General features: G+C 45.9%; 1 protein-coding gene across 1 annotated transcript; it reads right to left on the reverse strand.

Moving 5' to 3' along the window:
• Positions 1 to 3,268: 3,268 nt before the first annotated feature.
• On the reverse strand, positions 3,269 to 101,141 carry LOC146802266 (purine nucleoside phosphorylase LACC1-like). Its single transcript, XM_085621838.1, has 6 exons — positions 101,027 to 101,141; positions 65,335 to 65,938; positions 41,993 to 42,174; positions 41,433 to 41,598; positions 13,187 to 13,412; positions 3,269 to 4,308 (listed from the first exon to the last, which is right to left on the reverse strand). Exons 2-6 carry the CDS (start codon positions 65,903 to 65,905, stop codon positions 4,158 to 4,160), a joined length of 1,296 nt encoding a protein of 431 aa, XP_085477964.1. The 5' UTR covers positions 65,906 to 65,938; positions 101,027 to 101,141; the 3' UTR covers positions 3,269 to 4,157.
• Between the last annotated feature and the right edge of the window lie 43,038 nt (positions 101,142 to 144,179).

Here is a 144,179-nt window from a genome sequence, read left to right on the forward strand (position 1 = left end):
GATCACACCGCAGCAAGTTGACCTCAATGGCGACAGACTCATCTTATGGACCATCTCATCTTGTGTAGTTTAGATCGCAGACAGCACACTTGCAAGGGAGGAGGTCGACTCCGCAGCCCATGGCATCCCCCCAGCCTGTTCTGACATGGTCGTCTCCTATGCCCCAGAGATATGGGTTGCGCATAGTTAAGGATTTTGTTGGCCTGGGAGACAAGTTTTTGTTTCTCCTTCACCATCCTCACCAACCACCAGGTAACGGGCTATCAGAGGAAACACCAGATGCGCCTCTGGATAATTCAGGAGTGTTGTACCCCACAGCCAGGGGCAAGAAGCCACCCAGATGTCTCCCATCTCCCCAGTCATATGCTGTCCCTCAAATCTCAAGGAGGTCACATGAGTGGACAGCCAACCCAGCTTGTAGCTCCACCGCGATCTCCCGTGGGCACAATCAGGACAATGCAGGCAAAGGTGGCCTTACCCAATCTTCATGCAAGCAGTTCCATGCAGGGCCAGGGCCTCCCAATCTCTCAGATGGCCACTGTCATTCACAAGTGCAGGGCCCCCGGGCTCACTTTCAGCTACTGCTGTAGGCCCCAGTGGGGAGGGTTCTCCGCTCCAGCAGGCATCCAGATGAGCGCTTTGCAGGATTCTCCACACTCTCTAGTGCCAGCCCTGTCTGAAGGCGCAGGGCCCTCAGCTCAACTCCACTGCCAATTTAGGCCTCACCGGCTCTTGTCAGCCAACTCAAGAGTCGTGGTTCCCCGCAAGAGCCCACTTCCTTTCAGTCCAGTAGGAATCACAGGGAGGCAGCCAGGCTGTCATTCTCAACGGGTCATCTGCTTCAGCGGGGCCCATTATTACACCTACCCTTCTGACTCTCGGTCTGTCGTCCTGTCTCCAGCCTCTAGAAGCCGCTCTGCCCAGTCCCACACGGACCGAAGAAAATGTCACTGGCTGCTCCAAAGGCAGCCTTCACGCCAGAGCAGACCACTTGCTCTGGGAAATAAATAGAATTATGTTCTCTGGTTTGCCTCAGGGTGATAGTGGCACCACCGTAGGCCATCAATGGGGAATTGCTGACTGGATACTGAAGGATAATTACCGGATTTAGTCCGTGTCGGCAGGAGCGCTGGTAGACGTATCTACTCTGCCATCTTGCCAGGCCACTCCCCCTCCCACTACATGAAATTGCTGCCTGATGGTCAATGGTAAAGTCAGGCACCAAAATCTAAAATCTTGAAATTGGTCAGCATAGCCCCTGAAGTCTTAAGAGTCTCTCACAAAAATGCATCTACATTTTCAGGAGGCTAGAAGGTGATAAGTTGCTATTCTGCACAGTGGAACATATTGTTGTCTTGTGTATTCAAAAGTCAGAAATCGCCTTTCACTACATGTGTACAAGATATTTCAGAATACTTGTTATATTTGCTATATATCTACTTGAGTTAGCAGTGTATCAGGCTCTGATTTCTCTGATTTCTAGGTTCAGAGTCAGAGGTTGAATTCGGTGGGTTGCAGTGTTGCAGAACACTGATTAGGCCTATTTGCCTAGAGTTACTTTCTCTGTCTGTACAGAGCCAGACCCAGAGTTAACTTGGTCTCATCTAATATTTCAGGCAAAACGTGAAACTTGTTTGTCCATCTAAAACCTCAACAGCACTGACAAAGGTCTGGTATGTATTTTTGGGGGGCAGAAGGATGAGGGGTGGAGGGGTGGTCGGGGATTTGTTGGGGTGTTTGGTCTTAATTGGGCAAATCTGTGTTTTACACCCAGCTGCCCTAGATAGAAAGTCCCATAAAGAACATCTAGGACTAAAACAAAACAGAAAGTGGGATATGGACCCTTTTGCTGAGCAGACTGCATTAAGAAATTTACTCTTTACCCTCAAGGAAGAATGCTGTGAATAGGCACTGGAGTATGAAGCTTGCGCTGTAAGTGGTAAACGTAGAAGGCATACACAGCAAAATATTGCATCATGGATTCTTCTTTGGTTGCATCTCTAAGAAAGACTATGTGTGCACACCTTGTATTTTCTGGCTTTTTTGTTCAGAAAACAGAACTTGTTACCATGACTGTAGAGTAAAACAACTGAATGCGCAAACGTTTACTGAACAGCCTTGTGAATTTATGACCAAGAAAAGCATCCAAACAGCATCCATGTTCTAAACAAAATTAGCATTCACATTGTGAAGCAAAGTAAGCACATTCAAGAAAAAAAAAAAAGGTGGCTCTCAAATACAAGCTACACATCATGTTAAATTTACAGGTTAACAGAACGACTACTTGACGGCCCATCACAAAAAGCTAATAAGAATGCCATTATATAAAAGGCCCGATAAGAACAGAAATAAGAATGTATCATCCACAAAATGCTACGGCTTTGATGATCGACCCATGTGAACAATGTCAAACCATGAAAAATTGTTGAAGGCAATGGCTGAAGAAAATGCTCCATTCTCTTTCTGCTTTTCTTTTTGTACTTTTGTGAAGAACTGATAACGAGGTCTTGCAAATAATTAAAGCAGTCTGAGACCAAACCTGGAAAGGAGAAATGCCAAAACTAACAATTTAAGAGTCATTCTCATATGATCTAGAACACCAACTCCACAAGCCCAAAAGAGAAATGCCAGGGACGCTTCAGTCATAATCAGTCTGTCCCTCCCGCGCTTCGTCTTTTCACTCCACTTCTGAACCCGATATCTGAAAAAACAATATAATGATACCATCTACAGTGTGGAGCACTGTGGGTGTTGTGACAATGTCTTCATGTGTCACTGAGGAGCTCCAAACTTCTTTTAACAAACAGGGTGGTATTCCAGGCCCAATGATTAGATTGTGGTAAAAAGTTCCACCTGTGAATCTAGAAGTTTCATGCTGCAGAGCCAGCCAGTTCCAAGTTGAACTGAAAATGCTCTGTAAAGCATCAAGTGTTAAAATGGAATTTGCACAACCTTTTTCATGTGAAGTAATTCCTTACCACCACTGACCACTTTCCTCAGGGATGAAAACAATTACCTATAAGATGCTGCTAACAAAAGAAGAAAAAGACACTGAACAGCTCACCCACACCTTTTGTGCATGTAAAAAAGTTAACACAGGCAGTGGGAACATGGTAAACAATCAGAAGTAATGAATCAACCAGACTTTGGACCTTTCAGTAATATCTAATAATCTAAATTATAAACGTATCCCAGTATTTGCATTATTTCGGATACTGCAAAAATGGCTCAATCTATCATATACGTATTATAGACATTATTGGCAGACTTCTGGTTAACGGTTTATTTATTTTGCCGATTTAATATTTGCGTGTTACAGTAACCAATATTTCAAAGTACAATACCTGAGATCGTTAACATCTCAAAAACAGGTGAACATTTTTATAAACAGTTAAGATTTAATTTAGTTAATATTTAAAGCACAATTTACAAATATACCTAGCTAGCTGACAAAGACTTTTATATTGCGCAATACTGAAACACTTGTGATTATTTTTAAATGTTTGTGGTCATCATTGAAAGATGAATACATATAAAAAGCAATATAAAATGAACACTTTAAAGCTATTTAAATTGGTATGGCTGCAAAAACACGAAGTCTCAATCAAGGCTCAATCCAGCTCTGTATTAATCAACTGGACAGCAATCATAAAAAATATAAGTGAGTGATATAAACAAATATGGGCTTCTGCACTCTGGCATTATAAATTGGTTATCAGCTCCACCCGACAGGTTCTTCATTATGTCACATGAATCCTGTTTGAATATAACAGAATATAAAAAGTAAGCAGCAGCCGGTGACCTATCAATTCCCTTGTTTTATCAATGATTAAACCAGCTACTAACTTACACAAAGTAGGGCCAATGCTGCCACAACTAGTGTAATAACGAAGGAAAGCAAAGTTAGAGTGTTTCCTAATTTTTTTTCTTTTCACAAACAAAACCTTTTTAATTTATGGAATAGTGTAATTAAGATATGTTCAATGACTCCACAACCCAGTCAACTGAGTAAAGTGCACATGCGCTCTTGTCTGGTCAAGAACAGACTGCTCACAGTTGCTCATGGTACTTGATATAACTCAGAACTGACCGTGAGGACCAGAGATAGGACAGGGTTACCCAATACAGATAGAGGCCTAGAAGGCAGAGGATTAGATTTAATTTTGAACTGATATGAAGCCAATCTGAGTTCCAAAATCTGGACCATCGCGGATTCTTGAAAAAAACAAATCAGGGTTGCATGAAGTACAGAGTGTGAGATCATCTTGAATATTCTCGGCTGGAATTCCGCCCCGTTCCAGAAGAATTCTGAAGAAAAAAAAGTACATATTACTATGTAACATTTTTGATGTAGAACATAATAAAACACATGCCTAAAACAAGATTGCCTCTTTAAACTGCAAATTAAAAAATGTGTTTGCAATGCTACTGTAGTGCAATCTGGATAAAATTATCTTACTTGAAGCAGAGTTATTTAGAAGTAGGAGTTAGTGCAGTCAATTATAATCTACAGATAGACGAAATGTAAATATTATACAAGACGATACTGTTTTAAAAAAAGAAATACTTTAATGAACCTAATAATTGTTGCAGGATGAACATAGGCTAGTGGTTCTTAACCTGTGATCTGGGGACCACGAAACCCCTCAAAGGGTCTGCGACTGCTTACAAAATTAAACAACATTAAGAAGTATTAACAGATTAATTTAACATTTTAAAACGCTCTGTAAATGTAAAGGAATTTGAAATTGGAGACTAAAAGTTAACTTGGTATCCTCGGATTGATTTGGGGGAGCAGTCATTCATCATTCATAAAGCTTTATTTCGGTTGCAAACCATAAAAGCACAAATATATAATACATATTGCACATTAATAAAAATTCATGGTACATATTATACCATAATACATTAAAAGGAAATAAAATATACTAAAAAGATAGCACAGTAAAACAATCAATGGCCAAATTGGGAACAATAATCTCAAGTAAAACATCATAATGCTAGACGTCATTCGCCTTAAATATTGCATTCCGACATACCCATAGAGAGGAGGAATCTCGAAGTGGCAAATACAAACACAGGGGTCGTATCATATTTTAAGAGTCTGAAAACTTTCCTATAGTCCCTAAGACCTCTTAATTTGCAAAGAGAAATGATCCATTTAGATCGTGCCCTGGTGTAAGAGGGACAAAAAAGCAAAACATGCAAGTCAGTCTCCTCCACAAGAACACAACCAGGGCAGGGGCACCACCTAGAAGAAGAGGGCAACCATTTATTTGGCAGAGCCCGCAGTGGTAGAGATCCGTGTCTGAATTGGAGATAACGTTTTTTTGCTAGCGAGGGCTGGATGTCATCCAGGAATTTTTCAAAAAGATAATGGTCTTTCACCTCCAAAAAGAGGAGAGACAGCCTGCCCAAGCTAGAATTCAGATCACGGAGATTCAGATGGTGTTGTTTAAGAATAACCCCCAACGCCCTCTTACTAATCAGAGGACAAGATGTTTCAGGTGAAGTCCACAAATCTTCCCTGTGTATATCGTAGCAGAGTTGTTTGACGTGTTTAAGCCACAAGATGTTACCCGAACCCCTAATAGACAATAAATCGGCTAACTCCTCCTTGTAGCTTATCAGCTCTGGTGTAGACCAGAGTCTCCTCCAATATAACAGGGGTCGATGAAAAATGGTTTCCTGGATGGGGACCAATCCGAAATCCAGTCTTAGAGGGATCAATGGAGTGCTCTTAGGGAGATTAAGAAGACGCCTAATGAAATTATTTTCAGTGACGGACATAAGGCTGGCGTTAACATGGCTCCAAAGCTCTACGCCGTATAATGCCGCTCCCCTAGCCTGAGCCCTGTATATTTCCACTGGGGGGCCCAGGGGTTTGTAAGAACATTCATTAAAAACCTTTAAAATTCCACCTGTTGATTGAATCAACTTAAGGTTAGCCTTGACCATATGAGAGTCCCACTCCATTCTATCATTCAAAGTGACTCCCAAATATTCAAAAGTAGAAACTCTTTCAAGAAAACTTCCCTTCAAGTGTGGGTGGGGGTAAGTTGATGGTTTAGAATTAAAAACCATAAATTTAGTTTTAGAGAGATTTATCTCCAAATTTCTAGAGCGGCAGAACGAGCAAAAGGCCTCCAAAGTACGCTGAGCACCCATTGGGGATTTTGAAAGCAAAAGGGTGTCATCAGCAAACATTAGGGCTGGTATTCTGCGTGCTGCTAGAATTGGAGAATCAAGATCCTTTACCCCCAAGAGGTGTGAAATCAAACCGTTGATAAATAGGGTAAATAGGGTGGGGGCCAACACACACCCCTATCTGACACCCCTATCTACCGGAAAGGGGGCAGAAAGCTCACCATTCTTACCGTAACGAACCCTCGCAAACGTTCCTGAATGGAGACGCCTGAAGAGGTCACAAAGGTATGGGGGAGCACCTATCTCAAGCAAAATTAACCAGAGCTTATCCCTCTGTACCAGATCAAAGGCGGATCTAAGATCCACAAAGATCAGGTAGAGAGAGCCCTTCCCCAAAAATACTGTCTTCCAGTGTACCAGCTGTAGCCTAAACAGTTGATCGGTTGTGGAAACCCTAGTGCGAAAGCCTGCTTGAAAGGGCGATAGGATGTGAAATTCTTCCATCCAGCTTTCAAGCCTAGTTAATAAAATTCGGTCGAACACTTTTTGAAGAACATCAATAAGACTGATAGGCCGATAATTTGCTGGATCTAATGGAGAGGCCTTCTTGTGGATAGGTATAATTTCTGCACCCTTCCAAGTGTGTGGAATAGCCATACCGGAGAGGATTGCGTTAAAATATATCAGTAGGTATGGTACCCAGACCAGCGGTTCACTAGTAAATAGGTTCCCGAGGATCCTATCTGAGCCAGGGGCTTTACCACAAGAAAGACTCATTGGGGCAGCCTGAATTTCATGTGAAGTGCAAAGTGGTAAATCAGGCACCCTTACTTCGTTAATCATTTGGGGCAATATCCTAGTCAGAATTGGTGATGGTTCGACCACATTATCGCTTATTGGAACGCTAAAAAGAGGTTTAAAATGCCTCAGCCAGACCTCTTCACTTAAGCCAGGTGTTATAGCTGAAGATCCCTCGTGTCTACTACACCTGACTAAATTCCAAAAAGTCCTGGAATCATGGATATCCAGGGCGTCCTTAATACTGGCCCATCTGGCAACCTCCCGATCTTTTTTAGATTCAGATGTAATAGATTTGTACAGGGATCTGGCTCCTCTGATACTATGTGGGGTACCATTTTTCACCTCCCATAGGAGTGCCCGTTTAGCATCTCTGCAACTAGAGTTGAACCAGTTGACTTGAGTCCTCATCCTATTTTGCTTTGGTTTTACCGCAGCATAAAAGAAACTAGCGGCCATGGAAAAGAGTTTAGTGTGGATAGTCTCTAGCTCTTGAAATTAAGATAAGTCCTGACTACCCTCCATAAGGACAAATGCTTCAGCTAAATAAATGGCCACACGGGAATATAATGCAACAATTTTATTTGGGGTTGTCAAAAACTTGGCCCACCTGATACGTCGACCACCTGCCACTACTGTTAAATTGGGTACAATAGATTGGACCGGTACCCCTGGAGCTCGTGCAGGATCCAAATGGTGCAACAATTCCAAAGAAAGGAGATTGTGATCGCTGTCAGCCCTAACCACTATGGTAAAAGACTTAAGATGGGACCAAAATTCCACATTTACCAAGATGTAATCAATGGTTGAGCTTTTACCCTGTCTATTATAAGTATGCATCCCCGGGGCATCAGGAGCAAGTCTGCCATTGCAGGCTCGAAGAGAATGAAAGACAAGGAGCTTGTTAATCTCAATAGCTAAAGGTGTAAGACGTGGAGCAGGATACATAAGACAGTCCTGGATATTCCAGGTTGAATCTTCCTCGAGAGTAATAAAGGGGATGCCAGCCAGGGGTTAGAAATGGCAGTTGAAGTCACCCCCAATAATCTTATAGGGAAAGGAAGAAAACAGGGTCAGAAGGTCATAGAGGGCATTGAGAATGGTGAGTCCCAATCATAAGGGAGTGGGGCGTAAATAGATATTAATTACCAGTATCGAGGTACCGTCCCCAAACTTCAAAATAATACAAAGAATATCTAGAGAGTGGGAATTGATGACTAACTGTACACCCCAGATGGGTAGCCACCCAAATACATAGACCCCCCCGAGGGTCGCCCCCTAAGACCCCGCACCGCCGGGACACTATAAGAAGCAAAACAAGCCCTAATCGGAGAAGTCGTCATCCAGGTCTCTTGAAAAAGGCAAAGGTCGTAATCATCTATCATCTATCAGTTTATTACCTAACCCTGCTATATTCCATGACCCGATTAAGGAGCCAGAATTAGCAACCCTGAAAGAGGTACGAGGTTCAATCTCAGGACTTGGGAGATGGTCTTGGTAAAGGACCGAAGTTAAATCTACGTCGTCGACAGGTATACCAATACTAGAGCCAGGGGAAGTCGCAAGTGTATTGAGATAACATACAGTAAGATGATCAGCCTCAGCACTCTCCCCCTCCAACTTGACAACTTGAATGCATTGGCCCTACCAAGTGGTAAACCAGAAACCCCCACACAAGGAACTAGTCAGGCCTCGCTATCCAAACAGCCAAAAGAGCAGTACAAATGCATCAAATATAATATAATATGGAGTATGGGAGGCCTCAATTCAATTTAGAAAACTCCAACCTTCCCATTAAATAAAAACAAAATGTTATATTAGTCTGTGAATTACATAAAATATTTCATAATTTTTATATTGGTTTGGTGAATGCATGTTTCAGCATTTTTGTGTATTGTTTTGCAGTTAAAATAATCAAAATTGCTTAGGCCAGGGTCCCCAGATTCCAGTAATGATTAAGTGGGGGTCCACAGAAGTCAAATGTTTAAGAAACAGTGACATAGAATATTCAAACCTTTTATAGTTAGAACTCATGAATGTGGCAATCAGTTGAGTACAAATTTAACCGCTTGGAGTAGTCCAGTCGTGCTCTGTATTAATAAACTTAATTTAAAAATATACTTTTCATAGATCCACTCCTTTCCAAGCAACATCCTCATTCCTTGCTTATTCAAGGCCAATCAGAGGACATACGCAATATTTAAAAAGGGCTGTACTTAAGAACTAAAAGTCGTAAAGACTGAAATGTGGATTTCATGCTCAGGATATACTCCATCTGTCATAATATGTCCGTGTTTTCATGTGGAAGCTCCAGATAGACTGAAATGACAAATGGTGGATGTTAAAAAAAAAAAATTGTTTTAATGACTACAACTATCCATGTTTGAAACGTAACAACAATTACTGGAGCTGCACACCCAATGAAACCACAGACATATAGACCTCATGCCCATATGCAAAAGTGAGGTGTGCCCCAACCAATCTGGTCTCCCTTTGATTCAAATACATTTGAGCGGTACACCTATGGTTGTTAATGACCCTCTGGAGTCAGCTTCCCATTTTATTTTCCAGAGGCAGCATGACAACTAACAGGAAAAGGTGTCTCGCACTCAGAAACCTGCCAGGGATTAAATCAGCCGCAACCATTTAATCTCCCTCGAATGTGATGGTGTCTGTCGTGCTAAGTCTGTATAATATTCCATGCTTCTATTTATGCACCCAATCTATGCAGAACAGGAAAGATACAACTGATAAATATAACAACTTTAGTTGCACTGTATAGCAATAATTGAGCCTGGGATTCTATTGCTATTTAAAAACTTTAACATCCACCTCATGTCAAAATCCTGGCTAGGGCCAAACCTTTATAAATGGTTCTTTTCTGCCACCAAGTGAACATTTCAATCCAAAGCCCCACAAAGGCTTTATACCCCCACTAAACTCACTATCAATACAGGCTGTATGAAATTCAGGTTTGAGTAAATTTGGTAAATTAGGTTGGCAACTTAAAATGTAGTTGACCAGTTCCTAAGAAAATAATTCACTCAGTTTTAACCAACTAAATTCCCAGCGACTTAAATTAGTAAATAATTTATGTGATTGGGTTTTATTTTCTGTGAGCAGGGTTTCTTTAGTAAACTCTGTACCTCGCCCACTTTCTTCCTGGGAATAGGATATGCATCTGTTAACGGTCAGTCTACTAATTCCCTCATACAACACACTCATCCTTTAACTCCCAAAAGTCCTCTGTAACAATCCGAAAAACAGGGGCTCACTCACTAGCTCAATACTACCCATACTATTGAATCTTGGAAGCTCACCCGATTTTCTCATATCACATGGGGTCGGCCTCTTATCCAGCAGGCTCTCAATAAGCCAGAGAGGCCATGGATAAATCTGAGAATGACATAGCCAAGAAGTTACCTGCATGAAGGCTCCTATCACTTACCTGCATGAACCTGCGGCTACTAGTCTGTATCCCTTCTGGGGTAAATTGCAGACTCATCTCCCTCCTATTCTTTTGCAGCCTGTATGAGGGCGGTTAGCACTTGGATGAACAACAACTGTTTGAAATTGAATGCAGGACAGACAGAGTTTATCCTGTTTGTCAACAACACTTTTTTCTGGACACCATCTTGGTGGGAAGACAAATTGGGTCCTCTGCCAGAGCCGGATTAGGAAAGCCAAAAACCTGGGAGTACCTATTGACAACAAACTTTGCTTTGGAGACCAGGTAAATGCAGACACTGCCTGCACGTTTTCACGCTTCGGCTGGTCAAAACAATATATTCGATTCCTTCCTTTACATGCACAAAATACAGCGGGGAACTTACTGGTGATGTTGAAAGTAGATTACTGCAACTGGCTTTACCTTAGTAAGCAAAAACGACATCTAAAAACACTGCAAATGCTGTAAAATGCTGCAGCCAGACTGCTCCTTGGAATACTTAGGTTCAAATCTGACGCAGCCGAAATTCGGAAGCTACACTGGCTGCCGATTAGGCATCGCATTACTTTTAAAGCATTGTGCAAGGCCTTAAAGGCCCTCCATAATATTGGCCCTCACCATCTTAGGCGGAGCCTTAGATGGTACTCACCTAAGAGAACACTTCACTCCTCAACTGCAAAGATCCTAATGGTACACAAGTTCAAGAATGTGAGCTGGGGAGATTAAAGTTTCATCCTTGGCACAATAAAGGCATGGAACGCACTGCCTGTTCATATCAGATCCTCTCCAAGCCTTCTCACCTTCAGAAAGGAACTAAACACCTGGCTATTTACTAACTAGGGCCCAGGCAGGGATCAAGCGGTTATGTCTAAGAGCCAACGACAGTGCACCTCTGGGTAGCTGTGCACTCTATAAACTCATTTAACATACAACATCTCAACCAAAAAGGTCACCACAGTCGCTTCAACTTTTTCTAGCACTTGAACAGCAGCACACATGTAAACAGCGGCGAAACAGATAAATAGTTGGAAAAAACTCTGAAGAACTGCAATTTCTAATGGATAAAAATCCAAGGCCACATGGAACATTGGACAGACTAAATTACACTGAAACACTACAAAGGGAATCAGCATCACACCTGCTGATCAAGTGATCTTTATGTAGACACTGGATATGTCGTCCTCATAGGAGATGCACAAGCAGATTGATAAAGGAAATGAGACTCTCAAATCTTTGATAATGGGTTATAGTCCAGGGATGAGGCTTTTGTAGTAGCTGCCAGGTAGGACCGTGCCAGCGACTATAATTGCACCTAGGTTGAACAGTGTCTACTGCAGCCATGACCGATTGTAAGAGCAAATCAAAGATGTAGCATTTGGGAAGAGCTGGCTCAGTGTACCCAAGGAGCACGCAACAGCACATTAGTCAATGTCAAAATGCATACTCAAGTGTTCAACAAAGAACATAATTCAGCAGGCACAGGCTGTTGAACTTGTGATGATCACAGCCCAATAGTTCTCTTAGGCACCAGGCTTCTTCAAATAGGTGGCAACAATAATCCAATTCCTTCAGCCTTTTGGAATTCGATTACGGATCCTAAAGCAGCCAGGTCAGAAATAGTCTGACAATAATTCAATAATCTTCGATGAATTTCCGAAGTAATGGATACCCTTAGGTTGTAGAATATGGGTACAACAGAAATTAATCTGAAGCAAACAAAATCTGACTGACAGTACTTTAATTTCTTTTTTCATGAGATGGGAGCAATCAATAAAAAATAAAAGGGTGGATTGTAAGCAAGAAAGTTATTCAACAATAGTATCACCTGAAGATGTGGGATCCTATCAAAGTAACATTTTTAGAAACAGATTATTTCTCCAAATCTTAAACAATTTCCTTTTTTTAGTTTTATAGTTTATACTTCACTACCATACTAACAAAGTTATCGTTACTTTAAGAACTGTAAGCGAAGTGTTCTAAACTGGTGGGGGGGAAAAGCTCATCTGACTTTTACTATATAGCACATGGCATCCCTTGACGTAGTGTCAGGAACACCTGAAATCTCATTTCTATGTCAAGTCAGGGTGGAGGCTAGAGTCTGTAACTCTAATTACAGACTAGGCCGTTCTCTGAAATATCTGCTGATATTGTGGGTCTGATGAAGGTTACATTTCTTGGATGAAGGTGAGTAAGGCAGTCTGCACTCTCATTCTTCCATCTTATATACAAAAGTAAATAAATAAGAGGACTATATCAAATCAAACAAGAACTTTATCTACTGCTGTGCCAACCCGACTTCATCTTAGGCATGTGTCTCTGCTTTAACATTCAGGCAGAAGGGTTTGAAAGAGCTAAAGGAGGATATGTGTGAGAAACTGGAGGCAGATGAACTAAGGTAGAGGCAACCTAAGCAATGAAGACTGCTTATATACCAAGAAAGTGAAAGAAATATTGGCTTCCACTGCAATACCATGGCACAACCTAAAATTTCCCAAGACTGCTTTGGACATGCATGCAACAAATCAGTGTTTCCCATACAGAACACATTGAAAATAATCAGCACTGGAAGCTTCCACTTTTGGTGGCTAAGGAAACTGAGACACAAGGACAAAGTGATTTTCCCAAGGTCATAATTTGGTCATCAGATAAATTCAGGATTCACACTTAGGCCTAAGATCTCCGAATAGAAACTTGACAAAATCACATTCTCTGCTAATTAGGTCAATAGAAATCACTTTGAGCCCAGACACCAGTGGCCAAATTAAATGAACTTAAAGTAAAAGAAACACTCACCTTGTTGCTTTTCGTATGTCAACATAAGGTGCTGGTGACTCAAAAAGACGTACACAATTTGGGTCAATTACATGGAATGCCATGGCTTCTTCCTTGGGCAAAGTTAAGCAGCATGGGCCAACAGATGGGCCCAGAACAGCAAGTATGTCCTTCATACTGCACCCAAATTCGTTCACCATTGAATTTACTGTTGCCATTGCAATTCCAAGAAGTGTGCCTTTCCACCCTGGAACACAACAGGAATATGAAATCAAATCATGTTTTTTTTTTTAAGTTTTAGAAACCAACCAAAGATTTTAAGCATTAACATAGTGCATGTAACCACCATTAAATTACGTTATTCCACTTAAATAATGTAGTTGCACTGGATAAATAATCAAAATATAAGAAGACTTTATTATAGATCAACTTCATTTTTTAAAACCAACACAATATTCTTTTTTATTATCTTCCAATTTAGTTCTGCTTTATTGATATGTAGGAAAACAGAAATAACTGCAGCCAAACAGAACGTTACTTGAACAAAGGCATCAGCTTAATCATTGCAGGGACGACTAGATTTTTCCAAGGTTACCTGTTGTTCAAAAAAACGTAGTCAAGGCAGAGAAAACATTTTGTAGCAACTGATGGCCTGTTCAGCCTTCCTCCAATTTGTATACAAATAAGACAGAAAAGTAGTGCACCCACCATTCATGTAGACCAAATGTTAAGAAGGGTTGACTAAAGGTGAAGCCCAGGTAGCTCTAACAGAGACATGCTTTGGGGTGGTGAGGCAATGTGAAGGGGAGTGTGGCCAACTGTTGGGAACACTCCAAAAGAAGGAGTAGTTTCTTTTCTGTAACTCCAGTTCTGTAGTAGGGGTATCTCTGTTATAGTAATAATCTAGTGAATAGTCCCACCCATGTGCGTGGACCCCGGAGCAATAAAAATAATCTCTTAAATTGTCAAGCCATGCAGACCTGCATCTACACTTAAGAGAGAATTTCAAAGACAGATAATGCAGCCTATATCCACAGGCTACACGGTCCAGTACTTCAACTAGAAAAATTCCACCAACAACCACCAACAGCACTGCCTGCCCAGCTTTTTCCACAGAGAAAAACCTGCCTCTTACAGCAAAAGCCTCTGGAATGATAGAGAGGAAGGAATGGACAGACAAGCCCCATAGGCTGCCATTATGTGGCTCAGAACATGATACTGTGCCTTTAAGAAAACTTTCCAGAACTTTTCCAGTATCCCAGAATGCACAGCAGGTCCCTTTTACTTTCAGTTCTTTTTGAAGGCGTAGCACGCCAGACCTGTAGCATTCCTTATATTTAACATTCATCTCTCCACCGGGGAGGCGGGCGGGCGCTTATGACTATAACAGATACCCCTACTACAGAACTGGAGTTACAGAAAAGAAACTACTCCTTCTGTAGTAGGGGATCTCTGTGTATAGTCATAATCTAGTGAATAGAATGGCAAGCCCATGCCCACACAAAAACGGAGGTGGAGAAGATTACAAAATAATACCACTACTGTGCGAACAAATTTCGCAGCGAAGCCTGCCCAACCTGAGCATCTGCCCTGGCATCCGTGTCCAGACAGTAATGCGCAGCAAAGGTATGGACCGACTTCCAAGTGGCCGCCTTGCAGATTTCTGCAATCGGAACATTACGCAGCAAAGCAGTCGTGGCAGCTTTGCCCCTGGTGGAATGAGCCTTAGGTTTACCCCCTAAGGTCTTATTAGCCTTTTGGTAACACAATTGTATACAGGACACAATCCACCGAGAGATGGACTGTTTAGAGGTAGCAAGACCGGTCCTGACTGATCCATAATTGATAAACAATTGGTCTGACCTACGAATATCTTTGGTCTTATCAAGATAAAACTTCAACACCCTCCTAACGTCCAGGGAATGTAGAGACCTTTCCGCTGGAGAAGAGGGATTCTGAAAAAACGTAGGTAAAGTTATGGTCTGGTTGACATGAAAATCAGATATAATCTTAGGAAGAAATTTAGGGTGAGTACGCATAACAGCCTTAGCAGCATGAAATACAGTATAAGGTTCTTGGCAACACAACGCCTGAAGTTCACTCACCCTGCAGGCCGATGTAATGGCCACTAGGAACGCCGCCTTCCAGGACAGGTGCTGCAACGAAGCCTTGTGAATAGGTTCAAAAGGCTCCTTCATCAATCTGGACAGCACCACATTCAATTCCCAGGAAGGCGAGGGAAGTCTGACAGGAGGGAACACCTTCTTCAAGCCTTCCAAAAAATCCTTGAGCAGAGGGATCTGAAAGAAGGAAGTCTGTGAAGGGCCTTTCCTGTAAGCAGTCAAAGCAGCGAGATGAACCTTAATGGAGTGGAAATTAAGGCCAGACTGCGCCAAATGTAAAAGATATGGAAGGATGACATCTTCCTTACAGGTCGTCGGGTCAAAGTTCTTGGATTTGCACCAGATGCAGAATCTCTTCCACTTGTAAGCATAGGAAGTCCTAGTGGAAGGACGTTTAGCCTCCTTCAGTATGCCCATACAATCTTCTGGTAGATTCAAATGGCCATATTGCACTATCTCAGGAGCCATGCCGCCAAACTCAAAGACGAGAGGTTGGGATGCACCATCCGCCCCCCGAACTTCGTGAGAAGGTCCGGCCTGCACGGCAGCCGAATGTGAGGAAGGAGAGACCGGTGAAGCAGGTCCGTGAACTACCACTGCCTGGGCCATTCCGGGGCAATCAGGATCATCCGCGCCCCGGACTTGGACAGTTTGATGAGCACTGCCGGAATCAAGGGAATGGGTGGAAAAGCGTACAGAAAGCTGCTATACCAGTCGATCCATAGCGCATTTCCCAGCGTCCCCTTCTGGTAGTACCTGGATGCGAAGTCTCGGCATTTGCGGTTTTCGGCGGTGGCGAACAGATCTACGTCTGGAGTTCCCCACCTTGCGAAGACTTCTCCTAGTACCTCGTCGTTTATGACCCATTTGTGGTTTTCCTGAAGCAGCCTGCTCAGTGCGTCCGCCTGAACATTCTGCACCCTCGGCAGATGCGTGGCCGTGATCATCAGTCCCCGGGCCAGAAGCCAGCGCCAGATCGCCTGCGCCTCCTGCGACAGAGTGCGCGATCTCGACCTCCCCTGCTTGTTGAGGTAATACATCGTGGTTGTATTGCCCGTCTGTATCAGCAGCGAGTTGGTCTGGAAGGACGGATGGAAGGCCTTCAATGCCAAGTAAACGGCTCTGAGTTCCAGGAAATTGATGTGGTACGTAGACTCCAACAGGGACCACTTTCCTTGTATCTGTAAGTCTCCGGAGTGCGCTCCCCAGCCTTGGAGAGACGCATCCGTCACGATACTCGTCTTGGGAATGTCCTTGTGGAAGGGAACCCCCCTGAGGAGATTTTCCGCCGAACACCACCATTTCAGAGACTGAAGAGCATGTAGAGACAGCCGTATCTTGTCGTCCCAAGAACCTGTCCTCTGATCCCACTGATCCTCCAAGCACTCCTGCAGTGGTCTCATGTGCAGCCGTGCGTGAGGAGTGAGGAAGATACAGGAGGCCATCGACCCCAGCAGCGAAGACACCTTCCTCACTGTCGTCGATGGAGCGGCCATGAGGTCCTGAGCCTTCCGAAGGAGCGATAACCGTCTCTCCTGTGAAGGAGACACGCTTGCTGACCGTGTATCGATGGAGGCCCCCCAAGTACTGTATGCACTGGACCGGAGTCGGGACAGATTTGGACATGTTGACGTGTAACCCCAGCTTGTTCAAGAGAGCGCACGTCCTCCGGAAGTGCGCCTGCGCTTCCGAGAAAGATGAGGCCTTGATCAACCAGTCGTCCAGGTACGGGTAGATAAACACCTTGTTCCTCCGCAGGTGCGCCGCTACCACTGCCATGCACTTCGAGAAGGTCCTGGGCGCAGACTTTAGCCCGAATGGCAGTACTGTGTATTGATAATGATTGGCGCCGACTTGGAATCGCAGGAACTTCCTGTGTTTCCGTGCAATGGGCACATGGAAGTACGCGTCCTGTAGGTCTATCGCACAGAGCCAGTCTCCCCATTGCAGCGGAGGGTAAATCTGATGCAACGATAGCATACGAAACTTCTCTCTGCGAATCCATTTGTTTGCTTGCCGCAAATCCAGAATGGGCCTGAACTCGTTCTTGTCCTTCTTGCGAACCAGGAAGAACCGAGAGTACAGACCTCTTCCCCTTTGAGACAGAGGTACGTCTTCCACCGCCTTTTTCCGTAACAGGATGTCTGCCTCCGCCTGGAGCTCTCGCAGTTGATACCGCGAGCTTACCGGCGGAATTGCTGGAGGCGGCCTGATGAACCGAAGACTGTATCCATTGCAAACAATATTCAGCACCCACTTGTCCTGAGTAATTTTTCTCCACTCTGACAGAAAAAATTGAATGCTTCACCCCACTGGAGTGGGTAACGGTTGCAGTGGAAGTAGACGCTCAGGGCCGAGACCCGGCCGGGCCCTTGGTAGCAGTAGCGGACTGCTGGCCCCCTCTACCCTTCTGGCGTTTCTGGAAGGGTTTCCGGAACTGCTGCTGCTGTCCCGAGGCCTGCCCACGCCCTCTGCCCGCAGACCCGAACCGTCTCTGGAACGGGCGCTTCTTCTTCTCGGGCTTCTCCAACCCGACAGCTGTCAGGGTCTCTGCCTCAGTCTTCATGCGGGCCATTTCGGCGTCCGCATGCTGGCCGAACAGGGTTTCCCCCGAGAAAGGCAGATTGGCCACTCTATGTTGAGCCTCCGGCTTGAGCGAGGTAAGGCGAAGCCACGCGTGACGTCGTTGGTGGACGCCATGACAATACCCATGCGCCGCCAGCAGACACACATCCGCTGATGCACTGATAACCTGGTTTGATACCAGCATCCCCTCGCGCAAAGTCTCCAAGAAGTCCTCCTTCTTGTCGCGAGGCAGCAGCTCCGCGTACTGCTGGAGAAACTCCCACAGGGCACGGTCGTAACGCCCCAACAGAGCCCCGGCACTTGCCGCCTTCATGGTGGTAGAAGCCGTCCTACAGACCTTCCTGCCCGCCGAATCTAGCCATCGGCTCTCCTTGTCGGGCGAAACTGTCGATGAAGGGGTGGTAGCATGCTGCTTCCTCACCGCCGTCACAATGACTGAATCCGGCTTCGGGTCCATCCTCAGAAAGGTCGAGTCCAGCGCGTGATGTCGTTGGTGGACGCCATGGCAATACCCATGCGCCGCCAGCAGAGACACATCCGCTGCCGCACTGATAACCTGGTTTGAGACCAGCATCCCCTCGCGCAAAGTCTCCAAGAAGTCCTCATCTTTTTGCGAGGCAGCAGCTCCGCGTACTGCTGGAGAGACTCCCACAGGGCACGGTCGTAACGCCCCAACAGAGCCCCGGCACTTGCCGCCTTCATGGTGGTAGAAGCCGTCCCACAGACCTTCCTGCCCGCCGAATCTAGCCATCGGCTCTCCTTGTCGGGCGGAACTGTCGATGAAGGGGTGGTAGCATGCTGCTTCCTCGCCGCCGTCACAATGACTGAATCCGGCTTCGGGTCCATCCTTAGAAAGGTCGGGTCCGAGTCCGGCACCCGATACTTCTTCAGGAGCCGGGAGGGGGCGGATTTCGTCACCGCCGGAGTGAGGAACAACTCCATAGCGGGCTCCACCAGTCCCGGCACTAGAGGCAGCAGGGGGCGAGACAGGTGCTTCTTGTGCAGCGTCTCGAATATCACGGACGTCGTAGGTGTCGGTACCGTCACCGTGATTCCCAACTTGGCTGCACCCCTCAGTAGTACCTCCTGGAAGGAGACTAGATCGTCAACCGGCGACACCCTCGTCCCTGGCGAGTCCGACAGCGTCGGTGAGAAGTCCCTGGCAGATGATCGAGTGCGTGATCTGGATCTGCGCCTCCTGCGGCGTCGCCCCGATGTTGACGACGAACGCCCACGGCTCCGCGATCTTCCTCTCCGTCCGGAGCGGGATCTCCTTGGCTTCGGTCTGTCCGCCGGCCTCGCCGTGCCCGGCGACGGTGGCTTACCCTGGCGCCGCGGCCTAGGAGTTCCCTGCGGCGGCGTTGGATACCTGGGCAACGAGACCGATTGTGTCGGAACCGCGGGTGGGCCCGAAGGCCTGCGAGGCGGAATAGCAGGAGGAGGAGGAGGAGGAGGTGGTGGTGGTGGCGGAGGAGGAGGCGGCATATACACCACTGAGTACCCCGAGCCCGGGGACTCCGTTATCCTTTTACGTGACCCCGAGGGACTCCTGGTGTCCGGGCGCCCCCTGCGCCGCCTCGACGAATCCCTCCTTGATGTCGATCGCCGCCTCGACGGCGAACGCCGCCGAGTGCCTCGACGGCGACCGTCTTCTCTTCGCCGACGGCGACAGGCGACCTCCCCTCGACGGTGAGCGCCGACGCCGGGCCTGATCTCGACGTCGATGACTCGACGGCGAAGTTGACGGCGTCGACGAAGACTATGACGAAGTCGTCGACGGCGGCCTGTTCAGCTCCCTCGACGTTGAGCGTCGACGTCGCTTCTCCGAGAAGGTGAACAGACCGTAGTCATCCCCCTCAACGCCGTAGTCGACACCATCGACGTCGGTGGAGAATGGGGACGTTTGCCGGTCTTCCTGCCCCTGGGGAGCCTCCCAGAGGCCTCAGCATGGCCAGAATCAGCCCCTCCTGACCCACCTTGTGCCTTCAGCCTTCTGTCCTCCAGGACTTGGAGCCTGATCTTCATTCTTTCTCTCAGGGTCCTGGCTGAGAACGAGTGGCAGATTTCACACTCCTCCGGCACATGGGACTGGGGAAGGCAGACGATGCACACCCGGTGTGGGTCTGACTTAGCCTTCTTCCTATCGCACTCTGGGCACTTGTCAAACAAGCCAGGCATGTTGACAACACCAGAAGGAAGCCCCCAACACTAAAACACTTGAAAAATGACAAAATCACCAAATAAACCCTTGAAAAGGGAGAGCTCAATGCTCCAGGGTCCTGCTAGCAGGAGCCGGAAAAAAGAACTGAAAGTAAAAGGGACCTGCTGTGCATTCTGGGATACTGGAAAAGTTCTGGAAAGTTTTCTTAAAGGCACAGTATCCTGTTCTGAGCCACATAATGGCAGCCTATGGGGCTTGTCTGTCCATTCCTTCCTCTCTATCATTCCAGAGGCTTTTGCTGGAAGAGGCAGGTTTTTCTCTGTGGAAAAAGCTGGGCAGGCAGTGCTGTTGGTGGTTGTTGGTGGAATTTTTCTAGTTGAAGTACTGGACAGTGTAGCCTGTGGATATAGGCTGTATTATCTGTCTTTGAAATTCTCTCTTAAGTGTAGATGCAAGTCTGCATGGCTTGACAATTTAAGAGATTATTTTTATTGCTCCGGGGTCCACGCACATGGGCGGGACTATTCACTAGATTATGACTATACACAGAGATCCCCTACTACAGAAATGACATTTTCTTTAATTGTTGTTCCGTCCGCACCTATCCCGGATGCCCTTTTCAAGCTGTGTGGCAAACTGCATCAAATGCTACTGGCAGATCTCAGGGTCCAGCAGCATTGTTGTTTACCATTTGCCAGCCACAGACTCAAGACATATTCTGATGTCACTATGGCCTAATGCCTGCAGAGAACAGATTAAGGAAGTGTTCAATGTAGCTCTGTAATGCCTTATCTTGAAATGGCAAGTTCTATATAGGGTAAATGTTTTCAGGGTTGTTCAGGCTGGAATACGCTTTCATAGAGAGCCGTCTGAATGCTGCTTTCATATGGGCTAGCAGTGGTTCTCAGAGATGTGTTAATCATGGGACTCAGCATGGCCCAATGTTGAATTTGCATGAGAATTTCCTTGGAATATATAAGGTGAGGTGGAGCTGTGGCTTTTTATAATCAAGATCATGTTGATGATGGGAGACGAGGATGTAAAGTTTGATTTAGCCCTTAGTTTAGAGTTGTAGGTAGTGGAATTCATGTTTGTGCGGAGCATGGCTTGAGCGCTGATGTGATTGGACGCAGGATTGCTCTGCTCCCGCCGGAGCCCCGGCATCCGACTCCATCCTTGGCCCTGGCAGCTGTTCTTGCCTCCAAAAATAACGAGGGGGTGTCTGGACACCCCTCTGCCTGCCAGAGCCCCGAGAAGATAGAGGAGTCTGACCGCGAGCAAAGCAGACAGGCAGCATCCCAAAGTTCGCGAAAGCGACACTCAAGATTGGAGGTGCCAAGCGACTAGATGAACGCCCGCGGCGGAGGACAGGCTGTCTTTGTCCCAGAGTGCCTGGGGAGAACCTCTGGGAGAGCCGCGGCCTGAGGCGGTCAGTGAGGTTGCGCTCCCCTGACCTTCGTTGTGAGGGCCGGATAGCAAAGAATGTTGGGGAACTGGGAGTCCCTGAGGCCATGTCCCCGGGCTACAAGCAAACACCAATACGAAGGCTCCCTACTGGGGCTCATTCAGCCCGATCCTAATCACCGACTCAGTGGTGGCTGTCAGAGGCCGCGTGCGAGAACCGGATCTTGCCCTGACTCGTTCCCTTCTCCCCATCACCTGACGAGCGCAGACTGCAGGCGGTGGCAGCAAAAGTGGGGCTTGGCGTATGCAGCTGGTGGGGGGGATAAGAAGACACGACTGGGCCCCCGAAGCATAGCGGAAGGTGGAAGTGGTCCCATGGGGACCCTTTCCAATTTGCGACTGCAATACCACCCTCTTAAAGAGGGTGGTCATTTGCGAGTGTTTTGCAAAACATTCATTCATGGGGTTGCGGTCTCTATTAGGAAGGGAACGCCCCTTCCTAATAGCGACTTGCAATTCCTAAATAGTGAGTCGCAAATAAATTGCGACTCGCTATTTAGGAATTGTACATAGCCCTTTCACAATTTGCATGCGCAAACGGGTCGCAAACCTGTTTGCGCATGCAAAATGAGGTTGTAGATCTGCAAATTTACAGTGCAATAAATCCTCTTCAGTAGCATGCGAATCGTGAATAGGGCCCCAGAGGCTGCAAGTATGTGCCCATCAGTGGCAGACGTAGAGGAACGTCGCAACACTGCTTTTAAGCAGTATAAATAAAGGAAAAATAAAATAATAACTCCAAGTTATTTTCATTTTATTTTTTTCTTGTTGCAGCAGCTTTGCTTGTGGGGCGGGCTGCTCTGCTGACAGAGCAGGGGAAGTGCGGAGTGGTTTGCACTCCCTAAGTACACATGAATGTTTGGATGGCCGTCTAGGCCCGGCCAAACATCCATGCACACTTTGCATGTTCTCCACACGGTGTGCAATATAGTCTGGGTGGAAAACGTGTCCAGTCCCCCAGTCCCCGTCTGAGCCATGAACCACGGCGCTAAGACCAATCACAATGCTGCATTGCAGGGTTTTTTGATTGGCTCTGGGCAGCCTGGGTGCTTCCTGGGTGCTCTGTTCCTGTTCCGGAGACTACGTTGGAGAGAGCGGCGAGATGCGGTGAGAAGCGGCAAGAAGTTACGTTTGTTTCTTTACTTCCTCTCTACCTCCCCCGCCCTCCATCCTTGATCTGTGCCAGGTGCCACTGGTGTCCATGGAGCCTTGGAATATCCAGTGCTTAATTTGAACCAGTGCTTTCCGGTGTTCGGCACCAACACTTAATTGTCAGCTCTGGCACCTATGACAGTCTGATGGCGCTGTTTTTTTTAATGCTGAGATGAGTACAACAACTGTTGCTTATTAATACAATATACATTGGGAATGACAAATACCTGTTGCCAAAGCCATTGTTTTAACTTTGGGGTCCTAAAATAGTCAGCAGTCTAACACGTGTAGGAAACTGACATTAATTATGCTGTTACTGTAATTGACAGCAACAATGGGTAGTGCAAGAGGAAGTGGCCTGCTGACTAGAGTCCGAGCATTGGGAATATTACCTTTCAGGAAATTCCTAATACTGAGACATTAGTATTTAACCGGACAAAATTCCCAAGGCATTCCATGCTTTAGTACCGGGAATGAGGACTTACAGCTGGAAGAGGAGAGTGCACCAATTGTGGCATGTTTTTCTGTTGTTCATGACCATGTTTCCAGTGCTCATTTTGCCATGTTTTTCTTAGCAAAATCCATGCAGGAAAACAATTTAGGGCCTGATTATGATGTTGGGCGGACCGACCTCCGGTTGCCGGTCCCGACACCGCCATTACAATGGGAGCTTGTGCTGCGGCCGTAGCACAAGCTTCCATGGAGAAATAGGAGCCTCTATTAATCCCTGCAGCATGTGGCAGGCACCTCAAGATGCCTGCTACAACACGGTGCAGTGATTAACGGGGGGACACCATAGGTGCCCCCTGGGTCCCCAACTGGAGGCCTTGGAGGAACGGGCACCCTGCTAGGGGCCCCCAAAGTTGCTTTCCGACAGGATTTCCATGTCGGAAAGTCCGACATCGAAAGCCTTTGTGGACCGACATTGTAATCCCAACAGAGGAAACGCCGTCCTCCAAGGATTACGTGCAGGTTCAGACTGGCCGACGGACTCCTTCAGTCTGTCGGAAGTCAGCAAGAATGACCGGCCGAAGAGGCTTTCTGACCGACATCAAAATAGGGCCCTTAGTAGTACGTTGTTCCTGCACGGTTTATAATTCCGTTTCTACTATAAACACTGGTTTATGGCCAAGTCAAGAATACTGTAAATCCTCTAAAGCTTGTTGATAAAACTGGCTCAGATTAGTTTCCACTGGCAAGATACTGATACTGCTAGAGCTGGTATTCCTATTCCCAGAGGAGAAAGTCCAGTAGCATTCCAAGGTTCAGCGCTTGGAGTGGAGAATTACAGCAGGAATTTAGGTTTGTTCTCTAATTCCCTTCTTCTGGCCCCTTTTTCCAGCAGAACACACAAAGGCACTGGCGACCTCACTGAGGTGCACTCACATATTTGTCTATGGCTCAAATTGAATCTTGCCCTCTTGGTTTGCAGAAGGGGCAGCCTGGGATTCAGTAGTATCTGTAATAGAATACTAGTACTGGGAGCACAACACAAGGGAATTAATGACAGCTCGTCACTATTGGCAGCAGAGTCTGCAACGCACCTGCACCTCGCTGCCATACACACCAAAACTACCCTTGCAGGCCCTAGAATGTATTAACAAAAATAGGTGCATTACGGGGAGTGATGGAGTGGATGAGGATGGGCTTAACCCGGGTGGGCAATCTCTACAGACATGTCAAACTTCTTTCTATTGAAGATCTTAGAGAGGCTTATGAGATTCCCCCAGACACCTTCTACTATACCACACACTGTCTATCACTATACGAAACCACTGGAAGAAGGGGACAGTGGACCCCCAGTGCACCTAGGCAGCCACCCGTTATGTACGTCCTCTGGAAGGATACATGCAATCACACTCTATAGAGCAATAACCACAGACATAAACATGCCATTGGATGAGCTACTTCAAAAATGGGAAGACGACGTTGCAGTGACAATCCCTGAATCACACTGGACCAAGACACCCCCCAACATATGCAGGGTCTCCCGTAGCACCAGATTTAAACTTATTATCCATTACTTCTTGCATAGGGCATCTCTTACAACAAGGAAAATAATGCAGCATTTTGGGGAACAAGATCTGAGGTGCCCTAGATGTGGGGAACAAACAGCTGAGATGCTCCATATGGTTTGGGCATGTCCGGAACTACAGGAATTCTGGGAGCGAGAAATAACATGCATTAATGTGGTCACAGGCAGGACCCTCCCATGCACCTGCTTGTTTTGCCTGCTGGGCGGGGAAATTCTCCCGTTCAGCTAAACAAAGTCACTAATAGATTTGTGGATCTACCACTTGTGCTAGCAAAACGAGCAATCACTATGAAATGGAAGGCCCCTATCAGTCCCTAGATGCCCAAATAAAGGGAGACCTTAATGAGATGGGTTGGCTATGAGACAGCAGTACTATTTCAAGAGGTGAGGAAAGGTCGTTGCTCTGTAGATAAGGTTAGAGCCTGGGACGTGCTTGTGAATTGCTTGAAAACCCCAAACAATGGCACCCCCGACAGTCCTGAACGTTCTGACTCTCACGTATATAACGACTGAATCCGGATGGGAGGGTCCTACAGGCGGGAGCTTTGGCTGTGGCACGGTGATATACGGACCGACTACAATGCTGAAAGACCTAGGAGGAGAAACAAGTCCCCTTGAGAACCAATCCTGTGTTTTGGGAGAGATGGGGGAGGGAGGGTTGAGAGTACAGAATTGGGATTCGATTAGCCAACCTAAACATGAAGGCAGAATTGTCCTATGCCGAGATGCATTGTTGTGGAGCATGAAACCATGCTGTGACATATAGAGGATGTACAGGCCTAGAATATGTATCAATGTAACTGACTGTAAAGAAGCTTACCTTGATTCCGTAATGTATGTAATTTGTTAAGGTATCCTAATAAATTATGTTAAAAAAAAAGTATAGTGGAATTCATGTTTGTGCGAGAACATGTGCAAGGAATGGAGGTAGCAGACAGACTAGTCTGGATGGTCTTTAATGTTGGCAGTCGGAGCAAATAATTAACTTAAATTCTTACAAATTTACAATGGCATGGGAATTCATGAGCTAACTGCACTTAGTGTGGTTTTCCTGGAAAAATATGATAAATGAACCAAAAAAGATGAATCTTTGTCATCTATGAATCAGGATGCAACAAGTGTTTTCTTTTAATTCAACAGATTTGTTAGTCAGCCAGAGGATATAAGTTGGTTTTTTGCTAAGTAATTAATTCATTTTTAAATCAGGCTTGGTTTAGTGAAGATTTGCCTTTAGCCTGGTGTTATACATGGCAAAGTCTGTAGTGTGCAGTGAGAGAAAAGGTAGCTGGTTAATTACAGATTCTTAAAGGTAGAGACAAATGTGGTATTCAAAGTTGTATGCTAGAATGGTTGAAACAAGGTAGGAGGTAAAGGCAGAGAAACTAATCCAATATTATTAGAGAAAAAAAATAGGTCCAATATATGACCTTATTTCGGTCTTGGATCTAAATTCCTTTGCCCCCAGAGTCTGTGTGCTTCTGTATCAGACATACAGAGAATCTCTTTTCATCTTAGATGCTAAAAGATTGTCCGTGGTCTAAAAATACAGATTTTTAAATAAATCATGGAACAAAAGATAGAAATATAGTCTTCGATTGACTGACACATCTTTTGAGACATATTAAGAATCTGAATGGGGGGGGGGGGGGGGGGGGGGTAAGGGGGATAGCTTCGTGCTGGCCAGGTAGTGGGAGAAGAGGATTAAGGTTTCACGTTGTCCTCAATAAGGTTGACTCAGGATCTGTGTGGGCATTTCAAAAGGCTCTTCGCAAGTTATGCTTTAGAGGTTATTACTGGCTATTGATTTAATTCTGTAAGACCTGTCAGCCTTAGGGTGGACTTCCCCTAAACCTTTTGCCTTCTCCCCTCCCGTTTTGCTGAATTTGTTTTTGTCAGCCCTAGGACTCTGTATACTTTACCACTGTAAACTGCTTCTGCTCACTCCCTAAAACAAGGTAACATTGTCTTTCAGCCTCATTGCCAGATTTAGTTTACTTGTAATACCCTAGTAAAGTTGTATAACACATACGCAGGTTGATAAATGAAATGCTACTAGTGGGCCTGCAGCACTCATTGTGGCACACATTTAAGTAGCCCCTTAGAACATGTCCCAGGCAAGCCATTTCAACCTGTGATCAGTTTTAAACTGCCAATTCGAATTGCCACAATAAACATTTTGCCCAGCCTAAAAATTCCATTTCAATGCACACGTCACCCCTAAAGTAGGCCCTAAAAAGACCCACAGGGTGCATTGTATTTGAAAAGTTGGACATGCCATTTGAAGGTTCGCATGCTCTGGTAGTGAAAAGCTCCCCTGTTTTTCACTATTGTGAGGCCTAATCCTCCCTTTTGTTTGGGAGCACGTAGAAAAATCATGGTGTATAAGGAACTCTAATTTAAATAATCTTTTAATGGTAAAGTTGGATTTTAAGTCATAATTCGGAAAATTGCACTTTTAGAAAGTTGTCATTTTTCATTTTCTTCTCCTTATCATTTTCTGTCTGCAGCCTGTTCCTGAGTCACATGACTATATGTATTTGGCAGTCGCCTTTGTGTATTCCTCCTAGAAATCCACACAAAAGAAGGACTGGGTGTTGACAGGATGGGTCATCCTGGTACAATGGGGGGGAGGGGGGGGGGGGGCTGTGCACAGCCCCTCTTTGCGCTTCAAAGACACTGCGTCAGAACATACACAAAGAACTTCAAACTAGAATATTGTGAATGCAGACAGCCTGGGACCAGGGCAGCGAGGCTGGACACTTCTGTGGTTGAAAAACTCTAGAAGTTCCTTGAAGTCATGAACATGTTGGGGGTTAGTAAAGAAGTGTTGCTTCCCTTGGCGAGTGTCTTTGAGGTGTGTGGGAAAGAGCATAACGTAGGCAATATTCATTTGTTGAAGCTTTTTCTTCACTGGGAGAAACTTCCTGCACACCTCCTTAACGGCCATGGTAAAGTCAGGGTATAGCGAAACTTCTATGCCTTCGAAGATCACATGTCCATGCTCCCTGGCGAGCTGTAGTGCAGCATCACAATCCCTATAATTGAGTAGCCTCGCAATGATGGGACGAGGAGGGGTGCCAGGTACAGGGCGAGGGGCCAGTGATCAATGTGCTCTCTCGATAAAGAAGACCGCCAAAAAGGCCTCCCTTCCAAAGGCCGCGGTAAGCATGCACTCCACGTAATCTTCCATTTTGCCCGTGGCGGTTGATTCCGGCACCCCTAGGATCCGCAGGTTGTTGCGTCTCGAGCAAGATTCTAGGTCCTCAGTTTTTGTGGCTATGACCCTCAAGATTTTTTCCATGTCAAGTGTTTTCTCCACGGTCGTGGTGGAGGTATCCTCCAGATCGGAAATGCGGCGTTCCGTTTCTTTAATTCGTTCCTCATGCCGCTCGCTTTTTTGCATAAGAGTGTCCATGCGGGCGTTCATAGCGTCCATTTTGGTCTCAATGAACGTCAAACTAGATTGCATTACGAGGAGGCGTTCTTTCAGGTCCTCCGTGGAAGTGAGTTGATCAGGAGTGGGGACTCCGGTTTGCTCACCATCTATGTCCGCCTGCGATCTTGGGGACTTGCGGGCCTCGAAGTTAAGTGTGGGCTGCTTACCGTCAGCTATTCCCATGGTGATGGTTGCGAGACAGGGGGAGGCAGGCAGTGGGTGTGCCTACAGTGTTGTTGTTCCATGCACCTGGGGCCGTTGCAGCGAAAGGGTCTATGTGGGCCGTCTCCGGTAAATGTGTGTAACAGGAGATATGCGGCCGCTTATAGCAGGTTCGGAAGGCCTAGGGAAGCGTTTGTACAGGAGATTAAGACTTTGGGCACCGCAGGTGGTGGTAGGCTGTAATCGGGTGAAATTGAAGCTCAGCGGTGACTAGAGAGGGCTGGTGTCAGGCCCTCCAGCGCTCGGCGGCCAGTGCTGACCGGCAGTTGGTGAGGCGTGTAGGGGAAGGCCAGAGCCCGGAGAGGCCTAGGAGGGGGCATAGGTGGCTCCGATGAGTAAGTTATCGCAGGAGGTCGAGGACGTCAGTGGAGGAAGGTGGCAGGCGGGTAGCGCTGGTCGGCCGGGCCGCCGAGGAGGCAATAGAGGGTGTCCCGACTGGCTGAAAGAGCGTGGAGGGCCGCAGGGAGCCAGCAGACCACGATGACGATAGAGAGCAGGGTCCCCAGTTGTGAAAGATTTGCGCAGAGCAAGGCGGGGAGGCTGGTTGGAAGATGTCGGTACTCTGCCATGAGAAGGTTGTCTACCCCGGGGCCAGGCAGGCTGGCACGGTAGGCTCTTAGCACAGTGCAGGGCGGGAGGCCAGAGAGTGGCATTGCAGCAGAGAGACCACAGGCGGCCCCGGGGGATGAGGTAGCGGCAGCACAGGTGCCAAGAAGGCCGGGGGCGCCGCTGTGGGAGTCCGTATAAGGAAGCGGTGCAGGCTGGGTGAGAGGCGCAGGTGAAGGAGCGAGCGAGCGTTGGGCAGCTCCGGAGCGTGGTCTTCGCTGCAGACAAACTCCCTGGGCAAGTGGATGCAGGGTCTCACAGCCGCTGGAGCGGGCAACACATGCAGCGAAGGTATGCAGCAGGGAGAGGCGCGGGCCTTCTGGGGTGCAGCAGGGTGGTGTAGGCCCCGTCAGTTACCGGCTGCTGTGAGCGGCGGTGCAACGGCAGTTCTATCTTGGGCCGGGCTTCCAGCAGAGCTAGGCGATGATGGCAGCCGTCATCTCAGGCCATCCGGGCCAGAGATGGGCAAAGACGGAGCGCGGTCTTCAGGCGCTCTCTCCGGGCAAGTCGGTGCGAGGTATCACAGCCGCTGGAGCGGGCACCACAGGAAGGTATGAGGCAGGGAGAGGCGCGGGTCTTCTGGGGTGCAGCAGGCTGGTGCCGTCCACGCCAGTTCCGGGCTGCCGCATCGAAACTTCAGGTGGCAGCACAGGTGCGGTCGTCTCTCCGGCTTAGAAGGCCCGCGGGGTTACCGGCTGCTGTGAGTGGCAATGTAGAGGAAGGTCCACCGCGGGCCGATCCTCCGGTTCCGCGGCGCTGATTGCAGAGCTAGGCGGTGACGACGGCCACCATCTTAGGTCATCCGGGCAGGAGTCTGCAGAGGTGTTTTTCAAGGTCTGAGTCAGTTTCAGCAGAGTTCTCTGCAGAGGTGGATAGCGGGTGGGGTCCAATTCCCTGGCAGCGATGTGTCCAGCGATTAGGGGAAGGTTATGAGTAGGATGTTAAGCGGATTGTGCACCGAGCTGCAAGAGCCTCACTTAAGTGCGGCCATCTTGCTTGGTGCCCTCTAGCACCCCCCAACTCCAGAAGTTCCTTCTACTTCAAAGCTGGCACCAGGTATGAAACTAGAGCCCACAGGCCCACTCTTCAGTTGACTTCTGGACCTGCCAAAGTACTCTCAGGGGGGGGTGTATCAGAACAACGCATACCTTTACCACACATACTATGCATGTTAAAGGAATGGCGGTAAAGACGCATTTGTTGTAATGGCCACAATTTAACTGCAGAGCGTGGTTGGGCCGTTGTGGTAAAGGCTGGTTTGTGCCCCTTTCAGATGGCTGCCCTATAGCTCGAGACCGGCTTCCCTGCTTGAACACAAGACTTCCAGAGTGATTCCAAGGGCTAGCCGACTGGCCTCCTTATCAGAGCCTCAGAGTCAGAAAAGGTTTCAGCCAACAGCAAACCTCACCTGGATCCAGCCTGAGTAAGTCCTGACCATTCAAATGGTGCCCCGCTAGTCCTCCCGAATCGGTTTGGACGAGGGGTAGGATTATACGTGTCTTGTGTCGAGGAATCACAACACTGCACTATTCAGTGTTATAGTCTGACCCCGATTCGCTGGAGCCTCTAATGCACCACTACGGGGTGCATTGGGTTTTTATCAACAAAGTAACCATTTATTAGGGTGCTGTAAAAGTGGTAAGTGCTATAGTAGCTGCTATCACTACCAGTAAGTGTGTGAACTTTAATTTTGGTCCTGATGAATTGCGGTTGATCTAACCAGTGCAAAAAACATGTTGACCATTGAAGCGCAAACCTGACAACTTTACATCAGGGACGCGCACTTTTTTGGTTTTAGTCAAGAGTGGGGCCTGCTTTATTAAACTTTTGTTATTTTGGATCCCTACTACTTGTTTTAAACTTCACGAGTACACACTACACTTAGGGCCCTCACCCGCACTACACCAACCGGCATACAAGGAATAAAGATCTCCATCAAAAGGCCCCGTTAAGGGCGCCGATCGGGGATTGCAGCGCCGCCCCGATTTGGAGCAGACCTGATGATGAAGCATGACATCTAGCTGGCTGGATGTGTGAGGGTCTTTTTCCTGAAGGAGGAAATCCCTCCTGATTTCACTGATTAACATATCACTGTAGGCCTCTTTCTCTTTTCACCCCCTAGGAACAGCATACGTCTCTGTACTTGTTCCTCTAGTCCTGTACCCATGGAAGTTGTGCTAAGGGCCCCAGGTAGCCCTAATCCAAAACTATGGAGTTGGAAAATGTTCTGCTGAAAAAGTGCTCTGAGAACCGAGAGAAGAGTGGGACCAACCTGCTCGCTGGTCAGCCTGATTCCAACGCAGCTCACGCTACATTCTTCTCCACAGCAGCGGATCCTGTTCAGCGGCTCCTCTCAGTCAGGGTATCCAATGTCGAGGAGCCCTCTTCGGCTCCAGCCTGTAGCTTCATCCCGCTGCAGATTTTCAACTTTCATAAAAGAGACTACATCCTAATAAAGAAATCTTCGCCGGGATCTCCCCAATAACAAGACCTCCTCCTTGGACAACACCAGCTGTCTTGCCCCGCCGAACTTTACCTTTTCAGACATTTTTTATCAAAAATCCTTCCAAGTCCGAAGGTAAGCAATGTACAAGGTCAATCAACTTTGTGTATCCGAACTGTGCTTCATCTCGGTCAGAGAAAACTTTCGACTTTGCCCCATTCTCATGCGACTAGATGTTTGCGACTGGCACATGGAACTTTTAGGTGCTATTTTTTACTTTAAAAATTCATAACTCCTGTTCTACGGATTGAAATTTCGCCGATTTGGTGTCAAATAGTTTTTCTAAATTAGTATGGGATTTTTCTTGTGTTATGTTTTCACTTTATTACTGTTTAAGTTCTGCATAAATACTTTAAGTAAGTAATAGTTTTGCAAAGCGACCGAATACCAAGGCATCTTGGCGCTAATGATCCATGAGTAAGCCAAACTGTCTACTTGGTTTGAATGGCAAAAAGCCAGGTTTTTCGCATTTTTGTAAAAGATGATCTACTTTATTCGGATCTCAGAGCAAGAGGTATAGTATTCCAGAGCTTACACGCTAAGGAGAAGAAACATCTCTCTCCCCAGTCCTGTCACCAGTTCAGCAGAGCCAGATCTCAAATTAGGATTTGGCGCAAACTAAGAGAAAGTCTTCTGAAAATAGGTGGGATCTCCCCCTAAAAGGCCTTGCAGACCATACAGAGGACCTTGAATTTAACTCTCTCACTGACAAGCAGCCGGTGAAGGTATGGAATGTTCTTTGAAATGGAGTTGAATTTTGGTATCTTTAAGAGCAGACGAGCCACCCAATTTTGGAGTGATTGAAGTTTCAATTGCAAGCTTTTATGGATTCCCAAATATAACGCATTGCAATAGTCTCTCCTAGATAGACCTAGTGCCACAATGACCATTTTCAGCATTTCCTAAGGATTAAATGGAAATACTTTCCTTAACACCCTGAGAAGATGGAAACATGAAGATGTGACATCGTTGATTTGCTTGGAAAAGTTTAGCTATCAGTCAAACATAACCCTCAGATTTTCACTTTCTGTACAGGCCAAGGAACAGGCAGATTTACGGGCCACCAAGACTTAATCCAGAAGGAAGTGTTATTGCCTAAAAGGATTACTTCGGTTTTGTCGAACTTTAGTTTAAGGCAGTTTTCCTGCATCCAGGTGAATATAGTTGCCAGGCAGTTTCTAAACCTACTGGCAACCACGTTGATATCTGATGATATAGACACCACTATTTGTGTGTCGTCGGCATAGGAAACTGCTGCAAAGCCATATGAACTAATAGTTTTCGCCAAGGTGGAGACATAGATGTTGAAAAGCATAGGGGATAATGACGAGCCATGAGGCACCCCACAAGGTATTAAGAAGGGATGCGAGAAAAAATCCCCAAAGGCAACACTTTGTTCTCTATCATAGAGAAGGGATCTATGGATGGTAAGGGATGCATCTCTGATCCAGATACTCTCTAGTCGGTTGAGAGTGATGCACCATATCAAACAGTTTACACAGGGCCTCTAAGTTAAGCCTGACAGCTCTTGTGGCAAGCTAAAACAAGGTACCAGGGTGTTATGCACAGGTTAATTTCTTGACATTTTGCGATGCACTATGACAAGGATTGTGGCTGTTGCATGGGAAGGGCTTACAACACCCTTAACCAACAACCCAATTCCTCACATTGGTGCTCAGTGGTGGGATCCAGTTCTTGTATTTGTGCAGTTCCATGCAGTGACTAGTGTAACACTAAAATACCAGAAAAATAATTTGACACCAGATTTTACCGCTTTTTATAAAAATAATATCCTCAGTTTTTGATTTTGCTTTTTTCCATTTTCCAAATTTAAGTCTACCTCACTTCCTTTTTTTCCCTGCGATGAAGATGGAGCTGACCAAAACTGATGACCTCAGCAGGGCTCAGCTGCAGAGGCTCTGCGAGGAGGAGAGGGGGCTGAATGTAGTAAAGAAGGCCACAAAGGTGAACCTCCAGATAGCCCTCCATGCCTAGGAGGCAGTCAAGAAGATGCCGTCCATCCCAGAGGAGTCGGACGATAACAACCCTGAGGACAAACGGGACTTGGAGGAGGAGGGTCTGGCCACAGGACCTGAGCTGCACTCCCTGAAAAAGAGAAGGATAACTTACCTTCAGGAGAAAACCACCCTGCCAGGGCAGGGAGCAGTGTGTCTGCCCTCAACTTGTCCCCTGCGGAACTGGCAAACAGGAAGGCTGAGAAGGAGTTCAGCTTGCAGATGGCCAAGTTCAAACAGGAGGCAGCCAAGGAGGAGGCTTCTGCTAAAAGGTCCCTAGAAGAAAAGAAGCTTGTGCTGGAAAAAAAGCTGAGCGGGCCTTGGTTGAAAGAATGTATCATGGCTCATGAGGTGAGCCCGAGGGAGCAGGACCTCAAAGGTAAAAAAGCAGCAGAATCCAGCAACAATGGTGGAAGCATTCACCCAGCGTCCAATAGAAAGGTGAGAGTCTCCATATCTCAAGACCTGGTGCTCAGCTATGTAGTGGGAGATGACATAGGCAAATGGTTTCTGCCTAGGAGATAGCCCTTAGAATACACAAGATCCCAGAGGAAGATTGGGGAACAAACTGTGGAAACACATGCCCACAGTGGGGAGGGACACCCTTTTGACAATAGAGGTGAGGGATCAGATGAAGTTACTCATATGAAAGCCCTTTTACATGGCAAGTTTGGGCTGATCCCTGAGAAGTACTGCTTCAGGTTCAAAGACAGCCATAAACTACCAAACCAGTCTTGGGTTTCATGAACTACTTCAGCAAGGCACTGAGTGTTTGGGTGAGGGGCAGCAAAGCTGATGACTTTACTGGGCTGTACAACCGGATTCTGAGGAAGCACATGCTCAATACCGGTTTTACAGCGCTGAGCAATCACCTGGTCCCTGATCCCAGGGAGCTTGCTTAGAGGGTGGAGCCCTGGGTCAGCACCAGTGTCCAAAAAGTATTTGGGGGGATTCCCAAAAGGATGGCCATGGTCCCCACCAGAAGAAAGAAGGGGGGCGAGAAAAATCAAAATAAGGAGTTCTCTCATAGGACCCAAAATAGTTAATGGGTAATGGTACCAATCCCCAATCTGACCACAAGAGCAATGACTTCTTTGATAGGAAGACAGGTAAGGTTGTCCCCAAATGCCAGGAGAGCTACAAGTTTGGGCATGTGAAGGGGGATGGCAAAGGTACCAAGAGGGCACAGCCCTCCACCCCCTCCCCACCCCCCCATTGGTGGGCAGACCTCAGGTTCGGCCCGTGCAGCACCTGGGGAACAGATTATCCCAGGTAGTGTGGGAGAGACTGCAGATGTAACCCTAGTGTCTCTGTGTGGCAAGAAGATGGTGCCTAAAGCCCACATTCCTTACAATACTTCCAGGTACAGGCAGTAGGTCAGTATTAATGGGCAATTGGACGCTCAGAGACACGGGAGCCAGTAGGACTACCATAAAGGTGTCATCTTGTGTCTTCCGAGTAGGTAATACCCAATGCATTTCACCAGGTTGTAGTAGCAGACAACTGGGACAGTTACTACACAGTGGCTCTGGTTTCCTGTGAGTGAGGGGGGGAGGGGGGTCTCATGTTCTGTAGAAGTAGGTGGGAGCCATGCAATGCCTGTAGATTGTCTATTAGGCAATAATCTCGAGCACACTATCTGGAACGAAGTAGATCTTGGATTTCAACTGGGGAGGTTACAGCTACCTGGGTGGGTGTGCCTGACAACAACGTCCATGGCTGCCCAAGAAGGGGAGTCAAGGAGTCTGGAAAAATGACCCAGGCAGCAGCCAACTAAGAGAAGGCCAAGGAGAATGGGAAAAGGGAAACAAGCCCCTGAACCTCCCATGTTCCAGGTTGATGAGGCGCCTCAGGAGGCCGCCCCAGAGTCTACCTGTGAGGACATTGTTGCCCTGGGAGACATACCTGAGCTTGGTGTATTGCAAGTTGAGGGCGAGCCTACCCGAGATGAATTGTATAAGATACAGAAGGAGTGTCCGACCCTAGAGGGCTTGAGGGAACATGATTAATCCCAGGCAGATGGTGACACTTCGGGAGATCACCTGATCTATTGAGAGAAACAATCCCTATATAGTGAGCCTAAGGTTCCTGAGCCTGGGGCAACCCGTCTGTTGGTGGTTGGCTATTACCCAATGCTACAGAGCCTTCTTACTGGGAAATATGTCCTAAGCAAGCCATTGCAATCTGTGAGCAGTTTTGAACTGAAAATTCAACTTGGCTAAATAAACCTTTTGTCAAGCCTAAAACTCCCCATTAAATACACTTAAGTCATTCCCACAGTAGGCCCTAAACCTCCCAGAGGGCAGGGTGCAATATATTTAAAAAGTTGGACATGTACTCTTAAGTTTTACATGTCCTGATGGTGAAATACTCCCAAATTCATTTTTTTATTCTGTGAGGCTTACCCATCCCATAGGATAACATCGGGATACCTTTTTACATGCAAGTGGTAACTTTGTTTGTGAGCAAGTAGAAGATTCAAGCTTAGTGTATAAGGAACTGCAATTTCAAATTGTCTTTTACGGTAAAGTCGGACATCGCCACCGCCATCCCCGATGGCTACAAGATCACCTGCAAGGACCGTAATGACTGACAAGGAGGAGACATTGCCATTGTCCACAAAACCCCATCTACCTGACCACCCACCCAGACGACCCAACGACAACCATGGAACCCCTCTACTTCCATATCCAGACCAACCTGAACAGCACCCTCCGTGGCACTCTCGTCTACAAACCTCCTGGCTCCGTCCATCCTTCACTGTCGAGTTCATCGCACCCCAGGGTCTCGCATCCAGAGATTATATCCTACTGGGCGACCTCAACTTTCACCTGGACAACCTCAAAGACCAGAACACAGCATCCCTTCTGGAGAACTTCGCCAACATAGGACTCAAGCAGTTAGTCACCTCTCCAACCCATGCAGCAGGGCACATGCTCAAACCCGTCTTCTCCTCTAGCGAAAACATCACCTACAGCCACACCACCGAACTCCTCTGGACAGACTACCACTGTGTGCACTTCACCTTCACCAAACCCACCGTTCACCACCGCCCCCCGCCGAAGCTGGAACAAGGTCACCGAAGAACATCTCACTACCTCTCTCAGCACTATCACACCGCCGACATCCACCGATGCAAATACCTCTGCACGCAACCACGATCAATGGATCTCCAACTGCTCTGACACCCCTCGAGAAGGCAGCCGGCAAGTAACACTCCAAGAAAGCCAGCTGGTTCACTCCCGTCCTCCACAAGTCCAAAAGCACCTGTAGATGACTTGAGAGGAGATCGAGGAACAACAAAATCCCGGAAACCCACACAACCTTAAGAGTCACAGTCACCCCACACCACCTCCTCCTCAAAACTACAAAGAAAACAGCCCTCCAAGACAGAATCAACGCCAATGAACACAACAGCAAAGACCTCTTATCCGTCGTCAAGGATTTGCCAGGCCCAACAACAAGACAACAGACATAGCCCCGCCCCCCCCCCCCCCAAGACAAGACCTCTGCAACAGACTCAGCACCTTCTTCCACCACAAGATCAGGCAGATCTACGACAGCTTCGATAACCCAAGTCCCTCCCACCACGCCCAACACAAGAGCACTCAACCATGCCACCCCCCAATGGATCCCCGCTTACCACAGACAACCTACTCAAGACCATGAATAGCATCCACTTCGGAGCCCCCCCCAACATACCTCAAAAACTTCAGACCCATCTCCCTGCTCCCCTACCTAGCCAAGGTCATCTAGAAGGCCATCAATGCCAAACTCTCCAAGCTCATCGTAGCGAACCACGTCCTGGACCTCTCCCAATCCGGCTTTCGAAGCAACCACAGCATCGAAGCTGCACTCCTCGCCGCCACCGACAACATTCACTCCCTCCTCGACCGGGGCGTAACCAAAGCCCTCATCCTCTGGACCTCTCAGCGCCTTCAACACAGTCTCCCACCACACCCTTATCACGAGACTTCACGGCTCCAGACTCTGCGACAAGGCCCTGGACTGGATCCACTTCTTCCTCACCGGTGAAACCCAGCAAATCAGACTACCTCAGTTTCTCTCAGAACCCACAGAGACCAGCTGCGGAGTGCCTCAGGGCTCTGCGCAGAGTTTCACCCTCCTTCAATGTCTACATGGCCCACTCGCAGCTATAGTCAGGAACCACGGCTCAACATCATGTCCTATGCCAAGCTGATCCTTTCCCTTATCAACAAACCCACAGCCGCCAGAAACAACTTCCACTGCAGGATGAAGGTTGTTGCCACTTGGATGAAAGATAGTTGCTTCAAACTCAACTCGGACAAGAAAGCAGCCCTCATCCTGGGACCCACTCCCTCAGCTTGGGATGACTCCGGATGACCCGCCACATTGGGAACCCCTCTGCTTCCCGCCCCAACGGACCACGCACAAACCCTCGGTTGCATATTGGACTCCTCGCTCACACACAAACCGCCAGATCAATGCTGCATCCTCATCATTCTTTTACACATTCCGCCTGCTTCAAAAAACATTCAGATGGACCCCCACTGAATCCAGAAACACAGTCACCCATGCACTCATCAGCACCAGACTTGGCTATGGCAACGCAAACTGAGCCAGCATCACCCAGAAACTCCTCAGGAAACTACAGAATGTTCAAAGTGCTGCAGCTAGACTGGTCCTCAACATCCCCTACCACAGTCACATCACCAAACACCTTCGATAACTCCACTGGCTCTCAGCTAACAAAAGAATCACATTCAAGCTCCTCACACACGCCTACAAAGCCCTCCACGACGCAAGACCAGCCTATCTGAACCACCGCCTCTCATTCCACGTATCCACCAGACACCTCTGCTCAACTGGCCCTGGCCACCGTGCCACAGATCCACAAGACTAGAGCCGGAGGTAAATCCTTTCCTACCTCGCCACTAAGACCTGGAATACCCTGCCTCGCCACCTCAGGCAATCCCCGTAGCTGACCCAACTCAAGAAGGATCAAGACCTGGCTCTTCGACTGAACCCCAGCACCCAGACGGATCAGTAGCCCCCCTCAGCACCTTGAAAGCCTCACGGGTACAAACGCCCTGATTGATCGATTGACTTCTGGACCTGTGAAAGGACTCTCAAGGAGCTGCCTTGCTGCTTGTGACCGGCTGTGTACTCCAGAGTACTGTGCTGCTGCACCAAGAGACTACCCTTCTGTCTGTCTTGTGCCCTCAGACTACCTTGCTGCTTGAGACCGGCTTCCTTGCGTGAACCCAAGACTTCAAGAGTGACTCCAATGGCCAGTTGGCTGGCCTCCTGGTCAGAGCCTTAGGGACAGAGAAGGCCCCATCTTGAACCTGCTCCTGACCCAGCCTAAATGAGTCTTGATCCTTCAGCAGTGCCACTCCAGTCCTGGACCCTTGGAAGTGGTACCTAAAGTGCCGAGATAGCCCAAATCCAAAACTCGTCACTTAGAAAAGCTTCTGCCAAACATTACCTTGAGAACCGAGAGGAGACAGCGCCCTACCTGCAAGCCAAGGTGCATTGCCCGTTGGCCTTACTTCACTGCAGCTCCCTCTATGCTCCTCTCCAGAGCACTAAATCCTGGTCAGCTGCTCCTGGGCAGAAGGGGTATCCTAGTGGAACACTTGTCTGCTTCAGCCTGCAGCTTTGTTCTGCTGGAGATTTACAAGTTCCATTAAAGAGCCTAGACCGAAATCTTCATCATGGCTTCGCCCAGCGGCTCTTAGATGACAACGCCTCCTTCTCCTCTCAGACACTGCTGGCTGCCTTGGCCTGCTAAACTTTGCCTTCAAAGACACTTTTCCTCTAAGGTTCTTCAAAGTCCGAGGATAAGCGGAGACCGGCCCAATCCAGTTTGTGTATGCGAACCGCGCTCCATTGCGGTCAGACATAACTTTCAACTTTGCCCCAGTCACTCGCGGCTACAAGTCTGTGGTTGACCCTTTGGTTTTTTCAGGAGCGATTTTTCACTTTAAACTTTAAAAAGTCATAACTATGTTTCTACTGATTTGATTTTTGTCATTTTTATGTCAGATAATGAACTTTATTCTATTATTGTTGGATTTTTCTTGTGCTGTGTTTTCACTTTATCGCTGTTTAAGTGCTGTATAAATACTTTACACATCGGTTCTAAGTGAAGTCGGACTTCGTTTGTGTCAAGCTACCAGAGGGTTAAGCGCAGAGTAATTTAGTGACTTTTTGTGGTTCACCCTGACAAGGAATGTGGCTGTTGCCTAAGGTCTCAACAACCCTACAACACAACAGCCTAATTTCTCACACCTGCTCTTCATAATGGAATACTGCCTGCTTTGTGGAGGTCCCTTACAAAGCCACAGGAATAGGCCCATAGCAGCAGCAGCATCAAGCAGCTCTCAGTAAAAGCTGCAGTTAAGATTTCCTCTGTGTCGAAGTGGAAGTGTACAAGAAGGAACAGAGAGAGCAACAAAACCATATTTCTCAATTCATACTTTTGCTCACTCCAAGGGATGCCATTTGATAAACGTGTTTGTGATCAGCTTAAGTTGGTTTATTGTCAGTTTTGAGAGGGTTTTTACATACTACACCCGACGGGGTTGCTAGGTAGTTTTGGTTGCCACATTTGGAGTTTAAGTCGTAATTTAGTACTGGATGTATTCATTATTTGGCTGTTCTGCTTCACTTTTCCCCATGCGTGCGACTAACTTGATTTTTATTCAACAAAGAAAATACTGTTGAAATAATTCTACTTCCGTCTGGTTTACATTGCAATACGTTTGCTTAATTAACAATAACAAATTTACTTTGCTTCTTCCTTCTCCTGTTCTTTAACACCCTCATGGAAAGACTATGGTAAATATGTTCCCTCCTAACTTAAACATAATATTAGCTGTTCTTTCATGTTCCTGTTATCATTTGTATTTCACACTGTAAGAAAGATCAGCTCTGAGTTTATCAAAAAAAGATTTTAAAATTCATACCGAAGAGACTTGTCTGACCATTTTAAAGGTTTCGACTACCCTGCTACGCACAGTGATATTGAAGAGTAAGAATATATTTTTTGCAATAACTAGTTGATTGTTCTGATACGAATCTTATTGCAGTACTCTTGAGGAGTGTGGTTAGTGCTCTGGTGACAGAGAGCAAGAGATGGACACAGAGACGGAGCGAGAAAGAACAAGAGAAACACTAAGATAAGTGACAGTATAATAAGTAAAACAGTGAGAGGTGGTGTCACCATGTCCAAAGCCTTGAGAGGTCGGAGTAAGGGAGATTAAATCACTGTATCTAGCACCAAGTGAAAAAAGAAGAAATGGTGTTGCTGTAATAAAACATCATGAGAAAGGAATGTAATGAATATATCTTTAACACATTGAAGAAGAAAGGGAGTTCAAAACCACAAGAGGGCAATGCTGTCACCTTACCTGCAGCACAAAGCAAGTAAAACAAATTCACTGTTTAACATCATAAAAAGTAACATCTGTCTCATAATGCTTGCTTGTAGAACTATCTGAAATGATGTCAGTGGCTCGAACATTAAGAAAGAAAGACCTTAAACAATCAGTAGTACTGTAAGGAGTTGTGTCACTATGTGTTTGTAACACTATGTTGTAGAGACAAGAGTACATTTTTCTGTATGCAACAGTATAAGAGGAAAAGCAGCGTCACTACATCAAAAACGAGAAAATGAAAACATTAAGGTTCTCCAGGAAGCATACAAGAGCCCTGAAGGCAACAATATTTCATATGTTAAAGCTCCAATCTTGGCTTAATAGAATTACCTTAAATGTTAATATTTAATGCCACATTTGCAAGCAGCATGCACACAATATGCTACAATAGCTTGCCTTTCCAAATTATTTGGAAGACTTTAGGACACTAAAAAGCTAACATATTAAATACATTTATACTGAAATGAAAGCAAGAGATGCCCCACAATTGCTTCCTCCCGACCTTCAATTGCTTTTTCGAGGGTTACAAATCAAGTTTACCTGAGTGCGCAGCACCATATGCTTTTTTTACTGGATCGGAAAAAAGCAAAGGTGTGCAGTCTGCACCTGGCGCTGCTAAAGTGACACCTCTCTGATTGGTTACTATCCCATCATAGCTGTCAGGTTCAGTCTTTCCCATGATCCATACATCACTGGCATGACCAGCCTATCATTGTGGGGGTGAAATAAGAACAGTTATAAGGTTCTAACACAAGCTACTACTGCATGGATGAAAACTTGCTCATTGTAGAAATGGAATGGTGTACGTTATGATCCCTGAAACTACGCCTTGAACTACGCATAGACTATATACTTGCTGACAAAAGTAAAAACAAGACTTGTTACTGCATAGTACAATAATCGGTGATGTTACACAATAGAATCTAGGTATATTTAGTAATACATTAAGCCTCTCTGATGATACATATTTGTTTGTACAAGCATACTATGTATTCTGAATGCCAACATCCTTTCCTGCACACAATTTCTATGTCTAAGCAATATCATAAGCTAAATTACTGACCTTAAGTTGTTTAAATCTTTAAAAATAAATTTTTTACCTTTACAAGGTGAAACGTTTCTGGATTAAATCCCACGGCCTTTGCTAAACGACGGAGGTTTTCTGCGGTCACCGCTTTCGGATCCCTCCGCTTGCCGCTGCTGTATAAGTTTAAGGAAGTCAGATTGGGAAGGTACGAAATTCCACCGGTTCTAGTGCTGAACCCATGCATGAATATGTTATCTGTTGAATAAAATGATCTATTAAAACAACTCCAGGCACTGTGAGAGCTTCTACAAAAGGCAGAAGTCTTATTGGAAATGGGAAAAATTTCATGGTGTTCCTTAATTTAAATATTCTCAATTTAATCTTTTACACATACTCTTTCATCAAATACTAACACATGCAACACAGTACCCCTTTTGTGGTAGATCTTTATTACATAATAGATGTTTTGGTGCAACAGGAATCAGATGAAGGGATGAATTACAATATTAAAACAAAACTACAAGATCTCAATTAGAGGAAAAAGACTAAACACAACATTGAGTTGTGCGGTATTTACACGTATTTTGATGTTTGTGCCTTGGTATCTTGAAGATTACCTTTCCCACCAGTTCAGTTGAGAGTCCAAAATCAATCACCATTTTAAAGGCTTGATTTCACTTACACCTGCAGTGGTGAACTGAAAGTGTGGACAAAGGAGTCCATAAATAATGTCATAGTTAAGTCCGCTTCCAGCACCAGTAGCAGTCATATAGAACTAGTAACCTAGGTCACTTGAAGGTGTATCTTGTTCACGCTAAGATGAGACCAGTTTGCGCTGTCAACAGCCATCAAATCTTGCGTAGCCACAGTAAGACGCTCGACATCTGACTTGGACCAGTTTTCCCTTTATATTTGAATATGATTTTATTTGGTGGTGAGTTTTAATTGGATCTCTGCAGCTTAGGATCAACCCACTATACCACCGTCATTGACCTCAAACCGAAGGGAGAAACTAGGACAGGAGTCCAGGATCATAGTAACCGCAGTAAAATTGTGGAAAATCTCAAACGTCACAGATTTTATATGTGATCTGCCTACAACTTTTTCAGAATTAACCCAGAAAAATAAAACTGAACCTAAAACACTAAATCAATAACGATCAGTGGATACTGCAAGATTGTTTTTATCTGAATTTCTAGTGCTCACAGATAAAGCCTCCAAGCTTTAGAAATGCACTTTAGCTCGCTAAATAGGCTTTCTTAAACTAATAGTTCCGAATGCAGTTGGAGTTCATTGTGTGCAATGGCTGTGTCATACTGTACTGAAATATCTTAGTTCAAAGACTGCTACAACCACGTGAAATAAAACTGCTTGACCGAACTACACTTGGAGAGTGTAATTGCATCAGGGCTCAGGCACATCAATAGTAAATAAAAGAACACACAAATGACTAGTCAATATACACAGACCATCATGTGGCTCAAGGAAAATAGCTTACATTGGTGGGAAAGCTTTATGATTACTAGATCTAAGACTTCAGGAGAAGTTAAGAACCAAAGGAAAAGGTCCAGAACTGACAACCCGGGAGCAGCTAAAATGGCAGACAGGAATGGAAGAATGCTGTAACGCAACTTAAGTGTTTGATGACTATGACAGGCAGGAACCTTAAGACTTTTGGGTGGTCCATCTCCCTTCAAGGTATGAACTTCACGGTAGAGCACAAGGCAAGTAAGCCTCCTGAGAATGCAGGCAGCCTCTCTACTGCTACTCTTGTTCGATTTGCCAAGGTAAATGTTAAGCATATGTAACACTAATTTGGCTATTAAGCCTGGATCCCCTCTGGATCTTACCCAACAACTCTTTCAATTGATGATAAAACACCGTCATTCTGATTCTCACCTGCATCAGTAACATGATGAAAACAAGTAACTGTAATCCGTTGCTTAAGAAATCGATTGTGATATTCTAAGTAAATTCTGTGCAACCTTGGATGTTAGCACACACTCTTGCTAGAGACCACACGCTGCATACATTGAAGCCAAAACTACATTACCAGCAACAGCCTTTACCTTCACCCAAGTGTTTGCTCAATTTTTTGGCATAAATGATTTCTGCTTAATGCAGATTTAAAATTGACAAAGGAAGCATATGTTGATGTAAACCGCTTTTTCCATGATTATGTGGAGGTTTATAATGTTACTGATTGTTCTAGTGGATAGTTGGAACCCAGTTTCATTGAAGGGAATAAGATGGAGTGAAGAAAACTAGTATTCCAGCTCTTTTAACTGGTCTTTGGAAAAAACATACCCTCTACATCCAATAACACTACCAAATTAGAACTGGCTGGATTGGTGGGGACACTGCTTAAAACTGGATACAATATGAGGCAGGGTGCAATATATGAAAGGTGAGGACATATCAGTTGCAAACTTATATGTCCCTATAGTGGCCTTTACCATTAAATGCTACTCTAAGTGATAGGCGATCCATAGGATAACTTTGATGGCACCCGGGCAAACATGAGGTCGCCAGCTCCATTATGGTACTGCAGAAATATGTCATGTTTGGTATCAAACACCGTGCCTCATCACCCCTGACATGAATCTTGTGGAGAGGACGTTGTGGCATCCATACAAGTGGCTACCTTAGAGGTTACCCACTTGGTTGCCCCAGCCTTTCCTGTGCTCTGGCTGCCAGCGAGCAGCTGCTGTCAATACAGGAATCCAACCCCCTGCCAGGAGGTGTGAACTCACCCAGGAGTCAGAAACAATGGCCTGGTCACACCTCCCTTCCTGACAGCATGACTAGTTAAGTAGCACAACAAGGCGGTGAGCTTCAAAGCCTTCACCGCCTGTCATATGCAGCAGGCTGCCTCCCAAAGAATGAAAGAGCCTTCCCCAGGCACATTTGCACCCTGGCAGGAGATAAAATTAGGCATTCGGGAGGCTGGTCTGTACAGCTAAGGAAGGTTTCTGACATTTTTAAAAGAGGCAGAAGAGAGAGTGTTGAGTAGAAAAGGAGATCCACACGCCTGGAGGTGGTCATCTCAGGGGCAGACCAACCGCTGGAGCTAATAGCCCATTGGCCGCTTGCACACACACCCCTAAATCCTAAAACCAACATCCGATGTCAGCAGTGGCTTCATTGTCGACTTTTTGCACCGGTTTCCCCACCAGTACCTTGTAAGCAGTAAAACCAGCTGCCCAGTGGCTCCCACCTTCAGCAACACGGACAGCCAGGACAAATCTGCACCCGGGCTTCTCAAGCCCAAAAAAATCATGTCATGGCTTGTTCCTGGGACCCACATCACCTTTACCCTCCTTGAGTTCCACACAACTCAACCTGCAAGTGACCGATTGTCACTAGTGCGGTTTACCACTCAGCGCAAAGCCAAAGTTTTGCAGTATTGATTTGCAGTGATTTAATATTGCTTCTAAAATTCATAACTCTGATTGTAATAATCGGATTTACTTCATTTTGGGGTCTATATTTATATCAAAATCAGCTTTATTTTCATAAATTGGTGTCGGATTTCTTTCGGGACGTGCCAATTACTTATTATCTATGTTGTTACTCTGAAATGCTCAACACATGTTCCTCTAGTAAATTCAGACTGCTTTTGCCACTCTACCAGGACTGAGCTAAGGATTTATTATTGGGAAGCCAAGGACCATCTTTGGGGTATTGTGAGAGTATTGCATGGCGATGCCCAAACAGCATCACCACAATACTTCACCTACCTACATTGGTGTTACAGCCGTGGGATCCTGAAATTGTGTTTCGCAATATCACTTGGTCATAAGTGATTTTTGCACAAGAAACCCACTATTGACTTCAGAGTCAAAAATTAATTTTTCATAATTGTTTTAATTTCTTGAAATTTGAATTTTAGGGTCCTAGGTAGACCCTATAACAATAGTAAAACAAAAGACTTAGGAAAAAGCTTAAAGTTTTAAAATGGTCCCAACTTCCAAGTAAAAGGTTAGGACCAAAGGAGACTGGCAAGAATCTCGGCCGGTCAGTCATTCTAGCTCTGAAAATCAGGGATCTAAGGGTGTTGTGCAAAGCTATGGGCATTAGCTATGGAGTTACAGCTAAAATGAGGAACTTGTAAAAGCCCTCAGCTTCCTATGAGAAAGAGAAACTAGAGAGGGAGGGAGGGACATTCCTCAGTGAAAGACATTGAAGGAGAGGATGAAGCGCTAGCCCAAATTGAGGATGATATGGAAGAAGATGAAGACCAAAACTCTCCACCCATTCCCAGACCCCTTTCACCACTGGGCAGTAACAGGAGTCACTCTAGCAGAGTCCCTAGAGGTAAGATGGTAGTAAGTCTTGAGGACGAGCTTAATCTCCTCTCACTAGAGGAGAAAAAGATAGAACTTGCGAAAAAGGAGGCTAGCACTTGAAGAAAGAAGGGTGAAGATGGTCTTGAAGCCCAAAGATAATGTTGGCAGCAACTTTGATAGATGAAGAGGAAACCTTTGACCCTAAGATCCCCAAAAGGATTGTCCCCAAGTTTAGTGATGGCATTGATAATTGGTTTGAAACCTTTGAGGGCGCCTGCAAAATGAGGAGGATAGGTCGCCAGCAAAGGGGCTCTCTACTGTGGGAGTTAACAGTGAAGGACAGAGACAGCCTCATCCTCATTGAGGGTCAGAAGTCTGAGTCCCATCAGCAAATGAAGGAGACCTTGATATAAGGATTTGTACTCACCACAGAGGAATACAGGTTGAAGTTTAGGGACACCCTTAAAGGTCAAAACCAGACATGGGTCGACTTTGGGGACTCTTCAGTCAAAGCTAGAAGGCTAGATAAAAGACAATGAAAGGCAATGAGGTAGACATCTATGATGGGCTATATAATTTAATTATGAAGTAACACATTTTTCTAATTGCACCACGGAGATACTGCATCTGCATTCGGTGGATTCCAAGTCGTCCTCTCCCAGAGAGCTGCAGAGAATAGCTGACAAATGGGTCAGAACCAGGGTGTCCAGAAAGATCCATGGTGGTAGTGACCAGAAAAAGGGTGCTCAGACTTCCCAGCAGGGGAAGGAGGTGAGCAACAACAAGGAGAAAAAGAAGTTCTCTAAAAGGTCTCTAAATTCTTTTCAGGAGGGTGTGCCCCGAGATTTCTACTAGACCAAAGGCAAGAGGTATCGGGTTAAGAACTAGGACCCAGCAAAGGCTTCTGGGGTATGTCATGACTGTAATCAGCCAGGACATAAGAAAGGAGCTGCAGCATGCTCCAAAATGTCACCCAGTGGTGAAAAACCCCAAGGGATTGGCTAACATAGGAGTAGGGGTGGAAGTGTAATCTGGAGAGGCCAGGCGATATACTGAGGTTACTTCCCCCCCCGCCCCCTGGGTGGTGTGGATATTAAAGTCCTGGCTATCTTGCCTTCCAGCCTGGAGAAGTGGAGACAAAGGCCTGAAATCCATGGGACTAGGGTAGAGGCTCTGATGGATACAGGTGCCAGTGTCACTATGGTGGCAGCTAGACTAGTTTCCTCAGACCAAATGATGCCTGGTGTTAGTCACTTATCAGTGCTAACAACAACACTAAGCTCCATCCAATGGCTTTGGTACGCTTAGAGTTACTGACACAAAGAAAGTGCTTGTATCCCCCACCATCCCAGTGGAGTGTCTGTCGGGAAATGATCTGGCACAAGCAGCATATCAGAGAAGTCAAGGGAGCTTATATCCCAAAATACTGAACCTAGGCACCCAGAGAAAGGGAAAGAAGTCTGTCAAGGCAGCTTCAAAGAGGTCGCAGGGGGAAAGTTCTTCTGAGGGAAATGCCCTGGTGCCCAAGGAGGACCTGCAGCTGAAGGACTCTGGCCCGACCTGGCAAAGCTCCAGAGAGGACCTATGCCAAGGGCAAAGGACATGCCCAACTTATGAAAGTCTTAGGCATAAAGTTGAAAGGCTAGAAGAGGGAGATATCAGTGGCACCCATAGGGTTTAGTGGAAAGATGGACTTCTGTACATTGAGGGCAGGGCACCCAAACCAGCGGCAGCCAGGAAAGTGGTGGTCCCCAAGTGCACAGAGTGTTTATTCTGACCGTAGCACGGCATCCGCCTAGCTGGACATCTGGGGCAAACCAAAACTCGGGACAAGTTGGTTGCCCATTTTTATTGGCTCCAGAAGTCTGAAAAAAGTGAAGGAGTTTTGTTGCTCCACTGTCACCTGTCAAGGCAGTGGCAAGACAGGGGCGCAACCAAAGGCTCCCATAATTCCACTTCCATGGTTGGGACTCCCTTTGAGAGGGTAGGGATTGACATTGTTGTTCCCCTTGACCCACAAACTGCATTTGGGAACAGATTCATCCGAGTGGTAGGAGACCATGCTACTATGTACCGAGAGGCAATTCCCCTCAGGGCCGTCACTGCCTCTGCAGTGGCAAAGACCCTCTTTGTCATCTTCACCAGTATAGGATTTCCAATAGAGGTGGTCTCTGACAGAGGGGCAAACTTCATGTCCGCATACCTAAAGTCTATGTGCGATGAATATGGACTAAACTACACGTTCAGCCCCCCCCATACAAATGGTTTAGTTGAAAGGTTCAACAACCCATGATAGAACGAATAATGAGCCTCCCTGAAAAACTGAGGAGGAGATAGGATATACTGTTACCTTGCCTCTTGTCTACAGAGAGGTAGCACAGGGGGTTAGATTCAGCCCTCTTGAACTTCTGTTTGGCAATCCTGTAAGGGGTCCACCAAATTCAATGAGGGAAGGATGGGAGAAACCTCTCCAAGAGCCCAAATAAGACATAATGGACTATGTACTGGGCCTGAGTTCACACATGAAGCCAGCACATATGTGGAAGCTAGCCAGGAGCGTATCAAGCAGTGGTAGGACCAAAGGTCAGCACTGGTTGAGTACCATCCAGGTCAGTAGGTGTTGAAGCATGTGGCTCCCAGGGTCCTCCAGGACAAGTGGACTGGGCCCTATCCCATTTTGGAGAAGAAAGAGGAAGTCACTAACTTGGTGGACCTAGGCACACCTAGGAATCCTCAAAAGAGTTCCCCATGTAAATCGCATAAATCCATACCAGGACAAAGCCGACATGGCCATGCTCATGGTCATTGGTGGAGGACAGGAGGAGGAAAGTGAACCCCTCCCTGACCTACTGTCAAATAACCCACTAGATGGTTCAGTAGAGGGTGTTGTTTTATCACACTCTCTGACCGTACAACAGCAGTCTGGCTGCAGACAAGTCTCGGATCTGTTTGCTGAGCTCTTTTCTTTGACCTCTAGTCAGACATCATGGTGCACCCATGATGTGGACAATGTTGACAGCCTCCCTGTCAAAAACAAAATATACAGACTGTCTGACCAAGTCAAAGTCTGCATCAAAGCGGAGGTCAGCAAGATGCTTGAGCTATGGGTGTTTGAACCCTCTGACAGTCCCTGGGCCAGCCCAATGGTACTAGTCCCCAAACTTCACTCAAAAGGTGGAAAGCAAGAGATGAGGTTCTGTGTAGATTACAAGGGTTTAAACGTAGCCACTTAAACTGATGCACACCCCATTCCAAGAGCAGATGAGCTTATTCACAAGCTGGGTGCAGCTAAATTCTTGAGTACTTTTGATTTAACATCATGGCAATGGCAGACTAGACTCACCGATGGAGCAAAGGAGAGGTCAGCATTTTCAGCCCCAGATGACCACTTTTAAGTTGATTTTTGGGTCTGAACAATTCACCTGCCACTTCCCAGAGGTTGGTGAATCGAGTTCTTTCAGGCCTGGACAACTTTAATGCAGCCTATCTAGATGATATAGCTGTCTTTAGTCCCATTTGGGAGGATCCACCTGAGGGATGTTTTATATACTCTGCAGCAGGCAGGCCTAACTATCAAGGCAAGTAAGTGACATATAGGGCAGTGTTCTGTTGTGTACTTGGACCCCCCTTGTAGGTGCAGGCCAAGTCCAACCTCTCTAACCCAAGATCCAGACCATTCTGGAGTAGGAAGCTACTAAAACCCAGACCCAAGTAAGGGCATTCCTTGATTTGACTGGATATTACAGGAGGTTTGTGAAGGGGTAGGGAACCATTATTCCCGCACTCAGTGAACGTACCTCCAAAAAGCAGCCCAAGAAGGTCATCTGGACCATTGGATGCCATTAGTCTGTTTCCTTTGTGTGCAGGGATTGCATACACATTAAATGTTAGCAGAGTTTTTCTAACATCCCTCAGTGCCAATTTGTTTTATTACTAAAACTGCAGCGGATGTGCTTATGGTCTGCACTCTAGTTCAAAATCAATATGGGATTAAATGCCTCTGGCAAGTCCATTTTTTTTATATCTTATGCGCCCGAGTGTAGAATTCTATAAAATTCTATTGGGGAAAATTCTGGCTTCCAGCAGCTTTCTTGTAACAAAATGAAATCAAATATCCCACAAAAATGTGCTGCTTTGATTTCGTGAGGTGGGGCTGTGGCTTGGCAGCCGAAGACAGGTTTCAGGTTTGTTTGAGCTCTGTGGCAAACCCTAACAGAAATCTGACAAATTAGCCAAAATGTCTGGCTATGCCAACACACAACCTCACCCATATGAAGGGCATTTATCTGGAATAACTTCCTTGCCAATCATGACGTCTGCTACATGTCCATGAGCTCGCAGAGACCAAGGCAGGACTGAACATCGAGAGATGCCCTGTTCTGCAAGGTATACCGCGGCGGGAATGCTGAGGTCACGTCGGAGAACGAAAGCATAGACTATCATGGCAGCAGTTGGGCACCCAAAGCCAGATCAAAGACTGGTGTGGAATGCCCGGGACTGCCTGGCATTTAAGAGGAAATATACAGACTTGGGTCTTAGTTGCAGAGAAGAGGCACAAAAAGCAGAGTAAGAGCAGAAGCACGATCCATCACAGCAAAGTAGGAACCCCACAGAATGAGTGAAAACTAGTAAGGGGTGTTGGAGGGCTGGCTGACACTATGCAAGACTGGGGGAGCTAAATAGACTGTTAGTGCTTAGAAGAGGCCTGAATCAGACTCTACAGAGGATATGTTGGGCCGAATAGTGGGGCAAAGCTGGGCAGGGACACAGTGCCCCTCTCAAATGAGAAAGGACCCTGCTCACAATCGGAAACCAATATAAGCCTAGAATGGAAAGGGGACCAACAACATGCCAACCTGGGAGACAAGAAAAAGATTGAATTTACTTGAATATACAATCAAGGGCCTTCCAACTTAGAAATACATCTGGGCACACGATAAGGAGGCGAGCGACCAAGCAGGTGACAACCTTCAAGATACAGAGGGCAGACACGCTGAAGCAGGACACGGCTCCAGGGACACTCCAGTCATGGGGCTAATCCCTGCCCAGATTCAGGAAAACTAAACGGGGTCGGAGTTGTGCCGGAAAGGGCATAGTCCCGTGGGGGACTGGACTGTGATGGCGTTATATGGCCCAGAGAGAGAGCCTACTTGATGACATAGCGAGTGGGCAGGATACCAACCTTTCTATGAAGGCTGACCTGGAACAAAAGCACATTAACATGTGCACTAAAGCACAGGCTGGACATGGGCCAGCTCAACAAAATTCCAGCCTATGCCAAATGATGGATTGACAAGAGAGGGCAATTGTACTCCTGGAAGAGTAGAGCATTCCTCCGGTACCCTGGAGTTGGAAGATTCTGAAAAGCAGTCTAATTTAGACACAATCCCAGAAGCCTTAATACACAGGAGAAATGCTTGAACACAAGACTGATACTGAGGTAAATGACATAGGACTCCTCCGGGAGGATCACTAAAATATCACTGAAACTGTGGTTTTTAAAATGTACCATGCAATAACTCGTTAAAAGGGTCTGTTTTCTTCAGGGGAGAGCGAAGAATTTACAAGGGAGATTGTGATGTAATAATACGAGAGTCATGGGATTCCTGCAACGCTTGGAGGCATCTGATGTGTTTGCCTATATGGAAAACTGACTGCAGAAGGTGGTGGCAGCTCAGATCTTTCACCGCTCTTCGTGGTGGAAAACACCCACCTGCACCAGGCATACTTCCCAGACAATTGATAAGCTGCTTACCTAGTTATAAAGACTAAGAAACTGTACTACAGGCAGCAAGCACTGCTGGCTACTTCCAAGTAGACTATGCTAAAGTCATGCTATTCCAGAACTATAAATTCAACAAGGCAGTCACTCGTTCTTGGAGGTAAAACGCCAACTGCCCGAAAGGACTTCAATATGCACTCTTATACCCAGCAAGATTCAAAATTGTGGATGGTACGAACTCCACCTTTTATGAGGATGCAAAAGAGGTATGGGACTGGCTTGAGAGACAGGCCAACAGGTGCACACAAGACAAGCATACCCCCAGACCACGACAACGGTAGCGACATAGACTCCGGAGCTCCCTGAATATCAAGTACAGACATCCCTCTTCGCAACAGGCTAAATGGAAAAGGAAGACCAGGTAACATTATTGCCAAACGGGCTGATAGCCTGATGAAATGGACAGCACCAGAAAACAGAGGATGGCCTGAACAGCTCTGAATCACACTATGATATGACAGGTAGGTCCGTTGTGGACGGGCCACTGCGGACACTGATCGTGGAAGCTAAACTGGTTTAAGTACAATATGCATGTACCAAGAAAGGGGCACATACATTTATTGACTACATTTATGATATGAGGTGTAGGAAAATGCCCCCTTTTTTCATGGTCACCCACACTTTTTTTATACTGGTACTGATGTTTTTTGACAGACGAGTACTGGGTCCCTGCTAAACAGGCCCCACTGCCAGTGCTCTTTACCTACAAACAAGGCAAAAAGGTCTAATTGTCTTACAATTGGCACACACTTCAGCTACCCTGTAAGTCCCTAGTAAATGGTACCACAGGAGCCTAGTTATATTTAAACAAAAACAAGAGCAACCCTTATGTCCATGCGAACAGGGGCATCAAGTAATCCTTGGAACAGGCGTTCACATGGTACTCATTTTTAGGCAGATTATTAATGTCACAGATCTTTCTGCGTGTCATTAATCATTATAGAAACATAATTGTGTAAATCGACCACTATTATTCAGTAACATTTTGTAAGAACAATAATAGCACAGCCAGTATTTTTATAAGAAACTGCGGTTCAGCTGAACTGAGTTTTATTAGACAGGAATTATTTAAACAAACAATATTGTGAGTGCCTTTCAGGGCACTAAGGAAAGAATAAGTAGACCCCAGGTGTGTAGCTATACCAAAACCAAAATAAAAAGGAAAAGGCTAAGTAAAAAATAAACATTGAAGGTGTATTGGTTGATTCATTAAAAAGACAGCAGTTTCTATTCAGTACATTATAGAGTACAGAGAATTAATCATGGTATAACAGTCTCTCTGCTTGCCTTCCCTTTACTCTGTAGCAGATTGTGGGGTCTGTGTACGATGAGGCCATGGATAAAGCTCCTGTGATTCGGATAGAGCTGTGACATGGCCCCAGCTGCCAATAGGTGAAACTGGAAACGAACTTGGTCCTGGTTTCCCACATTAAACCTCACTGAGGTGCCCCAATTGACGATCCAACTGGGCCTATGCATAGCGGTCTCATGGAGGAACCAATAAAGATTCATGGGTAAAGAAATCACTGTAACTACTTGGCCCACTTTGGAAGACCACTGAATGCCTTTTTGACAAAGGTATTCAGAAGGCCCCTAAATGCCTTCTGATCTTTTCAGAGAACCATAGTCTAGTGATGGAAGGGGGCTGAGGGTGGAATGCGGGCAGGCTCACGGTACGAAGAGATCTATTAACACTCAGTTTGGATTCAGCATCAGCCTAGTCACTTGGTACATACCTAAGAACCCACTGACTCTCCTCCGTGTTTAGTCACTTGAGGCGACCAGGTCTACTCAGAAGGAGCTGGGTCCACCCAGAACTCTTAAGGGAATGGGACAAACATAAGAAGCTTCCAAGCAAAGAGCATCCTAGTCAAACACCAAATTCTTTTGGAATGGAGGGTTAAGACTACATAACCTGGCATTCTGAGACGAATGGCAACGTTTCCAACCACTTAAAAGAGAAACGTCCACCTCGCCCCTTCCTATAAGAGACTACAAAGCTAAACACTATCCCAGGGCACATTGGAAAAATTTGTTGAAGGCGGCTCTACTGATAAATCAGAAAAGGAGTAGGTTCAACACTCAGCTTCCACAGTCAAAAGACACATCTTATAAACAAGCCACCCAACTCCAAATCTGCACTGGAGATGAAAGATTGGAGAAGTGGAGATGGACCTTTCACTCCTTTCCCAAGCCCTTGGAAATTAAGACAGGATCATGAATGCTGAGGGGCGGGTGCATGTCATAATACCGATTGTTAAATATTGTGGAACCATAATATCATGTTAAAAATATGGAGTACAAAAATATCTAGAAAGTAAGTGCATATACGTAAGCATAGATCTGCTATTTTTAACTCCACGTCTACATACTTTGAAGGTATACATCGCCATGGTACCTATGTGTGGAGTAAATTATTGTAAATATATACTTAACCATATAAACTAACCATCTCAAATCCTTTGTCCTCGATATGTTAAACACGATTTTCTGGTTCCTCAATATTCTGCAGTCAATATTAAGGGGGAATACCTGAGAGGTATATCGCTGAACTGGAGGACAGGCTCAAATTGCAGAGGATGGATTATTGTTGTGCTCTCTTATACTCAGTAAAACTAAAAGTAATATTCCATTGTATGTGCTCCTTTTTTAACACTCCCGAGACTGACTGGGAATGGGTTGAGAAGGAAGCCATCTCAAAGCTGACCGGGGAGATCTCTGGCATCCACAAGTCCCTGGGAACCAGCAGCGAGGTGCAGAGAGGCTGGGTGGGGGAAGACACAGTTCAAGGCAGTGTGGAGGCACTTCAAGATCAAGGGTCCAGGGAGGCATCACCTACAGGATCCACTGCATCAGGTTCTGACTCTTCTGCTGGAACTTCTGTTAAGCTGTCACGCTGAACTAAGGAGGTCATCCTCAGCCATCACCTTACCATCCTCTTAGACTGACCCCAAAAAGGAAGATACAACCAACTGTATGCAACTGAACATCATACACTCATCCATGGTAGAATGGCAATACCTGCAGCTGGGGCTTATGAGAGGGGACAACTTCCAATCTAGGTTCAACTTAATCTAGGTATGGTCTACAGACACTCATTACTGCCAACTAGCTTTCTCACTGTTTTCACTAACTTCCATTAAGATCAACATATTATTACTGTCCCAAACAATTCACCTGCATAGGACAACACAACTTACCTCCAAGTATGTAAACCCTAACTGAATGTTTAATTACATATAAAGTAGAATTGACTTTTTTGCTTTATTTCTATATAAGAATTCCTTTTTAGATCTCGCCTGAGCCAGCGCATGCGCTGCTCTGCGAGACATTTAGTTGGTGGATTTTTTAAAGTGCTACCAGAGGCTTTTCCTGGCCTCAAGCTTGCGTTCACGAGCATGTGCGCAGCCGCCATCTGTCTTTCCTCCGTCTGCCAGTCATGGCTCATAAAGCCTTACAGCGCTCTCCCAAGCGCCTCGCTCTGCCCCTCCCCCACCACAGAGCGCGTCTCTGCGATCAATTTCGCAGACACGTGCCTGCTCACTTTTATTTTCTTCCCGCGGCAGCGGCAGCTTCATTTTATTCCGTGCCATCATATGCTTTAAACAGGACATGAAATATTCCTTAATGTTGCTCCTGAGCCACCACGATATACAGATTTGAGGCTCTGGGTCCCGCATCGCAGTCAAACTCACCTGCATCTCTTTTCACTGCTTGCTGTGCTGCTGCCCTAGGAGGGGCTCCGCTGACTGCTGTCTGCCGCGAGTGGCCGCATCAACGCTGGGAGAAGGCTTGCACGGGACTCCGGTTCCCAGGAGCCCATGCGCTCACACACCTGTGCTTCTACCCGCCCACCGCCACTAGATTGCTAAAAAGACCTTGCGGAACCCGCTGGCGCGGGTCCCGCATCGCAGTCAAACTCACCTGCATCTCTTTTCACTGCTTGCTGTGCTGCTGCCCTAGGAGGGGCTCCGCTGACTGCTGTCTGCCGCGAGTGGCCGCATCAACGCTGGGAGAAGGCTTGCACGGGACTCCGGTTCCCAGGAGCCCGTGCGCTCACACACCTGTGCTTCTACCCGCCCACCGCCACTAGATTGCTAAAAAGACCTCGCGGAACCCGCTGGCGCGGGTCCCGCATCGCAGTCAAACTCACCTGCATCTCTTTTCACTGCTTGCTGTGCTGCTGCCCTAGGAGGGGCTCCGCTGACTGCTGTCTGCCGCGAGTGGCCGCATCAACGCTGGGAGAAGGCTTGCACGGGACTCCGGTTCCCAGGAGCCCGTGCGCTCACACACCTGTGCTTCTACCCGCCCACCGCCACTAGATTGCTAAAAAGACCTCGCGGAACCCGCTGGCGCGGGTCCCGCATCGCAGTCAAACTCACCTGCATCTCTTTTCACTGCTTGCTGTGCTGCTGCCCTAGGAGGGGCTCCGCTGACTGCTGTCTGCCGCGAGTGGCCGCATCAACGCTGGGAGAAGGCTTGCACGGGACTCCGGTTCCCAGGAGCCCGTGCGCTCACACACCTGTGCTTCTACCCGCCCACCGCCACTAGATTGCTAAAAAGACCTCACGGAACCCGCTGGCGCGGGTCCCGCATCGCAGTCAAACTCACCTGCATCTCTTTTCACTGCTTGCTGTGCTGCTGCCCTAGGAGGGGCTCCGCTGACTGCTGTCTGCCGCGAGTGGCCGCATCAACGCTGGGAGAAGGCTTGCACGGGACTCCGGTTCCCAGGAGCCCGTGCGCTCACACACCTGTGCTTCTACCCGCCCACCCGCCACAGTCTTGTGACGTCCTATATACGTCCTGACGGAACCCGCTTCGCGGTACGCGCCGGACGAAGCCCGGACAAAGGGCGGGCCCTCTGTGGCCCTCCGAGGACCGACGAGACCGGACTGGGCATAGCACTCTGGTCATATTGAGAGATATTAGAACACGCCGCATTGTAAGTTATAATTATTTTTCATTGCTTCAATTCATTTATTCGTCACAGCTACTAACATGTCCACGATTGTGCTGAGCCCAATACCAACGGTGACTGACAGAGTGGGAACAATAACGAATGGCACTCTGGATAATTATTTTACAAAGACACCATCTGCAGGCTCATCAGAGCTCACTCTAGCAGAGCGCAGAGTTGAGCATAGACGCTCTATAGAAAAGATCAAAAATAGAGCACTGCACAAGCCTAATCCCACAGATATTCTCCAAAACGAGCACATTCTAGTATCAGCTTTTGCTGATGATACCCTAAGTACAGAAGGTGTCCCACTTTTGTTGAGAGAATGTGCAGCACCCAGTTCACTTTCTACTGGAATAGATACCATTAATCCATCACTTGATCTATCCAGCTCTCTAGGAGTTTCAACTACAGCGACACCCACGCCTCTTAAGTCTATTAGACAAAAAATAAAGAAAGTTGCACAATCTATTAACCATGCTCCACCACCCACTAAGAAGAGACGTAATGGGATGGAATCTAAGAAACAGAGGATGAGCCACACCGAATTTGGGAAGAAGGCAATTCCCCCTAGCTCCAAAGTTGTATCCGCTGTAACTTCCAAGGATGTGACTGGATTGGACATTGTTCCTACACCGTCATTGACCTCAGTATATTTAGAGGGGGAATATAGTATTGAACATTGCTCTAAAGACATTGGGTCTAATACTAAAATCACCAGCAATCTTTTGGACAGTATTGAGATGATTATGCGATCTTATACCTTCGCAATAGTGGAAAGATTGGAAAAAATTGAGAACCGACTAGGAAAATTAGAAGTAGACCTGGGTAGGAAGTTTAGTCCTATACAATTAGAAGGTAATTCGGAGCTCAATCAGGTCCCAGTTCTCCCCCCCGGGGATAAATCCACTAATAAATTTCGATCACCACTGACTGAAATTGGGCCAGTTATAAACACAGTTTTAACTGACCCAATATCAGATGTCCCGTCCACTAGCAGTTATCAGTTGAGAGGGTCAGTCCCAGCCCCCAAATCCACTGCGAGCAACCTTACCACCAATCTGACAAACGTTCCTGTGTGTAACATTTCAGCTAATACCAACTGTCATCCAACAATCTCTGGAAACAAATCCACCAGTGACATGGGTAACTGTCTGAATGGTTCAAAGAGATTTGAGGAGGGAGGCCTGTGGCAGACCCGGGGGAATCAGCCTAGGGGTCCATTACCGGATCTTCCGCCCGAGGCTGTACCGTATGTTGTGGTTCTAACGGGGGTTCCCGAGCTCCCAGTAAATAAGAGAGAGGGTTTCTCCCAATTGAAGAATAAAATAACACACTGGCTGGCATTACATAGGCCAATCGCTAGTAATATAGATGGCGAAATAATTTATGTACGCCGGCTCCAGTGGTTGGGGGGGAAGACCTAAAGATACTGGGGGAGACGTAGTTGTGATTAACTTTAGAGACCAAAACGCAGTACGCTATATCTTGAATTGGCCAGTGATTGATTCTGATAGTAGCATTATTCCACGCCCTCTGACTTATTTTTACCCTAGATCTGTAGTATTTTCAACCCACCAGACCAAGGGTTATATCTTACCCAGTACAAAATTCCCACGTACGATGAACATCAGACACCCGGCCTATGTGCAACATGCAGTCATAACTCCAGAACTGTCCGGGTGGAATACAGTACCTACTAGGCTAAGTCTCCCTGCACACAGGAGTATGGACTATCCAGCACTATTCACTCCACTGGAAATGTCTAATCGGTTCGACATTTTTAGTGGTCTGGATGCCTGTGATTGAAGTCTACAGATACCCGGGGAGGAGCCAGTGGATGTGGTTGAGGTCTTGGATAGGATTGCACCCACTGACCTAATTATACCAGTTAGAGATTCTTACCTGACCGGTGTTACCATCAATGTGCCAACTAACTCTGAGCACAATACACGAACAATTAACCAAGGAGTCTGCACTAGTGATATGTTAATTTATGGTCAAACTAATCATGAGACTCCCGCTGGGGCTACAGGCTTTTCTATACCTAGTAACCTCCCAGGGAAGCCAATTGATACCGATCATTTGGTGGAGATTGGTGGAACAGTGTCAGAGGGAAAGCTGGATATCAGTAGTACAGGAATTTCTGCAACTGTTCAAAACACCACAACCAGTAATGCGGAGACCCAGTTTTTGGTCTCGTGGAATGTGGCAGGTCTTAAAAACAAGCTGTCCTCCAGGGACTGGGCTACTTTTATTGATAACTTTATGATAGTCAATATGCAAGAAACATGGGCATTAGAGCCCCAATACAGACCAGGGTATCTCCACTTTGCAATAGCCGCAACCAAAATAAAAAGAGTGAGACCCAAGGGGGGACTGACTACCTGGGTTAAACAGGATGATGGCTTTACAATTTCACAACTTGAAATCAATTCAAGGGACATTCTGGCGGTTAGGCTAAAATCCCCATCGTTTGGCGAACTTATCATTTTCAATGTGTATGCCAGAGGAAAGCCAGGAGGGAAACCATCAGAAGTTGTGACGGCACTGGGATACTATGTTAGTATTTGGAGGGGACGGGCCAACCTGTTAATTTGCGGTGATTTCAACTGCTCCTACGAGCCTCTGGACCAGATTGATCTAGAGCTCACGGAGGCAGAGGATATCTGTTGGCAAATCCCCACCCTTAGTCTAACCCCCATTAAACGGTGGACCCAGGCAGCCCTACAACTTAAGACTTTTAGTTTAGAACATGGGCTGAGAGCAGTGAATGGTAGGACACGAGGTGATAAGCAGGGCAATCCAACCTTCAACAATGGCCTGAGCACCAGTAGAATTGACTATATCTTGGTCAATCTCGAATTTTGGTCTGCTATACATGATATGACAGTAATACAGCGTATTGAAACTGACCATAATACTCCAAGTCTTGAGTTGCTGCTACACAAAGGGCCGGGGTCAATACAAGACGATTTGATAGATGACATCATCGTGACAAATGACACCCGGCGGGTTAGATGGGCCGAGTGTCTGGGTAAGCCTGAATCTATTAATAAAATGAACGACATGGTAAAAGAAGCAACAACTGAAATGCTGGGGCAGTCGGATTATGAGGATTGCTGCAGTAGGGTTGTCCATATTCACTCGACCCTTTTTTTTAAACTTAGCACTTTTTTTAGTACTTCCAGGAAAAGGCACCCTGGCAAGGGGAAAAGAAAACAGGAATCATGGTATGATAAAAACTGCAGGATTGCTTATAAATCTTTAGCTGATGCAGTGCGATCCACCGATAGGGAAGCTATAAGGGCGGCAAGGATTCATTACAAAAAGATACAAAATGTGGCGAAAAAAACATGGGACACCAAATACTGGGAGGAGTTACTGGCAGCCAGTAAGTCCAGAGATTCGACGGACTTCTGGCATCTTGTGAGGTGGGGCATGGGGAACCAAAAACCAGCCCCGGTCAATCATGTCCCGCCAGAACAATGGGTCAAGCACTTCAGGTCCCAGTTCGCCAATACAAATATTGTCCCATTATCCGCCCTAGCCTCTCTTAGTCTTCCCCCGCCAGTAACCACGCTAGTGTTCACCAAAAAAGATGTAGAATGTGCCCTTAATTTAATTCCTAAGGGCAGGGCCCCGGGCTTAGATAAAATTCCTGCAGATCTGTTCTTGTATAGCAGATCAGTCTGGGTCCCTTACATTGAATTACTGGCGAACACTCTGGCTAAAGGCACCACGGTGCCGGATATATGGCGGGGAGCAGAAATCATACCAATTTTCAAAAAGGGTGACCGAGCTGACCCGGGAAACTACAGGCCAATTAGCCTAATAGCCTGCATCCAGAAGGTTGTGGCTAGAATGGTACTTCTCAGGATTCAGACCTGGATCGAGGAATCGGGAGTTATGTCCACTCTACAGGCTGGTTTTCGACCCCTGACCAGCACGGTGGACCAAGTTTTTAGATTTTCCACAATATATTGGAAATGGGTGGTTTTCGGGGGTGGTACACTATATGCAGCCTTTGTTGATTTAAAGGCTGCATTTGACTTAGTTCCGAGAGATAGGCTGTGGAGAGCGCTCCACGAGCAGGGCATCCCACCTGAATTACTTGCAATTTTGATTACATTACATGAAAACAATTATGCGCAGGTCAGATGGGGCAATCAGAGCCAGGTGACTGACAGCTTCCCAACGGATAGAGGTGTCCGGCAAGGATGCGTGCTGGCACCCACACTATTCACACTATATATAAATAGAGTTATAGATTATTATAGGGACTCTATTACTGACCCACCCAAACAGAAAGGCATCCCCGTCCCCCTTTTAATGTTTGCCGACGATACCCTCCTATTATCAAAGACCCAGGAAGGGTTACAAAAGGCAATAGACCGCTTTGAAATATTTTGTAACGATTACGGCCTTTCTGTTAATGTGTCCAAAACTAAATTCATGACAATGCACAGGCATAGGAACATTAGGGGTAGAGTTTTCATGAATGGGGAACTATTAGAGCAGACTGACAGCTTTAATTATCTGGGTATCACATTGGGCTCCAGGTTACAGTGGACGCCTCATGTGGCCCATTTAATCTCTAAGCATGCGCAACTATCCGGCGCTTTGCTAAGAGAATTTAAGTCATCAGCCACCAAACCCATAGCCCCAGTATTAAAAATCTATGACTCAAAAGTAAGATCTTCCATGCTGTATGGAGCCGAACTGTGGGGGTCGTCCGATATAGCAGGCTTACAAAAAGCACATAATAGGTTTCTTCGCTGCATAACAGGCCTCCCTCAATCTACACCATTAATACCCCTTCGCATGGACCTGGGGTGTCAGAGTCTTGAAAATATATGTAGATTTAGACCAGTTGCCTACTGGAGAAGACTGTGGGTTACCCCTGAATTGAATCACTATGCGTTAGCACTTTTGGAGACGCGCAACATGGATTCTGGGGACAAAATTCCATGGTTTAGAAAGGTAAAAACTCTCTTAAAGTCCCTAGGAATGGGGGATCTTTGGGACAATCCACAGGGGACATCATTTCCTACTAAATTAGAGCTGAAAGAGGCTTATTGGTCACTCATATCCCAGGAGGAGTTCCAGTCACATATTGATCCATCACATACCAAGGTCTTTCTGGAGCTGAAACATACTACTGGGTATGAGCTGTACTGGGATTTGATCACATTACCTCTCGATAGGAAATTATATCACCAGTTCAGGGTAGGTACTCTCCCACTGAACACGGTCACCTGTAAATGGGCTTCTAGCAAAAATGATCACATGTGCCCTTTTTGCATAATCTACCCTGAAACTGTAGCACATATCTTGTTTATTTGCCCAGAATACAAGGTCCCCCGCCTAAGATGGATAAGAGCAGTCTGTATTCAAAAGGGTATTAGGACGGGGATCACTGCATTAAGAATACTTCAAACTGACTGTTCTGAAATAATAGTGATAGCTTTAGCCGAATTCTTGAAACAAATGTGGCTAATTAGAGCTGGGAAACTGAAAGCCCTCCAGCCGCCCTAAAAGAACTTCAGTATAATGGTGGAATTTTTGTATTTTACTTAGCCTGTTTTTATGAAAGACAGATATTTATTCTTTTAATTGGTCGAGTAGGAATGCCTTACATGCAGTAATCCTAAATCATGATGCTTCTAGTTTTAGTATCAAGAATTTAATACTTAATCTAATTGTGTAGCCTAAACTGGAAACATTTGATGATGAATTGTATTGTTTTTTTTTTTTTTAAATGTGGTTTTTTGTAAATTATGTTGAGATCTGTTTTTAATTTGTCTTTTATGACAAGTCGAAATAAAGACTGTTTGAACTGAACATTACATTACCGTCCACCATAGAGGGCTTGCATGAATACACATTTTAGAACACAGACAAATTAGGGCCTGAATAGTTTCATGAGAGTTTAGTGCCATAGGCAATTTTTCTTTTAGCCTCCAAAGATGAAGTGTGCGGAATAACGTCTCACCGTAGCATCTAGCAATAAAGCGTCTTTGCACCTGACCTGGCTACCGCTTCAAGCTTGACCATGAGAAACAAACATTGTTATTTATTAAAGTGTTTTGATTGCCCGTAGACTTCATTACTCTAGGTCAAGTTTTCCCTGAAGTTGCTGATTTTAATTGGGATTTGCATAGCGCACAATTTGCTAACTGTAGGTACTGCAGCGCCTTTCACTACTCCGCCATGAGGGTGTCGTTTGGAGGGGCACATGCAGGGGCATCTTCAAGGTATGGCACGAGTTGGCTCAAATTGGGTAATTAGGACTGACTCCTTTTACGTGGGATAGAAGTCCACGGGACATGTTTATGCTTTATTTAAATTAGTTCACTACAAAACACCGAAAGGTAATTGCCTTGTGCACGTCGCTGAAACATGAAATGCAGGGGGGGGGGGGGGGGTTCTGGGGGGAAATTGGGGAATTTACAGGCCTATTAAAATTCAATTTAAATACGGGAAATATTATTTCTAAGGCTCTCACTCCCGACGCCAGCGCTTTTGTCGTTGACCGTATTTTGGTATACTTTCTCGCACTGATGCTGGTGCGCGCGTGTCTTCGAAATGCAAATGTTTTCTGACTTTTCTGAGAACTTTCAGCTGAACGATGACGTCGATGCTGGCACCTTACCCAATTATCATTGGCCTTTGTCTTATCTGCCACTGAAAAACAAGCATTGGCATAGCCAATAGGTCTCGCTTTTGGAACCTTATAAGTGTTTAGCCATGCAACAGTTGATGTTGTTGCACCAAGGATATTGTGCTGCATAACTAAATACTTATAAGGTCCCAAAAGCGAGACCTATTGGCTATGCCAATGCTTGTTTGTTTATGCTGCAAACCTATTCACAAGGGCAATGGCAACTATTAAGTTACAATGACAGAAGATTCAAATTAAAGGTATGGGCTGGGTGGAGCTTTTGGGGTTAATATATGGGGCATTTGATAGCTTAATTTCTCACAATATAGGGCAACTAATTTTCCTAGCACACAGGGGGCTCTGGCTGACCCTCGAATTAACGACTTATCATATTCACAGAATACACACATGCAGGCCGTGGGAGTACAGCCTGGCCTCCGTAACCTATCCTTCCATGTTAATGTATATATATATATATATATCCCACCACCTGTTATAGACTCCTTTCTCGCAAAAGTAAGTAAAATGCTTTACCCAGACTGCAAAACCTACACCTTCTTCTCAGGTGCACAAAAATCATTCATCAAACTAGATTACTTGTCTATGCCTGCCTCTGAAACCCACCTCTTAACTGAAGTTGACATCCTCTCATGTGCTCACTCCCCTCGGATGTTGTTTATTGGTGGCCAGTTACATCATTAAAACATTGTATGGAGTCTTAACACCTTGTAGCTAGCAGACAGCACACTAGTGGCCTATTTCCGTATCGTAACAGACCTATACTATCAAGAGAATGCCGACTCAGTTGAGTCCTGTGCCACCATTTGGGTAGCTTTTTCAACAGTCATCTGTAGAAAGGTGTTTCATCTCCTGCCTCGAACAAAAAAAAAAAAAAAGGAAAGAACTGCGAACCTGGAGGTACACCTAATGGAATTAGAACTTGCCTTGAGGCACACCAAAGATCATGGAATGTAGCAGGCTGTGGGAGAGGCACAATCTCCTTAAACAATATTTAACAGATAAAGTAAAAAATGGGTGGATTGCCAAGCAGAGAATATATAGGGCTCCTAAAACATGGAAATCAGGCCTCTCTACTGGTTGTGTTGCAAAGAGGGTGTATGCAGACAAGCAAGAGAAATTTGCTCCACAGATGCGGCTCTCCTTTTAGACAAGCATAACGCAGCACTCAAATTTGCCTCCATGTATGCAAATCTCATTAAGATTCAGGATGCACCAATCCCTGCTGAACCGGCTTCAATTTTAAATGACATACGACTCCCTTCCGTAAGTGCAAAAGACGCAGCCCAAATAGACAGTGAAATAACTACAGGATAGAATGGAGAAAGTGACACTAGAGCAATACTGCATACACACATAAATATAGCAAAGCAAGGCCCTTCTTATCTCATGTCAATGCCTTTCGAACATATGGCAAGTAACTTTTTTGAAAAGCAGTTTCACAATGTGTATTTAATGCTCTGCTAAAGACATCTGTGTGACTATAAAGATCTCCTGATTTGTCCCCACCTCTGCAAAGACATGGAGACTGATTGAGATACAAGGCAAGCATGAACTAGCCATCTGGAGTAATTGCACACTATGGCCATGGGGCTTTGGAATTCCCTCATCCTCCAGCCAGAATTAGGCTTGTTCGACAGAGCAGAGTTCCTTATGCTAGAGTGCTGCTACAAAGCAAATGAATGCAGATCATCACCAGACTTACCTGGGATTAAGGAGGATTTCAGAATTGTAAACTCGCCATTTGCCTGCAAACTCCCCATGTGCATTCGAATGTCACTGTTGATAAGATCCAGTTGCTGGCAAGTGAGAATATTTGAATCATCACTCAGCCCAGCCAGGTGCTGACCATCTGCATCCCCGCTATCCACACATAAGATCTCATATCCAACTTGGTAGACTTCAGTAAACAGACAATCTATGTACACCTGCATCACAGCTTTTCTATGCAATGGTAATATGAGTTTTATAATCCTTGAGTTCCTCTCATCAAGTTTCTGTTTAACGGTGTACAGCGTGGCTGCGACACTTGACTTGGTGACCAGTTCAATTCTTCTTCTCAGTCCCTGGAAGCTGCGAATAGTGTGCAAGAAAAGGTCTCTGGCATCATTAGTGTCACAGCTAAATGTCTGGCAGTACATGATGTAAACAGCTGGATCCTCCGCGGGGCACTGTTCCCCAACAATAGCCATGGCTCTTCGCAGAAGTGCCACAATGCAGTTATGTTTACCATTCAGTTCTGTGCTGCACATGTCAATCAACACTGCGTCTGTCATCTTCAGAAATCAAAAGAAACCACGCCAAGAAACCTGCAGACACAAAAAAGGCCATTAACATTTCCTGATGGGTTATTTTTCCTCAAAATAAAATATAAATCTTCCACCTTAAAATTCAAGTGGAAGCTATAGTATACAAAGATACTTGCAATCATTTTAAAGTGTTTGTGCTACAAGAAAGCAATTGAATTTTATGTTAGGAGGTAGCCAGCTGAAAGGAGTACACAGCAGTAAAAAATGCCCCCTGCCTGTTACCTTGAAGCCAATGTTCATGAAGCACGATTATATGACATTTTCAGATTGCTCCTATTCATGGACATTGGTGATAGTATTCACAGACACAAGCAGTGACTCGGTTTTAACGTACCCTGTAGTGTCCCTCCCTTGCGTTTGCATGCAATGAGAAAGTTCTTCAACCTCATTCTGACCACCAATGACTAATCAATAGACAGATGGTACACTACTCTAGATAGGATTTGCAAGCACCAGATTTATGCACCCAGCAAACATGAACCATGGTTGCAAAACTGTTCTTGTGCATTCTTGTGCCATACTCCAGTCAGATATACAGAATTCAATTTCAACCTAAGCAACTTGCTTGGGGCAAACTGCCTACTGGTTCAAAGAGCTGGTAAGTTATCAAGCTGGAATAGAGAAAATGTAATGAGCCACTAGTTGATGAGCTTTGCCCTTCATAGTCTCAAGATTGACACCAACTGCACATATTTTAGCAGGATTCAGAGGTCCTTAAAATATGAAAGTATATCTGCACTTCATACCACAGGTCTGTTTGTTGTGCAACTGCATTCCTTTATATCTAATCCTTTCCGAGCCAAATAGAGCTGTGGCAGGGTCGATGAAGGGAAGGCTACACCTAAACAGTAATCAAAGTTCAGGAAATGATATTCCGTCTGTTGCAAGCAGAAACATTACATGGTTGTAAAACATCCAACAGTGTTTCTAAACAATCTGATCAGTACACAATACCCGAAAATGAAACTACTCTTCTCTATGAGCTTCTTATGACGCAGACATAAAACAAGCCTTAAAAGAACTAATAGGTCTAGTGTTGGCCGCCAGCCTTTTATCTTTGCCAATGCTTGCTGGGAATGCTGTTACACAGTCAATCAATCTAAACAAAAAAATAGCTAGACACATAAATATTTGTTTTAAAAAATATGCACATCTATAGTAGTCCTTGGGACATAAAGAGAAATAATTTGTGTGTGCATGTGCTCCTTGTGAAAGGACTGAATGCCAACAGCTGAAGTAGGATGATCCGCAGCCCCAAGCTGTATGTTGAAGTTCCTGGACATAATGTATTAGTGACACAATAACAGACAAATGGAATAAGGAGGGCTGGCTGAAAATAAGTATATTATACATATAATCTTAGTAAAATCAAAATGTCTTGGCTGATGCCAGACCTAAAGAGACACAAACGCATGGCGACAAGTTAAAAAGTGGAAAGCCTTTCCTTAGTAGAAACCTACATGTCGGAAAAACAAAAACCAAAAGGTAACTTGTAGATGATAATCCAGTAAATATGAGGGGATTCCAGACCACCCATTACCGTATTCTGCTGTTGTTTGTATCCAATCACTAACAAATCCGTGGTTAATTTTCTTGCTTTGAGGCGGCACACTACTGTAATTTGAAATGGGCTAAGGTAAGCATTATCCTGAGCACTTACACAGAGGGTTACGGTTGACATACTATACATTTTATTAGGGACACTCAGAGATGAAGGTTCACTTACGGCTAATATTTTAATTAACCCAAAGATGTTGTCCTAGTTGGGCACACTAATGTATGTGCAATGAGATCTGTAGAGGACACAACTATTGGCATATGAAACTGCTGAACGCTTTGACAAAAAATATTCAGATTATTAATAAGGTCAACATTTGCTTTTGAAGATGTGAAGTTAAACTCTAGAAAATGCCAAGACAACACCCTTGTTAGCAAACCAAATTCAGACTCCCACACAGGCGTCTGTCTGTATGTTGAGAATGGGGAGAGGTGTAGTAGGATATCCTGTTCTTCACAAATCTTAAATCTCTGATATTTTTTTTGGCTCAGTCAGGCTGGCTTGGTACTGAGAACAGTTTAAGTGTGGTTCCACTTTGAAAAACGCAGTTAACAAGTGGAGTGTGTCAATGATCTGCAAAGGTCTAATCCGCACAGCCATTACCTATAAGGTTTCAAAATCTATCCTGATTGTACAAAATGTTTTTTCCCCAATTCTGAAGAAGAAACCATTTAAGCTGCAAAATACTCTACTAGTTCCAAATCTCATGGCAAGTGTTTCGCTAAAATGAAGATGTGTCAAAAACCTTATTTCTAGTGCCCATCATTACCTCTTTGGTATGACTCACCAAACTGGGCTCCAGACCCCAACAAGTCATGGTTGACAAATTTATGACTGATATTTGGTACAACACTAGACTTTGACGAACTGGATGATGAGAAATCCTGGCACATTTTATGCCACAATTGTTGCCCCCTTGTAAATTTGATCTGATTGAAATGTTTCAGCTCTTTCTGCAGGTTGTCTTTAAATTAGTGTAACTGTGGCAGAGGCACGCCTGCCCTAAGGCATTTTGCACCCATTCTCACTTGCTTAAAAGGCCTGCCCTCTGAAGTCAAGTGTCTACCCCTAGCCATTTAGACTCTTCTCAAGCCAGACAGCCGAAGTGCAGAAAGGTTAAGGTAGCCTTGCTGCAGTGTTTCCCATTTCTGTGCTTTTTAGGTAATAGAAGGGCCTTAGGACATATCTTCTGCCCTATTCACCTTTCCTTGAACCATGCCCCCAACTCCTCTCTCTAGAACCTAAAAGTATTCCTTCCAGAAAATCGCTGATTGACACCCTTTCTCCAGTATCCTTAATGCCACTCATATCTACTGATTAGGATATCAAGGCTTCTGTGTGATCCATACCATGGATGTATGTCGTTTATTGATTCCCTGGGTTGCTCCTCTGGCATTCATAGAGCAGACCCCTCAAACATATACAAGTCAAACTGCAATGTATTCCTTATCTGCAACTCCTGGATGGACTCTGCAAACATGAAGCAATACTACTTTTATAATGCCCAGTGCTGAGAATCACTTTACTGTGGACTTCGAGGCCATTTACTGAGGATGGCTGTTTATAGCAAAATGACAACTCATTCTTCACTCCTTGCCCCACTATACCATGGGATGCTCTCTGCCACACCTTGGTGAACTCCACCAGAGAACAAACGGTATAATGCCAATTTCAATTAGGTATTTCCTATCACTCCAGGGTGCAAACATCAGATCATAAAACAGGGCTCTGTTTCCATTTCTTGGTGGACACTCAAAACCTGTAGCATGGCTGGTTATGTAAATCCCATGATGAGCAGGTAAAGCAAAATTTTGTATACTTTCTCTATTTTGCATGAAAATACTAATTACGTAATCGATTAATATTATAATTTGAATTAACTGGGTGCTGTGTTATACTAACCAACAACTTGCATTTTTGGCAAACACAAATTACACGCGGGACTCATTGCTATTTGCATGGCAGAATAACTCTAATAACTAATTGTGGTACGCCTATTAACAGTAGCATGTGTGGCGATAGAATATTGCATGATTTATGTTGCTTTGGTGACGTTTGCATTCCTGTTAGGACCGAATGGTAAGTTTTTATCGCTTTAAATGTTGCTATAAGCTAGGAAAATACTAATACATAAAGGGATTAGTGAGGGTTTAACATTAGAATCTTCATTTCCGCACATTAATTATTCTTTTGTGTTTATTTTGTTTAAGTTGGCATTCGGGCCTACCAAGCCATGACATTCAAAATGGAGTTCGGAAGTGGCCACCGTCTCGTGAGCGCGATGTCTACTGCGCACACTCGGATGGCTCCGTAGATCTCCAGGCATCCTCAATTCAGAGCACAGTATTCCTGGTCAAGGATAGGAACATGGAGGACTGCCAAATTTCAGTCAGTGAAAATCAACACAGGAAACCATGATCTTCCACAACCAGGAAACAACGATGTTGCATGATTATGACATAAACCAAGGAAGTGACCCAGCACTTCTCTGAGAACCAAAGTCTCTGGGAAAGTCGGATGATGTTAAAATTTTCTTCAAATGGACCAATCACAATTCATTATTGCCAAAGAAATGTTTCATGTTACTCAGAATTTTATTATAAAAAGGGTAGTAGAATAGGGAGGAGTTATCACACACCCCTTTCACCCCACAGGTGATGACGGATGAGCTACATGCTTGCACGATTTTTGGTCCTTATGAGATCTTTGGGACTGTGTCGTGCTGAGCAAAGAACTTTCCCAGACTTTTGAGTCTTGGCCTGCTTTCTATTGGGACAATTGAGCAGAGAATTTGGTTTATGCAGAGCCAATTGAATTAGAAAAGACCCGATAGCAAGAATAGGTCAATATAAAATATCATGCGATTTGTGTTGATTGACTAAAAATCCAATTTGAGTGACCGAAATGCTAATTATATAATTGCAAACAAGATTTTAGATAAACAAAAATTTGATTAACAGAAATTATGAGTTTGTGGTTTTTTCCATTAGGTGACTAGAGGATTCTGAAGCTTTAATATGTTTAAGCTGGTTCTAAATCACCATCAACCAGTCCAACTAATTGGTCCGTCGACCAAGTGGTGGAGTGCCTTGATGTTAAGGTTAGGATCCTATAGGTGGTGATGTAAATATGTATATTCTGTAATAGAATTTTTCTTCCCTATAGGTAATAAGGTACCTCCCCACATGTCCAGCGGGATACATCGATTCCTCCTGTGCGCAGACTCGTGAGAGAAAACGTATGTGTGTTGGTGTTATGGGCCCCACAAATGAATGCGTGTGTGAATGAGTAAGAGTGGGGACGGGTCTGTGACGCAGGGAGGATATGTAAATTTGCCCCCTTTTCGCGCTGGATCACCCGTTCCCATGTTTTCCTCCTCTGTGGAATCCAAAGACCATTTCATACTTCGAACTGCGTAATGACTACTTTATAATGCTCCTAGATAGACCATAGCATGGATTGTTTCCTACTGCTCATGGGTGAAGTCCTGAGGTATATACTGTGGCTGATGGCATGATGGTTGCCTCTTTACTGTCCCACAGTAAACCCACAAGTGTTTATACTGTGGCTTGCTGTGTAACAATATTAATATTGCTCCCTGCTGCGCCTAGGTGGGCATACGACACCATATAATGTCCATAGTTTGTCTTACTCCTCTACCGCTCCTCTCTGGGCTCTTAATATCAAGTTGTTTAGCTAGCAGTATAGTGGTTACACCTTTGCCAGTACTGCGCAGGCTATAGGATGCTCGCTGCCACTGTGCTTGGCTGCTCAAAACAAGTCCCACGGCTACTGACTGAGCCTTTCCACACTAGGGATACTCCTCAAGTATGTGCAACGGTCGACCACATTATGGTTTCTACACAGTAACCCATCAAAGCAGCCAGTCTGCTTGGTTCTAAAATTTCCATTTTATGGGTTAAGCCTTTCGTGAACTCTAGACACTTAAACTATGTTCAATGAATAATGGCTATGATTACGAAATGATCCATATTTCAAGTGGACTTTCACTTCCGGGTGTGTCATTTGTCAATGTGATTTAGCCTGTACAACTTTGCCCAAAAAATTAGTAGGTGTCAGAATGCATGCCTAACCCCGACTCTGCTAACATGGTTTTCCTAAACCCAGGGCAACTACATGCTTGCTGATAAACACGGTTTTTAGTAGTCACTATCTATAAATGTCCATCACCAAAAGACTTACCATATAGCAATAGCTAATTCACACACTTTCAGTCAATACATATGCTAACATCTAGTGCTCAAGCATACTTCTCACTTCAAAGTGCCACATAAGTGCAGTGGTAAAACATGTTAAGGTCAACATTCTCGTCCTTAGACACTCACCATCAAAACACTACTAATTTGATAGAACACAACAGGTTTACACACACTTCCATCCATAGCAATTCCACAGAGTAACATACTTATTTGCTGCAAAAGCACTTCAGTGCCTCAATAAGAGCCTACAGTACAAAGCAATATATTAATGTGAAGTTCTGCTTTAGGCATGACACACAAATTTTGCACAATTCACACAGTTGCAGAGCAGACTTTTTTACCTATTTTCAAGAAAGTGGCGGAAAAAGAATGCACACTCTTTGAGGCTCCCCAATCCTAGTATTCATTCCAAGATATAGGCGGATTCTTAGTAATCTGTCATTCCCTAACAATCTGACCTGCATGTAGCTATTGCACATGGACACTTCTAGTTTACATTCTAAGTGTGTACTATTATATCAGTCTTCAACAGCAGGAGCAATATACACAAACTACATCCAATAAATAATCTGTGTACTCAGATTTACATGTAAAGCAAGTTCTTGTGGTTAGGACAGTGATATTTAAGCGTTTCTATGGCTTATCATTCTGATCTGAAAAAGACTGGCAAAGTGATAAACTGCACTATAGATGTCCATACTCTGATACTCTTGCGTTTAGAACCACCCATAAAATGGAAACACCAAAACAAACTTAATACAGTATTTTTCTTCAGAAAAGATGTATGGGTGAAATTAACACCCAACATGCCCAGGGCCTGATGCATAGGCAGAACGTGGGTTGCACACTCATCTAGCTTACTTCACACAGGTACACCTGTAGGCTTGTGGTGCTCGTAAGTGAGAGTTTAGGTCTTGGCTTTGTAGCTGTTTCATCAGACTTATGTTTTTAAAAAAAATCAAATATACATATAGAGAGGACCTGGGTTAGCGCGCTTCATCAATTGGTCGGTTAACCTGTCATTCATATTTTGCTTCCCGCCCATTACAAAATAGGGCAATGTGTCAGCTCACTTTACCCATTGGCTTTCTTCACTTTGAGGAACCACACAAAGTTTGCTCATAGCTGCTTAAAAACTGTTCAATTCTCTTCAGTGAAAAAGCTCTTTCTAAGTGCACTTTTCACTTCAAATGTTATTTTTGCATATCATCTTTGAAAACAGATATTTATTTTGCTCGCACTTTAGATGCCCTATCATATGATTTAGTTCCTGTCCTTTTTAAAGCTGCTTTTATAAAAGGTTTAAGTAAAATTGTGACATTGTCGCTGCTTGTACTTTAAGTGCCTGGTTGGGCGATGTTTTCTTCTTGTAGGCTTTATAAACAAGCACTGGGGAAGTCAATAGATCTTTCCCTATACTAGAGCAATTCGCTTTGTCAGGGTCTTTGAGCTACATTGAAAAGCAGCGTGGCTGCTTCACAGCATGGCTTAAAGGCAGACAAGAAGCGATATAACGCAGCCAGCGGTGACCCCGTCATAGAGCTTTTTTCCTGGTGTGAGGGGGAGAGAAGCAACACAGTATAGAGGAGCAGGACAAGTAACAACACGGGAGGGACGGGGCAAACGACAAGGCAGGAGGTGGGCAGGGCCAGCAACACAAGGAGGGAGGGGGGACAGGAGAAGCATATCAATGCGGGAGTGGACGTGGGAGGATGGGACAAGTACCACAACAAGGGAGGGCAGGTGGGGGGATGGGACAAGCATCACAACGAGGGAGGGCAGGTGGGGGGATGGGACAAGCACCACAACGAGGGAGGGCAGGTGGGGGGATGGGACAAGTGATGGAGCAGATAAAATAAAAAAAAAATAGTATACGGAATCCATTTATATATGTTTATATTAAAATGACTAAACAAATAATTTTAATGATTAACAGTGTGCTGTGATGAAACTAACCAACCTTATTAATTAAGAGAATATACGTGGGAATGCATTAGCATGGCTAAAATAATAAGTGAACTAAGTTTGTACGCATATTAAACTTATATGTTTAGTTTAAGCAGTGTTAACGTGATTTGCGCTTAAATAAACCAGCATTAACGGCTTTAGATGTTGCATATGGCTAGATAAATGCATACACATAAGGGTATTAGTAAGGGAATAACACTGTTTTAGTCATTTCTATGTATTAATTGCGATTTTGTGTTTCCTTTACTTAAGTTGACTATTTCGGCCTACTAAAAAATGGCTGCCGACTGAATCCTCACTAAAGTACATGACTTCATGCACTGAGCAATGGAGGAAGGCGCCTGCACTGACTTCATCGTAGCTTTACCATGAACTTTTGAACCAGGTCCATGGAGACTACTCTGGGCGAGATGCCAATGTCCCTGAACATGGACCAAATGTTGCCATCTGGGAACCAAAAGCCACCTATTCACAATAGACTGATACTTTCCTGACCTGGTGTTAGAAAAGGTAGATGGACCGGGAGGGTCGGCCGGGGTCAGGAGGAGAGGTCTCCGGGGAGAGCCGTCTCCAGCGATCGTACAGACAAGTAACTTCCCCCCCACAGACAGATATCACACACGGATAAGGTTCAGCGTTCTTTATAAGCACTTAATTAAGGTACGGTTGAATGGTACAAGGAGGTCTGGACTCAGGGGTCCCCTCGATTAGAGTCTCGCAAGGTAGGGAAGGGGGTAGCGGGGCAGTCTATTTACCAATCAGGTAGTTCTGATGAGATGATGATGAGCTCACAATCCTCGAGCTTGGTGGTTAGGTGGTACGGGCCGCGGCAGCGCCAGCAGGTCCCGGTGTGGATGGTCGATACAACGGGCCGCGGCAGCGCCAGCAGGTCCCCGGAAGATATACGGTCCGCGGCAGCGCCAGCAGGTCCCGGTGAGGATGGTCGTTACAACGGGCCGCGGCAGCGCCAGCAGGTCCCAGGAAGATGACTGTTGCAGAAGGCCGCGGCAGCGCCAGCAGGTCCCGGTGAGGATGGTCGTTACAACGGGCCGCGGCAGCGCCAGCAGGTCCCCGGAAGATGACTGTTGCAGAAGGCCGCGGCAGCGCCAGCAGGTCCCGGTGAGGATGGTCGTTACAACGGGCCGCGGCAGCGCCAGCAGGTCCCCGGAAGATGACTGTTGCAGAAGGCCGCGGCAGCGCCAGCAGGCAGGACGATGGTTCACAAGAGCGGGCTACGGCAGCGCCAGTAGACCGTCAAGGTTGAGTTCACTCGGTGTCTCTCGACTCCAGGATACAACTGCCTTCCTGCTCCGGAGCTGCCTCAGTTATAGGGCTGGTGCCCTTTGATGTCCGGACCCTCGCACTTGGAGGTCGGAGGGTCCGGGATGAAGGTGTCCAGACACCCAGCAGGGGGTGGAGCCAGGGCCTGGGGGAGCTGGGGGCGATCGGCACCTGGCGGGGGAGAGCCCTTGACAGTTCGTTCCCCCATTGACTTGCCAAGTGGTCCGCTCACCTCCTGGGTGGATGGTGGTGCCGGGATGTCGGGGCCGGCCAGGCCCGGGGTGCGGGTCGCGGGGAGGCCATGCGGCCGCGTGGTGCAGGGCCCCAGATGGCGGCTTGACCCGGCCGGGGAAGCCGGTGGGGCTGGACCCCGTGAGGAGTAGGGGTCCGGGGGCAGAGGGTCCGTCGGGAGACGGAGTACAGGTGCTTGTCGTGGGGATATGCCAGGTGGGCCGGAGTTCGGGCCCTGTCGAGCGGGGAGGGAGCAAGCCGTCTGTGAGGCCTGTCCAACATGCGTCCCCCCCAGCTGAAGGCGGGGAGAGTCACCCATCTCCTTGGGGACTCTCTTCGTCGAGGCGGAAAAAGCGGGACAGGCCATCCGCGTTGGCGTGGTCTTGACCTGGTCGGTGCTCCACGGTGAAGTCCATTCCCTGCAGGGAAATGGACCAGCGCAAGAGTTTTGGGTTTTCCCCCCGCATCTGCATCAGCCATTGCAGGGGTCGATGGTCGGTTTGTACCCGGAAGTGGGTACCGAAGAGATAGGGTCGGAGCTTTTTGAGGGCCCACACTACTGCAAATGCCTCCCTCTCGATGGTGCTCCAACGCTGTTCTCGGGCCAGGAGACGTCGACTGATGAAGGCCACCGGCTGGTCATGACCTTCGGGGTTCAACTGAGAGAGGACGGCTCCGATGCCGTGGTCGGAGTCGTCGGTCTGCACCACAAATTCCCGACTGTAATCGGGGGCCTGGAGCACCGGGGCGGTGCACAGGGCGGCCTTCAGCTCCTCGAAGGCCGCTTGACAATCAGGAGTCCAGTTGACCCGCTTCGGTTGGTTCTTGGATGTGAGACCCGTGAGGGGCCCCACGATGCTGCCGTAGTCCTTCACGAACCGCCGGTAGTAGCCGGTGAGCCCCAGGAAGGCTCGGACTTCGGTCTGGGTGACGGGGGGCTGCCAGGACTGGATGGCAGCAATCTTAAGTTGTAGGGGGGCCACCAGCCCGCTCCCCACTTGGTGCCCAAGGTAGGTCACAGACCCTTGGCCAATCTGGCACTTGCCGGCCTTAATGGTGAGGCCGGCCCGCTGGAGGGCGTGTAGGACCTCCTGGAGGTGACGGAGGTGGTCGGACCAGTGGCGGCTGTATACAGCGATATCGTCCAGGTAGGCAGCGCTGAATTCTTCAAGTCCCGCCAAGACCTGGTTCACCAGGCGTTGGAACGTGGCGGGGGCATTCTTCATGCCAAAGGGCATGACCTTAAATTGATAGTGGCCATCGGGGGTAGAGAAGGCTGACCGTTCCTGAGCCCTGGGTGTGAGGCCGATCTGCCAGTAGCCCGCCGTTAGGTCGAAGATACTAAGGTAGCGGGCGGCACCCAGCCGGTCGATCAGCTCGTCTGCTCGGGGGATGGGATGAGCGTCGGTCCGGGTGACAGCGTTCAAGCCCCGGTAGTCGACGCAGAATCTTAGTTCAGGGGCGGAGCCGGGGGCAGCGGCCTTGGGAACTAATACGACCGGACTGGCCCAGGGACTGTCCGAGGGCTCGATGACCCCGATCGTGAGCATCTTGGCCACTTCCTCCTGTATGCAGGCCCGTACCCGATCTGGTACGCGGTAGGCCCGGTGCCGCACAGGGGGACTGTCCCCGGTGTCTACGTCGTGCAGACACCAGGGGGTGACCCCGGGGGTGAGGGAGAACAGGGCAGCGAACTGCAGCAGGAGGTCCCGGCAGTCCTGGCGTTGCTCCGAAGTGAGGGCGTCAGAGAGCCGGACCCCGTCCACGGAGCCGTCCTTCTCCTGAGTCTTCAGGAGATCCGGGAGGGGCTCGGAGTCTTCTTCCGTGCCACTGTCTGTAGCCATCAAGAGGCTTAGTTCGGATCGCACAAAGTGTGGTTTGAGCCGGTTGGTGTGGAGGACCCGAAGGGGGTTCCGGGAGGACCCCATGTCGATGAGGTAAGTGACGGGGCTTTTGCGCTCGACCACTTTGAAGGGCCCCGTCCACTTATCCTGCAGGGCACATGGTTCGGTGGGGGACATCACCCATACTTGCTGCCCAGGCTCGAATTCAACGGAGGAGGCATTGTGATCATACCACCTCTTCATGTCCTCCTGGCTGGCCTCGAGGTTCGCCTTGGCCATCTCCCTGAAGCGCCGGGTCTGGTTTCGTAAGGCCAGGATGTATTTGAAGACGTCTGGAGGGGTCGTGTGGGGGGCCATCTCCCAACCTTCCTTGACTAGGCTGAGGGGCCCTCGCACAGGGTGCCCGTAGAGGAGTTCAAAGGGGCTAAAACCGAGGGACTTCTGGGGAACTTCCCGGTAGGCGAAGAGGAGGCACGGGAGCAGTACATCCCACTGGCGACGGAGAGGCTCTTCCAATCCCCCAATCATCCCTTTGAGAGTGTGGTTAAAACGCTCCACTAGTCCGTTCCCTTGGGGGTGATAGGGGGTCGTGAATCTGTAGGTGACCCCGCATTGTTGCCAGAGGGACTTCATGTATTTGGATATGAAATTCGTACCTCGGTCGCTGACGACTTCTCGGGGGAAGCCTACCCGGGAGAAGATCCCCATCAGGGCCCGGCCAACCACCGGAGCGGTCACTGTCCGTAGGGGCACCGCCTCGGGGTAGCGGGTGGCATGGTCCACTAGTACCAAGATGAACCTGTGTCCTTGCGCCGTGCGGGGGTCCAGAGGTCCCAGAATGTCTATCCCCACCCTCTCGAACGGGGTGGTGACCACAGGGAAGGGTTGCAGAGGGGCTTTCAGCTTCCGACCACTCTTCCCGCTGGCTTGGCATGTGGGGCAAGATCGGCAGTGGTTCAGGACGTCATTCCTCATTTTCGGCCAGAAAAAGTGGGTCACCAGGCGACTGTACGTTTTGTCCTGGCCCAGGTGTCCAGCCAGGGGGACATCGTGGGCCAGGTTGAGCAGAAAGTCTCGGAAGCGGAGCGGCACCACCAGAACTCGACCGGCCCCCAGCTCGGCGATTCTTTGCTCGCTGTAGAGCAGGTCGTTATCCCAGTAGACCCAGTGGGTTCCGGTGGTGTCCCCGGCGTTTTGGGTGCTGGCTTGTTGGCGGAGTCCCTCGAGGGAGGGACAGGTCTTTTGTTCCTGGCGGAACTGTTCTTGGGTGGGCCCCCCTTCTTGCCGCCACTGAGCCAGATCCGGAAGGTCCTGGTGTTGCGCGTCTTCTTCGGTAGTCGGGTCCGGGAGGTCGGACTCGCCGTTGTCCTCTACGGGGGCAACCGGGGGCGGAGGTGCTGGCCATTCGGTTTCTTCTGAACGGGGGGCGGCCATGGATCGGGTGGTTACGCAGGCCCAGTCCGGGAGGCCCAGCATCCCCAAGTGCTCCCTTCTCTCGACGGTGGCCCACGGGGAACTCTCGAGGTCATTCCCCAGGAGGCAGTCCACGGGGGCATCGTCCCGGACCGTCACCTTCAGTAGGCCGGAGACCCCTCCCCATTCAAACGGGACGCAGGCCATCTTACACATGCTCTCAGAGTTATCCGCCGAGCGGACGGGGCAGAGAATGTTCGGCAGGATCTGCTCGGGCTTTACCAGGTGACAGCGGACGGCCGTCACGCTGGCGCCGGTGTCACGCAAGGCCTTGGCTCTCTGTCCATTAATGGTCACCCACTGACCGTATTTTCTGGTGTTGGCGGGTAGGGGAGCCCGCAGAACCATGTCTCTTCCCCCTAGGCATGCCAGGACCATGGCGGCCGGTTCCCACCCTTGCTGGGCCGGCTCATACTCTTCGGGTCCCTCCGATGATTGCTCTTCCCCGAGGGCAGCGGAAGCTACCTGGCGGGGCTTGGGTGTTTGGTTCTGCGGGCAGCTCGGGTCATTGGCATAATGGCCGACTCGCTGGCATCGGTGGCACGTGACGTTGGCCCGGAACCCAGGACGCAACGGGGGGTTGCTCCGGCCGGCCGGAGGCGGGGTGCTGGCCACGGGGGTTGCCGGCAAGGCGTCTCTCCCTCGCCCCTGGCCTCCTCCTCCACCCCGAGGACGGTGCTGGCTTTGGTTGCTTCGATTCTGCTCGTGTGGCCCTCTCCGGCCCACTCGGGTGCTTTCCCATCGGTCAGCTTCGGCGGCGAGCTGCCGGGGGTCAGTCAGCTTACTGTCGAGTAGGTGCTGCCTGAGCTCGACGAAACAGTTGTTTGACAGGTGCTCCCATACCATAAGGTTGAAGAGTTGTTCGTAGGTGGTGACCCGACTTCCCTTGATCCAACCCTCGAAGGCCCGGCTGAAATAGTTCACGTATTCTACCCAAGTTGTACCTGGGATCCGGGTGCAGTCTCGGAACCTCTGGCGGTACATCTCGGGCGTGAGGCCGTAGCGGGCGAGGAGGGCATCCTTCATGTGGTCGTAGGACGACATTTGGTGATCGGGGAGCTGTAGTAGGACATCACGACCCTCATTGATAAATCTCCCCCAAAGTCCGGCTCCCCAATCACTCCGGTCGATCCGGTGGGAGGTCATTGCGATCTCATAGGCTTTAAACCACTGTTGTATGTCGTCTTCTCGGACATACTCGCGGACCACATCCTTGGGGATGTGAACTTTTTTCTCAATTGGCCCCGGGGTGTGCGGTCGCTCAGGCACCCCCAGTTCCTTATTCTGTTTGCGCAGTTCTATTTCCGCCAGTCGGCGCTCGTGCTCGAGCGTTATTTTTTTCTCTTCCAGCTCTCTCTGTCTCTGCTTTTCTTCTCGTTCCTCTCGAAGCCGCATATGCTCGAGGTTGAGTTTCTGTTCAGCTAACTTGAGTTCCCCATCCATCTTGAGTCGTGCCATCTCTAATTCGTGTACTCTGACTCTGTCTCTTTCTCGTATCTCCTCCTGCGAGAGGCCCGTTCCCCGCTCCTCGGGAGCTGTGGCGTTCCCCTCTGGTGTGATGCTGTTTTGGTCTGGTGTGACGCTGCTTTGGTCGGAGGGTCCTGCGACCCCAGTTTCTGTCCATGACTCAAGAGCGCGCTTTAGATCATCCTTGGTACTCAGGCCGGTGGTAGCAATGCCAAGTTCTATGCAAAATTGTCTCAGTTCGCGGTGGTTGTATTCTTCTAATTTCTCCATTTGGAACTTCTCGGTGGAGCTGCTATCTTTGGTCGACATCGTGTTTTGTCGTGGGGTGAGCTACTCTCTGTACGATTACGCGTTCATTCGGATCCCACTTCTGACACCAATGTTAGAAAAGGTAGATGGACCGGGAGGGTCGGCCGGGGTCAGGAGGAGAGGTCTCCGGGGAGAGCCGTCTCCAGCGATCGTACAGACAAGTAACTTCCCCCCCACAGACAGATATCACACACGGATAAGGTTCAGCGTTCTTTATAAGCACTTAATTAAGGTACGGTTGAATGGTACAAGGAGGTCTGGACTCAGGGGTCCCCTCGATTAGAGTCTCGCAAGGTAGGGAAGGGGGTAGCGGGGCAGTCTATTTACCAATCAGGTAGTTCTGATGAGATGATGATGAGCTCACAATCCTCGAGCTTGGTGGTTAGGTGGTACGGGCCGCGGCAGCGCCAGCAGGTCCCGGTGTGGATGGTCGATACAACGGGCCGCGGCAGCGCCAGCAGGTCCCCGGAAGATATACGGTCCGCGGCAGCGCCAGCAGGTCCCGGTGAGGATGGTCGTTACAACGGGCCGCGGCAGCGCCAGCAGGTCCCAGGAAGATGACTGTTGCAGAAGGCCGCGGCAGCGCCAGCAGGTCCCGGTGAGGATGGTCGTTACAACGGGCCGCGGCAGCGCCAGCAGGTCCCCGGAAGATGACTGTTGCAGAAGGCCGCGGCAGCGCCAGCAGGTCCCGGTGAGGATGGTCGTTACAACGGGCCGCGGCAGCGCCAGCAGGTCCCCGGAAGATGACTGTTGCAGAAGGCCGCGGCAGCGCCAGCAGGCAGGACGATGGTTCACAAGAGCGGGCTACGGCAGCGCCAGTAGACCGTCAAGGTTGAGTTCACTCGGTGTCTCTCGACTCCAGGATACAACTGCCTTCCTGCTCCGGAGCTGCCTCAGTTATAGGGCTGGTGCCCTTTGATGTCCGGACCCTCGCACTTGGAGGTCGGAGGGTCCGGGATGAAGGTGTCCAGACACCCAGCAGGGGGTGGAGCCAGGGCCTGGGGGAGCTGGGGGCGATCGGCACCTGGCGGGGGAGAGCCCTTGACAGTTCGTTCCCCCATTGACTTGCCAAGTGGTCCGCTCACCTCCTGGGTGGATGGTGGTGCCGGGATGTCGGGGCCGGCCAGGCCCGGGGTGCGGGTCGCGGGGAGGCCATGCGGCCGCGTGGTGCAGGGCCCCAGATGGCGGCTTGACCCGGCCGGGGAAGCCGGTGGGGCTGGACCCCGTGAGGAGTAGGGGTCCGGGGGCAGAGGGTCCGTCGGGAGACTGAGTACAGGTGCTTGTCGTGGGGATATGCCAGGTGGGCCGGAGTTCGGGCCCTGTCGAGCGGGGAGGGAGCAAGCCGTCTGTGAGGCCTGTCCAACACCTGGGAACAGCTTTTCCCATGCGCCTAGCTTATACATCATCCGTATGTGAACTTTGGAAAATGTTGCTTTGGGACGGGGCTGAATTCAGCCAATCAACGGCCTGGAAATAAAGAAAATGTAACTGTTATATGTAAATTTCAGTATAAATATTAGTAGTCCAGAGAGGGAAATTAGGTTACCACCCAAAGAGCTTGAGACGCACCCTGATCGATGCTACTCTATGCGGCACTCCACGCTGACAGCAGAGGACGGGACGGTAGAATCTCTGATGAATTTCTGAGGACCAGTTTCTGACTTAGAAAACGACAAATTAGCCAGAATAGGTAATTATGACAAAAGATAATATTGCATTGTTAGGATTTAACCTGCAAATTTAATTAGATAAAGAAAAAAATCATTGTTTGAAGAACTGTGTTGGGTGGTTATTTCTTTGAAATGTTTATGGAGTAAATTAAGAGTTAAGTGTTTCATCAAATTTCTAGAACAACTAAATGATCTAATCGACCTCCGGATGGAGGAATTGTTAGGGTAATTTAATAGATGTGATTTTCCTCTATCCAATTAATAGAATTGTAGTTCGGGATATTTGAAGATCCCTCTGTAGGCACGGATAGATTGATGAGAATGAATGTTGGTGTTATGGGCCCCACCAGCGTGTGACGTGTGTATGTGCGTGTGACTGAGGAATCATTCCGTCCGTGGAAGCAGGAGGAGATTTTGTGTTCTGAACTGCACCAGTATTTCTGGTAGCTAGAGATGGTTTTTATTGTTTTGGTTTGATGATTTTGGCATGTATATAGCTTATCGATTATTGATTGGTATTGATATATGTACTAACACTATATGTTGAAGTTGTATTGAGTTACATGTTGTCTGTACGGCTTCTGGGAGGTAGGAAGTTGGGAATTGATGACAGTTCCGTAGTAGAGCAGAGGTAGGTGCTGCTCTCGGGAAAGACGGAATTGTGGTTGCCCGTATGTACATGGGAGAAAACGTGTGACAATTGAAGTTGCGCGACGCATTGTCTGGGTTCGATTTGGTAGCATTGCCGAGTGATGCCAGTAGTGATATTTTCTGTGTAAGAAAAGTGTGAATGATAGTGAAGAGATACCTGTGAAATTTTGGTCTTAGGTACCAGGAAACCAATTGGCATACCGATAACGCTTATCACTGAAAAGGTAGCAGGTGTTCTCTGAGCTTGTTAGAAGGACAAAGTAGAGGTAAGCGCTGCTTTGTTAACGTACGTTATAATTCTGTAGTAGGACAGACTGTTCGCTGTTCTCGGAAAGACAGGATTCTGTATGAATGAACTATATTTTTCTTGAGTGAAAGTGTGTGAATGAAATAGCAATCGGGTTAATTGCGGAACTCTGGTTTTATTTCTCAGGAGCATTGCGTTTCCAACTATGTGTTTTAATTCCGGAGAGACCAGTTAATTGATGCTTGATAGAAGGGTGAAGTAGTGGGATGCGCTACTTTGCCAACGGACGTAATGATTCTGTAGTAGGGCAGAGGTAAGCGCTGCTCTCGGGAAGCAGAATTCTCGTGGGAAAGGTCTTTTTTCTATTCTGTGGTTAGCGGAGCAGACAATGGAGATGTTTGTACGTTGTAACTAACAAGAATTGTAGAATTGAAACAAAGTCTATCGCGTAGTTTTGTAAAGGAGGGGTAGACTGAAGACAGGAGTCAGGAGTAGGAGCCGCTGCAGCGACTGTAGACGTCAGGAGGACTGCGCTGGGATTGGACAGCTAGTTAGTGACGTAGACGCTCCAGGATTGGTGCGTTAGTGGGAGTCGCGCAGGGATTGGAAGTTGTGACAGCGACGTAGACGCTCCAGGATTGGTGCGTTAGTGTGAGTCGCGCAGGGATTGGAGATTGTGACAGTGACGTAGACGCGCCGGGATTGGTGCGCGAGTAAGAGTCGCGCTACTATTGGACTAGAGATCGGACAGTGGTAGAAAAGGACTAAAGGATTCATAAAAGACAGAAAGATGTATTATCATTCACCCGAGAAAAAGAAAGTCTGTGTTTAGTAAAATGAGAAGTTGGTTTGTGAAGGACAAGGAGATTGTGACTAGGGAAGGACAGTTACTCCCTCCGGCAAAGACCCCCGCATCCTTCATGGTTGCGAAATATGGGTACCATACCTGTATCTGGTTAGACAATTGGGCAAAGTATACAAAGGAAGACGGAGTTCTAGCGTTTCCAGAGGATGGGTCCTTTAATTTGGCAATATAAAGGAATTTACGGGAAAGGATGATGAGCTTAGATCCGCGACCCAGGCCTACACAGTTTGAGGCATTGACAGAGTGGGAAGATGAGATGCATGAGCGAGAAAAGCAGAGAAATGGCAGTAGATATCGGTATATGTTTGGACGGCCAAACGATCGTGAAACTCATAGTGATCGAATGAGAAGGTGGCGAGATGCTAGTATGACTGAAGGATTATTTCCTGTTAGAACAGAAGGAGAAAGTGGAGGAAGGAAATGTCTAGAAAAGAGAAATCATGTAGAAGCCCGGAGGTATGGGGCTAATGAAACGGACGACGATGTCCTAGATGATATGTTTTACAAAAGTCCACCTCCATACAGTCAGGAACCGGAAACGCCAACCGCAGGTACACCAGTGAGGGAAACTCCGAGAATCATTAAAACAGAAGTTGTGACCCCAGAAGTAAGAAGAAGAAATTCTCTTAAGGAAAAGGGAAAGGAAGATAGGGCAGAGGGTGAAAATTCTAGGGAACTAGCAAAAACCACATTAGAACTGACAGAGAAAATAAGGGAATTGACGAAAAATCTAGAAGCAGTTACAGTTCCTGTGACCATAGGTCCTGTTATGCCTATTTTTGAGAAGCAGAAAGACAGTGAGCACGGACTACCGGTCCCGTATGTGAACAATAGACAGGAAGAACAGCCCCTGATGAGAGCAAAGGAGGATTCCTGGGAACATACTATGGGTAAAAAAGAGTTGCATATGTCAAAGAACCCATTTTACTGTTCAGATACTGCGGATAGGAGCAGAATGGTAGAAGGATCAATACTAGAACCACAGAGATTGACAGAACCAGGGAATGTAGAGAAATCAGTGAGCATAACCACCGAAGAGTTGAATGTGTGGCTGAAAACCTTGCAGGATAAAGAAAAAGAATCTCATACTGTTGATGTGGCAGAATTACGGATGGTGTTAGAAGAGCTGATTGTAGGGACTATTCCCACAGAAAAGCTGAAAAATTACCAAGATGAGGAACTACTGTTCCTCTGTAAAAGTGTCACTTGGAGAGCAAAGAATTTACATGACAGACTAGCAGAAATAGCGAGTGAAATGGGAATTGACATAGACAAGGTAAAAGCTTTACAGAAACCATACCGAGTGGACTTTACAGAAAAAGACATTGAGAATCTGAACGCTGCAGGACGGATAGGGCAGATTAGGGACATAATCACGGTATTGAGGAAATGGGGAGATGTGGACAAATGGAAGAGCAGGTGGTATAGGAAGCGGGATGACAACTCAGACAGAACATTTCCAGCATTACCTGTGAGAGAAAAGGAGAAGGTGGTGATGGAGTTCCCTATGAGAGAGATTCCAGGAGGGGGATATGTGCATGTCCCATGGACCAGACAGGACATTTTGTCATTTACAAATAACTTCCCTCGATTACGGGAAAAGCCGGTCAAATGGTACAGACAGGTAGACAGATTTGTGAAATTGTCAAAAGTGCTGTGGATTGATTTGATATAATAGTGCCAGCAGACTTGTGGGCAGAATGTAAGATAGTCATAGATTGGCCCACTAAAGAATACCCGAGAGATCCCAAAACAGGAGCCCCAGGCCCAGAGGTTATGAAAAAATACGAACAGGTCATGGCATTCTTGAAGAACAAAGTGCCTCCAAAAGAAACTGACTGGGTTAAAATAGATCGAACACATCAGGAAGCGAAAGAGTCAGTCCATGCATACTATGAGAGGCTAATTCTGGCTTTCAAACAGTTTAGTGGGGATGACAGTCAGGGAGAAAAAGACCCGAGTCATTTTGTGTACAGATGTGTGTATGGTCTGCGTCCCGAGATTGGGGACATGATCAAGCAGCACACCGTGGACTGGCAGAGCAAGAAAATAGATGAGATCCCGAGGCATGCCAAATACTTTAGTGATGAAATTGAGGCAAAGCAGCGAAAACTAAAAGAAAAGGCAATGTGGGCTCAAGTGAAGGTTGCAGAGAGACAGGAAGCTCAGCTGATAGAACAAGCAAATAATCCAGGCATTAAATCAACGTTTGGTCCAGGAAAGGGAAAGGGTAATATAGAAGAAGCCAAACAAAAGTTTCCCTGTCACAATTGCGGCAGATTAGGAAACTGGAAATCAGAGTATAAAAAACCACCTCTTGCTAATGATGAAAATCCGTCATTAAATCCACAGGTGCAGTGTGAGGGGAGTGGCCCATCGCCGCAACAGCAGAAGGCTGTTAATCTACAGAATCAGGTGCCAAAACCGCCCTTACCACAGAGCCGGAGTACACAGATATAGCAAAGAAACGGGATTCTACAATGAAGAACAGGTAAACAAACCGCAACGCGCGAGCGCTGTGTCACAATATTGGATGCAAAATGACGAAAGTGAGCCAAAAGAAATTTATTGACTGTGCCGAAAAGAGGAAGCAGAGTGCTTACTTGGCGCATCTCTAGAAATAGATCAGACAGGACCATTTGTAGATGGGAAAGTTAATGATGAAAACATTACTTTTCTAGTAGACACTGGAGCTACACGATCTACTGTCAGATCAGCAGATGTGAAAAATCTTCCTCTTTTGGATGAAACAATCCAAGTAGTAGGTGTGTCTAACACCCAGATGAAAACGTACCTTACTGATCCTGTAAAGGTCAGAATGGGGAAATTTTCAGACATGCATCGATTTGTGGTGTGTGACACCAGTCCTGTGAATTTACTAGGAAGGGATTTATTGTGCAAGATGAATTGCACCATATTCTGTACACCAGACGGAATAGCCTTTGAAACACCAGATGAGGATGTTTTGTATAAGATGACCATAGCTAACCGACAGTGTGAGGTTGCTGGAACCTATGCAGTATTCAATCCAGATGAATTGCCCCCGGAATTGAAACAGACAGTGAAAGCAGCAGTTTGGGATTTCACTGGGGAAGATGTAGGTCTGATGAGAAATGTAGACCCAGTAAGAATTGCTGTAAAAGAAGGAGCTGTTTACCCAAATATTCCACAATACAGACTGACACCTGAAATAATAGCAGGAGTAACTCCTTTGATTGAAAAAATGATCCAGCAAGGAGTGCTGAGGGAGATAATGAGCAGTCCATGTAATTTGCCTATCATGGGACTGAAAAAGCCAAGTGGGAAATTCAGGATTGTGCAAGATTTGAGAAAGATTAACAAGATTGTCGTCTCATGTTGTCCAATTGTTCCAAATCCCTCAGTAATTTTGTATCAGATCCCACACGATGCAGAATGGTACACAGTGATAGATTTGTGTCATGCTTTCTTTTCCATTCCGTTGCATCATGACAGCCAGCCACTTTTTGCATTTCGGTTTGGAAACCGTATTTTGGCATGGTGCCGAATCCCACAGGGGTACACAGAGAGCCCCTCCATTTTCAATCAGTTATTAAAGAAATCTCTGGAAAGTCTTACTATGTCTGAGAGTTCAGTTTTAGTCCAGTATATTGACGTCCTACTGGTGGCGTCAAAGACACATGAGGCCTGTGAAACAGACACCATAGCTTTGTTGAATCACTTGGCAGTTGGAGGACTGAAGGTATCTCCAAACAAATTGCAGTACTGTAAAAAGGAAGTGACGTACTTGGGTCATAATATCGAAAAAGGCCTGAGAAAAGTAACCATAGACAGGATCAGAATCATTAGAGGAATGAGAGCTCCAATGACCCAAAGAGAGGAGAATGTTCCTAGGAATGGTTGGTTATTGTCGTCAGTGGATAAGTAATTTTTCCCTGATTGCCAAACCATTGGTGAAATTGACAAAAAGTGAGGTAAAAGACCCCCTTGAACTTAACAAAGAAGAATTGGCAGCGTTTAAACAATTGAAGAACAGTCTTTGTGAAGCCCCTGCACTGGGTATGCCAGACTATGAAAAGGAGTTTGAGCTATAGTGTAGTGAGAGAAACGGATGTGCACTCTCAGTGTTAATACAGAAACATGGAAGACAAAGGAGACCAGTGGCATATTTCTCGTCAATGTTAGATCCAGTGGCGATAGGGCTGCCAGGATGTCTGAAAGCAGTAGCAGCGACATGCCGAAGCCTAGAGCAGAGTGAGGGAATTGTGATGGGGTATCCAGTAAGAGTGTTTGTACCCCATAGTGTGGTGATCCTTTTAACAAGGAGTCGAACACAGTTCATGTCACATAGTCGGCTGACTAAGTATGAAAAAGTCATTCTGGAGAGGTGTGGCTCACTGGTTAGAGGCGGCAGATCCGTAAGCAGAGAATCAGCCAGGGACCAGGGTTCAATTCCCGACGCGGCAGGGTCGTGGACCAGTGTCAAAAACGGACTCGATAATTCTCGCCTCGGTACCTACTCTAACCAGGAACACACTCGGCAACTCTGGGCATTAGCTTGCCTCATCTCCACAACAGCCCCCCACATTCGCTGGGGATGCCTGGTTTCACCTTGGAGATACCCTGGAGGGACCATCTCACAGGGATAGCCAGGACGGGTTCCCCAGCGGTCTACAGCGCCAGGACGCCTCAGGGCAGCAGTGCGCTTTACAAGACATACATTTACATTCTAGGTGCAAACAATGTGAGTCTGGAAAGATGTGTGAATGTGAATCCAGCTACACTTTTGCCTGATGCAGAGAGCGTGGAAATAAGAGAAGAGGCGGATCATGATTGTCTGGATGTACTTGACTATTGCACAAAACCTCGTCCTGACACAAGGGATCTACCACTGCCAGAGAGTGATCATGTGTTTTTTGTGGATGGATCCTGTTTAAGAACAGATGAAGGAGTGTTGAGCGCAGCTTATGCAGTATGCACAGTTTCAGCAGTTATAGAGGCATCGCCCTTGAAAGGAGTTAGATCCGCTCAAGTAGCAGAAATAGTGGTATTAACCAAGGCATGCAAGATTGGGAGGAATGCGAGATTGACTGTGATGACTGATAGCCAGTATGGCTTCGGAGTTGTCCACGACTTCGGCCAACTATGGCTGCAAAGAGGTTTCCTGACCTCAAGTGGAACTCCCATAAGGAATGCAGAAGTGGTTGGGAAATTGCTTGAGGCAATACAAATGCCCAAAGAACTGGCTGTGGTAAAATGTGCTGCTCATGGACAAGGTAGTGATTACATCACTACCGGGAACCGTTTTGCGAACGACATGGCTCAGTATTATGCCCGAACCAAATATTCAATAAATCGGTCAAAAGAAAAGGAAATGTCTTCTTGCTCCATAATGTTTACTAACGTTGTGGGAACATGAGATGAAGTGAGGCAGTTGCAGGATGAAGCAGTGGATGAGGAAATGAGATAGTGGGTGAAAGCAGGATGTGCACCCAGGGAAAAAGATCATGTGTGGGTCTATCGGGATGGAAGACCAGTAATGCCTGATAGCATGATGTCAACCATGGCACGGATGTATCATGGCCAAGGACATCTGGGAAGGGATGCCATGATAAGGGCCTTTAAGCAGACCTGGTATAATCCAAAATTCAGTCTGATTGCAGAAAGTCTCTGTCAGAGATGCCTGACATGTCAGCAGTACAATCCTGGAAGAAAAACAGTGGTGAGTCTGGGTACCATAGGCCGGAAGGGAGGACCTTTCACCAGAATGCAAGTAGATTTCATTGAAATGCCTCCTTATAACAAACTGAGGTATGTTTTAGTGGTAGTTTGTTCTCTAGATGGGTGGAGGCATACCCAACCAGAAGAAATGATGGAATCACAGTGGCCAAGCTATTGTTGAGGGAATTCATCCCAAGGTACGGGTTCCCAATAACCATAGAATCAGACAGAGGAGGACATTTCTACAATGAAATCATGAAATTGATTTGTGAAGCATTGGGTGTACAACAGAAACTGCATTGTGCCTACCGACCAGAGGCTTCTGGTGTGGTTGAGCAAATGAATGGTACCATCAAAAACAGACTAGGAAAAATGTGTTTAGCCACAGGTTTGAAATGGCCTGATGTCTTGCCTCTGGTTTTGATGACCATTAGGTCTACTCCAGACAGAACTACAGGTTTAAGTCCACACGAGATCATCATGGGACGCGCCATGAGACATGTGTTTGTACCAGTCAACAAGCTGATGACTATAACTGATGACATGATTTTGGATTACTGTAAAGGCCTGGCTGACGCAGTTCATTCTGTGTTTCACCAGGTTGGAGCGGATGCCACCACACTTGAAAAGAAACCAGCCCATGATTTGAGCCCAGGGGACTGGGTGAGGATAAAAGTCCACAGGAGAAGAAATTGCCTGGTTCCAAGGTGGGGAAGGCCAAGACAGGTCATTTTGACCACAACGACTGCTGTAAAGTGTGCAGGCCTGAAAAACTGGATACATGCAAGTCACCCTTTGAGAGTTCCAAATCCAGCAGACGGCATTGGAAAAGAATACTTTGACGAATCAGAATCAAGTGATGAGTCAAGTAATGAGAGTATAAAATCAAAAGAAAATCCTGAAAGGGGGGAGACGGAGCCAAGATTGGTTCAGACCCCCAGAGAGGAAATTCTGAGGAAAAGATTACAGATTTCCGATGGTTCAGATTCTGGAGATGAGCAAAACGCTAATGGTGAACACAGAAAGAAGAAAAGAAAAGAATGTCCAGTCAGAAGTAACTTTTACACCTGATGAGAGAGTAGAAGAAATTCCACCTGAGAAAATACTGGAAGAAGAAGAAGGGACAGTCACAGAAAGAGAGGGACAGATTGCGGAAAAACCCCGAGGAGGTGTAGGGAACTGCAACACCCAGCTAGGTGAAGGGACAAATAGTCAGCAGGAGGATTGCGTGCCGGAGACCCGAGGAGGGACAGAAGTAGGGCCAACACAAGAGGTGGAAAAGGAGACTTTTGAAAAGGAAAAATTAAATGAGACAGAATCTGAGGACAGTGAAACCGAAATACCAGAGGGTCGAGTTCTGAGAAAGAGAACTTGGATTGAGGAAAGAAACGGCAAACCAAGAAGAAATGCTAAAGGTGATCTTTGGCCAAAAAAAATTAAGAAGCTGAGATATCGATTGATACGAGCTAAACCCTCAGAGGCTGAACAAGTGAATGAAGTAACCAGTCAGCATCCAGAGAAAGAGGGAGAAACAGAAGTGTCAGAAGCAAACAAACTAGCAAGAAAACCAAACCAGAAGTCACCTGAATGGACGTACGTGGCACTGCCTGAACAAAGGGAAGAGGCAGATAGTCAAGGAAATCCAGAAAAGACTTTGCTGGGATTGATAAAAGAAGAAGAAACAGGGGAAATCCTGAGAGTTATCTTATCCGACATCGGAGAAGAAGCGGAAGATCAGGAAATCCTGCATGTGGATGATGAGAAAGAAGTGAAAAACGACGAAAGGCCGAGCTGAGTAAATTAAAATCGATCCTTGTAGGAATACACAGGATTGAATAAAGAAATTGAAATAGTTGGATCATCTGATAAGATCTTAGATCTTGTAGGAAAGCTACAAGAGGCGGAGTAGAAGAGGCTAAGTCAAAAGACACGGTTAATTCTAACATAATGGCTAACATAGATGATAACAAGAATAGATGTACCTTCATGAGACGATGGTGCAAGACATGTTGCTGCTGTACAGGACTATTAATGCTTCTTTGGAGCGTACTCGCTCTTTTGATCTCTTTCAAGGTAACTCTAGATACACTAGCAGGGCATACTGAGAATATGACTAATATAGTGAAGAAATCACAAAAAGTAATACCAGTTAGAACAAGCACAGAGCATGTGCATCAAGATAGGTCAATAAATGATTTTTCCAGTAATGTGTTTTCGAAATTATTGTATGAATATGTAAAAACAATGGAAGTAAGGGATTGCTACGTTTGTATGCAATTACCTGCATCTGTTTCAGAAGGGGTGACTTATCATCACCTCCCAGCAACTTATGGAATAACATGTAGCGTCTTAACTAGTATATTTTATCAAGTAGGAAAATTAGAGTATAATTTGTCTGACATAGATAATATTCTTGGACGATTGCCCATGAATAAAGAATTAAATCCAGCTAAAGATGCTAATGTATTAGGAGAAATTTTTATAGAAACTAAAGGACTAACTCTAGAATACATTTTTAAGAACAATTTAACTTGCAGTCTGAAACCAGAAGAGAAAACATTCTTGGATATGGTTGAGGAGAGAAGATTGAAAATACACAAGAATGCAGAGGGACATAAAGAAGGGGAAAACATTTGGGCAATAGATGGGAACAAGGCAACGCAAGGTGATGTTAGACCACGGGTACTCATAGTACGGCCCGCGGGCCGTTGGCGGCCCGGCAAGCCTTCCTTGGCGGCCCGCGGACCTTGCAGACAGTGCCTGTGCCCTGCGCTTGTCAGCGAACACCGCCGGTTACAGCAGCGCGGAGCTGTGAGGCCGGGCGATTCTTTTAAAGGCCATTTACTTGTTAATGAGGCTTTGTTGTATTTCACCTCTTCTTAGCACCCCTGCATCTCCCCTCTGATTGAGTGGAGATGCAGGGGCGCTAAGAAGAGGTGAAATACAACAAAGTCTCATTAACAAGTGAATGGTCTTTAAAAGACCTGTGAAGTACTTGGGTGCGGCGGCCGTGTGGATTCCCTGGAAGCCGTCTCAGCGCGGGGTCAGAGGACAGCAGGGTGAGGTGATGGGAGGGCAGCAGGGAGTGAGAGCAGGGGGTGAGGTGACAGCGGGAGGAAGACAGAGTGCAACAGAGGGAGGAAGAGGGAGGGAGAGAGAGGGAGAGGAGGAAGACAGGGAGAGGAGGAAGACAGGGAGAGGAGGAAGACAGGGAGAGGAGGAAGACAGGGAGAGAGGGGAAGACAGGGAGACAGAGCGGGAGACAGAGGGAGGGGGAGGGAGGGAGGGAGAAGGAGGGAGACGGAGGGAGAACGGAGGAGGGAGGGAGGGAGACAGAGTGAGAGATAGATAGATAGATAGATAGAGAGGGCGGGAGACAGAGTGAGAGATAGATAGATAGATAGATAGAGAGGGCGGGAGACAGAGTGAGAGATAGATAGATAGATAGATAGAGAGGGCGGGAGACAGAGTGATAGATAGATAGATAGATAGAGCGGGAGACAGAGTGATAGATAGATAGATAGATAGATAGATAAAGTGGGAGACAGAGTGATAGATAGATAGGGCGGGAGACAGAGAGATAGATAGATAGGGCGGGAGACAGAGAGATAGATAGATAGATAGGGCGGGAGACAGAGAGATAGATAGATAGGGCGGGAGATAGATAGATAGATAGATAGATAGATAGATAGATAGATAGATAGATAGATAGATAGATAGATAGATATGCATACCGGGTCTGGTGGCTCAGTAGATGAAGGCGTCTGCTGCAGTGGCCTGTGTTCAACCTCATGGTCATAGTTTTTTTTGTGCTCTAGCCCCGCCCCCTCCCCCCACTGGCCCCGCCCCCACCGGTGCGGCCCTCAGCCAGAAACCACACTGTAAATTTGGCCCCCGAGAGAAAGTTTGTGAGTACCCATGTGTTAGACCAACAATAGCTATAGATTCACCACAGAAAGGCAAATTATGCATCATGAGAGAAAGATCTCAATATGATTATGCTTATATAGGGACAAGTGAGTGTCATGATACATATTTCATTGCATCCGGATGGGGATTTAGAGGAGGAGAAGACCCAGTTTTTCCTGGATTGTATTATATTTGTGGGAACAAGGCTTATTACAGGTCGCCTGACCATTGGTATGGCGCATGTTATGTTGGCCTGGTCTTTCCAAAGATCTTTCACATGGATAAAGTAGAAAATAGTGGACCAAATAACCTACTAATGCGTAGCAGAAGAGAAACTTGGTTAGAAATTGTAGGTGATATTTTTGGAGCCTTGATACCAGCAGTGGGAATATCTTTGAATGCAAATAATATTCGGAAACTGTCCACACCATAGTGGATCGCTTGTCAACAAGCACCGCTGGAGGATTTCTTTTGGTAAACACTGAGCTGGTTGCCATGCGTGCTATGATTATGCAAAATCGACTTGCCCTTGATATTTTATTGGCAAAAGAGGGTGGAGTCTGTGGAATGCTGAAAGTTCAACATTGTTGTACTTACATTCCTGACGAAAGCAGAGATCTAAAAGTCTATATAAAGAATATTACAGAATTGCATGATGAAATAAAACCACTGGAGGTTGAAAGTATCTGGACTAGAATTAGTAATAAGATGGCTGCTATAAAAGCTTTCTTGGGTAAATTAGGTAGTACTATAATAGGGAAAATATTATTTCCATTAACCTGTGTGATTTTCGTATTATTACTACTTAGATTAGGATGTATGTGTTGTAGATATAGAAGAAATAAAAAGAAAGTCAAACGAGAAATTTACAAAAAGAGGGAAAAGAAACCAGAAAAAGATCTCAATGAAATAGAAATGGAAGAGTGGAAGGAGAGTATGTATGATAAAACCAAGAGAGAAGATGAAAGGGAAACAGAATTTTAATTAAGCAAAAAGACATTTCAAGAATTTCTGCAAAAGGGGAAATAAAATTGAAAGGGGGGATTGATGGAGCGGGTAAAATAAAAATGTTTTAGTATACCCAATCCATTTATATAGGTTTATATTAAAATGACTAAACAAATAATTTTAATGATTAACAGTGTGCTGTGATGAAACTAACCAACCTTATTAATCAAGAGAATATACGTGGAAATGCATTAGCATGGCTAAAAAAATAAGTGAACTAAGTTTGTACGCATATTAAACTTATATGTTTAGTTTAAGCAGTGTTAACGTGATTTGCGCTTAAATAAACCAGCATTAACGGCTTTAGATGTTGCATATGGCTAGATAAATGCATACACATAAGGGTATTAGTAAGGGAATAACACTGTTTTAGTCATTTCTATGTATTAATTGCGATTTTGTGTTTCCTTTACTTAAGTTGACTATTTCGGCCTACTAAAAAATGGCTGCCGACTGAATGCTCACTAAAGTACATGACTTCATGCACTGAGCAATGGAGGAAGACGCCTGCACTGACTTCATCGTAGCTTTACCATGAACTTTTGAACCAGGTCCATGAAGACTACTCTGGGCGAGATGCCAATGTCCCTGAACATGGACCAAATGTTGACATCTGGGAACCAAAAGCCACCTATTCACAATAGACTGATACTTTCCTGACCTGGGAACAGCTTTTCCCATGCGCCTAGCTTATACATCATCCGTATGTGAACTTTGGAGAATATTGCTTAAAGTATTGGGACGGGGCTGAATTCAGCCAATCAACGGCCTGGAAATAAAGAAAATGTAACTGTTATATGTAAATTTCAGTATAAATATTAGTAGTCCAGAGAGGGAAATTAAGTTACCACCCAAAGAGCTTGAGACGCACCCTGATCGATGCTACTCTATGCGGCACTCCACGCTGACAGCAGAGGACGGGACGGTAGAATCTCTGATGAATTTCTGAGGACCAGTTTCTGACTTAGAAAACGACAAATTAGCCAGAATAGGTAATTATGACAAAAGATAATATTGCATTGTTAAGATTTAACCTGCAAATTTAATTAGATAAAGAAAAAAATCATTGTTTGAAGAACTGTGTCGGCGGGTGGTTATTTCTTTGAAATGTTTATGGAGTAAATTAAGAGTTAAGTGTTTCATCAAATTTCTAGAACAACTAAATGATCTAATCGACCTCCGGATGGAGGAATTGTTAGGGTAATTTAATAGATGTGATTTTCCTCTATCCAATTAATAGAATTGTAGTTCGGGATACTTGAAGATCCCTCTGTAGGCACGGATAGATTGATGAGAATGAATGTTGGTGTTATGGGCCCCACCAGCGTGTGACGTGTGTATGTGCGTGTGACTGAGGAATCATTCCGTCCGTGGAAGCAGGAGGAGATTTTGTGTTCTGAACTGCACCATAAGCACCACAACGAGGGAGGGCAGGTGGGGGGGGATGGGTCAAGCACCACAACGAGGGAGGGAAGGTGGGGGGATGGGTCAAGCACCACAATGCGGGAGGGCAGGTGGAGGGTTGAGACAAGCACCACAATGCGGGAGGGCAGGTGGAGGGATGAGACAAGCACCACAATGCGGGAGGGCAGGTGGAGGGATGAGACAAGCACCACAATGCGGGAGGGCAGGTGGAGGGATGAGACAAGCACCACAATGCGGGAGGGCAGGTGGAGGGATGAGACAAGCACCACAATGCGGGAGGGCAGGTGGAGGGATGAGACAAGCACCACAATGCGGGAGGGCAGGTGGAGGGATGAGACAAGCACCACAATGCGGGAGGGCAGGTGGAGGGATGAGACAAGCACCACAATGCGGGAGGGCAGGTGGAGGGATGAGACAAGCACCACAATGCGGGAGGGCAGGTGGAGGGATGAGACAAGCACCACAATGCGGGAGGGCAGGTGGAGGGATGAGACAAGCACCACAATGCGGGATGGCAGGTGGAGGGATGAGACAAGCACCACAACACAGGAGGGGGATGGGACAAGCACCAGAACGCGGTGGGGATGGGACAAGCACCCAAATGCGGGAGGGGAAGTGGAGTGATGCGACAAGCACCACAACGCGGGAGGTGGGGGTGATGGGACAAGCACCACAACGCGGGAGGGGTGGTGGGGTGATGGGACAAGCACCACAACGCGGGAGGGGTGGTGGGGTGATGGGACAAGCACCACAACGCAGATGGGGAGGTGGGGGATGGAACAAGCACCACAACACAGATGGGGAGGTGGGGGGATGGGATAAGCACCACAATGCAGATGGGGAGGTGGGGGGATGGGATATGGGGAGGTGGGTGGATGGGATACGCACCACAACAAATGGGGGAGTAAGAAACACCATGTCAACATGAACAGTGGGAGAAGGCAAGCTACATGAGGGGCAGTCCGAAAGGGCAAGGAACATGACTGAGGGTGGCAGGGAGCAAGCAACACAACAGACAGCAGGAGGGGCCAATGAACACAACTGAGGACAGCAGGAAGCATGCAACCCAACAGACAGGTGGAGGGAGCAATCAACATGTACCCTTATGGAGTCTTCCACACTAGGAAGAACAAGCATTTGCATTGCAATAGTTCTCGCATTTACAAGAGTTTGAGCTATTGGCATTGTAAATGACAATGCATTTTATTTATGTGTTTTTAAAACAGATAAGTAAAAGGCATAGTCATTTACAATACCAATAGCTTAAACTTTCGCAAATGCAAGACCTACTGCATTGCAAATGTGTGCTATTAAATGTTTTTTAAAGCGTTAGGAGAGAATGTGTCCTGCATGTAACAGCAAGCAGGACAAAGCTACTTGAGAAAATAGTGCTCAGAGACTGTAATTAAAGCTTACCAAGAAACAACACACGTAACAGGGGTGTCACCATGGGAGGTTACAAAATGAGACAGGGCTGTACCAAGTAGGGACTACTAAGCCTCTTGACTAATGAACAGCCACAGTTTACAGTGGACAACGACAAGCCAATGAGAAATATGGGTGGAGAGTGGGCGAAGCTTCAAGCCCCTAGCTCAATACAGTATACCTCGCAGAGCATGCGCTGCCCAGGCTTGATCTAAACAAGCATTTGCAATGCAATCGGTCTCGGATTTGTGAGCGTTAGAGCTATTGGCGTTGTAAATGACAGTGTCATTTACCCATGTGCAGCATTTAAAAAATATTACAAGACGACTGCTTGAAGCAACCCTCCTGAGACTGACCTTTGAACCTTCAGAGCAGCAACCGACCATGATCCTACCCTGGCCCAGATGCAGGGCCAACTGTTTAGTGGTATAGAGTCAGACCAGTTGAAGTGGGGTAACTGGTCCCTTCAATCTGGGCTCTATAGTTAAATAGCACATCGGCCGTTCCACCAATGGCTACAAGCCAAAGGGATGCTCCTATCTGCAGAACGAAGATGCCTCATTGTGATTGGCTAGAATACTCCTCATAGTGACACTGCTTCAGATGTTGTCTTTTCCAAAGGATCGCAGCGGTAGCAGGGCGGAAGTGACTTCCACCCAAACTGCCCCGTAGTGACAGCGATCGGGGAAAGACCGTGTACCCCCCAAGTGCACGCTACCACTGCCCTAGGGGGACACAAGGAGAGAAGTGACCTGAAGGTACCCAGAGGAGACATCAACCACTGGCCAGATGCTCATTGGCCTTGGAGGCCGCCCTAGTGACATCAGCACGTCTCTGCGAGATACCGCCCAAAGCTCCACGCAGACCAATCACAGTCGTTGCACGCAGAAAAATCTCATCACATGACTGGACCGCATCATAATATGATGGATAACCCAAGGGCAGTGACCCCGCGAACTCAGCCACCATGTCAGTTATCCATCTGACATACATGTTACAAATAACACTAAAGGGTAGTGGGGAGTAAGGCTAGAAACCACAATTAAAACAAAATAAAACCACAAATACTGTCAAAATTGTTCTGTTACTAACGTGTATGTATAACACTGTTGAGAATGCATTCAGAAATTAAAACAAGACGTTATATATACCCTTATATTGATTCAACCTCAATATAATCGCTTTAAAATATTGAATGAATTCTCAACAATGTTTCAAATACAAGTTAATAACAGAACCATTTTGATAGTATTGGTGTTTTGTTGTTTGGATTGCGGTTTTCTCTCCTTACTCCCCACTACCCTTTAGTGTTAAATGACTGTACTGCTCGAGTACGGGAAGCGCTTGGGACAGCTGTCCCGAAGAGGCCCTTAATGACTGACATGTGCCTTGCAGCACGACGACCCCTCCCCGTTAAGTGATGGTCGGCTCCTTCCACAGACCAGTACACTGTAACCATCCTCGGACCCCAAACATTTACTGACCTCCTGCCCTGACGTGATCAGGTACTCACCACTGTGCCATGCTTCCCCTGCCCACCCCCAGCAGCACAGGGTGCCACTGGCTCAACTGCACAATGTATCACCAGGAAACGCAGGTTCAAATCCCAGCTTCTTCACTGGACCAAATTGTGTGATCCTGCACAAATCACATTATTTCTCTCTACCGATTGTTAGTTTACCATCAAATCTGAGAATAGTGAAGAAACTTCATTCAGGATGTGTGCTGTATAAACACTTAACCTGTCTATGGTTTAACAGACAGTGTTGCTCCAAATAAAACGATACTGGCCTCATATGAAGGGCACATAACACACGGATATCTTGGTTCACTCATGTCCAGGCCCTGAGGTCACTGGAGGTGGGGAAAGTTCATATCTACAAGCTATTACTTTTAGGAGATTTCACAGCACATATATACAATTAACCTCATGTACTACAGTGAAAAACAAGCCTTCAAGAAATCACCACTTTTTCACTTAAGTCTGTATCACATGTTCACAGAACAGTTGCTGTGTCCTTTCCATGACTCAGCTGGATTGCTTTAGTACCCAACCGCCAAACCAGACCCCTGGCCAGACTCTAGCTCGGTTCCTCCTATGAATTCCAGGCCCCCTTCTAACACACGTCACAAGTGCATCACCTTTGCTTGCACTGCCGTTGCACCAGACCTCAGTCTCCCACAGGGGCAACTCCTCCAGAAGACCCCCTTCTGTCCTCAGGCCAGAGCTCCTGGCTCCCAACCTGGCCGCTAGGCCACGAGCACCGTGTGTGACCTACCTGCAAAGGTGGACTCCCCAACACTGAACTGCTTCCACATACATGCCTCCAGCAGTTGTGTGCAGGCTTCCACATGTCTGTAATGGTTGTGTGCGAGCTCACACCAAGGTTGTAACAGTTGCGTACGAAGTCAGTTGTGTGCAAGCTCCCAGTATAGGTGTAATGGTGGTGTGCGAGGTCCCACCAGGTTTCTAACAGTTGTATGCGAGCTCCCACGAAGGCTATTACAGTTGTGTGCACGCTCCCACTAGGGTTCCAACAGTTGTGTGCGAGCTCCGACCAAGGCTGTAACAGTTGTGTGCATGCTCCCACCAGGGCTCTAACAGCTGTGTGTGCGCTCCCAACAGGGCTCTAACAGTTGTGTGCACGCTCCTTTTGGAGACAGACAGTGCTTGAAATTAACCACTTTGACAAAGGAACCTGCAAAGATTACCACTCAAAACGAAAGCGGGGACTTGGAATTTGCTATGTTACTAGGTGGGCCTTTGTGTAAATTGTAAAGCTCTTTGAATATAGACTGCGTGCTTTACCGATGTTGTTGACACGCGGGCCTCTTCTGCGTAGGAGCAGGAGAAATGCATTTATTTCTGTTTCGCATTTTGCCAGACTGCTAATAGACCAGCTTTTGCTCGGAGAGACCACACACACTGCGGTGTGCCTGTGCAAGTTCAAAATAAAGTAAAAAGAAAAAATGCGCAGTAATGTGGTTCAGCGATTAGCCGTGCGCGTCCTCGGGGTGCGGGCTCCAGCATGACAGGGGAGGTATTTTTGTGCTTGAGCAGCGCAGCCTGTTTGTGTAGGCTTTCTAACCGCGTTTATGCGCTCGAAAGGATAATAGGGAGGGAGAGGCATGTTCCAGGGGAGGGCCAAACACAAAAAGCAGCAGTCAAGTCGGTACACATTGGCTGAAGAAGTGCGAGCAAATGAGGGAGACGATGAAGCTAACCAATGGGCGAGCTCTAAGCCCCCTGAAAGTAAACAAAATGTCTTGCAAGCAGCAGTGTATGTAGTTTCTGGCAAGACCTAAAAATTATGGCAAACTGCACCGCACACCTGAAAGGCTTGTTTCGTAAAAAAACACACAAGCAAACAGCTTCACAGTCCCATCGTTAATCTTTTTAAATGTTACGTTTTTATTGCAAGCATATGGTGGCCATGTTAGGTGGAGGTCTGTTTTCTTTTTATAGCATACTAGTGCCATTAAAAATTGTAAAAAACAAACAAAATCAAATGAAAAATAAAGCGGAAAGCCAGACCTAATGAATCTCAATGCTTGTTTTTTTCTTGCACCCACTCAAGGTTTGCCGAATCGTGTGTTTAGTTTGGCGATGCTGTAATGTATTGTCAAAGATCATGCTTCTTCCGTAAGCTAATGGTGCAGCCAGGAACAGACAAAAGAAACGCTAGAGACAATCGATTTTTATCTGCCTACTGATAAAAGAGGCCAGGGAAGACATGAATCGGTCTCATTCCTGAAAAATAATACATAGTTGCTCGCTGATCTAAGTAGACCGTTTCGCACGGAATCCAGCCAGTTGTACAGCGCAACGGACCTTACCGTAATAAAGAAGCTTAGCAGATGAAGACAGAACAGCGCAAGTCAAAGCAGAGCCAACTCAGTCTTGGCGCGAGATCCCACTGTGTCTCGGCACTGTCACAGAAGAAGGACCAAGACCGCGTAGTTTCCCTCGTAGCAAAGTGTAAGGCGACGGCCATCTTGGAATGTGGTGAAAAGCGTACATTTCCAAAAGCAACAGGCCCGCAGGACAAACTACACAACCTTAGAAGCATAAAAAACGGATATGAAATACCACACATTTTAAACTTAGCTATTGAATCCTATGGCAGGACCGGAGGCTCCGATTATGTTTTCTCATTTCTTTGCTTTATTCAGCAGCCAATCAGATTTTTATACTCAGAAAAACAACAAATCCCATGAGCACCCAGTGCTAACAACAACAACCATAGAGTCCAGCCTATAATATGTCCTGTGGAGGTAATCACTTCCTCTTTCTTTGCTGCTCCGCAGCCAGTTAAGTGCCTTTACCCTCTTCTGCATGTTTTGCTTGTTTGTTGGGTTTCAAGTGAATGTTATCTGACGCGCGCTATACAGCGATCGTTTTACTGTGGTTCTGTATACATTGCCCCTGCTCATTCTGTTTTTCTGCGCATAGTGTGTGGTATTGTGTCTTACTTGTCAGGTGTCTTCCGCAGCTAGCAGCGCGTTCAGAGCAGTGTTTTTCTCCGTTTCGGGAGCGCTTCGGCCTCCCCTGCAGGGCGCATTGCGCCCGCTGCAGTCTTTCGGTGGAGCGGGAGTTCGGGGGGTGAGGACGTGCGCTCGCGTAGTGCTCTTTCACTGACTACGGGCGGCCGCACAGCGCATGCGCGGCGGCCATTTTGGGTGCCTGTTTGAATACCGGCGGCAGAGCAGCGTTTTTCGCGCTCAAATGGCTCAGTTTTTTTTATTATTCTGTGCCCGATTTCGCCCCCAATTACGCCCGATGCGTGTGTGAGCTGAGGGCTGTACAATACGCATAGGCCTTGCCTAGAGAGGCTGCTGGAAAGCCCTCCCTCCACCATATATTCAGAGCAGTGTTGTAGCTTCTGGCTTGCCTGGTGTTTCGTCTCTCCCCCTTGAGTGTCCCACGGTGGACTTTGATTGAGGTTATTCCTCTTTGCTGATTCCGCTTGGTGTGAAAATATTCTAAAAATGCAAGTTTTGTGTATATATATATATATATATATATATATATATAGTGACCTAGTTGGCTACTATGGCTGATTACATCAATGACGATGAATACTACGAGGAGGATCCTTCTGATTCTCTTGAGCAGGACATTGTGAAGGCTTTGGACAAGGGAGTCCAGAAGTCCGTAAACACGGCTCTGGTAAAGGCGATTGCACCATTAAAACTCCACCTCAATAAGTACGCAATACAGCAAGGTTGGATTCCGTCCACTACTGTTCCCGCCAAAACGACTTTCTCCAAAGAGAAAAACCCCCACAAGGAGGACTTTGCGCGGCTTGCGGATTCTCTAGCAAGGGACCAGTCCCCCTCACCGCAAGCAGATCCTGCAGATTCTCTCTACGGAGAGACGGGCGATACTGATACTGACTGTGTTTCTGATAAAGAGGAGGCAGCTCAGCCTGCCAAGAAAAAGAGGAAGGAGCATCACGTAGAATCGTCTCCTCAGCCCAAGGTCCTTACCTTTGAGCCCACCGACATCATCCACCCCAATTCTACTGCGTGGTTTCCATCCCAAGAGGTTCAGATTATGAACAATCGCACCTCCGCCGCCCTTATGATAAGGAGATCAGGGCGCGGCTGCGCTCCGAATGTCCTCGGCCGGAGCTAGCGGCGAAAGTTGCGGACACCCCTGAAATGGATCCCACTATGCTCACTTATCTTCGCAAATATTCAAAGGATCCAAAGAAAGGCATTGACCGCGCCTGGCGGTCATGCCAGGATAAGTTGCTTGATCTCTCTGGGCCTCTTACTAAAATCTTGGAGATTGGATTCAGGGCCAAGGAAAGTGGGTCTTCCGTTGACTCGGATGAGCTCATAGGCTGGGCTCAGCACGCGATATGTCAACTGGACAATGTGAATTGTGCCATATCTTCAGAGAGACGGCGCTCCACGCTCCTTAAACTAGATCCCAAATTGGCAGAGCTCTCTACATCGGAGGCGGATCTTGTGGCTTACGGCCTTCTATTCGGTCAACCGTTCCTCAAGGAGCTGACCAAGTTTGTGGCCACGTTCAGTGGCCTGGATAAGGCACAGGAGTCCCTGAAGAAAGCTTTCCGTCCGGTTTTCGGCAGGGCCGGAAGATACAGAGGGCGGTCGTTCGGCCGGGGTAATTCAGGAGCCCAACGAGGCCAATATCAGCAATACCACCAACAGCAACAACGTGGAGGCTTCCAAGACTCCAGCTCTTCCTTCTTCCCCACTCGTAGAGCACGGAACATGTTCCAAAGGGGCAGATACAACAGTAATCCAAACAATCAACACGACACCGGAAATTCAGGTGAGACTGATTTTAGCTTCCGAGGTCATGTTGGGGGGTCGCATTCAATCTTTCCTTCAAAATTGGCAAACGATCTCGCAAGATCCCTGGGTCTTGGAGACAGTACAGGGCTACAAACTAGAGATGTACGACACACCCTCCCAAGGCCCTATTCCCCCTCCAATATATTTTTCCCAACTCGAGCGGAATTTTATTGCAGAAGAAATAGCCGCTCTTCTACGGAAAGGGGCCATTGTCAGGTCCCAGGTACATCCCCGAGGCTTTATCAGCAATGTCTTCCTTGTAGAGAAAAAAGGGGGTGGGTCCAGGCTAGTCTTGAACCTAAGGGATTTCAACGCCAGGATCATTTATCGCCATTTCAAGATGGAAGGCATCCATCTGCTGCCCGACCTCGTACAGGAAGGGGATTGGATGGTGCATCTCGACTTAAAAGACGCTTACCTTTCAGTACCCATTTTTGCCCCTCACTGGCGTTTTCTCCAATTCGTCTGGGCAGGCGTTTGTTACGAGTACAAGGTTCTTCCCTTCGGCCTTTCGTCAGCACCTTGGTGCTTCACGAAATTGCTTCGTCCAGTGGTGGAGTCTTTGAGAGCGCGCGGGGTGCGGTTAATCGTCTATTTGGACGACATCATTCTGCCCTCGCTTGCTAATCAAGCATTTGGAGTGGTCGATCTCTCTCCTGCAGAGCTTGGGGTTTGTAGTGAATCCTCAGAAATCTGTGTTATCTCCCACACAGTCTATAGAGTTTCTAGGATTCCGCATAGACTCTCGAAGCTGCCAGCTTCTCCTTCCTTCTCAGAAGATCAGAACCATCAAGAAGGAATTACGATCGGTGTTGAGCAAACAAGTTGTATCGTTGCAGTCCGTAGCTCGGATTGTGGGGCTCCTTGCCTCCTCAATTCAAGCCACTTTCCCAGGGCCTCTTCATTATCGGGCTCTCCAACGCTTGAAAATCCGTCATCTCCGCAAAGGCCTCGGATATGCAGAGAAAATTCCTCAGAGGAAGCGAGGTGAGAGATGCTATGGTGGCTCGAACACATGGAGTCGTGGAACGGCAGAGCCATTTTCGGGTCCAGTCCCGAAGTTGTAATCGAGTTGGATGCCAGCCAATGGGGCTGGGGAGTCCGCTGCGGATCGATATCCACTGGGGGTCGTTGGTCCAAGGAAGAGCTGGCCCTACACATCAATTGCTTGGAGCTGCTGGCAGGCTCGTTCGCTATTCGCAGTCTTTCCCCACACAAGACGGATTGTTGCATCCTTCTGTGAATGGGCAACGTGTCGGCAGTCCGATACGTCAACAGACTAGGGGGAACTCGGTCCCAAATACTGACGGAAATATCCAAAGAATTTTGGCATTGCTGCCTTCTTCACAGAATTTCTATGGTGACGGAATATCTCCCGGGACGCAGCAACGAGGTGGCTGACTGGCACTCTCATTACCTACGAGACCTCAGCAATTGAAGGCTCCATCCGCGAGTGTTCAGAGCCCTGAACATATAATGGGGTCCGTGTCATCTGGACCTGTTTGCTTCACGTCTCAATCGACAACTACCGAAATTCTACAGTTGGCGTCCGGATCTGGAGGCGATAGCCTCAGACGCTTTCCTTCAATCGTGGCCCCAGACTGAGCTATGCATTTCCACCGTTTGCGATGATACCCAGGGTGTTGGCTCAGACCAGACGTCAACAGGCGAAGTTGATTCTAATAACTCCTTTGTGGAGGGCGCAGGTTTGGTTCCCGACAGTCTTGGAGATGTCATGTGCCACGCCCCTCCTTCTTCTGCAGAGATGGAATCTATTGCTGGACCCTCAGAAGAATCCCCATCCTTTGGTAGAATCAGGACAGCTCCCTCTGGTAGCCTGGCGAGTTTCAGGGACAGATGGGAGATCCCAGGTCTTTCGAGAGACGCTCACAAATTCATTAACGGGGCATGGTCTGCCAATACACATAAACGATATTCATCAGCATGGAATAGATGGTGTAGCTGGTGTTCTCAACGGAACACCGATCCCGCTACAGCGACTGTCTCCATGGTTGTGAATTTCCTGGCCTCCTTAGCGTCATTGGGATTAGTGTATAGAAGGGTTAATAATTTCCGGTCTGCTATCTCGGCTGGACATGCCCAGATAAATTGTAAGTCAGTGGTGGAACATCCTCTTGTGTGCAAATCACTTCACGGTATTCGGTTGGTGAAACCGCCAAGGCCTAGATATACGGCCCTTTGGGATGTTTCAGTGGTCCTTCGGTTTTTGGAATCCTGGCCAGATAACAAATATCTGTCACGAAAACAACTCTCAGGAAAACTGGCAATGTTATTGGGTTTGGTTTTGTGTAAAAGAGTTTCGGACATCCGCGCTCTAGATCTAGCAGGACGTCAATTTTCCCCTGAAGGAGTGACGTTTAATATATACCGACGTACTAAGAGTAATTCCACTTCAGTGTCCTATCCGGCTTTTCCGGATAATCCTAAATTGTGTGTAGTCCGTTGTCTTAAAGCATATGAGGTAAGTACCATTGAATTCAGATCTGATTTACATGGTCAACTGTTAATTGCATTACAAATGCCTTTCAGACCAGTGACTCCAGCCACCTTGTCTAGATGGGTGCGATGGCTCATGAATGAAGCAGGCATTGATGTCTCCAGATTTGGTGCTCATTCTGTGAGTGGGGCAATGACCTCCAAATCTTTTCCCATGGGTGTGAGTCTATCAGACATAATAAATGCTGCAGATTGGTCAGCTGAAACTACGCTTAAGACTTTCTATTATAAACCTATTCTGGATATTGTGTCAGTTGTATTGGCACGGCTTTGAACAATCATAATCGGAGCCTCCGGTCCTGACATAGAATAAAAAATTTGCGAACATACGTGACAAGAATTTTCAATTCTATTAAGGACAACGGAGGCGAGGATTATCCCACCCAAAATTAATTATGTTGACATGTGATATGTTGAAATATCTTGTATTGTTTGAGTTTTTTCCCTCCCTTGTAGCTAATTGATATAACTTTCAATCTGTCAGTTTTCCGGTATTATGGATCCTTATTTCTGTTTCAGGTTCGGATGGCAAGTGATGGTTCTACCCTCTTCAAGGTGTTCGACATGGAGTGTCCTCTTCTGAGTTCGTTGCGGCTGTTCACAGTTACCGAGGATTCGTTTTCACGTTTGAAGAATGGAATGTCGATTGCTTGTGAAGGACTTTTCCTCCAGGTTTTGCAATTCCAGTGGAAGTTCGGACTGAATTGGTTTTATGTTATGTTGATTACACAAAGAAAGAGGAAGTGATTACCTCGACAGGACATATTATAGGCTGGACTCTATGATTGTTGTTGTTAGCACTGGGTGCTCATGGGATTTGTAGTTTTTCTGAGTATAAGAAATCTGATTGGCTGCTGAATAAGGCAAAGAAATGAGAAAGCATAATCCTCGCCTCCATTGTCCTTAATAGAATTGAACATTCTTGTCACGTATGTTCGCAAATTTTTTATTGTTTTACAATTGAGGACATCTTAAAGAAAAAGCCAACAGATTGTACAGTTAAACCTTCTTTCAATAATTTTCAAACTTTGAACTGTCTCACTCTATGCCCTCAATTAATGCTGATGCATACCTGAGGGCGCAAGTCCTAAAAAAAGGGGACTCACCAAGTTAGGCAGAATAGATGGGACATCACTGAGTGTGACATCACAGGAAGTTACATCACGGCGCGTGACATCACATGTAGCATCACAGGAAGTGGCATCACAACCCATGACATCAGATCTTAAGACCTCACATATGTTTAGCAGGTCTATCATGAGTACATTTGAGCGCATTACAATATTTAACAAATTAGATTTTGCATTGGGGTTGTGCCAAAATATTGATGCAACCCAGACGTAAAATCTGGGCCTCAATTTATACATGTAATTTTTGTTAAATCCTGTCATAAAAGAAATTGGCAGCAAGGAGAAATGTGGCAGTAAATATGTTCTGCTTAATTGGTTGCAATGTCTGTATTTTAAAATATCTCATGCGGTTAAGGCACCTGCTGCAAAGATCTTTGTGTGCCAGCTAAATCACAGGGAATATTAATAATGGTAAAATGACTCTGGAGGAAAACATATTTGCTGGAAAGATCTGTGTTATGCCTAGTCCTAGTTTTGAATCAAATTAGCATAGAGTGTTAATATGTCTCCTGCAAAGAACATGTTGTAACAAGCAGATGAGAGATTTTTATTTTACGTAAATAGGTAAGTGGTTACCGATTTTAAAACTGAGATCTTTTTGTTACTTGCAGTTAATAAATTGTAATCCTTCTAATATAGCACATGAGGCATGAAGGACACGTGACTCCCACACCTTGTAACCTTCACTGTCTTATGTAACACATCCTTTATATTGGTGTACACACATATGATTTTTGTCAATGTATTATCTGTATGTGTGATGTAAAGGGCTCTGGCATCCTGCATTGGGGGTGAGTAGTTGCCCTACTCATCGCAATGTAGGGTGTCAGAGCGCTTTACATCACATGTTCACAAATAAAAATTTAAATACCACTATTTAGTTTTGTTACTTTAGCACTACTGTAGTGCTAAAGTTCTATAAAATAAATAAAACAAAATAGTGGTATTTAAATTATTATTTGTGTAAATACTGGGGCAACCAACACATCTGACATTCTTACAGTGCATGCATATATGTCTCTTGTGTGCAGGGACTGAACAACGTCTAAAGCATTTCTCTCTTAAGTACCTGTGAAGTGATAAGATGTGATCCTTTGTTTCCCCTCCATTGCATCTAGGTGTGAGGCTCTGATAGCCCTCAGCTGCGATACTGCAACAAAAAGAGGCCTAATGGCCCCTTAATTTTGGCCTTTATTATGGGCCCAGCTTGCATCTGATAAGTCCCTCCCCCCTGCACGTTGCTATTCGGAGCAAAAGCAGAAAACGTGCAGGTGCTGCTGAAAGTAAACTGGTATTAGAAAATGACACTGGGACAAGTTCAGCATATTTCTGTGAATTCCGGGAGAAGTGGGAAAGGAGTGTGGCACGCCACTGAAATCGGGCAGCTTTGCAGCAGGGTAGACGGCGTATACGCTCTGAAAATAGTGGGTAGATGGCGTCTACCCACCTCTACCCTTGACTCCAGTCGTGGCATACCTATCAATACAGCCCTACCAAATACCATGCATCAAGGGTTAGACCAAGGCATTTTTATGCTGGTGTCCACATCAAAGTATTAAAATGCATTAGTCACGCACACTGAGCGCCCTAAAACACTGTTTAGATCATAAGGAGGACTCCCGGTTTTATGCTATTCATATTTTTGTTATTTACGTCTGTATTTATCCATATTTATTTTTTGCTAATTTTACCTGCATTTATCCATATTTATTTTAGGTTTTGTGAAAAAAAGAATTCTGAAATGTGTATATTTCTGCATTTATTTAACCAGTTAATGTGCACTTGTGCCTCAATGCCTGACAGATTTTAATGATATATATATACACTCAGATGGTAAAAAATGCACTTGTAAGAAAGTATGTACATTTTAGTATCAAGGCTGTGCAAATCTACTGCTGTTTAAGGCGCTTTACTAAAATCCTTATATTTTTTTAATCCCCTTGCTTGTCAATCTGCACAGCTATTTTTGTCATGATTGACAGTATTTAGAAACATAAACAAACTAACGGAGAAGGAGGGTCTAAGGGAACATTTAGAGACCTAGTGTGGACCAATTGCCCAACTATAGCATAATAAACACCAGTAGAAGTCCACGGGGCTTACAGGTCCAGGTAACCTTATAAAAACGCAATGATCTCACAAACAAAAATAGTTAAAGGAGGGAAAACATACCTTTCTACTTAATAGAAACAAAAAACACCTAAAGGCAAATCCTTGTTCAAGTGAACTCTCCGCATTACTCTTAAGCTCCAGTTTTTGAGTACATCCAACATCACACCGTTCAGTATGAAATGGAATTACACTCGTTGATTAACACACGAGTATTAACTGAAGGTTCCTTCTTCTCTTTTTTCCACACATCAGGAGGATTACATGTTGGTTTAAAGGAATGTATTCTGAGTTTCTTCAACAGAGAAGTGAGGATTGCTTTACACGAAAAGAAGCCTACTGGAAGGTCTCAAAAAATCTCACTCGAGGACTGTTATTCATGGCGCAATTATGACAGAATATCTCAGGGGAAATTGCGCCCCGACAGGTCTCATTGTGACTAACGCCCGAGACTGTTTTTGACTGACAAATCTTTTCTCAAGGATTGGTCACTCATAGCTTGGCGCTGCACGCGTGATTGGTTATTTCTAATCATTAGTACAGCCAAACGTGTAGCTGACACTATTTTAATTGAGATTCAATTACTTGAATCACAGTTTAAAACTACCATCACAGGCACGATATACAAAAAGAACCTTGAAGAAGCGAATAAGATCAACAAAGACTTTAAGGATAACATTCTACTCACTAAATTTGAGAAGTTTAAGAAAGACCTGGCGCGATTCGCACTAGATAAGGTTTATCCTTATATAAGTGATGACTGCACAACCCAGAGTACAATAGGAAAGGACGAAGCTATGACTCCTCTTATTCGTCCACAAACTCAGATGAAGGATCAAGTGATTTGGAAACTTCCACTAAGAATAAACCATACTATGATGGATGGGGTAGGAACAACAGAACCAACTGGAGGAATGGCCCACCAGCACCGCACTTCCAGCAATGGTGGCCCCCAACCCCATGGGCTTCTCCGCACCTCAATTCCACCCACAGATGGGAATTCCACAACAGCACTTTCAAGAATTTAATGGCCAGCCTTTTTTAGGGTTTGGCCCGGGATGTTAAAGAGGCAGAAGGAGAAATCCACAAGCACAGGTACATTGGAACGACCCACCAACACCTATGAACACGGGCAGCAGCAAGAAGAAGACGGTTCCGCAACCGGGGACCAGTGCAGGGCCAGCTTAGTTGTAAACCTGAGCAGCAGAACTCTAACGCCAGTTGAGCAACAAGTACTAGAACGAGGGCTGGGTTTTGTTTTGACATTTGATGGAGACCCTTTTCAGACTCGGGTTGAGCTCGCTAGTTCTTTCGGAAAATACGATTGCACCACTTTTTTAAGGACAAGGAAGAAGTGGAGTTGGGAAAAGAAGAAACTAATACAGGTTTAAAAAAAACTAAACTTTCAACCCTCCTGCACATATGGTGCCACCCCAAGTCTTGACGTTTGAAAAAGCAGTCCTTGAAGACGTGACAAGCCTGTGTGGTAAAAACAACAGGTCTTATAAGAATTTGCAGAAGAGAGAACAACAAGCCTTCCGCACCCTGACCGAAGACGAGCAGATAACGATCAAGCTGGCAGACAAAGGCGGCGTGATCGTTATTCAGGATACAAATGTATATCGAGCTGAGTGCCTGCGTCAATTGGAAGACAGATCCAACTGAAAGGATCAAGCAGGAGATTTCCAACATGGTTGAGGAGGCCTTGAATGAAGGGTGGATCACTACACAAGAAGCCTCCTTCCTATAAACTGCCCATCTGGTAATGCCATATTTTTACACACTTCCTAAAGTGCATAAACCACAGAGGCGACCTCCTGGTAGGCCGATTATTTCTGGCTTAGGTTCTGCACTGGAGCCCTTATCCACATTCGTGGATCATTTTCTTAGGCCCATGGTCAAAGAAATGCCAACGTATCTGCAAGATACAAAAGATGTTTTACGCCTCCTTTCAGAAGTGGAGTTCAATCAAGACTTGGATTATCTAGTCTCATTTGATGTAGAATCTCTCTACACTTCTATCCCCCAGGATGAGACATTAAACACTATTTCCTCACTATTAGCGCAGAAGGACTTGGATTAAATCACCCCTGTACAATTCATAATGGCTTGTGCCCATCTGGCCATGAAGGAACACGTTTTTCGTTTTGAAGACATGATTTACCTTCAAACTTCTGGTACCAGTATGGGAAGTATTTTTGCGCCAAGTCTGGTGAATTTGTATGTACATACCTTTGAACAAGAACATATTCTGTCGATGAATAAACCCTTCCGTGATTCGATCCGCATATGGAAGAGGTACATCGACGATGTGCTGGTAGTCTGGAGAGGGAATTCTGATTCCATTCTTGAATTCCTCTCTTGGCTCAACAGCAGGAACGATTTCCTTAGGTTCACTGTCGAATATGAAAAGAACCAACTCCTGTTTCTTGATTTACTTATCTTTTCAACTCCCACAGGCTTGGAAAGCGAGCTGTATAGGAACCCGATGGCAAGAAATTCTCTTCTATGTTATGATAGTCACCACCCTAAGTCCCTCCGTGACAACTTGCCATGTGGTCAATTCCTTCGAGTATGAAGGAATTGCTCTACAAAGGATAAATATGATGACCACACAATAGCTTTGTCTAAACAGCTACAAGAAAGGAAATATCCCAAGAAACTTGTGAAACGAGCACTAAAGAAAGCAACCAAAAACAACAGGGATGCACTTCTAGAGCCACAGGTCCCTAAACCTCCACTGACATGCCTAACCTTCGTGAACACTTTCAGTACTATGTCAAACAAGATTCAGAGAAGTGTACAGAAGCATTGGCACATATTGAACATTGTCCAAAACAAACTCCCTGCTCCACTGTTGTCATTTAAAAGAGGTACTAACCTACGAGATAAGGTAGTGTACACAAGGCCCAGAATTCGACCAGCTCATGCTGTGGGTAGCATATGGGATTTACCCTCCGTAAAGGGCCATTACCCCTGTGGATCTTGCGCGATTTGCACACAGACACACCATTCCCAGACAGTGAATATAGGCACAGATAGAACATGGGTTCAAAACAGATTCACCAATTGCAACAGCGAGAAAGTGGTGTATTTGATCACATGTCCATGTGGACACCAGTACGTAGGTATGACAACCCGGAAGATTAAATCACGCATCCTCGAACATAAAAGCACAATAAGGTGTAAAAAACAAGATACAAAATTGATTAAACATTTCTCTGAATTACAACATAAAGCGGACGACTTGGTCTGGACAGTGTTGGAACCACCCTTTATTCCTAATCACATTACTGATGTATCAAGGTTCCTCTTCATTAAAGAACAGAAACGGATTTACAAATTGCAGACTGACAAACGAGGCCTGAATGATGATATTCCGTAGTCCACCTTTTAATTTGTCTTATCCATTAGCTCGTGATAGATTTGTGCGAGTGAACTCTCCGCATTACTCTTATTCTCCAGTTTTTTAGTACATCCAACATAACACCGTTCAGTATGAAATGGAATTACACTCGTTGATTAATACACGAATATTAACTGAAGGTTCCTTCTTCTCTTTTTTCCACACATTAGGAGGATTACATGTTGGTTTAAAGGAATGTACTCTGAGTTTCTTCAACAGAGAAGTGAGGATTGATTTACACGAAAAGAAGCCTACAGGAAATTCTCTTCATGTCGAGTATTCATTTCTGCTAGTCAAAGATGCGGGCAAAACTACGTTACCCATAATTCACTAGCAAGGAGTGATAACGCCGTGGCGCATACCCGTGTTAAACTTGGCAGAACATTTCATTTCCCGAGCATCATGCACACCTGGGATATCATCGCAAAACGCAGTAAATATACATTGATAACGCCTGTGTGCATACACACGTTAGACATTTGGCGTAAAGTGCCAATATACTACATTTCCCAAGCACCCTTGCGTGCATGTTGTGTCATCGCTAAGTGCAGTAAACACACTCAACAGCATTAAAGGGTGATGAAATCCTGCAGTTGGTGCCTCCCCGAAGAGCTCAGTTCCGGCTCGAGGTACCGACGGACAGGTAGGGGTGAAACTTTAATTCTGTCCCTTTTTACATACGAGCGCATGTATTTATTCTCGAACGATATGCGCTTTATTAGCAGTCTCACATCAGTGAGTGTGCGCTATATCCAGGACATAGTAGGTTCTAAGAAATATATTTTAGGATGCTTGGAGGAATATATTACACAACACCATAACGCTGATATTTTGAAATGGGTCGTGTGGTATGTCATCGTAAAACGCAGTAAACATACATTGACAACGCATGGTTGCATGCATGCACACGCTAGACATTTGGCATAATGTGCAGATAAACTACATTTCCCAAGCGCCCTTACGCAAATGTTGCGTCATCACTCAGCGCAGTAAATACACTCGACAGCATTAAAGGGTGACAAATTCCTGCCGTCGGTGCCTCCCCGAAGAGCTCCGTTCCAGCTCGAGATACCGACGGACATGTAGGGGTGAAATTTTCATTCTGTCCCTTTTTACATACGAGCGCATGTATTCATTCTCGAACGATATGCACATGAGTAGCAGTCTCACATTTGTGAGTGTGCGCTATATCTAGGACACAGTATGTTCTAATATATATATTTTAGGATGCTTGGAGGAATATGTTACATAACACCGAAACGCTGATATTTTGAAATGGGCCTTGTTCTGTAACCAGTTTACACGGGAGTCAGGCAGTAGCAAGGGATGCGTGCGTAGACACCTTACATTTATGCATATCAGAATATACATTAGGGAAGAATGAGCAAGACCTAACATATGAGATCAGTGGACAACATCCCCGTATTAGCCCAACAAATATGAGAGCAGCCGAATCTCTGCTGCTCTGAATTTCTAGATGGCTGCAAGAGCCATACAGTTATATTGAATTTGTCGCTGTATTGTTTGACTTATAAGAAAACAGTCAGGTTAACCGTTGGACGCAAGTAGCTCTTTCGTCAGCACTGGCTGCTGCGGCATTTGGTTTACCTGTACATAGAAGATTGATTTGAACTTTTTTTTAACTGTACAGTTATGCGTACATCTTCTGCTTTACAATGTGACTATGCCAGCCACATAGGAAATGATATACGCAGATAGATGCAAAATATTCTAGGTAATATACTATGACCTTTACGAATTGTTTAAAAGTCTTGGCCTTTTATAAGTTTTAACAGACAAAGCACAGACACAGGTTGAAAGATAATAGAGGATGAGAGGAATCCCATAAGAGGAAAGGTGCCAGGTGAGGTGAGGTCCGATCCTCGTGAATTACGGGTGAGCATTAATTGTTAAAGATATTTATCCAGGCATTAATCGCACGCATTTTGAACTGTGTTTCACGCTATATAATTTTGTTCAAGCATCGAACTGCACTGTTTCTCACACACATATCTCTTCACAGGTACCATCAGCATCCAGTGATTTGGGGAGGATTAATACACCTGGAGTTCAGGTTTATTCGTTGTATTGATTCCAACCTTTGTTTCAATTTTGATTTGTGGCACTATTAGTTCTTACACATACGCAGTAGCAATAGTTTATGCAGCGGTCCTGAAGAAAGCCTTGGACGATTGTATGTCCAGTTGGCTGAAACATGTAGACCCAATTTCGGCAGTTATTTTGTCAAAACTGCTCTTGCACTGTTTTTAGCTTGGATAATAAGAGATACTTATTAAATAACTGTTTTCTCTTGCTATTCAATTTTAAACATCACTTTTCCACACATTTTTGACCTAGCACTGCGCCCGTCACTGATAATAATTTTTGTTCATCATACTGGTTAGATACTATAGAACTTGTAAGAGCTCATTTGAAAACATCCGCGAGCTCCCTTCTGGTAGACGGAACGTTGTAGCCCTTGGTTACCTTAGAGTGTAACCAGGAGGAGATCCCAGATGATGAAGCATGTCACATAGGTGAGTGATCGGAATCCGTCCTCCTTTAAGGATTTGCCTTTAAGTGGTTTTTGTTTCTACTCCTTTAACTATTTTTGTCTGTGAGATCATTGCGTTTTTATAAGGTTACCAAGCATTTAGAATCATGCAAATAACAACTCTCACTTCTTTCAGACACCATCAGTGTTTAAGAGAACAGTAATACTGAGAAAACCTCTTTAGATGAAAAAATTGGGTTGAGGTGTTGGCCCTATATCACACCCAGAGCCCATGCGTTCCATCTGAGTTACACTCAGCGGTCCAAGCGGTGAGGACTCACCCCTGTATCCCAACCAGGAATCAAGCGTCCCATCTGTGTTACACCGAGTGGTCCAACAGCAGACTATCACACCCAGAGACAAGCGTACCATATGTGTCATGCCCAGCTCGGCAAGCGACTATACAACCCTCACCTTTCCTTGCGTGCTGACTATCAAAAAAAGGTGACATCCGCTGGATCGCCTCTGAGGCTGCCCTGCAACTACTCAGCTCGGACACATAAAATAGGCAATATGTCAGGGTTCTGTTAGCAGTAGGGTGCTCAGGTTAGGTTCTTGCACTTCTTCCTAGTTTGCCATACGCCAAATGCTGGGACTAAGCATCAGATGTAGTCAATTGCGGCGTGTGCTCACCGTTCTGGCTGCACAGATGTAAATCCGTATGGGCAGGGTTCTGTTTCTTCAGCTGCAGTTGGGCTCGAAGAACCAACCTCTTGTGGCTGCCTCGCCAAGATGTTGCTCAAATGTGAATTTACCATTAAAAAAATAATAATACAAGAACAGCTGGTTTAATTAAATGCAGTGGCCGGAGAGCAGGTGACAGTGTCGGGGTCTGAAGACTGTCTCAAAAGCACATTGGTTTCGGATGTCATTTTATACATTACATGAAGCATCATAAAGTTATTTGTACATTCCTTTGGAGCCAGAAATCTGGGTCTAGTCACAGGGCTATAAATCTGGTCATTTGATAAGAAGCGCAGGTGGGCCTGAACCTTGCATGGATACAATGTGGGGACAGTGGGTATGTGTCCAGATGTCCAGCATGGGGAACGCATGATCACTGTGTGTAATGTGCATGCTGTGTTCTCATTGGCTGAGTGTTCCTAACTTAATGGGGCATTTGATTTTAGGGTGTTTTGGGAACACGCGCCCCTCCGGCCAAACATGTTTTATTGGGGCCTGTCTCCTAAGACCATTGTAGTGTCGCTGCCTATCTGTGGGATTGGTCCGGGTTTTCCTGTTCGCACGTTTGTCTAAGGGTTACATGTCACTCCACCTGTGATCATCCATCATATGCTTCAGGCCTAGGTCTCAGGGCCTGACTGATCACATACTTCTGACTCGGGTTTGAGGGAGAGGTCATATCGGGTGAATTCAACAACAGTGATGGGAGTTCGTTATTATACACATATATATATCATGACGTGCATTGATATCGTATTTTCCAATATTAACAGGAGCCACACCATGACTCGTACAATGTTGTTAGCAATCAACATGTAGCACTTAATATTTGTAAGTCTTTGTTTCAAGACAGTGTAGACTGTGGAAGAATTCTGTTCCCATGAAGATATTGCGATCCCATTCGACCCAGACACCGTACTACTGCAACTATTGTATTAGTTTAGATATCAAAATGTTATATTAGGCCATGTTCCTGGACTAGGGAAAGAGCTTCTTTTGCAGATGCAGATTTTCCATTCTCCGCACTCAGGAGAACTTCTCAGACTCTCTGCTCTGAAGCCCTGTGCTCTATGCTATATTTGCTATATTTCCTCCACTGAACTCTTGAACTACTCATCATGAGGAGTACAAATTGAATCCCTCAAAACTTTATGCTTTCACCACTCGATTTCGAACTCGTTATGGGTTCAAGATATTTTATCATCTTAATATTAAGAATAGGGACTCTACTTATAAGGAACACACATATGCAACTGCATTGTATTACTGATGAATTGATTACTTATTGATAACTAATAAAGAAATCTCCACTAAAAGGTATTAATAAACCCTTTAAACTCATATCAAAATCTCATCATTGACTCCCAATAATTAATGTTTAACTGTGATATTTAAATTTGAATGATGATTAGCAGCTTCTGATTAATTCTTACCTATGACAAAGGCCCGTAGCCTTAGGGCCCAGTAAGAGCAGAGACTTTATTTCCAGGTATGCTGAGACACAAATTCTGAATCGTAAACGAAATATTTATTAAGGTCCCATGCTCCACCAGTGATGCACTGTATTTTCAGATAAGGTGTTCGATCATCCCTGGGCGGTAGGGGTAAATTAACAAACTAACAGCAAGCACAGGGCCCAGCCCCAAGTGGAACCGGTGCCTTCTGTAGTTTTTCTGGGCCTGCTGCAGATAATTGGTGCACGCGTGCAGCAGGCATGACCAGATTGAATCCCCTCCTGTGCTCTTTGTTGCCGCCAGCCCGCCATAAACATGGCACGGCAAGCATGACCCTCGAGTGCCTGCATTTTAGGTCTCGCGTAGCGTTGCAGCACAACGCGCTGCTCTCTCTGCGAGACCTCTTGTGATCAAGTCGATTTCAGAAGGGGGCTTGAAGCCCCGCCCCTCATTTCCATTGGCTGGCGTCACCGTTTATGCTAAACGGTGGGCTGCCATTGGAAATTAGGTTTTTTTGTTGCTGCCCTTTCTCCTTTTCCTCTGGCCTATCTGGACTGGGTGTTTTGCTTCACGGCTGTCCTGAAGCAATTTTTTATCTCAAGGACATGTGTTCACACTCCTCTGAGCTTTTGTGTAAACAGGGCCATGGATGTTATCTCATTGCATTTGCTGTTCAGGCGAAGACAGAGATCAAAGGTCAGATGTGGTTCTCCGAGAGCGTGTGTTTATTTTCCTTTAGCTACATCTGTCCCCATCTGCCCGACCTCTTCCTCTTGTCCAAAAAGGGGGGCCTAAACGGATTTAGTGCTGTTAATCTTTCCACAGTGCTGATATCTAGCTTTTTAGTCAACGCTCTTTTGTTGACAGAAGTGGCTTTTATTGTGCCCGCTCAAGTGGCTCAGAAGCCGGCACTTTTTGAAGGGGCTGCTATCGCTGCGGTGCATGTGTGCCACCCTCACCCTGCGCGGGAGAGATAGGCTGGCCTTGGCAGTGGAGAGCGAGATTGAATTTGTGTGTCACTCCACAGCATATGCTACGCTCGGTGCCTGTAAGTAGTGCAGAGCGGATGGCGTGCACTGAAAATGCCGTGTGCTACATGCTCACTGCCTCCCCGCGCTCTTATTTGATTTTGTGTGCTTCACTGATTTTATAATGACAGCCTGAATACTGAGGAGGGAATTAAAATATTAAGCAGGCATCAGAGGCTGTCTAATGTTTAATGCAATACTCGGAGCATGTAAGAACTGATAATGAATACAAACAGGGCGACTTCTTATTTGCTGTGCTTTTATTAGGATGACTTGAGGGCCTGACATCCATTGCTTTCACTTTCCCCAACTCTTTTTAAAAAAATTTTTTTGCTCAGATTTTGGGGGGTTAACGTTTGTTTCGAGCGCTGGTGACAATCGCGCCTAAATGTGATGTGAATGAATGAAAGCAGGCTGGGGGAGATTGTAATACGTTGTAATCTACACCTATAATAATTATGTATAGATGGGAGGTAGTCACAAATGTTAAAAGGTCACCCAGTGAGATGTTATTGCCTTTTTCATACTCCATTACATTTACTAGGATAGAAGCACGACCCTGCTCGCAAGAGCAGTGAATATGCCATCTTGAGAATGTAATGATACATGCCAGCACTCCCTGTCTTTTCCTGGCTGCCCGATCTCTGATTATGGGCTGGAAAGGAAATGGTTTGAAAATGTAAAAACAAGCATTGGCATAGCCAATAGGTCTCGCCTTTGGGACCTTATGTGTTTAGCCAGAACATTTGCCTATGTTGTAGAGCATTGTGGCTGCTGTGCATTATGTTGAAAAGTTATAATAAAAAAACCTGATTAAAAAAGATTTTAACATAAAAAAACTTCTTCTAGTTTTTTTGTAAATGCACTGCTGGCAACTTCTTCCTGCCTGTTTTCATGCTTGTTTGCTATAATGTTTTTTGTTATGGGGAGCAGGACATAAATAACAGGGGAGTGGAGGTTGGAAAACAGTAATTTAATTAGAACACGAGCAGCGGATAGACACTGGGGGAGAATCAACAGATGCCAGATTCCAAGGGCAGACCGACGTGATGCTTAGGTGGTGCGCTGATGCAAAATGGTGGTTGTGAATGATGTTTGGTGCTCAGGTGGTGACACTATGTAGTGGATTGGCGGTACGTTGTGGATTGTGGAGTTGTGGAGGTGAAATATGTTGTTTGGTGTGTAATTATGTGGTGTGTATTGGAAATGTGTGGAGTTGGATTGTGTGGCCTGGAACTGTGGTGTTGAGTGAAATTGTGTTTAGTCAAATTGTGTCATGGTGTGGAGTGCATTTATGTTGATTGGTGGTTCGTGGTATAGAGTGCATTTATGTGGAGTGTATTTATGTAGCATTGAGTAGAGTGCAATTATGTGGCGTGAAATTATGTGGCACTGAGTGCTATTATGTGTAGTGTATTTATGTTGCATTGAATAGAGTGTAATTGTGACGTGTGATTATGTGGTACTGAGTGGTATTATGTGGAGTGTATTTATGTTGCATTGAGTAGAGTGTAATTATGTGGCGTGTAATTATGTGGCACTGAGTGGTATTATGGGGAGTGTATGTTGTATTCAGTAGAGTGTACTTATGTGGCGTGCAATTATATGGCACTGAGTGGTATTATTTGGAGTGTATGTTGCATTGAGTGCAGTATAATTATGTAGCATATAATTACGTGGCACTGAGTGGTATTGTGTGGAGTGTATGTTGCATTCTGTAGAGTGTAATTATGTGGTGGGAAATTATGTGGTACTGAGTGGTATTTGGAGTGTATGTTGCATTGAGTGCAGTGTAATTATGTGGCATATAATTATGTGGCACTGAGTGGTATTGTGTGCAGTGTATGTTTCATTCAGTAGAGTGTAATTATGTGGTGTGTAATTATATGGCACTGAGTGGTATTTGGAGTGTATGTTGCATTGAGTGCAGTGTAATTATATTGCATATAATTATATGGCACTGAGTGGTATTTTGTGGTGTGTATGTTGCATTTAGTAGAGTGTAATTATGTGGTGTGTAATTATGTGGCACTGAGTGGTATTTGGAGTGTATGTTGCATTGGGTGCAGTGTAATTATGTAGCATATAATTATGTGGCACTGTGTGGTATTATGTGGAGTGTATTTATGTTGCACTGAGTAGAGTGCAAGTATGTGACGTGTAATTATATGGCACTGAGTCGTATTATGTGGAGTGTATTTATGGTGGATTTAGTAGAGTGTAATTATGTGGTGTGTAATTATTTGGTACTGAGTGGTATTATGGGGAGTGTATTTTGTATTCAGTAGAGTGTAATTATGTGGCGTGTAATTATGTGGCCCTGAGTGGTATTATTTGGAGTGTATGTTGCATTGAGGGCAGTGTAAATATGTAGCATATAATCATGTGACACTGAGTGGTATTGTGTGGAGTGTATGTTGCTTTCAGTAGAGTGTAATTATGTGGTGTGTAACTATGTGGCACTGAGTGGTATTATTTGGAGTGTATGTTGCAATGAGTGCAGTGTTATTATGTATCATATAATTATGTGGCACTGAGTGGTATTTTGTGGAGTGCATGTTGCATTTAGTAGAGTGTAATTATGTTGTGTGTAATTATGTGGCACTGAGTGGTATTTGGAGTATATGTTGCATTGAGTGGAGTGTAATTATGTAGCATATAATTATGTGGCACTGTGGTATTCTGTGGAGTGTAATTATGTTGCATTGAGTAGAGTGCAAGTATGTGGCATGTAATTATATGGCACTGAGTGGTATTCTGTGTAGTGTATTTATGTTGCATTGAGTAGAATGCAATTATGTGGCATGTAATTATTTGGTAATGAGTGGTATTATGGGGAGTGTATGTTGCATTCAGTAGAGTTTAATTATGTGGCAGGTAATTATGTAGCACTGATTGGTATTTGGAGTGTATGTTGCATTGAATGCAGTGTAATTATGTAGCATACAATTATGTCGCAATGTGTGGTATTATATGGAGTGTATTTATGTTGCATTGAGTAGAGTGCAATTATGTAGCGTGTAATTATGTGGCACTGATTGGTATTATTTAGAGTGTATGTTGCATTGAGTGCAGTGTAATTATGTACCATATAATTATGTGGCACTGAGAGGTATTGTGTGGAGTGTATGTTGCATTCAGTAGAGTGTAATTAAGTGGTGTGTAATTATGTGGCACTGGGTGGTATTTGGAGTGTATGTTGCATTGAGTGCAGTGCAATTATGTAGCATATAATTATGTGGCATTGAGTGGTATTATGTGTAGTGTATGTTGCATTCAGTAGAGTGTAATTATGTGGTGTGTAATTATGTGGCACTGGGTGGTATAATTTGGAGTGTATGTTGTATTGAGTGCAGTGTAGTTATGTAGCATATAATTATGTGGCACTGAGTGGTTGTGTGTGGAGTGTATGGTGCATTCCATAGAGTCTAATTATGTGGTGTGTAATTATGTGGCACTGAATGGTGTTATTTGGAGTGTATGTTGCATTGAGTGCAGTGTAATTATGTTGCCTATAATTATGTGGCACTGAGTGGTATTGTGTTGTGCGTGTGTTGCATTCAGTAGAGTGTAATTATGTGGTGTGTAATTATGTGGCACTGGGTGGTATTTTGAGTGTATGTTGCATTGAGTGCAGTGCAATTATGTAGCATATAATTATGTGGCACTGAGTGGTATTGTATGTAGTGTATGTTGCATTCAGTAGAGTGTAATTATGTGGTGTGTAATTATGTGGCACTGGGTTGTATAATTTGGAGTGTATGTTGCATTGAGTGCAGTGTAGTTATGTAGCATAGAATTATGTGGCACTGAGTGGTATTGCGTGGAGTGTATGGTGCATTCAATAGAGTGTAATTATGTGGTGTGTAATTATATGGCACTGAGTGGTATTTGGAGTGTATATTGCATTGAGTGCAGTGTAATTATGTATCATATATATATTTATGTGGCACTGAGTGGTATTGTGTGGAGTGTATTTTGCATTCAGTAGAGTGTAATGATGTGGTGTGTAATTATGTGGCACTGAGTGGTATTTGGAGTGTATGTTGCATTGAGTGCAGTGTAATTATGTAACATATAATTATGTGGCACTGTGTGGTATTATGTGGAGTGTATTTATGTTGGATTGAGTAGAGTGTAATTATGTGACGTGTAATTATTTGGTACTCAGTGGTATTATGGGGAGTGTATTTTGTATTCAGTAGAGTGTAATTATGTGGCGTGTAATTATGTGGCACTGAGCGGTATTATTTGGAGTGTATGTTGCATTGAGTGCAGTGTAATTATGTAGCATATAATTATGTGGCACTGAGTGGTATTGTGTGGAGTGTATGTTGCATATAGTAGAGTGTCATTATGTGGCGTGTAATTATGTGGCACTGAGTGGTATTATTTGGAGTGTATGTTGTATTGAGTGCAGTGTAATTATGTAGCATACAATTATGTGGCACTGAGTGGTATTGTGTGGAGTGTATGTTGCATTGAGTGCAGTGTAATTATGCAGCCATATAAATATGTGGCACTGGGTGGTATTTTGTGGGGGGCCTCCTGCCACATACCGAGAAGAAAGGCTTTGGTAGTAAGAAAGTGATAAATCAATTTGTGCAGAAAATGTGCGCAGCAAAAGACGGCACCGTAGAGAAGAGGTTGAATGCCTGCCATACCTTCAAGTAACCCAAAAAAACTAAATAACCAGCGCGACCAGAGCTGACCGCCATCTGTTTCCAATTAGATAATTGGAACAAATGGTGCTGCTGCTCGTTCCTGAGCTCCCTAGGCCAGGGGACAGAGAAGGCGGGACATGCACCCGCCTTGGACCAATTGCGTGCTGTCTTTCTTAGAAAAACGCACGCAAATGCCAATTGCGGGTGATAAAAAAAAAACACACGCAGGAGCATGTGTTCATGATTTAAAAGCCCTTACTAAATGCCTCGCAGGGCAGCGCATGCACGCTGGTTCAGGCGAGACCTAATAATGTAAAGGCCACATGGTCGAAATGCTAAAATGGTTAAAAAAAAAAAGGACATTTTCAATAAAAATGCGCTGCGAACGAAAAGGTGTCAAAGATAAAACGCTTACACGATAACATGAACCGGGACTCAGGCCACAGGTGCCTTTCCCTGGTTGCTGTTTTCAATAAAGAAGCATTGGTAGCTTGTGGTAATCCACTGCATCGTGAGAAGTATTTGGGCAGCTACTACCACGTGCCGAGCTAAAGAATTTGAAGTGTCCACCGTGATTTCCGCACCCCTGCCAACACCGGCCCGGTGTTGTTCTCCTTCTGATCAAATAGATGGGGCATAACCTAACACATTGCAAGCCACTGTGTTGCATTACATTTCTTCTTTACACAGACACGCAAATTGGCCGTTGTGTGGCTTTGCTGATATATGGACTAGCATTTCGCGTTCTGGTTGCGCCAAAAAAGTGATGCAACCACAACGCAAAATGTTAGTGCATTTGGGTAATAGTTATTTTCAGACATGAAAAGGGTACAAAAAAAATGCACAAAAGTTGCCTGCTCATGTAATATAAAGGAAATATAACAAAGGAAAAACATGTTTGCAGATGAACCGTCAGTCTGCGATCACAGCAATGATGAATATAATTTGAATTTCCTTAACATTATGCAGAAATGTAAAATTAGTTTGTTTACACCCTCATGTCTTTTTATCATTTCCTTTGTTCTCTCCTTGTCCTTATACCTTGCTATCCAATTGCCTCGAGTTTGTATCCACTTCTTCTAGTCAACCATCACCTTCTTTCTTCATCTCTCTCTCTCTCCCTTCCTTCTTTTCTTGCTTCCTTTCTTCTTCCCTCTTCCTCTTCCCAGTACCATTTACAATTCAAAACTCACACTAGTACAAATGCAATGCAACAGATTTTGCAATTACAACAAAGTGAGCTATTGCCATTTTACATTACACCATGTGATTAATGCTTCACGAAGGAAAAAAAAATGACATTATCAATGCCAATAGCTCAAAATAATGTCATTGCGAGACCTACTGCATTGTAAATGCTTGTTGCCGATGGCTTGAGGGGGCAGCGTGGATACGTGCACTCGGAAGCATCGGCGCAAAGACGGGGGCATCAGTGGACTAGAAGGGAGTGCTGTACTGCACCTGCTCAGAGTTCTCGGTGCCCGATGCTGAGTGGAGCCCCGGTGCAAAGAGGCGTCCATGCTGTGCTGATCAGGCCGGTATACTGTGGTGCATGCCTAACACAGGGGCAAGCATCTATGAGCACCTTAGTTCACAATCCGACAGGCGAATGCCTCGGGCAGCGCACAGCATTTCATTGAACAGAAAGGGGGCCCTCTTTGTCCCTACACCCTACTTCCTTCCTTCCCTGGGAGAAGTGAAAAAATAGATCCCCTCAAGTCTTGGCACGTAAAGACCTTTCGAGGTGAGCCGAACTCCCATTATGCCTGGGTCAAATGTTTTAGTATTAGGGCCAGGGGGAAATGTGCTCACTGGGACAGTTTACACCGATCCGTGCAGCTGCTCCACTGTGTTGCTGGAAAGAAATTTGCTCAAAGAACCAGCAGCCTCTGACTGCCTGCTTCTGCTGGACGGCGGTCGCAATGCAGGGTGACAAGAAAGGTAAGGGGAACAAGCGTGCCAGCATGGTATGCTTTTAAATGTAATATCCAGAGGAAAAGGCCAAAGGGCAAGGCAGCCTTGTAGTGCAGGTCGATAGCTGTGCCTGGGAAAAGAAGTCTAGACCACCCCGGAACCTAAGCCCCGCTGTCTCTTCCAAAGGCTGTGAGTAGTCAGAGGTCTGGGCATCCTAGTCATAGAACATGTTCCCTCTTGCTGCCTGTAGTAAGCAGAATGATGACAAAGTCCATAGTAGTCTCTAAGATGGTTTATTCCAAGTTGATGTAACAAATGTAGATATAACACGAACCCCACCAGGAGCAGCTTCCCTGCTGCTCAGCCCATACACCAACTGCCTCAGGCACACCAACATTCCACATTACATCACACATCCCAACATTCTCACAGCTACTACTCTGGCTGAGCAGCAGGATACCACATATCTCCTTTCTTTACAAAGAAAAAGAAAGAAGAACCAACGAACATCATAAATTAACCATGAAAAGATATAGAAGAAAATACATCAGAAAGCATGAATTGAAAAGAGGAAAAACATGAATTAGAAAAGTGGGAAAAATAGGAAACGCAACCAAGAAACACCAAAAAGAAACAAAGACTAAAACACTAACACCCTTTCACACAGAAAGACAAACCCACATCCTCCCTCACATAAATAACAAAAAGAAAACCCATGTACAAAGATACGAAAACTGGCCAGGCAAACATAAAAATATACAAGGGTAAGAGCAACAAAGTGAAAGAAAGAAAACAGAAGCAAATAGGTTGAAAGAATGAAAATCAACTATAGAAAACAAAAGGATAGCTGCTTTAGACTCAAACAAGAGTATGGAGGAAATACCCCGAAAGACAGCAAGTCCCTTGCAGTACATAGAAATAAAACGTTGCCGTTGACATCCTAGTTGCACAGAAGGTTAAAATAATGTAAAACAACGCAATAACCCTGCACAATGACAAACACCACAAAATTTTGGGTGGAAGGAGTACAGCGAGGCACACAGCACAAAATGATACATGCAAATGAAATAAATGTGGAGAAAGACCACATAACACATTAAAGTGTATGACAAAATATACGCGTGGAGAAAGACCACCTAAAACATTAAAGTGTACGGTAAACATACACGCCACAAAGTGCTACTTGCCAATGAAATGGATGTGGAGAAAGACCACATAAAACATCAACATACCAATCAATTAAACAGTGCAACAAGGCAACCAGCACATGAAAATGGGTAGATGTGGAGAAAGACCACATGAAAATAAATTGATGTGGAGAAAGACCACATACAACATTAAAATTCCAATTAAATGGACATCACCTTCAACATTTTGGGTGAAAAGGTGTGCATCAAGGCACACAGCACGATGTGCTACATGAAAATGAATAAATGCGGGAAACCACATTAACATTAAAAAACCAACTGAATGAACATCACCTCACAATTTTGGGTGAAAAGGTGTGCATAAAGGCACACAGCACAATGTGCTCCATGAAATTTGAATAGATGTGGAGATATGTAAAACAAACAAAACAACTTACAAATATCCCTGCGAATACAGTCACGGGTCCCTGCCACAGTAAATGGACGAAATACACCGATTTAAGCAAGTTATAACTGCAAAGTAGAATGAAACTGACTTGCGCTTGTAAGTAGACACACGGAAAAAAAAAAATTGAAGTTTCAATCCCCTTTTTCCTTAGAAAAGATCGGTGAGTGGAGAAACACTCTAAATGTGCCATCCAGTAGGTGGCAGCAGATATCCACTAAATTCCGCCGATTTGTAGGAAAAGTAAACAGCCTGTAATGTCAAAACTTGTATAACACTAACCGGATCTCTTCATCATTCTCCGGTTTCATGTCTCTTACTCCGATTTCATTTCTACCTCGCTAGTTCTGAACACTCGGACCCAGTTTAAAGATCACTGCCCAGAACTTGATCCAAAACCTCGCTCTAGGCTCTGTGTCGCAGGAGGTAGATAGTAAGTCAATATAAGGCAGCAGAAATTAATAAAATTAAGTTGCTTCACTTGTGTCCCAAGAAATGACAGAAAGCAGAACCTGTCACTTTCAGACTGTGTTGTGAGCCAACAATGTCGCAGGAACAACTGGCAGCAGTTCAATAACAGGCAGGAGGGCTTGTAAAATAAGGTTAAAACTGGCACTTCAATATTGAGTTGCGGGCGACGATGTCAGGTCACTGGTGGGGCTCGTTGGTGCCAGTTAGGTTGAAATCCTCCACTTATCATGTAAAAATGAAATCCTCTTGATCTTGAATCTTGATTGTGGGTTATTTTTTCTTCAGCTGCTTTAATTTTCAAACCGAAGATACCCCACTCCTGGTACCAAATGTAGTAAGCAGAATGATGACAAAGTCCATAGTAGTCTCTAAGATGGTTTATTCCAAGTTGATGTAACAAATGTAGATATAACACGAACCCCACCAGGAGCAGCTTCCCTGCTGCTCAGCCCATACACCAACTGCCTCAGGCACACCAACATTCCACATTACATCACACATCCCAATATTATCACAGCTACCACTCTGGCTGAGCAGCAGGATACCACACTGCCTTTGCCCCCAGTGGGTCACCCACAGAAAGAATGAGGTTACTTTTTGAAGGAGCATCATTTGAAATCTTTTGTGGTGAAAAATCCAAAGCTGACCAGGTACAAACACTTCTACTTGATCCATCTGTGCCCTCTCCAGTATTCCATATCATTTTTATCCACTGAAAATAAAAACAAGATACATTCTACCAGATAAACAAAAATATCAGCCATCTGAAATCAATGACTGACATAATTTCTAATCTACACAAATCATTTACAATGAACTCCAAAGGAGTTCGGCACATGTATAAAAAAAAGATATGTCAGAACCTGGATTCAGTAGCAATCCTTATATCACTGGTGAGCTGGATTTCTACCAGGGTTGTCGCCCCGTGCATTGCAGAATATGACGCCAAAGGGCTTTTATCATTTTATGTACTAGTAAATTCTCTACTTATAAGATCAATTTTATCTGCGACGAATTTTAAGCCCATATAGTATGGGCTGATTTATTTGGCTGGAAGAATGACGGGTTTGGTGCGCCCGGTTTTGCTGCTTGCTGATTTCCCTGATATTACACCAAACGGGTCCTTGCCTGCAGTAACCCAAACACACTGAGCGATTGGAAATCACCTATACAGTGTACAAAGTGCTGGAAGGCAGCTTTTTTTTGTCCTTGCATGACCTGCTGTAAATAATGTTCCAAAAGGGTAGGTGTGACAAGTCGGAGTGTGGGCTGATTTTTTGTCTGTTTGTGGGCCCGTTGGATCTGGTCTGCCGGGTTTTACTGTTGATTTTCACAATATTGCCGCACGCCTTGGGTTGTTTGCAGTCTCCCATACCTTGATAAACGCCTAAACAGACTGTCTTTACAAGTTCAAAACTGCCCTAGTTTGCAAATGTGGGCCACTATTTGAGCTGTCTGCTAATCTTGTCTCTGGTCTGGCTGGCAGGCACAGGTGAGCTTTTTGACAGTTCAGGACTCGACCGCCCACAGCTCTTCTGCATACATAAACCAACACTACCTGCTGCTGCAGGCTGGAAGCCCCTCTGCCCAGCCCAGACGAAGAACTTGGAAGACATTCAGGACAAGTTCTCCTTCGGCAGAGACACTCCCTAGGCACTTCTGGTGGCACTTTCTACTTAGATGAGGCATGCACTCTCTCTTCACTGAGTTTCAGTCATCTGTGCAGCATGTACTTTAATCTATTAGGCCTGCCTTCCAGTTCTATGCTACTGAAAACCTGAGGCAAGTTGTTCTTAATTTCACTATATTTTGAGTCACACTGGTCTCTACAACTTATTTGGGGTTATTGAATAATGTTGATCCACGATTGATGCCTTGTCAGGCTAATCATATGGCTCCAGGCCCCCCTGCAAACATTCTCATGGTGTGTCTTAGTTGCACTGAAGGTGCCACAATTGTTTTACAGTACTGTCATCTTAAAAAGAGGCTCTAGGTAAGAAAGCTTCCATTTCAGGAGTTTTACATTGTTTTCAAGATATTTTTGAGGCTTCTCATTGCTCAAAATGTCATTTTTTAAAAAAATATTTAGCTCAATGCATTTTATTGATTGGTTTACTCATGAGAAAGTGTCACTCTATGTGTCACACACATGGCAGTTCAATGTCACTCATAACTATATTGAAACCATAGAAATGTCACACATTAGTAATCTGAAAGCTTGGCAGCTATGTAAATATGAAGCCATGAGTAGCACCTTACCAAATGAGAGCATCCTTGGGCATGGATTTAAAAAAAAAATTATCAAACAAAACAGGCATTATTCAGGGCTTTAACATACATGCCAACATTTTAGAGCAGGCAGGTGGGAGACTTTGAAAAAATAGTCAGGAGAATGTATTGACTTAGACTGAAGCAGAGGCACATTGTCTGAATCGTTCTATTGGCATGTATGGCGGTAGACAATCTGCGTTTAATTTTGGGAAGTTTAATAGTGTATCACAAACAAAAACAGAGTTCTAACATCTTTTTATTTGTATGCGCTATGTAAAACTGCCAAAAAGGAAATTTCAAGGCCTGTCATGCTCTCTAATCTCCCAGGGTAAACACGGAACCACCCAAGGCTAGTAACCAGGACCCCAATGCGCCTGGGTGCCGAGTGGGTACACCGGGTCAAACATCTGTAGGATAACACAGGGAAAGTTGCGGTTGGAATTTTACTGTTCTAGGACCATTCCCAAAGGACCCAGAAGGAACCACTTGGATCAAGGAAGGTTGGAGAGTCACCCCACCCATGGATACCCCAGGAACCAGGGTACCTACATAAGGGAGCCTAGGTGCATAGGGATGAAGTGGAGTTGGAAACGCCCATACTGCAGCTACAGCGTCTCTTGGATCAGGCCGGTGGAACTCCTGATGAGAAGAACCTGAAAGCAGAGGGGACAGAGTCCAAACCACCTGGAGGTGACCAGGAGGCAAAGGAGCACAATACCAGCCCTTTTCGGAGGTTCTTGCCGTAGCACAGTGAGGTTGAAGCAGCAGCTGTAGAGCCCCGGCGATGATGCAGGAGCCACCCACAGGCTGTCCAATGGCTGTTGATGAGTGAAGGTAGGTCAGTGGATGGTGGAACCACCAACAAGCATTGATGCAAACAATGGTTCGTGGGAGAAGATGCTGTGTTGCAGATCAACACGGTCTGTGGGACTAACCCCGCAAGGGTAAGTCAGGGCTAGCCCTCAGCACACAGGAGAGCCAGCAGGAATAAATGGAGCCCCCTCGAGGACCTTCTGGCAGCAGGGAGTTGCAGAGAAGCCTTAACAGCACACAGGAGATGAAGGCCCTCAATGCAGAGGATGCAGGCAGGATGTCAACCTTGTGCAGTGCTGAAGCCTGGGGTTTCTTGGAGCTTAAAGATCTTTTGTGAGGAGAGCCAATAAGCCTTGGTAATGACAAACAGATGTAGTGCACAGGGAGGCAGTTTCCTTCGGCTGGAGAGGGATTACTGTCACCCAAGTTGCAGAGAAGACTGGTCATGCATCTGGAAAACCAACAAATCACCACCTGTGTTGCAGAGCTGGGCGAAGTCCGTGGGACAACAGGATCAGCAAACCTGTCATCGACGTAGAGGTACCTATGATGCAGATAAGTGACTTCTTCACTCCAAGGGAGATTTCCTCAGGCTGGGATGCAGGCTGAGTCCTTGGTGACTCAGAGGCAGCAGGAATCTTTCTACCGGAGCAGTCTTGTCTTTGGTCCTGGCTTGAAGAACAGAGTTCCAGTGTCCACCAACAGAAGAGTCTTTTGAGAGTCTTCAGATGACAGGCAGTTGGATCTAGAAGTTGTTGTCTGGTCGAATCTAAGGTCTCACCCTCAGGGAAGCCCTTAATTAACCCTAAAATGGGGAAGGACCTCTTCGCTGGTGACCCACCTACTCGACGGGACAGGGACACTTCTCAGCATTCCTAGCCAGTCAGATGCTCCCAGGGGCCAAGATTCAACATAGCAGAATCAAGTGGCCACTTGAAGGAGCTCTGGGCACCTCCCTAGGAGCTGGACAGGGGGGTTGACACTCCCACACCATTGACCCCACGGCCAACCAGACAAAGGAACTCTTCAAAATAGTCAAGGATTGTCCAACCCGACAGCAATAGAGAACACCATCCACCCCTCCAAAGAAATCTGAAATACTCTCTCAGACTACTTCCACAGCAAGATTACCAACATCTACAACAATTCCAACATCCAACCCACCAGCTTCATCCCCGATCCCCGATGACCTCAACCAACCAGCAGACACCATTCAAACCATCACTACCTGGTCACTGCTCACCACCCTCACCACCTCAGCCATCATGTCTTCCATCCACTCCAGGGCACCCACCGACCCCTGCCCCCACGACCTCTACAACCTCGAAACGAACCCCATCACCATGCAACTCACCAGTATCCTCATCACCTCCAGAGCAACCATCCCGGACAGATGGAAACACCCAGACGTCAGACCCCTCCTAAAGAAAGCCTCACCCCAACAATCTAAAAAATTATCGCCTGATCTCCCTGCTCCCCTACCCGGCCAAAGTTCTTGAGAAAGCCATCAACCAGCAGCTCACGGCTAGAGAGCCCGACTCCAAGATGGCCGCTCTGTAGTGTGGCTCTGGCAGCGGGATGATTAATCCTTCATTAATCTGCTCTCCCAGGCATTAACAAAGCCTGAGTTCAGGGAGGATTCACTCCGGGAGACAGCGGCACCAGGTGTGGTGTCATTCTTGCTGCCAGCAGCCCCAGTTGCGCGGAAATACCGACAGAGCGCCAGCCTGCGCAGCTGCGGCCTGATCAAAGGGTGGGGCGAGGCATACTAGTACGGAGGTGCGGAGCTGGGGTGCTCTCGGAGCCCATCTGGACAGCGCGACATCTTTTGTGGGGAAGGATGGAATCCTGAGATCTGGCCAGCGGACGCAGGGGCATCGGCTGCCCCCGCAAGCCGGGACCTGAGGAGTGAGACGGACCGGCCAGACGTCGCTGCTCTTGCTGAGGGACAGGTGGAGCCTGTGACTGTTGGGCCTCGCTCAGGCCCGTAACGAACGTTGCGGCGGAGCTGGTTCTGTCCTCACCATGGGGACGCAGCGTCTGCCCTCTTAGAAGCCAGGAACTTGGAGGCCTGGGCGTCCGGGCAGCATAGGGAGTCGATCCGGCTGGGTGGCTCTGTGTCTGTCGTGGTGCAGATGAGACCGTGGTCTGCCGGGCCTAGCTCAGGCCTACAACGAGAACTGGAGCGGGGCTGGGAACATCATCACTGAGGCCCACAATGAACGAATCAGCTGAGGAGGTGTCCCCGGGCTGCGCTCTGCCCTGAACTGCAGAGATCCGCCGTTTATGGGCCTACGGGGGCGGCTGGTGGCTCTTGTCCCCAAACTCGGACCTGAAAGGTCGTAGCATTGGAGGTGGGCCCCCTGCGGCACGGCGGCCACGCGTTTCAACTCCTGGGTCAATCACCCTTATAGGAGGAACGCCTGCCCCCTGCTGATGCTGCCCCTGCCGCTTCACAAGACCCTTTAGCCCCCAGGACACTTGAGTAGGGCTGCACTGGTCCTGGGATTGGGCCTTCTGATCCAGGGAATGTTATAGAACATCGCAGGGCTGCCCTGGTTGGCTGGCGTGGGGTGCTGGAGTTGCTGCGCCCACACAACCCACTATCAGATCACCTTTGGCTCAGTGGTATAGGCATTGCCACGCTGCTTGCCGTGTCACCCTGTTTGGGGGATTGGCTGCAGGACACATTTCTGGGATGTTGCAGGGGGGGGCATTACGCCCCAAGGTGGGAACACTCTGGCAGATCCCTGCATCAGACACACCGCTGTCAATCGTCAGCATACCATCGCAAGGAGGGTCCCAAGCACGGAAGACGACACCACTGGTGGAGCCCGATAAGCGGGCTTGGGTAGGCTGCCATTGTTGGGACTCGCGCGGGAGCCAGTGGTGGCGTGCAGCACTCCTGAGCTATGGGAAAAACAGACCACCCAGCAGGAGGTGCAGTCAACTGGCGCTGCCCCTCCCGAGCCGGACATACGTGACATGTTTAGAGACGTGAAGCAATCTCTCACCGCCATCGACAGTAAAATCGACTCCCTATCGGATAGATTTGACCACCTAAAGGAGAAGGTGTCAAACCATGGTGAACGCCTTGAGCAGGTGGAACAGCATACCTCCACACTAGAAGGCATGGCTACCCGTGAAAAGCTCCTTAGCATGGAGAAGGTACTCGAGGTAATTAGAAATAAAAATGATGACTTGGAATCAAGATCACTCTGTAACAGCCTGCGCATAGTGGGGGTGCCAGAATCCACTGCAATGGTGTGAGTGGAGGGTTACATAGAGCAAATGCTGCAAACCCTTTTTGGAGTCGCTCTCTCCTGTCTGTATTGTGGAGCGCGCCCATTGCTCTCTTGGCCCCCGCCCCCCACCCCCCACCAGGCACGCCGGCAAGGCTCATAATCGCTTGACTCTTGAACTACCGTAATAGAGACACCATATTACGCCTTGCCAGAGACATGCAAAAAGCTGTGACCAAGGTAACTCAATCTCTTTCTATCCTGACCACCCTGGCAGTACAAGCAGCCAGAAAATACTTTTTGCCAATTAAAAGCACCCTGCAACAACTGGAAGTCAAATATTCACTATTATACCGAGCAAAACTGAGAGTATTTCATGCTGGAAAGACCACCTCCTTCACGGATCCTAAGAATGTGGCCCGCTTCGTCAATGACTTACGTCTGCTAAAAAAAATCGACTGGCCCAGGAGCGACGCTGAAGAAGAAAATCGTAAAGTGACAATGACTAGACACAAGCTGCTGTGATAAACCTACAAGAGACTGCCAGCAATGATCTAGTGGTTTGAGCTGCTCTGGTCCCTATAGACAGTATCTCTCCTCATGTGTATCCTTTACCTTAACTTGATGCCCCTCTAACTGATACTGTTTCCATTTGGCAACCAATAAGTCTGGGCACGCTCCTTTGTAATTCTGTCCCGTCGCCCGGCCCCTGCGGGCGGACATGTTGGGTTCCTAGCTTTTCCCCCGGGGATGTTTCCCAGATACTGCACAATGCCACACTCTAGTTGGGGAGGTGGGATGTTTGGGGTTCTTGCTCAGCCTGATTGGGGGGCTGGTGTGGTTGGGGGATGTGTTCTTGTGGGCAAGTTTTCAGTTTGTTATTGTTTGAAGTGCCATCCCTCCCTTTCTGACCCTGTTCTTTCCCCTGACCGACTTCACAGACGTGACTGCCATCACCATGCACACACTGGCGCATTATCAGGCAGGACAACATGACTAGAATTGAATGTATCACCTGGAATGTGCAGGGGTTACACGATGCGCACAAGAATAGGATGGTAGCCGCATTCCTTGACCGCCACAAAGTAGATCTTTGCTTCCTGCAGGAATTTCACCTCACTGAGAACATGCCCGGGTGCTTACAGGTTGGGTGGGTGGGGTTAAAAAAATATTGCATGCTACTCAAATTGCGCAGTTTGCGACAAGATGGGCAGGTATGTCATGCTGGCCGGTTTGCTCGGCGGACACCCGATCCGACTCGTGTCATTATATGGACCTAACAATGATGACCCTAGCTTCTTTGGGGAGGTGTGGGGGGTGGTGGACTCCCTTGGTACTGGAGCTGAACTCTGGGGGGGAAATACAACGTGGTTCCCGATGCCCTGAAGGACAGATCTGGGGACTCTCGCAGAACTCATCCTCGAGCAGCTGCCCAACTGCAAACCATAATCTTTGAGGGCGACCTGCTTGATATTTAGAGACAGAGATATACTGAAGAGCTGCGTGGTACCTGTACGACGTCTACCAGACCTTCTTGATCTCGCATAGACTACTGGCTGGTCTCCTGAGACACGGCGTCGTGGGTCGCAGAGGTGCAGCATCTGCCCCGGACTCTCTCTGTCCATTCCTCGGTAATGCTGACACTTGATCTTCCCGACTATCCTACCAGAGCTTTTACATGGAGACTCCCGCTGGGAGCGTTGAGAGACCAGGTATTCCGTGAATCCATTAGACAGGCCATATCAGAGTATTTCAGGCTTAACAAGAGAACAATTGATTGACTCCCCTTCTACCTTATGGGAAGCTTTTAAAACCTTCATATGGGCAGAATGCATTGCTAAACAGGCGGGAGCCCTCCGATCGCTGCGAGGGGATGTCGTAAATTGGCTGCGATTAAATTAGCGTTAGCAGAATCCATCTGGTATTTAGAGGCTATCCTGTACATTTTGTGGAATCCATTTTGTATTTCTGGCAGCCATTTTGTCTTCCCTTGTGCTCTGTTTAAAGGACTGGCTATACTTAGACTCTGCTACCCTGCACATGCGCAGGAATATCTAACTGTCCATGCATCTGTTTTTAGTCTGTAACTATCAGGTTGTTTCTACCAGAGTCAGCAACTGCTAGCTCCTCCTTTACTGTTGACGGTGCATTTCTGTATGACCATCTATGTATGTAACTCTTCTCATGTATGCTTGCACCGCCCTTTTCCTGAGCCCCTGTGTGGGTATAAAAGACCATGGTTCTTCTACTCTGTGCGCTACCTTCATTCAGCACCACAGGGTGCTGGGTGAATGTGGTTCCACCTCATGAGGTTTAATAAACTATGTATTTTCTATTTCAGTTTCTGTGCCAACTTCTTTCTAATAGTCTGAGGACTCTGTGCAGAGAAGGGCAAACCCCTTGCACTGGTAGGCCTAGCTGAGGCCTATTTTCTACAATTGGCGCCTCAACTTGGGGCTCATCGGTGACTCGGGTGCCCAAAGGATTGGTCGCGATGAAGGATTGGAATCTCGCTTTGGACGTGATCACTGCCCGATAAGACCAGAGTCTTGGCATCCACGGCGACTTTTCCTTTCTTTCTGACCTGACCATCCAGGTGGCACCGGTCCTCGACTGAGATCTCTTCTGTTGATTCACCGTGCAGTGACCATTTGGTCGATTTTAGAACTTGGCAGGATGAATCTGGACACCAAGTGATTGGTAAGTGTCTGCGGCGCTTGCTGTTGGTTTTGATGCCTGTGATTGGTAAGGTAGTTTACTAACGCTTACTGTGGCTTTGAGTATGGTATATTTTGTGTTGGCCAACTTGGTTTGTTTTGACATATGTGACTTGCAATTCACATAGGCAGGTAATGAGGAGAATTTTCTCTAACTGAATTGATTTGAACGGCACATCGTACTAAAGGTACCTTAAGTGCTACTTTGATTATAATATTGCATATTCTGCACTATTTTTGGCATGCCTGTCTTTAGCACACTTCAAAGGATGTGGTGCTTTTGGAATGGTACCAAAATGAGACTTGATGAAGCACAACTGGCCCCCCCCCCCCGGAGGGGACGCCTAATAGGGATATGTATATTAAGTATGGTCTTTCTTCTATAATGTACAGCGCATTATGGAATAAAAATACTTGTAAGTGGTGACTAGTACCCCGAGGAACTAAATATGTACATAAAAGGATCCTGGTCTGTGCACTTAGTAACATTCATAAGTGATGAGATGCAGAGCGTTTTTTTGGTGTTCTGCCAGCCAAATCTGGTGAATATGACTTGCAACTAGTATTTACAAATGGGTTTTTTTTAAGTACAGTCTGTGGGCTGTCTTTTGTTTCTGTCTTAAGTGTTGATCTGTGGGTTAAATGTGTGTTTACATGTTATGGTGTGGTAAATTGTGTTTTGGATGTTGCTAGCACTGGAAAAAGCGTGTGATTGAATGACTGTGAATATGTGAAAGAATTCTGAGAAGTGAAATTGTTAAGGAGTAAATTTAATTTGGTCTCATCACCATCAATAAGTCGCAAAAGGAAATTGAGAGGGGTGTAGCTAGAGAAAGAGCAACCCCTGTGATTTGATGACACCCTTAATGTACAAAAGTATTAATGAAGAGTAATTAGGGACCGGTTAAAAGTTTAGCTTGAAAAAAATTGTGAGTATTTCGAATTTGCAAATTGTTCCTATGCAGCTTTGTGTTCTTGGTGGTTCAGTGAGCCAATGTGCTGGGTCAACAGGGTTGTAGGTTCTAATTTAAGCTGAACCTGCTAATCTGAGAATTGAACCTAAACTTATGACCCTTGAAAAGAAATTGTAAATTAAAATAAATTTTTCCATAGGGCAAATTATTGCAGTTTAGATAAAATTAGGAAGGCTTTTTGTCTTTGACAGCATCAGGGCTGTGCAAGGCAGATTTTGACCTTGCAGCCTGTAAGGTGGGGGGCTAGAAGTAGGAGAGTGAACCAGGAGATGAAATCACTGCTTAGAAAGCTTCACTGACATGAAAATGTGTAATGCTTGCAGCAGGACAGCCTTGGAGAAAGGTGGGGGCCAGGAGCACTCGCTGTGGCCCGGTTCTGCGCTGAGGGGCTATTTTTAGCTTCTTTGATGAGACAGGGCAGCTGAGGAACGAAACTCAAGGAGCCTTCCTCGGCCCTATTTTGTGCAAAGACCAGTTAGACTTTCCATAGAAAACTGTTTTTTTTGTTTTTTTTAAACTGTTGCATTGATCCTAGACAAAAAGTAAAATGATGCTCTTGCTTGAAATTTTAAGGGCTATATGCCTATATAAAAACGATTTTCCAATTGAGAATTAATTTTCTCAGTGGAAATTGTGGCGCAAAGCTAACATGGAATGTCAGATAAGAGTTTTACCTTTAGAAAGTTAAAATTAAGATGACCTGTGTAAAGAGAAAAACGAAATTGTGTGTTTTACAATAGACTAAATTCAGATACAAAATGTCACAGCATTTATCTTTTGTATAGGGTATTCAAAGGCATTCACATTATACAGAACGACAGAGTTGTGTTGGCTTGCAAGGTTGACTTGAAAGGCGTGTGAATTCGACGCCTTTACGTGTCAAACAGCTGTGTCAGCAAGACTATTTCTATTCTCTGCGGACTCCGGCCACAGAGAACAGCTAAAGTCAAACACGTTGTAAAATGCGGCATTTCAGACTGCTGTTTTAAAAGTTAGAAATATAGTTTCATGATTTTTGATAAACAGAGGGCAGATTGACAGTAGGGATTTCTTTTCTTAATGCCTTTTTTTAAAATAAGCATAAGAGTGGTTTTTGATGTTAAATAATAATGACTGTCCTTCATTTAAAAGTGGCGCAGACTTAAGATGTTTCAAGATAAGCTTCTGTGCTTAGGGCTAAGAATTAATGTGTTTCAATATGATAGGCAAAGGGATGCAGCTTGCTTTTCATATGTGGACTCATCAAAATGATTAGATTTATTTAAAAAAAAAATATATATACATATATTTTTATTATTTTGTGATTTCAAATAGGTGCATTAAATTCGTTTTTTAATATTTATAATGCCTAATAATGATACTGTGACCTCCTAGCATCCAAATTGCATTTAAGCCGTGCTGTACAGCAATTGGGGGTCAATTACATGTGAAAATGTCGCTTTATCCAGGCGTACAAAACTCATTTTTATAAGGGCATACATAATACATTTCTGATGCCACATCTCTGGGATATGTAGAGGACATTCTGGGGATGACTATTATGCAAAAACATTGTAGGATATTAATTTTTAAGTGCCCTAAAAATCAAAGTCGAAATTGAGTAAAAATTCACTATTTAAATGAGATTTCTCCAGTCAGAGCAGCTTTTAAACTGCCTTAGACTCAAGTACATGCACATATGCACGCATAAAACTTCATAGCTGACATTTATATTGCTCAAGCACTCAGCACCCTGATTCTCAATATACCTATGTACAAAAACTGGCAGAAGTTATTAAGCTTACCTCTGAAATTGCTGGTAGACACACAGAATGGGTTTTGCTGCTCTGCCTTCGGTCTCTAGGGTCACTTTGACTTGGGAGCACCGCATGACAACCTTGCATACAAGCTGGAACAGCTGCATAGGTTAAAGGCCGAACTCCTACATTTAGAAGCCTGGCAGGGCTCGGCTTCACATGAGCTTGACATTTCGACATTTGAAAGACGAAATGGCAGGGGAAGAAAGAGGTTTTTGCTTACCTTTTTTTTGGTAAAAGCAAGTTTTTGTGTGCACTCAATGAACATAGTATATTTGACCTCTCTTTAAAAGACAATGGCTCTGCCATATATATATAGTATAAATGTTTTTATGGTTGAATTCAGGAAGCAATGGGATTCAGTTTGAATTCATGCGGCCTCATGTTGCTATACTACATTTGCTGAGGGATTTAGCTAAGTTTACTGCGCTATTTAGCTCCTCAGAGTTTGTTTATGCCCAGTTGCTACAAATTGGGGCTAATAGTGTTGACAGAATGAAACCTGTTCCAGGTTTCTTACTGTCAAAACTGGGGAGAGGAGGCTAGCTCCTCTACAAATTAAGGGTAGGCAAATTTATGTGTTCTCTCTCTTTTTCTTAATTTTTTTCGAGCCTGTCTAAACTGTCTGTGAAATAACCATGAGACATTTAATTGGCTATTCAGTAATACTGTTTTAAACATTATTAGCATTAATAAAACGAATAAATATATTTTGCTATGTTACTACCCGTCCTCTCTGATGGAATTATGAGAGGGTGAGTAGTCTAGATTGCTGCTTCCTTATTTGATCTTTAAGGGGAACTAGCTGTGGGTAGTTTTTGTTTGAAAATTCTCAGGTGACAACACCACTATTGTTTGTTATTCTCATGCTACATACAGTTTTGCAAGGGCATTGCTAGTTTTATTAGCTAGTCTGTGTAAATAAACTGACAGTCCTTACTAGAACTGATGTTGCATAGTTTGGATTGTGAAAAAGTAGAATGCAGGGAAGAGGTCTATGCGATCCTTAGCAAATATCATTGAGGAAAATATGTGTATACCCCATTAGACAATGCCACCATATGTGAAGACATCCATTTAGATAGAATTCTCGTGTAGTTATCTACCCTTAGATGATGAAGGCTCTCACACGGAAACTCAATTGAAAAGCTTAGAGGCACTGTTTTGCCTACTGCCTTTATATTTGTATTGCTTTTTGAGAATGACAGTGTATTCTAGAGCAAAATTGTCCCATGGCGTGTGGCCACTCCTTTGAAGATTGCAGGCCACCTGTTTGCAGTCCCCTTGTTATACAATGAACTGTTTAAAGCATCGCACTTGCTTCATCAGAAGGCGTTCAACATCAGGAAAGAAAGAGGAGCTGGTTTTGCCACAGAACCAGATTTTCAGTACAAAAGAGCGCCTGTCATGTGCTGGCAACCTCTGACAGTGTGCAGTCCCTTGAGCCCCTTGGCCTGAGTTTTTGGCCACACACACACACGCCCCTTTTTCCTTTGCTCCAATGGAAGTGCAGTGCACCGGCGGATCCAAGATTGACAAAAGGCACTACATTCTGGTGCCCATTGAAAGAGCAGCCTGAGCGTCCTCTGACACTGAATGATGAGTGTTGGAGCCTGAGAATGGTCCCGGGTCTGCACGAGATGACCTGTGCCCTTGATCAATGGAGAGCACACTACCTGTAGTGCCTGCCGCGAAGGAGAGATACTGGTGCCTTGCGACATTGAGACTTTCGAGTGAGCTGTGGGTGTTTGCCAGGAGGGCACTCCAACTAAGCAGTACTTTTCTCATGAAGAGGCCTGAATCGAGAGGCCCATGTGAAAGAAAACAACAAAAGAAGATTTGATGGACAATAGAAGCCTGCCAGAGAGGTTTTTTTGAACGGACTCTGGGCATAGTTGATTTCACAAAAGGTTTCCGTGTGATTGTATAGACTAGGCGTTAGGAGACTGATTGTTTTGCTGCCATTGTTTTAAAGTACTATTCTGTTTAGTAAAAGCAGAACAAAGTATATACTCTGTGGAAAGAGTACCCCATTGATCATCCCATTTTTGAGGAGGAGCAACCCTTTGCAGCTCTTCGTCCTAATTCTCATGGTCCTGTGTAGTTCTCCTGGTCCTCTGGATCCAGGATCATTTTTTGTAAATAATATGTCTGACTGCTTTAATTTTGGTATTGGGTATAATGATAGATACTCTAGCCCTCATAAAGGAAACACTGGAAAAGTCTAGCGAAAATATTTTTGAAGTTGAAATTGATGGTAACTGAAATGCATAGGAGCCTTGAAAATGTTTTTACTGGATGGTTCTAGGATTTGCTTAGGACTAGAAAGCTAATAATTCTGTTTCTGATAATAGTAATTACTCTCTCCTGCTATCTGTATGACCCAATTCTCTGTTCCCTTTGTACTTCTGTTTATACCTCATACATACCCGCTTAACAATATTTAGAATGAGAAATGCCCACTTAGCAATGAATTAGGAAATTTATAAAAACATTTTTTATTAAAAATTAATATGCATATTTTTAATTTTTCCTACTGGATTATGGGAGATGTCTTCAGCTAACGCTAAAAGGGTCGTCTGTCGTAAATTGGCTGCAATTAAATTAGCGTTAGCAGAATCCATCTGGTATTTAGAGGCTATCCTGTACATTTTGTGGAATCCATTTTGTATTTCTGGCAGCCATTTTGTCTTCCCTTGTGCTCTGTTTAAAGGACTGGCTATACTTAGACTCTGCTACCCTGCACATGCGCAGGAATATCTAACTGCCCATGCATCTGTTTTTAGTCTGTAACTATCAGGTTGTTTCTACCAGAGTCAGCAACTGCTAGCTCCTCCTTTACTGTTGACGGTGCATTTCTGTATGACCATCTATGTATGTAACTCTTCTTATGTATGCTTGCACCGCCCTTTTCCTGAGCCCCTTTGTGGGTATAAAAGACCATGGTTCTTCTACTCTGTGCGCTACCTTCATTCAGCACCACAGGGTGCTGGGTGAATGTGGTTCCACCTCATGAGGTTTAATAAACTATGTATTTTCTATTTCAGTTTCTGTGCCAACTTCTTTCTAATAGTCTGAGGACTCTGTGCAGAGAAGGGCGAACCCCTTGCACTGGTAGGCCTAGCTGAGGCCTATTTTCTACAGGGACCTAAAAAAACTGGAAAGGGAAATACAGGCCTTAGAACAGGAGTTCTTCAGTAGCAAAAATATCACTTTACTATGCACAATTTGCGCCAAATTAGATAAATTTCAGGAGGCTGCGATCAGGGAAACACATTTCCTCAGCAGGGAATCCAGGGCCCGGCGCTGTGGCGAGGGTGAGCGGGCTGGGAAAATGCTTGCAGGGCTACTCTGGAAGCCCTGGGCCAGCGACTACATACCCGAGCTGCGCACTGCTGATGATGAGATGGTGGTAGGTCAAACAGATGTGCAAGCTGAAATTACTTCGTTCTACATGTCTCTCTACCGAGCCCAACAAGACATGACGCCTCCTGACTTTGAGGAGTATTTTGATACGTTGGAACTGGTGTGGTATGCTCAGACGTGAGTCCCTTGCTCACTTTGCCACTGGATTCAAGCAAGCCTGGCTGAAGACGGCTGAAATGCCAGAAACCGGTCCTAGGAAGCTTGTTTCCGGTCCAGGGAAGACATGGCTTGGCAGTTCGGGCTGGACTGTTCCCATGAGGCACAGGGTCAGACTGATTTGCATATGACCATGTCAGAACTGGGGTGGCAGAGTGGGCTAAAGAATGGTGATGGATTCAACCCAGATCAGTTGACTGGGGGTGAGTGCTTGCAATGTTCAACACTCCGTCCATCATTTCCTTTGGTTTTTGCTTTGTTCGCCATAAGTTGGCAGGGTATGCTCAGACGTGAGTCCCTTGCTCACTTTGCCACTGGATTCAAGCAAGCCTGGCTGAAGACGGCTGAAATGCCAGAAACCGGTCCTAGGAAGCTTGTTTCCGGTCCAGGGAAGACATGGCTTGGCAGTTCGGGCTGGACTGTTCCCATGAGGCACAGGGTCAGACTGATTTGCATATGACCATGTCAGAACTGGGGTGGCAGAGTGGGCTAAAGAATGGTGATGGATTAAACCCAGATCAGTTGACTGGGGGTGAGTGCTTGCAATGCTCAACACTCCGTCCATCATTTCCTTTGGTTTTTGCTTTGTTCGCCATAAGTTGGCAGGGTATGCTCAGACATGAGTCCCTTGCTCCCTTTGCCACTGGATTCAAGCAAGCCTGGCTGAAGACGGCTGAAATGCCAGAAACCGGTCCTAGGAAGCTTGTTTCCGGTCCAGGGAAGACATGGCTTGGCAGTTCGGGCTGGACTGTTCCCATGAGGCACAGGGTCAGACTGATTTGCATATGACCATGTCAGAACTGGGGTGGCAGAGTGGGCTAAAGAATGGTGATGGATTAAACCCAGATCAGTTGACTGGGGTGAGTGCTTGCAATGTTCAACACTCCGTCCATCATTTCCTTTGGTTTTTGCTTTGTTCGCCATAAGTTGGCAGGGTATGCTCAGACGTGAGTCCCTTGCTCACTTTGCCACTGGATTCAAGCAAGCCTGGCTGAAGATGGCTGAAATGCCAGAAACCGGTCCTAGGAAGCTTGTTTCCGGTCCAGGGAAGACATGGCTTGGCAGTTCGGCCTGGACTGTTCCCATGAGGCACAGGGTCAGACTGATTTGCATATGACCATGTCAGAACTGGGGTGGCAGAGTGGGCTAAAGAATGGTGATGGATTAAACCCAGATCAGTTGACTGGGGGTGAGTGCTTGCAATGTTCAACACTCCGTCCATCATTTCCTTTGGTTTTTGCTTTGTTCGCCATAAGTTGGCAGGGTATGCTCAGACGTGAGTCCCTTGCTCACTTTGCCACTGGATTCAAGCAAGCCTGGCTGAAGACGGCTGAAATGCCAGAAACCGGTCCTAGGAAGCTTGTTTCCGGTCCAGGGAAGACATGGCTTGGCAGTTCGGGCTGGACTGTTCCCATGAGGCACAGGGTCAGACTGATTTGCATATGACCATGTCAGAACTGGGGTGGCAGAGTGGGCTAAAGAATGGTGATGGATTAAACCCAGATCAGTTGACTGGGGGTGAGTGCTTGCAATGTTCAACACTCCGTCCATCATTTCCTTTGGTTTTTGCTTTGTTCGCCATAAGTTGGCAGGGTATGCTCAGACGTGAGTCCCTTGCTCACTTTGCCACTGGATTCAAGCAAGCCTGGCTGAAGACGGCTGAAATGCCAGAAACCGGTCCTAGGAAGCTTGTTTCCGGTCCAGGGAAGACATGGCTTGGCAGTTCGGGCTGGACTGTTCC

Source organism: Triturus cristatus, chromosome 8 (assembly GCF_964204655.1).
Source record: "Triturus cristatus chromosome 8, aTriCri1.1, whole genome shotgun sequence".
NCBI classification, from domain to species: Eukaryota; Metazoa; Chordata; class Amphibia; order Caudata; family Salamandridae; genus Triturus; species Triturus cristatus.

Excerpts from the sequence above, each read along its gene's own strand:
- LOC146802266 (XM_085621838.1), bottom strand. The coding sequence starts at position 65,905 with ATGACAGACGCAGTGTTGATTGACATGTGCAGCACAGAACTGAATGGT. Across the intron at positions 41,599-41,992 it reads AAACGTTTCACCTTGTAAAG|GCTGGTCATGCCAGTGATGT; the intron begins GTAAAAAATTTA and ends CCACAATGATAG. Across the intron at positions 13,413-41,432 it reads ATATGGTGCTGCGCACTCAG|GGTGGAAAGGCACACTTCTT; the intron begins GTAAACTTGATT and ends GTTGTGTTCCAG.